Here is a 144,179-nt window from a genome sequence, read left to right as displayed (position 1 = left end):
GAGTTCAGACAGCGTTCGCAGAGAAGCAGAAATGGCCGGGGTGAATCAGATAACCAGGAAGTGCAGGGCAGCACCCTGAAGTGGGGACACCAATTTTCAACAGAAGAAAAAGTACATTATTTAGCTCATGATGTTGCAGTTTAGCACAGGATCTTTGCACACATTTGCACGTGTTCAAATTTACGTTTCTTTGCCTGTCTGTTAAATCGCGTGCAGTTATTGTTGCCACCAAGTGGCTAAAAAAAGATCAGTGAAGGAAACCTGATCAAAATCTTTTCACTAAATCTGCAGATAAATCAATATCAGATTTTTAACTCCCAAAACCTCGTTATCTCTATCAAATATGTCAGTATCCTTCTGGCTCTAGCTGCTACTAAGCATGATGAGTTAAAATGGTTCTTGGTGGGATTGAGATCATTGCCTTTTTGATTAATGCATGCACCTTTTTTTAAAAATAAATCATCGTTACAGCTTTCGAACAGACCTAATAACGACAAATTATCATAATTCAGGCTAAAAGACTGCAGAGAATTTGCCCATCAGCGCAGTGATGGCTGAGTAAATACGGGAGCACAGGTGTGCAGAGCAAGTGATAGTCCTGTCTCTGAAGGTGACAGGGAGGTGGTCATGGAAAACAAACCCCCCACTATAAGCGTAAAAGGAAGGGAATGAAATGGAAACGACCGGCGGAGGACCCGACTTTTACACCACGGGTAACGTAATTAAAGCTACAAAAGCATCAAGTCCCTGCATTACACACAATCTCCACGTTAGGCTCCAGGTGCTGGAGTCATGGGAGTTACGGCAAGGACCAATAACAGGTCCTGCTCCCAGAGAATCTCATCCACTAATGGCTGACCCATGTGACACTTCTACTTGCTTGTATTCTTAACGCCACAAACACTTCACTCAAAGATGTCCTCACATTCACGACCAAGACAGGCTCCCACCTATATTTCCTATAAGGAATGCCTAGAAGACATGAAAAAGCTTCTTTTGGGAGATAATTGTTTTTGAGCTATACGATAAAAGCAGAATTGATACGACATTTTCAAAAATGCTGTTCTTTAAGTGTAATAAGGGAATTCAAAGGTCATGGGTATTGCTATCAAAGAGCTTCAATGGTACCGATCCTGCAAAAAAGATATTTTTAGCACAAAGCAGTGCAAAAAAGAAAACGTTTTTCTCGAGTCTGTGGTGCAGAACTCCACCATGTTGTTAAAAGAGACACTGTCATCTATTTCCACAGTGCACTGAAGCAGACAGCAACAAAAATACTTGGTCTGCTTGCAAAAAAAGGCCGATAGCCTTTGCTCAGACAGGCAGTCCAACACATGAATAGGTAGAAGCTTTGTTTTTCATGAAAAAAACAACAACTTTTGAAGACACCTCAACATGTCATCACACATACATTTTACTTATTTTTTTAACTTGTATTTCACTGCCAATTATGTGATTTGATCCTCCAGGCCTATTTTTTAAAGAATGGTCATTGTCTTTTGGTTTGGTGACTCTGAGCAACAGTAAATCATTAATGCATGCTGGTTTATCTATTAAGTCTCATTTGTTTCCTAAATGTCCAATCACTGCTCAAAACTATGTTGCCACGAGGATTCAGATAAAAAAAAAAATATGATAATTGACAGTAACTTGTGAAATGACCTAGCTGAGCATATGGTTATGTCTCCAGGGAGCTGATGCATTGTTTTGGCTAACAATGTTTATAAATCCCATAATACAGAAACACCGTATTATGCAGATATAAAATGTGCTAAATAATTATGGACAATGGTGGCAAAGGTAGAATATGAATGAGGGTTGATAACTGAATGCAGAAACTGATTTACATGCGACTGAACACAAGATTCCTGTATAATGATACTGAATCACTAAAAGGAACACATGATACAAGGTCAGCAGCAGACAGGTACTCTGATTTTATTTTTAAGATCATTAAATGTTTACTTTTTTAACTGTTGATTTCAACTAACAATTGGTCAAATACATCAGTTAGTAACATGTGATCCATATGGGTTTATTCTGATTGTGTGATAATACAAAAATAGAGTGGAAAGCATTCCACTTGTTCAGATTTCAAATTGTCATCTTAGCATATCCGTCCAGGACAGGTGCTCCTGGATTGTGACTGTTTTGAGTATGCAATGCATTTGTGCATCAAATACAGGTAAACACTTCACTTAATCTATAAAATATCACTACATCAAACTCAATTTCAAACTTTTTTTTTTAAAACGTAAAAAATGATTGTTCAATAATTTAATAATTACTTTATATTACTATCTGATAATTGCACCTGACCAATACTGTTTTTTCCTAAGCCAATAACAATTTCAACATTTGAGTGAAAACAAATTTGATAACCACATATCAACTAGCATAATTTAATTCACGCAAGTAAGTGACATCATTTTATAAAAAGATCCCTTCAATTTCGTTATTGCTGAGTTGTTATGACTTCAGTAACTATGCAATGGTGACTGTTCTAAATGATCTCATAAATCTTTAGAATTTCCATGGTGAAAGTTAAAATCACTGGAATAAATCTGTTTTAATATTGATAGATCTGCAAAAAGTTAATATCAGGTGGTAATATCGACCAGCTGATTGATCAGTCATCATTATACTAATATATATGACTACTATAGAAACGCATCAAAGGTGATCTCAGCTGCTATGCAATTCATTCATTAAAGTATACATAAGATAACTTCATTATATCGTCATTCATGAATGATAGCTATACTGTAAAGTGCCAAAAACACTCAGCAGTGCCTGTCTGAGACACAGCAGAAAAAGTTATTACTGCCAGGATCAGCTCAATATGTGACCTGAGGCGCAAGCAGAAATAACTACCCAACAAGCCGCGTGTGCAAACATTTCCTTAGCCCAGCAGAGGAGGAGGACAACAAGCACTGGAGGGCGAGAAGGCGAGAATCGATTGGTACAATGGCAGCTGTGATCATCTCAGCTCTATGGATCAAAAAGGCATGCTTAAACAGCTCCTGCACTGCTCGTACACAACAACTACCCCTTCCTTTGACACATCACACTTCTGGGAGATGTTCACACTCTGCGGACAAGCACTGAGCCACTATAACATAGACAGCTTCCAATTAGTGAACCTAAATCCCAAGTATGAATTGGCTACTGGTGTCATTTATTAAATACATTTGCTGTATTTAGTGTTTTTTCCAGAATGCCCATATCCATTTATTATGTATCTTTTGGGTCTGATTCTCCAATGTTACTAAAAAATGTGATGCTGATCAGCAGCCCACTCATTTCTGAGATTTGAGATGCAGCCTCTCACCAGCACATGTAATTATGTAGTCAGTAGAAGGTAATCAGCAGCCAGTTGCAAGATAATGTTGCTTAACTAAATCAAGATTGACTGAGATAGCTATCTTTTATATAATTTACATAATATGCTGGATGTAAACACATCAATGTCTGAAAGGTATGAAAACACACTCAAAACCTAATTTTCAGTAGTCAGTTAAGGATATGTAAATTAGGAAACCCCCGTACAGCAATATAACAAAAGGAATTTTCTTGCTTCTGAATACAAACAGTAAAAACACAAAGAACATTTGCATTGAATATTAGTATACGTTGAGTTATCAGAATGGTAGTTTAAAATGTTCTGCTCAAACCAATTGAGGGAACACTAAATTATCACAATATAATACCAAGTCAGGTAAACTTCAGGGTTATCAATCCGTCCATTAAAGAAGCACAAGTGATTTTGAATCAATTTCAACTGCTTTGGTGCAAATGAAAGTGACTACAGGTGCAACAGAGAGGCAAAAGAAAGACAATCCCCAAAAAGGGAATGGTTTCTATGTGGTTTCTCCTGGTGCAGGACAATGCCTCACAGGTCCAGAGTGTGTAGGCAGGGCCTGGAAAGCCAAGGCATTGATGCCATTGACTGGTTCCAAACACACTACTGAGTCACATTATGCTGTGATTTCAATGTTTTACTTTGATTTTCGGTAAATGGACCATAGGCTTTTCTAGTCTTTTCGACTACTCAAGGTGCTTCATCATGAGCTAATCCAACACATTCACACACATTCAATCCAGCCCTCAGTGGGTTCATGTTTGTGGTTTCCATTGACCGTAGTTACATTATTTTGTTCCCAAAAAAATTACGGACATCAGTCAAGATTTTCAACTTGAATAATTTGTTCACCAAAGTCTGATGTGGGATTGTCCCAATTTAAACTCAAAACGTCTGCTCTTTGATCTCATTGGGGCACCTTCATCTGAAGTGCAAACAAAGAGGAAGTACTGCTCAGAGACTTTGCCATGGAGTTTACTGCTCAACTTTAATTATAATGCAGCACAGTGCTAGAAATGTCAAAATGTGCACTGTCAGGCCAGCAGCTCATCAATGTGCTGAAGCGCCTTCCTCTGCATACCAGTAACCCTACAGTAACCGCTGTCAGTACTCTTAAGAACACCCCAAAGGGTTTTGGCAGCACAGCATAGCAAGGATTTAAATATGTCATGAGTTTTTAAGTCAGCTCAAATTCGGCCCTTGTACAACCTTGCTACTTTGAAGGCAATACCGATTCATTTATACTTTAAATACACCCCAATTAGGGATGTGAATGAGAGAAAATGAGGAGGCAAACAGAATGTCTATAGTAACATCTTTAAAAAGCAGAGCTACTCTATGTAGAGACTACACAGCTGAAATCAGGTAAACATACACCCCATAGCTACATTAACACATAGTGGATTCCCTACTATGCTGTGGACCTTGATTGAACAGTTTTGGAAAACAGTTTGGTGGTGTGCAACCAGACTTAAGTGTCTGTGAAGTGTCTATTCGGTAATCTGAAAGGCAGTGGAGCATCTGTACAGGGGCACAGCAGGCTCCTCCAGGAGCACAGGCAGAATGCTAATGCTGTAATGCTCACCTCCGTCCTTTCTCCTCCCTGAAACATACAAGGGCAATGCTGCATTAATCATGGATTCACATCCCTCCTCCTTCATTCTCACCTCCCTCCAAACACTCACACTCAGCCACCTCTCTGTTTTCCTGTGTTTCTGCTGTCATGACCACACACACACACACACACACACACACACACACACACACACACACACACACACACACACACACACACACACACACACACACACACACACACACACACACACACACACACACACACACACACACACACACACTTCCATCATATGCAACATTAAAAGAGAACTAACACAGACTGTAAAATTAAAATGACATGACCTAGAAAGCATCACATTTGTAATCAATGATAAATTAAATTGTCGACTAGATGTCCCTGATCCACAACCAAAAATACTGCATATTTCACACCACTTAACCCCCCCCCCCCCCCCCCCCCCCCCACACACACACACACACACACACACAAACAGTGCACTTCCAATTTTTTTGCTCCACTTCTCTGAGCAAAATGAGAAGGACAGATATACAGAAGCACACATTTTCATCTGTGAATTCCATTAAAAAAAACACTCAGATGCACATAATGGTCAAACCTGTGCAGAACATGTATGTGCAGGTCGTAGTTTCAAACAAAGTAACAAAATGGTGTCAACAGCCCAAAGTGGTCTGAAGAGAGGGTGAAATGTGAGCAATGACATCTCATTTTATTCATAATTAATAGATGTTAGAGAGGGAGGCAGACAGCCCTGTACCAGACAAGAGAGTGGGCAATTAGCTATGTTAACCCTGTGATTATGCGAAACCATGAGGACACTTTGTACAACCCTGACGCAAGAATTCAGGACAATTTTAATCGAAGTGGAATAATATTTCCAAAAAAAATTTGTACAGACGGATTTGTGATAATATGCTTCGAGGAAAAATGTGAGGAGTAATGTGCGGCCGAAATGATAAGAGATGTCCTAAGCCAATGCAGAGAATCTGCATCGGGGCCGACCCGGGCTTATATTTAGATCTCCTGTGGAAAATAAAGTGTGCCAATGTCAGTAAAAGGCTACACCTGCTTTTTCAATGTGCCAGATACATATTGAACAACTTTGCATGTCTTCTACTTCCTCATAAACAAAACTTTTGGATTGGACTCGGTCCAACAGATACTCAAAAAACGCGGATGGAGGCAAAAAAAACTTTGCTAACTTATCAACCCTGTTTTTGGGCTTCTCCTCTCCTCAGCAAGGTCAAAGGACAAGGTCAGGTGGACAATCGTCTTCCTGTGGCGGCTTTACTCTAGCAGTACCACGTTTTCTGTCATAATAGCTTATGCCAGAGCTTGTCGAAGGATACACTCAACAACCACTCGGCTACCCCATGGAATTCATTTGTAATTAAACCATTAAACAATAATCCCATTTCAGCACAGTATGCAATGTAGTCCACCAGCTGTTGAAGATATTATTGAGGCTAGAAATCACCTCATACTGGGCAACTACAAGCTGCACATACACAATAGGCAGCTGTCAGATGAGCAGCATGATCAATAGCCCCTTTATTGCTTTACCAGCCTGAGAGCGAGAGTCCATGTTTAGGCACTAATGCACTCCCCACTCTGATCAATACAGACAGCTGCTGATTTGAATAAAGAGGAGGAGATATGATAGTTTTATTTTAGGTCCTTAAGTGAACGCAGTCAGGGCATCAATATTACCACAAAAATGTTTTGGCTAAAATTACACAATGGGAATATCTATGTTGTCTAAGAATATAGCGGGTGATGTAGCTGGTGTCCTTCAGTCTGGTCAGAAAAAAAGAAAGGCTTTAAAAGGGCACATAGAGATGGACTGGGAGATGACAAGCGGGCTCCAAAAAGAGAGCTCTCTGAGGGAATGATAATGGAAAGTGTAAAACGGACCTTAGGAGAGGGATATTGGAAAGAAGATTGAAGTTGGTAAGAGGCTAGACAAAATGCATGGTGGGGAGAAATGTGTGGTCTGGAGGAATGAGAGACTTTAAGAAAAATGAAAGAAGGATGTGTGGCAGTGCAATAGCAATGGAAGTGGGGGGGGGTTGAAGCACTGATGCAGTTGTGCAACCCAAAATGTACCCATATACCCTGAAAATTGGCAAACTTGATACCGTAAATGTAATTATTATCGTTCTACGTCTGCTAGCTATTCAGAGAAGTGGCACATGCACACGAGTTTGGAATCCAAATCGTCAAATCAAAAATCTGAAAGCAAAGAAATTGCTAAAATATTGAGCCACTTGCAATATAAAGATTGTACAAAAGCAGGTGTGTATTTGGTGTGTCGGTGCATATTCACAGACAAATTGAGTCAAATAGATGTCAAAACTGAGCAGCATGAAAACAGCATGCTCAAGGTGAAAACAAGATTGAGACAAAGGATGACGCTTATAGACTGACAACATTGTTTCCTGCTGGTCACTGTGAAATGACAAATAGGGGGAGAAAAACAACAGCAAAGTGGAGGTCTGTGTCCTGGTCATATTGTTTCAATTTAACCTACACAACAGGTAGGCCTACACTACCTGTGGAGTCTCAATTAGAAAGCCATTAGCTGCTGACAGACTGAGGGCTAATTGCTGCCTCCGGGGAATTAATGGGAATGGGAGGATTCGATGTACAAGGACAAGAACAAACCATGAAATCCATCAACTAGCAACATATTTTACAAGGACAGGAAACCGTCTTATATTTCACTCTGCACCATTAGTGGAGTTTACACCTTTGATTGCTTTTACTGTCAGACAGAATGGCATTGAGACAAAACCCTGAAACAAAAAGCATGGCTTAACAGATGAAATTGACACATTGTCGTTTTTTTTGTATGCGTTTCTTTATCCGTCATCTAATAAAATTTGTTACGCACACGGAGTCGATGTGCTAACGTGATCGACAGAAACGTGAGGGCCTTTAGGGTGTTTGCTGATTCATCGTCTTATACATCTGTGTTAATTGTAAGTGAACAACAAAAGGACCCCAAACTATTATTACTCGTAATGATGTAATTTTCCACCTTCATTTTTATCATGGATATAATTAAAGTCATAGAGAGTAGTGTCTGTCAGCGAGAAACACGTTTTACATAATTTATCATAATTTCTAATTGGGCACATGAGGCTGATAATTCCTGAGCCTTGATATGAGTTCCATAATTTGATTTCCCCCAAAACAGTTATCATAAATAATTTCCAGTGTTCAAAAGACACTATCATCATATTCTGGGTTATCAAATATTGAATTCACAATCAGAATACCAATAAATGCAGGCGCAAATAGCTAATAAATAATAGAAACGCATTGTGAAATAGAAATACAGAATGCAGGTTGTTATTCATGTGCAGATGTTTGTTAAACAGGTAACAGACTACAGAGAGAAAACAATGCTGCTCTAGCATTGAGAATTGTCCATATTTTAGTATTTGTACAGTGCAAATGTGTACAGACAAGACAGACAAACTACATCAAAAGTCCAAAAATTAAAATCCAAATGCTCACGTCGCTTCATGCGACGGTCAAAGGAAAGCACATCTAATTTCTCTAAAAACATATTTCCTCGTTTCCTCTCTCCTTGCATAGTTCCCTTGGAAAAAATGCAAGATGTGGGATGCACCCATGGTGAAGTATTTATACCTAGAACCTCTAGTGGCTCTGTGCAGAACCTTTCCACTTTATATGCTAGCAAAAACCTACCTTGGGGGGTTCTACTGAGAACCCTTTTATATTCAAAGGGATTAATCTAGAACCCACCTGGGGAGTTGGATTGTAGCCGTTCTATTTCAAAAACATGATTATAAAACTGTTTTTTCCAAAAGGGTTCTTAAATGGAACCCTTAGTCTTACCAAGAATCCTTTAAAAACTCTTCATTCAAAAACAATATATATATATTTAGCAGCAAGTTCCGACAGCAGAGAACCAGTCTGATACCAGTTTTCCCCAAATATAAACATCTGCACTCAGAGGAGTCACTGCTTGCTAATTTTATAAATCAGTGTTCTAAACTATAAATTATTCTATTGATATCCAGTATTTCAAAACAAAGGGAAACAAAGGGGAATAAAACTCGAGCCAGTTTCAACAATCCAAATTCCTCCTTGCAGCTGCCATCAGGAGGCCTTTCCAACTCTTTGAAGGCAGCGTTGCCCCAAAGGCTATAAATCATACCAATACCATGTGGCTTGTTCTGGAAAGCCACTTGATTGATTCAGCCATTGTGGGCCACAATAATTACAAAAAAAACACTGTAATAGACTAAAATGTCTATAATGTTTAAATCAGGGATGCCAGGGTGAAATTGGACAGGGGGCCAGATTTCTTTCAAGTGAGACCTCAGGGGGCCGGATTACACTTTCGGACTGAAAAGGCCAAACATTGACTCAACACATGGATAGGTAGGCTATTTGAAATTATTCATGAAGGCCTACACATCAAAAAGAAATTGCATTGGCACCAAAATAGCCTCACAATGAGGCCTAAATTACATACATTACAAAGGAGGATGATTGACAGGCGCTCTCCTTCATACAATCACGTGCACACTACATGGCTACAGACGATCTCTTTTACAGCTGTCCTGTCTGCTCCCGGATTTCAAACCGACCAACATGGCGGCTCGTTTGGAAACTTTCTCTTATTTTACGACAATAGTTCACCGAAACGTGTTTTTGAAAACATTTTAAGCGAGAAATAAGCTATGCAGTTGCTGAATCTGTCTTTATTTTACATTGACAACATTCAATTTAAAAGATTTTCGAGAGCTTGCGGGAGGCAGCGGCGCACCGTCTCTCCATACTAGCCGTGAGTCGAATGCATTGCAGGGCATACCGTAAATCCTTTAATATAGCCTCAGCCAAAATCTTCGCGACGCTAACCTGACTGAATGAATGGGAAGGGTGGAAATAACGCTGCCTGTCGACACTTGCCCCGGCCAATGTGACTGGCCGATAATAGAATACAGGCCAGTATTAGAGGATTTACGGTATATATTTAAATAATAATAATAATACTAATAATAATAATAATTTAAAAAAATATTCTCCCCTTATCACCCGCAGGCCGGATGTGACGTACAGTCCATGTCCAAATAGTCCATAAAGGAAAGGTTTTTAGGTAGGTGTGCAAACAAGATAATTTAATACATTAAAACATAACATTTTTATAAAATAACCTGGTTAATGGCTCCTGAGCATTTATTAGAAAATAGTTAATTACAGCATGTTAGCCGGCGACTGTTGTTGATGGCTCAATTTATATTTTAATAACCTATTTAGAATGATTGGCTCTGATATAGCAACCTAACTATTCCCATTTAAAGCTCTGGTCTACGATTTGAAAGATTTGTCAATTGAGCTAAAATTGATCCAACAGTAGCCATCCGGTCCGCATGGCTACTATTAAATCAATTTAAATTTTTCGATCGAATCCTCGCTCACTCTCCTGCTCACGTCTCGTCCCGACTCACTTCCGTATTTGAAACTACTAGCGGGCAAGACGCTTGTTGCCCTGAGCAGTTCAGGTATGGGGGGAAAGCAGAGCGGCAGTAACAAGCGGCCCCTTGCCCCACCGGCAAAGGCTGAAAGAAAGAGAAAGCCTCGGGGTCATCATATGAACGGTGGCAAAAAGCTCTGCGAAGATATGGATCTGAAGAGCGATGCTGATACAGCAGAGTTTCTGTTGAACAGCATGAGACACACGCATTTCAACCTGTTCACACACCACATCTAGTATTTCTCACGCAGACAAATTACTGGGATTATAAAAAAAAACATTCTCTTATTTTACGCAAATATTTCACCGAAGTGTGTTTCTGAAAACATTTTATGCGAGAAATAAGCTATGCAGTTGCTGAATCTGTCTTTATTTTAGATCGACAACGTTCAGTTTAAAAGATGTTCGAAAGCTTGTGGGAGGCGGCGCCCCGTCTCTCGAAACTCGCCGCGACGTGAAGGCATTGCACTCACTCTGAACTAAGTTTAAAAAGTGACAGCCCTGGAACGGGTAATCTTTTGTCTTTATTGTGGATGTTGTGACACAGATTACTTTCATGCCGATGCTGGCTTATGACTGTGAAAGCTGCCGTTAGTTTGTTTTTGTGTTATTAGACGGCCTATTTCTGTCTCTGCATATATTATATTATATTATTATTTATTCGACGGAGACACTAGCCTGAAAGAACCTCTCAAATTGTAGACCACGGCCAATATAAATGGACCGACGGATTTTGGAAAACATTGCCATGGTTCAGAGTCCAGTTACTTTAAATGTATTATGATGTTGAGGTTGAAGTGGCTTAAGACTTCAAACAGCATGCGCCCCCACACATTCTGCATAGGGTTACTAAAATTTTAACAGTCTTCCCTTCATGCTGAAATTGTCAGAAAAATGCAACTCCTTAAACTCAAATATACATACAAATATTTCTCTGGGAATGGCTTTACTAGTATGAAATGTCAGGGGCAGTGGTTAGTCACTGTCAGCTTCACAAAGATTCATACTGTATTTAGGCACTGTAACGGCTCTCTGTATTTAGGAACTATAAAAGGATTTTTATCTTGTTGAGGAAAATTCCCCAATGCATTATAAAACAGTTCTTAAAAGCTTACTGAAAAGTCTTTCATTGAAAATATAAATAAGCTTAAATACAAAAAACTTTCACAATTCATCGCAAGCTGCAGCTCCCACTTGCTTTTGTTGCATTTCTGTTGTATGTTCATTGTATGTGAATTGGTGAAACTGGATATTGGAGAGGGTTAGCAGCTAAAAATACCAACCGGCCATCATAGACAAATTCAATAACACGCAAACCACTGTGAAAGTGTCAGCAGCATCATCTCCTACAAAGAAAGAGGCACCTAGATGTAGCCCCGCCCATTATCGCACCTTTTACATCTGCCACATAGACTTCCTGGCTGTGTGGGGGGGCTCTACGAGACCAACAAGGCTAAGCTGTGGCGGGTGATCACCCTTGGGTCCAAGGTCTGCGATGTGCAGTGCTCAACCCTCCAGCGGCTCTACAATCAGAGTGCAGTGATGAAAGCCACATCCTGAGCAGCTGTTTTCAGATCTTGCCCTCTGGCAGCAGATATGTAGCAGATCTGTATTCAAAACAAACAGGGGCAGGACCATCCCTTCTGCTGCTAAGCTCCCCAACAAACATTTAAATTAAATCTCAAAATGTATCGGACAAAAAAGTTATTTAAAATACAATTGGGGATAAAATCAACAAGCTGCAACTTAAATGTGACTGAGAGACTCTGACTCCAGGACTCAAATATAAACACATTTAGGATTTTGCTAGAAATTTTTTTGTTTTGTTTTTTTTTACATTTAATATAGAATAATTTGGCAGCAGAAACTGAGGTACAATACGGAATGTTACTCTGATTCTGTTGGCTTGCAAACAGTGTAGAGCCACAAATGCATGAGGCCATGTGTGTGTGGGCGGGTTGTCAGTGTAGGACATTTAATGGTATTTATATGCATTTCATACATTTGCTAAGATGATCATCACGGTTGCTGATATCTCCCGCAGATTCCATTACTGAAAAAGAAAGATAAAGAGCCAGATACATAACAGCCTACATTATGGTGATTATGAGTTGTTCCTCTCTACTCCAGGACATAAGAATACATTTTACTCCTATTATATGTTGAGCCTGTTTAACTGTGCAAAGTAAAATACACAGTATAGTGCTGGTTTCAAGGGTTGATCATGTTTTCTCCATCCAAGCTGACCTCTCTCCCCTCCCTCCTGACTATGAGGAGCTTGAAGCAAAGTAGAATGAAGCACATTTAAAAACAGTTCAGTTTCCATGCATTAAGCCCACGTCCCCCTAGACTCCCTGTAGATATTGACAAAAACAAAAAAGCACTTTAATGCACTCCTTCTCTCAGCCCTTTTCTTGCCCTTGAATCGTAGGAGATTAATAACGCTTCTTGGGACAAAAGCATGACATTTAAATGTATTCGTTTTGTTGATTCAACATATGTTGAAATTGCCCTCTTAATCACTAGTGAGCTTGTAAATGCGCGTACCAAATTTGACATTCAATTTATTGAGAATCATGCATCTTAATTATTTTTAATTAGTAGGAACACTCACACAAGACAGATGACATGATTAAGTGTCAACCCTGTCTTCTTATTATTCTATTTCCCTCTCATCCAGATGAAACCCCTTTTGAATTTAGCGTCCGAGAGAATCACTTTGATGGCATTGGAGAACGCTAATCGTCAAAAATAACATTATTGTCTAACAGAATGAAGGAGGCTGATATAGTCTGTTTATAGTCTGCATGGGGATAACACAATTTATGACTGCAAAGTGATTAAGCGCCTTCCAAAAAAGAGCCGCTGAGCTACTGATACAAATTCAATATGGGCCTCAGACCTATTGACCACGAATGGCACCAAACCAAAGTTAATAAATAAGATATTTTTCTACTGTAACTATGATAGCCTTTCTAGAGTATAACTCACTGCAAGGTGATGTTGAGTTCTTTTCCAAGAATTAAATTACATTACTGTAGCAGGTGTTGAGTGACTCAGTTTCCTCTCTGGAAGAGCGAATGGCACCAAATGGCTTTGGCCTCCAATTTGTAAATTCTGAGAGCAATGGGAAGACCTTCAAAGAATAAAATAAGTGTTTAATTAGATAAACTATTGAGGACTTCACCCTCTGAAAGCTTTTTTTAATTTCAAAGTCACAGCGAATTTCAAAACAAGATCAGTAATCTCATATTAGCGCGGCTAACATAAAGTCATTGGTTGCAATGATTTTATTGCACGAGTTGTGTTGGACATTTGTATAGTGATCTAACTTGATCAGTGATTTAACTTAATCAGTTTTGGAAGACGACTTTCCCTGTTCATCTGTTGCCCTCTCTCTCTATCCATCTCTTTCTCTTGTAGCATTGCGCCTGCAAGATGGGTTGATATTAACATACATTATTCATCCGTGTGTCCTTTCTGTCATTGCAGAGCTGAGCTCTGAGCAGAGGGGTGCGAAGCAGAACTACAATCAATCAACCAGGGTCTGACACTCGACACAATGGGATATGTTGATTGGATGTCACTAGATATCCATGCAAATAGAAAAGTGTTGTGGGCCAATCTTTACACACTGAGATTGTCTGGTCCCTTTTCACACCAGCAACATCTGAAGTCCATTGGTATTCTACTCTTTAATGCACCAAACCACCTGTTTCAGAACTGCCACAGTGATGGCCTGATTTGAATACTGGCACTATGTGAGGCACTTTAAGTGTTAATTATGTTGATATAAATGCAAAAAAAAAAAAAAAAAAATAACACGTTACTTTCTCCTGTGAGGCTTGCTTTTACAGGTGTTCCAAGTGAGATTCAATCAACCTTAACTGCATAACATTGTCACAAGTTGCTCATTTCAACTTGATGAACACCACCTGCTCATGAGTAGGTACACATTTATGAGATGCTCCCCCGGCTAACTGGGGTACATCCATTTGTGGAAGTTTCACTCACAAAAATGTTACCAAAGAGTAAAATACTGTATTCACAGTGCTGAGCTTGAAGTCCTGATGCAGCAGATGAAAACATAAAATACTTAGTAGTTTCAGTAGTTGTAATAGAAGCCCTAAAGCAATCAGAACATATAAATACAGTTACAACACGTCATCAGAGCAGCGCTGAATATACCGTGATAGAATAACAAGGGAAGTTAAATGCTCAAAACTTAAAAGGTCTGATGGACTCGAGAATTCCATTTGCAATGTTGACAAAATTGTAAGAAGAACAGAATTGGAGAATGCAAATCTTTTAAACTATTTGTACAGGCCACGTAAAAACAAATCTTTTTGTACAAGTGGTCCTTGCATGAGGCCCATATTGCTTTTTGTCCGACTTTTACGTATACATCTTGATTTATGTATTGGAAGATGAATCACATTCATTTTCAAGCAATAATTGAAAGCAGACAGAAGACATTTGCAGGAGGAGGTCCGAAAGTCGTCATAAAATGCTATTTCCAGGACCTAGGTTTGCATTTGCTGATACACTGCCTTGAATATTAGCATTCCATTAATTAACGCAGTTGGGACATTTTCTAAACACATGGCTATGACGTGGGAGTTAATACTTTCAACCCAGAAAATTGGTCCAATTTCTGCAGCACACTTAATGAGGCTAATATAAGTAGAAAACTTGATGACGTAAAACTTGGGCGCACATGTGCAAATCCAGTTGTTTTAAAAAACCTCATTCTCAAATGTAATTAGGAATCTCAAACAAAAGGGCTGAAATGGGGAATTGGTCCCCCTAAACATTTGTCTGATCCTTATTTATCAGAAAAGTCAATTTCATGGCTAATAGGTTCATTACTGTGGTCATGCTCGAAGGGCCTTCGCTGATAAAACTCACTCAGGAGTTGAGCGCTAAGCTGCTGGAGCACAGCTCTTAGTTCTCTCTCCGTCTCTCTGCTTCTCTTTGTCATGGCAATATTACAGTAGAGCTAAACTTTGACCTACCTGTTCATACGACTCCTGTATTTGAAGGCTATTGTCACTGCTGTGTGGCGCAAATCCAACGACACAAGAGAATTCTCCTTGTGTAGGAAAGGGCACCGATTTGGCTCAGCTGCTCCATTCACTACAGACAATTTATCTGCTGTTGTAGGGGAGAGAGTTTCTGTAAAGGTCCAGCAAGACAAGATGGGTCTGTACCGCATACTAATGACAGCTGAGGGTTTCTATTCTATCACATAGCCTTGTCAAATCATGCATTCCAGCCATGTTGTCATACTGTCATGCTGTGGTGGAGATGGAGCGCTTTATGAGGCGATGCTTTGCTACAGCATGCGTGAAGCTCCGAGGTGTGTACTAAATGGAATTATTTATTGTCATGCAGATAGGACCTTTCTACATCATGCTTTTTTCCCCGTTTTCTTTCTCTTTTACAGCGAGTTAACATACCACATCTCAATATCCTGATTCAGCAGGTCTTGACAGGTTGATGACCGTGAAAGCGGCTTGCCAGCTCTCACCTGCTTAATCCCACATGCATGTGCAAAGTGCATTAACACAAGGTGCTCTCTAAAAATCTCATTACACTCTCTGCTCTCTTCCCAACTGCATATTCCGATTTAAAATGCGTCTGTCAACCAAAGTGCAATTAAATCGTCAATATGTGTATGCACAACTTGGCTGGGCTAGTGTTCTCCCTTTCATCTGTTCTAATCAAACGCTCTCATGTAATATTCACCAGAAGGCTCTGGTCTTATCATAATGAACCATGAGGGCTAAATAATCCACTCTTTTGTTCCCAATCTGATTACTTCCTCATTTTTCCCCTCTCTGCCTAGATTTCCGGCTCCCTCTTCACAATTCGTCATTCACAACCTTCAAGGGCACTGTTCAAGATTTAACCATGCGTGTTAAGCACTACATGTACCTCCAGACACACACACACACACACACATATATATATGACTAATGGAGCTTGTAACGCTGTGGTCAGGAGGAACAAAAGAACAGCGGTTCATAGGTTTAAAAGCTATTTGTTTGAGCAGGATCACTGCTCCTGTCTAATCCAGTATAACTGACCGGCCTCACCGGTCCGTATTGATTCTCAGCTTAAGTAGAAGATAGATCCTCAGAAGAGAGATGGAGTTAATATCTCTGGCCGCCAGTGAAAGAGAATTACACATATTTAAACATTGCTTCTGCTGGTGGAGAGACTTTAGCGAGAAGAGTGGAGATGAGATTTGAATCAATACCTTGTATCTGTATTTACCACACAAATTGACTCGCAACTGGGCCAAATGCTTCCAGGGCTCCAACTTTTTACATTGGTTGCATTGGTGCGCCTAACTTTTTCATTAAGCACATCATTTAGGTGCACCCAACATTTTTCACTGACAATTTTGGCACCGCAATAATACACCTATTATAGCCTTTCTTGACAGTTCCCAGATACACTGGTAATTTCTTAACACATTATGTTAATAACTGTAAATAGGAATAAAGGTATTTAAATCTCAAAACAAACAAACACAATAACCGCAGTTGTTTAAAAGTGAACTTAAAAAGTGGTGAGGTTTAAAGTGCTCTTCTTTGGCTCTATCATAAGCAGTGTTACATTTTATTATAATTTCTGACTCCTCACTGCTTCGGTTTGTGGATGTAGGAAAAGCAGTGTTCCCAGCCATGCTCTGGCCGTACTCTTTCCAAGAAATGCAATGCATATTGTTGGCCGTTTAATCATATCTGAGCCACCGAAATTGGACAAGCAATTCCTCCCAAAACCCATATACTTTGGCCTGTTTGGAGCTGGTGGGCTCTGACTCAGGAGTTGGATGAGGCCATCGAGGATGTTGAGGATGTTGAGACATGACTGGGCACTTTACCCGTGTGTCTGTGCTGGGTCAGGTGTTATGCATGTGTCTTTACAAAAAAAAAAAAGAAAAAAAAAAAAAACTATTCATCAATCACTTTGTCGCTCAAGGAATAGGATAGCCTACAAGGCGTGGTTTCCGTTGTATATTAAGGCTTATACACTATGCCTTATATCTTTTTCCCCACCAACATTCAGTGAAGAAAAATTCTGGGGTGAGAGCCAATCAGAGACGAAGGCCCGCCCTATAATCTGTTTCAAATTGGCTACCACCATGGTATTCTTCTTCGCTGTATGCTGGTGGGGGGAAAAAAACATAACGCTATACACAAAGACAAACCAGCTAAATGTTAACCAGTGCGACCAAGGAACATTTTTAGTCACATTTCACAGCATTTTGGTCGCAATCTGGAGCCCCGGAAGAAGATTTATAAAAAAAGAAACATTCAGTTTTCAGTTGGGTAAACCAGAAAGAAACGCTCCAAGAGTAAGTGCTCCTTAGCAAAACAGCAATCAGCTCTATAAATAGCTTCCACAGACCGTTCTGGCCAATTATTTATGAATAATAATGGAATGACTTGCATGGAGACATGTCACAGTTTAAAACAACATCATCAATCTTTCCCTCCATCTTAGCTCTCATTGCCCAAAGGGAGTTGGTGGGAGTGGTGGTGAAAGGAAATGGGGTGGAGGTGTTAGAGGTAAAAAAAGAGATGCGAAACAGAAAAATCTGTTATTTTGAGCAATGTGTGAGGTGAATGCCAGCCTGGGTAACCCACACTGACACTTAACACGTCAACATCAACCAGAAGGAGAGGCTCCAGAAATAGCAAGAAATGTCTTCATCAAACAGTGTTTCAGGGTCAAAAGAAATTGTGAGGTGAAATTATTTATGGATGAAAGATGCGTCTTCCTTCCCTGCCTCACATTGTAAATAGAGAACATCACTATCCAACTGCTCCTGGGAATAAAGAGAGACGTCAGCTCTACCACATTGAGTCACCCTTTCAGATGTATTTAAGTTACGCTCATGGCAGTATAGGAATGAATGCCTTTGGCTTAAATCAACAACGATATAGTGATAATACGGACAATTAAATAATATTTGAGAACTGATGGTAACAACTCCATGTGGCTGTAATGCGACGTCTAGCAGTTTATTACAGAACTGCCATCATTAAAAGTGCTTTCTAATGCATGCCGTCTCCGACTATAATGACCAAAGCCACTGGAGCGTATTACATTTTGGGAATTGGACAAGCTTGGCCCGTCATCAAACATTACTCAGCATCAGTGTTCAGTTTAGTGTAAATATCAACCGTGGGGCCACACAGAAAAGCCTGTGCCATCCTTCAAGCATTTCCTTTATACAATGAAACACTCAAGTATTATTGTGCGACAGTCATGGTGATAATGAAGTTGGTTGAGGAATGAGTTATGGAAGTTCCTAGGCAAGTGTATAACTTGACCAAACATAAAAAATGAAATCAAAGTCTAACCTACAGCTAAGTTACTAACTTATAATACCATGCAATATCAGTATACTTGCATTGTGCTGTGCATGGATGGTACATCCTTTGCCTTCAGAATTAAGAAAGCATGATGCAGCTCATGTGATATATACTGTATAAATATAGATATATAAAATATATATCGGCAGATATGGTGTATTGTATATTTGAGCTGCACACAGGGAGAGAAGACATACAATTGGCCCTTTTAACGATACGAGCACACCTCACCTTTGCATTGCAAGGCTTGATGGTGTTCTACACATACAGTATGGCTCAGGGCATTCATAATACCACTGAAGAAGAATAATTGTCAGTCAAAATCAATCAAGTCTTCAATAACAACTGTTCAGCCAATCAGGGAGTCATGACAGCAGAGCTCAGAGACTATGAATCCCAAGCAGCCCCACCTTAATCCTCATTGCAGAAACCGATTGTTGGCTTAATAATCGACATAATTAGTTGCTGTATGAATGCAGGGATCATCTCCATGCATTTTCTACTCCCTAATTTTTACTCTAAATCCTCCATCGAGTCTGGCATACGGAATACATTTACATCAAGGCAATTCCCCTTGAGTTCTCCTTGACTTTTCTGGGTCAGGATGATAAGACAAACCTGGGCTGGTTTTTCTTATCTAGAGCTGAAAACGACTTGCATGACATTTTGGCTTCCATTGACTGTCGCTTGTTAAAAAGAGAAAAAAAAAAAAAGTGCACATATGCATTAAAGGTCTCAGCCTGCATAATACAATTGAAAGTACAAAGAACGTCATCTTCTATTGGCCCAAAAACATTCACATACCACGGCTCCAGAATGCGGACAAAAATCGGTGAAGTGAGACTAAAAATGTTCCTTGGTCGCACCGATGCTCCTAACATTTAGCTGGTCTGTCAATGTGTGCAGTGTAATGGGTTTTTTTTCACACCAGCATACAGAAAAGAAGAAATACCACGGTCTGAGCCAATCAGCGGCAGAGAAGGGGCGGGCCTTCATCTCCGATTGGTGAGACCCCGTCTCTTCTAGCTGAATGTTTGTGGGAAAAATAAATCAGGCGGAGTGTATAAGCCTTAATATGCAACGTATGAAACTGTAGTTATCCTCCTTGTGCGACACAAAGAACGGTGCTGTTCCCGTGCTCATCATGGGCGTTAACTGCATCACCACCTGTCTCCCCTCGCACCGTAAGATGCCGCTGCTGTCTCATTGGGCACAGAGCTGGTGTCGTGAAGCGGGCGGTCGGGTTGGTAGTAGTTTTAAGAACCGGTAATTTGATCCGGTCTCCGGTACGCCGCGGGCGGGCCGACATTTTGCATTTACTGCAAAAAGTAGTCTGGAGCCCTGCATACATACAATACAATGACCCACACAGCTCCAGGTGGAATACAACTGTATAGAAGAAAGTAGAAAACTGGTGCATGAATAGTGACATATCCCACAACATCATTAAAAAGAATATCTCCAATTGAAGACAAGATAAAAAGGTATTTGGAGTAACTGGATGAAAATCTAAATCTAAAAAAATCTATTCTGGAAGAAAACTCTTTTCAAGTAGTGCATTTTCTTCAAGTGAGAGTCTTTGGGAATTGATTCAGTTCTGATTCTTTGTGTCGATTTAAAATCAGTGTTCCAAACCTTTCACTTTGGAGGTGCTCCGCTGTGTTGCTTCCAACGTTATGTTACAGCAATGGAGAACAACATTAAACAGATTGTACATCAAATCATTTATTTGGTCATTTTATCAGAATAGGCTCCACTTTGCTATGGTTATTCACAAAGTACTTCACCTTTTCTTGAAAATGTAATTAGTCCAGGTCGTGCACAGTTCCACCTTTGGTCAGTCACTTTAATAACATAGAAGATAAAAACTGTGAATCTCTGTGAATCAACACTTCTCCCTACTTTATATTGTTTCATTTTGGAAACATGGAGTCCAAACACAGTGCCAGAATAAACATCCACACAACAAAACCATCTAAGCGGCCACAAAGTGGTTCAGATCGGCCGTGTTCCATGCAGGAATAGATGACAGCATCTCCTCGTTGCTGCCTACACTTAGTGTTTTCTTGTAAATGGAAATTGTGTGCCACCTGCTACAGTAGAGCAAGCCAGCAGCCTCTAAGCCAGGCCCAGACACACATCTCCTGGTCTTCAGAGTGTGTAGGCGGACAAACTCCTTTTCACTTGGCAACAGCCGGAATGTCTCCCTAGTATATGCGTGTGTGAACTTCAGTGCCTCCTTCAACAGGCAGCTTCTTCCTATATATGTCACTGTCATCTTTTGACAGAGAGGAGAATTTAACAGCATCGTTTCTGCCCTCCCCCATGAACCACAATGCAACCTGATATAGTGCAAGATCACAGGCGGAGAGAGACAGAGAGGGGGGGGATAAAGAAAATCAGACATCTAAGGGATGAGCAGAGTAAAGGTACAAGGAGGAGAACATCAGGGCCACTATACTGTACCCTTAAACAAATTGACATTATTATGCAACGGACGCTGTGGGATTTGGTTGCATAAAAAGTCAAAGACAGAGGAGGTGAAGGCACAGTTGTTGTGCTATCTGCTGTACAAATAAAAAAACAAAAAAAGAGCGTGAGCGAGATTTCCACCCTCTTAAAAATGACACCTTGTAATGCAGACAGATGGCCTGATATCATCCATCCTGGCCGTTTTTCCCCCTATAATTTCTTCCAAACGCACAACCCTACGCTGGACTGACAGGGCCCTGTTGCTGGCCATCTGCTTGCCATGTTTGGCACTAGAGCATGCACTTCCTGTTTGAGATCTCTCCTGTCGGGACTACTCACAATCTTGACATATTAAATTGCAAAGGATTCAATCTTTACATTTGGGAGTTCCCCCAAATATGTTTCATTTCATGCCGTAGTAATTCTCCATCTCAAGTAATACAAAAGCAGCCCTTGAATCAAGACTGAGCCGTGGTTGGATGTTTGTTTTGCCAATGCCTCCTTGTGAATTTCTTACAGAGACAGCAGAAATCCAATCTCTACCGATCATCCAGCCAGCAAAAGAAATTACAGTCAATTCGTCAAGTGGAACCAAAATCTAATCTGTTTGTTTAATGATACGCAGCTCCTATCTACAAGGCCCACTAAACAGCCTGTTTAGAACTCCCTATGCCTTCATTGCTTATCACAACCAACATTTTAATAACCCAAGAATGTATCTATCAGTGTCAGAGCTGTCATGGTCTAAGTATATCATAGTTATAGCTTCAGTGTATATGAGCAAGTCAGAAATTACAGGCAGATAAAATGTAGTGTATATTCAAGGTGTCCCATAGCATGTGATTGAATTAGTGGAAGGCAATCAGATTGCTCTATATCAATTATATGCCATGCTAACTACACATTTATAATGTTTCGTTGGATTTGGCCATTATGGGCAATGTTGCAATTCTAGGGTTTCAACTAAACACTTTTGTAGATTTATCGGTCAACACATTATTAATTGGATTAAAAGAAAAAAGCTAAATTGTTCCAGCTTTTTATTCACAAAATGATTAATTTCTGCATACATCGTCTTGAATAATGCTCTTTTACCACAATAAAACAAATGTGTGACATTTGTGATGCAGCCATGCACTGAGAATAGAAGGGAAATGTAATATAGTCCTATAGTTGATCAGATATTGCTCAAGTTTCTGAAGAAATAACAGATTTTCTTGTCTGTCTCCAAACTCAATAACAGCACGCTATCCTCCAGTGTCTCTCTGACCTAATTTCAGTTGCTGTTAGCTAAATCATCTGCAATTACAGGTTAATTTGAAAACAAACATAACAAATAGAAATACCCTCTGTCGTGTAATCGTGTGTTTGCCTCTGCACTTTCCCCCGCTGACTTTTCTGTTTGCATCCGAGCTCGGCTGAATTCATTTCCTGCCATTCTTCACGTGAGCTACACAAGGCGCGGCATTGGATGGCTTACCTCCTCCACAGACCTACGGAGGAGGAAAGTACGGCATAACATAGACCCAAATAATGATAAAATTTGTTGCCAACTCTTTTTGTAATCTGTTTTATTTGATCAGTTGTTGCAGCCCCACAGAGTTCAATTATTTCTCTAGGCAACATTGGATTTACACAACTTTTGCTTCAGTGTGATTCAGTATCTATAATCTATTTTTAGATTAGCCTAAAATACATTCCTATCAACAGTTCACCACCGGGATTCCATCAATATACTGTATTAATATAAATGTCAACAATAAAAAAATGATATGACACTGATTGAAGATTTTCTTTTTTCTGTGTTTTCCCTGAGGGCCGTCAGTTTTTCAAAAACCTTAAACTTGGATGAATACAGTGCTTGAAGTGGGCTGGTACTCTTTTCTGCCCTCTAATATCAAGTTCTCTGGGCGATTCATAATGGCCATTTATAACAGCGACGTGCCAACGTTATGAAAACAATGTAGAGAGCATCTGGACGAGCCAACGCACGGCACAGCACGGCACACAGGATGAGAACCAGAGAGCTATCATTTATAAATACAATGTTTCTTGTCCTTTTTGTAAAGTAATTATTGAACTATTCATCATATTTTCACATTTAATCAATGAAAAACTGTATCAATCTGCTATTTTGATTTACAGAATATCATTTTACAGGGCATACAGTTCCAGAAAAAATTCAACGTTCAGAGGAAGGCATTGGAATATTACTGGATTATTAGGGTCTATTACAGACGATGTATAGCCCAAGTATAACAATGTAACAATAAACTCACAAAAGACAAAGTATAACATGCTTAAAGAAATAATAATAAAGTAGGAAGAGATCGTAGAAACTTGTCGACACGCCAACATGTGAATAAGGGAGTACTGGCATTTATTTGTTCCCTACTTGAAGCACTGGATGAATGGGACCTAGTGTAAGAATACATGTCCTGATTGACTACTTGTGCTGCTTCATTTGAATGACTGTAAGGCAGTTGCGTTTCACAATGAAAGCCAAGAGCTTGGTGTCAAATTCAAAATATTTGGCAAATTACACCTCAGATAGTTTGGTGTCAAGATTATCCTCTCAGTCCAGCTTGCTAGTTTCCTCCACATAACAATGACAGTAGCCTTGTTCATTGGGAAGAAAAACAAGATTATGCAATAGATTAGAACAGTGCATTTTTAAACACCCAGTGCTCAAGTACAAGACACAGCCTGTTGCGATTATGCACTGTACATTTTTAATTCAATCAGATCAAACGGATATAGAATATTCAATATTTTCCATCTTTTAGTAGTAGTTTGAATTTCAACCCTATCAGCCACCTCCGTTTTACATTATCCCCCTCTTAATTCAATTTCAAAGTCACCCTGCCTGGAATCCTGCCTGGATAAAGTACCATCAATTCATATTCTGCAGAGATGAATGAGAGCCTGAGAACATCAGCATCCTCCATGCTGATAGAGAGACTAATTCACAGTGGAGGCAAACATTTCTTAATGGAAAATGATCGCTAAATAACTAAACGCCACAGAGAGATTGAATGAACTAGTGCTACCAAATAGAAATGTTTGATAAAACTACGCACACGCCGCAGGATGTGCATGTTACATGGCAGTTTATGAGTCAGCCACTGTGGCATCAGCGAGGACGCATTGATTATATAGAAATAGTTTGGCAATCTCCTTTAACATGACTCAGAGGGATGCAAAAAAGAGCACGAATAGCAACATTCAGATCATTTTACATTGTATATGCTTTGACACACAAATGCACACATTTCAGTCACACAGTGGTGTGAGAGTGTGTGCCTTGACAATGAGAAGTGCTGATGGCAGTGACCAGGCCTGTGTTACCTTGACCCTGTGCCAGACAATCACGGGCAACAGCCTGGTACACCAGAGGCAGGGCCAACACCCTACTGCTGCCACCCACACAGGCTGTTACACTCCTGAGCAAGAGTCATCCCACTCATGCCTGGGAGAATGGACTAAACTCTACCTGGTGTCTCTGAAGCTCTAAAAGGCGAAATGAACTGCAGTGATTTAAGGACATCAGATTCATTCTGAAGATGGCAAGAAAAATTATGGTTCAATCCACACCTTTTAAAAGTTAGAGTTATATACACTACATTATAATAAAGAGATCCATTCACTGCTGCACATCCTCATAACAGTATACACAATAAGCATATTAGTGCTGCAATTAACTCTTAATTACATAAATCCATCTACCCATCCATTTCCATCTGCTTAGAAGTTCATTCCAGACATCCCTCTCCCAGCAACACATTCCAGCTCCTTCTGGGGCACCACAAGGCATTCCCAGGCAAGATGGTGGGTTCATAATCCCTCCACCCGGAGGAAGTTCATTTCAGCTGCTTGTATCTGTGATCTCATTCTTTGGGTCACTACCAAAAGCTCATGACCATGTGAGGGTTGGAACGTAAATGAACTGGTAGATCTGGAAGAGCTTTTCCTTCCGGGCTCAGCTCCTTCTTCCCCGTTCACAGTTCAATACAAGCCTGCATCACTGCTGCACCAAACTGACTGTCCATTTCATGATTCATTTTCCCCTCACTCGTGTACGAGACCCAGACATACTTGAACTCCCTCGCTTGGGGCAGCGACTCAATCCCAATCTGGAGGGTGCAGCTCACCTGTTTCTGGCAAAGCACATGGCCTCAGACTTTGAGGTACTGACCCTCATCCCAACTGTTCATTGTTCATATGCTAGCTGCAGGTTCCTCCTGTATCAGAGGTTCGACAATCAGTCGGAGCATCCTCTTCAGCATCCTGGAGTAAACTTTCCAGGGGAAGCTGAGCAGTGTGATACCCTGATAATTGGAGCACACTCTGTTCCCGTTTTTGAAAATAGGAACCAACACCCCGGTCTGCCACTACACAGGCACTGTCCTCTAACCCTAACGACAATGAAGAGGCGCGTCAACTAAGACATCCCAACAATGTCCAGAGCCCTAAGCATTGCAGGTTGAAGTAACAGGTAATTATGCTGGCTTCAAATGTTTTGGCACACACCCAGACACTTTTGGTTTAAACGTAAACCTGAAATCATGAGTCACCACCATGTCAAGTAGCTCAAAGTTTTCTGAATCACAATCTCACTTTCAGAAATAGCAAACAGTCGCGCGCACGGAGATAACACACAGAGATAACCGCGCGGCAGTACAGTGAAATATAAACAAAGATATTGACGGACCACTAGAAGCGATGACGTCATGGCAAAGATGCATTCATGCTGCTCACTGCTAGCTAGATCGACCCGCGTCTCCATCGGCTGATTCATCTGGAACGAGACCAACAGCAGGATGTACATGAGAAAGTGAAAACGGATCTGACGGTGAGACGAGGAGGGCGTAGCCATGGCTTCTTTTATTATTACTTATCTAGAGAGCTGTCAGCTGTTGGTAACAACATAGTTATTGGTAATGTTTTTGGAACACCCTCTAGTGGACCGGAAGTAAAACAACCACATTGCTGATAATGGCATTGGCAATGTATACGCCTGTGTAGTGTAGATCATATTAATAATAGGCTGAATTTTAGCATTGAATAAATAACAATTCAGTACATTTATAGCAATGTTTAAGTAAAGCTTAATATTACCTTATACATAAAATTATCCCAGTTTCTTCCACACAGTAAGGCATACAGCTTATTGATGAAACATTGATATTGGTGCAATACTCAAAACCAGTCAATACCAAAAACCCAGGTATCGGCATCAAGACTGAAAAGTCAGTATTGACCCTGGTGGGAGGAGGAGCTGGGGTGCTGTGACGATCACCAGCTGGTGTGACAGACAAAGGTGCCGATCTTTGTGCCACAGTAGCTTGAGGCAGGTCTTAATGAAGAGGTAGCAGCTGAGAAAGAAAGGGTCATCTTGGCTGTCAGAGCAAAGGCAGCAGCCCATTAGTGGTGGTGTGCAGACAGGAGAGGCCTCGCTGACAAGGTGTAACTAGGGACAGGCACCAGTCGACAGGTAGCACCGGCTAATTATTGTTAGGTGCTAGCAAGGGAAGTGAGAAGGAAGAGAACCACAGGAAGGCACAAGACAGGGCAGAAAAAAAGGCAATTTGAGGGAGGGAACAGGAACAAGAGGCTTGTCATGTCGTCTATATCTATAAAGGTGAAATATTGGAACTCTTCCCTGGAGTCATTCAATTTCATTAGAAATAGGACAGTTGTTAAGAGCAAAATAAATGAGTGTACAGGGAATCAGAGTTGAGCTTTCCTTATACGTCTTTACACAATGTGCAATGTATACTAATTTATTTGTGTATGGGTCTGAATACATGCTTACGTGTACATGGGAGAGTAATTCTGCTAATTCTGATGGGCCAGTCGGGGTTCACTGGCCCATCTATTTGAAGTTGATCCCTCCGCCCCCCTGAAGACTACAACTCAAATTAGATATAGGAGAGAAAAACAAGCACCAGCAACCACAAGGCCACAGTGTTCTAACTAAAAAGGCTTCTTTCCATTACTGATCAGCGCATGTACGTATGAGCCGTTAGCATCTTCTCCCTTGACACCAAATTACACACTTCACCATCTGTGTTGCCTTAAAAACAGTTGACAGAATATAACCAACCCCAGAATTAGAGATAACATGTTTTTTTAACTAGAAAGGAGAGAGAAAACTTCAAAGTAAGCTCTATTTCCACCTTTTTAATAGTGAAGTAACCCAACATGGGCAAATTACTTGAAGGAAATGCCAAACATGGCTCCATAATGGCATGCTACTCTGTGACAACAGCATAAAATGGCCGTAAATGTCATTGTGCTCTATTAAGAAATCCTTTGTCTATGTTGCTGTGGCGGCGTGGCCTTATGCCTAATGGTCTATGTGGTCCTTGGAAAGTCATTTCTTTCCAGAAGGGAATTCCCTCTCTGGTGGGTCCTCTATTGGTACTAGGGATGCAACGGTTCTCAATCTGATATTGAACTGTACGGTACGCCATGCACTGTTCAATATGCACTTGTGAATTGAGGTATTTTCGATTTCCATGCTTTGTATTTCTCTGTGAATTGGCTCTATCGGGGCTTTAGAGGAGCACTTGAACGCAGCATTTGTTCACGAGCTGTGGATGCCTAGCACGGACCACGGATAGTTGGACCTCTCGGGTAACAGAGAGTTATCTCACTGTGACGGTTCGCTATATGTCGGAGTGGAAGAGCACAGTACCAAACCCGTCCCCTGCATGAAAGCCATACAAGCGCTCATTTGGCAGAAAAAAATGACCAATGCAGTCACTGAGTGAAAGTTAACATTTGAATAACACTTATATTTTATATATATATATATATATATATATATATAATTTATTTTTTTAAACATACTTTTATTTATTTTATTAAACACCCTTGAATTTTTCTGAATGTTAAAAAAAAGGCTTAGCTCATAAGCAAAACAAATAATTAATTTTGGAATATATATGAATAGCATTTTTTTTCTCCTTACACACAAAATGTACCAAATCACAACCGAAACCGTAACCCAAGAACCGAGGAACGTATTGAACCGTAGACTAACTGTATTGTTTCATCCCTAGTTGGTGCTGAACACAGAGATAAGACTACTATTAGTACACAGTCAGGAGCCAATAGGGCTGACATGCTTAGATCAGACAGCATGGCGGTCCCAGCTCTTGGTAACACAAGCGCACTAAGACAAAAACACACGTGCACACACACACACACAGATCTACTGCCTCAGGGGTGGAAATGTCCTCTACGCAAAGCATGCATAATCAATTTTTTTCTGATATGCATTTAAAACAAAGGGAATTCAAAATCCGCTGACCCAGTTTTGCTGAAGTTGAAAAAACAAACTGTTTACTTTAGTCCTTAAACTAGTTGTTGTTGTTGTTGGAGGAGAGTGGCTCTTTTAAGAAAATTGTGCATTCTCCAGTAACATGAACTCCCAGGGGTAGTAACATGGCCAGATGAAATGAAATGACAAACATTGAGTGCTCTGATGGCCGAGTGCCTGAAGACGAGCATGAATGTGTGCGTTTTGTGTTTGTCGGCAGAGTGTGAGTGGATGTCCTCTACGTGCTTCCCCAATGATCCAGCCCTCCACTGTACTCGCACCTCCCCATGAGTGTGGGGTCCCCCATGCACTGCCTTGCGTTCCCACGCCTTGGCCGATGCTCTTTGACATGACTAACGTAAACAGATGTTGTGCCGTGACAGGAAGTGGCCGACTTCTGAGGGGCTGATGGAAAAAAAGCTGTTCGTCTCCGTGACAGAGAACAGTGAGGAGGTCACAGTACAGCAGGAAACAGCAAAGAATCTGTCCCAGGCGAGCGTGTATGTAGGTTGGTGTTAGGGATCGAAGAGGCTGCATTTACAATCCCTAACCCCATGGTCAGGGATAAACAGCTGACTACACCTATTCCACTTTATGGCTCTAACCTTACTGACCTGCAATGCCACCAGGACTGTAAATCAATGGAAGAGCACGGAGCTCATATCTAACCAAAGCAGAGGGAAGGACGAGCAAGTGAGAGGGAGAGCGAGAGAGAGAGAGAGAGAGATATTAAACCAATAAACAAATGACAGAGAAAATAAATGTGTAGCAAATAACAAGCCATGTCTAAGGTGCAATTGATTGGAGCAATTCTGTAACCGTATTATTTTTGGAGTCCAAACTAGACTTTGAAAGGAAGAGGAAAAGTAGCAGCAGCGGCCTCTATGGGTTGTAGTCTGCTGCACTTCTGATCTCCCACCCAAGACCACAGGCACATAAATCAGACCATATAGGAATATTATGGTAATGTAGGGAACAGACTGCACAATAGTTTTGTCTCAGAGGCATACATGGACTTTTTCCAGGAAATCACACAGTATGTAATCAGAAATGTCGTGCCGCCTAATGGCATGCACAACATAAATCCCTTTACAGTTGTGTTCACAATGTGGGTCAATATCACAGAACAAGTTTCTGACTGGCCAGTCCAGATATCTCAAAGATGCGGAGTGGGTTGTCTTCCACTACGACACACACTGCAGGTTAAACAAGCAATTGTCTCGCCACATGAATATGTTTGTTCCCAACACAATAACTCTATACCTCTATAGAGTTTGATGGGTTGGAGCTGCATTAGGTAATAATAAAATGCTGGTATGCAGTAGTGGCCGACCGATTAATCGGTCCGATTTATGACATTTTGAGATGATCGGCATCGGTCCATGCCTGAGCTCACGAGGCCGATAAACAAAAAATGTCTGCAGACACATCTGTAGGGATCCTACATACATCCTGTATGGGATGGAAGAGGACACATTAACATTTCCTTCAGGACTGACGTTGCATTTTATCTTCCGCTGCTGCTCATCCATCTCTAGTGTTGATCATCGGAGGAGGGGAGGATTCCTTCTTTAATTCTCCTATTCTACTTGATCCAGGCATTCTCATCTCTTACCAACTGAGCTTGAATCCAAAGGGACCCTGGGACTGAGGCCAACGCAGAATGCCCGGTGGTTAAACCACAGGCAAGAACCAGAGGACCTTGGAATGCAGTCTTTCCCTTTCTTGCCATTTTATACCAAGTCTCCTTCCTCCAACATCCTTTGAGGAGCATCCTTCACTGTGGTGCTCTAGGCTTTAGGAAGTAGTCAAAATTGTTATGGAAGAAGAAATAGAAATTTCCAACCAAATAACAAAACGGGCAACTAAAACAGCCTCAAAAAGACCATATTTCTCTTTCCCCTTTTCTGTGATTCAGGACCAGAAGTTCCCGAGGGGTTTACGAAAAATACAATTTAAATAGATCAGATGACAGCAGACTGCTACAAAATTTCAAAACAGGCAGTCCATTAGGAGTGGCTGGGCTAGCTCTGTTCTGGAGCAATATGGAGCAAATCACAGTGGCACCAAATGGAAGTGCAGGATGCCTGCTGCAAGGAGGAGATAAAAGTCTCTGTGCTGGGTCCTCTGGGCCTGCCGGCTTCTATCCCACTATTGCACAATTGCCTGCTGATGTCATGATGCATGATGGCATGCAAAGCAAGGGCTTGAAATAAGACGGCCACTAAAGGCACATCTGCAGCTTCTTTATCTGATGAGCCCGGGCCAGAGATGGTCCTCTTGAGAGAAACGCCACACGCACAGTGCCAAGGAGGGCGGCAAGCAGCAAGAGTGGGGTAAGCAAAGAAATGTACACACTTGAGTATTGACAGGCGCATGCATACATCATATCCATGGATGTCTACAGGCACTCAGAGTGAAAGAGGAGAAAATAGTGAATATCAGACAGTGGAGTCTGGGGACAGAGAGAAAAGCTGGATGAAATATTAATAGGAATGAAATATTTACGTCATTCTTCTATTGAACTGAAGTTTTGGGAATGCAGTGTTTTTGCAGCAGCATGTTTACCCCTCTTTAAAATAGCAAAATAGATTCCTAAAGAGCCACCAGACGGTGGTCAGCTCTGTCTTTTCATATACATGCCCACTTTCCACTCTCTTCAGGGTGATTCTTATAAAATGCACACTGCCTTGAGCTGCAAGCAGTGATAGAGAAGCTGTTTTGCACCGATGTGCTGTGTAATTATAGTCTGACAGCCAGAGGCTGAATCCCGTGTAGGAAGCAGGTACTTGATGCTGGATTCAGTCATCGAGGTACATAAACATGCACTCCTAATGACACACAGGCACCCAACCATACTGACAAACAGATGTTCGAAAGACCTGCACACACAACCTAACAACCAGCACGGATAAAAGTGCTTCCCCTCCCCATCTGTCAAACTTCACATCTTTCCTACATCTACGCCTCCTGTCGACACATGTGCCAAGCTCCAGATCATGCAATGTGAAGATCGAGTGAGAATTAGTGTTAATGACAGGCTTAAAAACATTCATGTATTTGCTCTTGTTAATCCTCGAATAAGTGGTGGACTTTGTGTGTCTCGTGGAACGGAAATGCATCTCTCTGTATGATCAAGGGCATCCAACGTCCTCCATAATACCAGATTGTAATTGAGGTTTCCTCCAAGATCTCCAATTTGTTCTACATTCGGGACGTAAGCTTTAAAGCTTATGGTGCCACTTCCAACATGTATTGTCTATGTTGTATTATAGGTGGGATAAAAAACTGTCAACATTGTGCATCTATATGTAGGGCTGCAATGATTATTAATTATTGTGTCGAATACATTGTCAATTTATCAGTTGATTGCTGGGTCAACAAAAAAAAATCACAATTCCTCAGCGCCCAATTACCAAGGAAATAGTTCACAAAGCCTTCTAGAGATTGTATCTCTGTTTCCAATGCAGCAAGGCAACTTCAAATGCCTTGTAAACTGCAATTATCTAAGTGTCACCACTAGAATATCTCCGGGGGATTTTCTGAGGACTTTAAACGTTAGTTTATCAATTTGCCATACCAACGGATGACGGATGCCCGCATCTTCTTTACTGAAGGCTGTCAGGTACCAGGATGCCCTCTGGCAATAATTGCACCTGACAAATGAGCCTTGACAAAGAAATGGGGGGTGGTCAACCTCTTACTGATCTGACAGAGCAACTTAATTGAAACTATCAATCAGAGAGCCACTATACTAGCTCTTCTTTTTTGACTCTCATTTCTTTCCTGCATAATCCATTATTCCCCCACTCGCAGCTGCAAGAATTTGACTGTCAGTGTCGCCGTCTCACTTGCACGTGCATATTAAGACCTATGTATTTGTGCAAAATCAATACAAAAAAATATTACTTCTCTCTGCTGGCTCTCCATCCTCACCATTCGCCCTACGGTGCACACAACACATTAGTTGTTCATTACATTGTGACAGAGCTAATTAATGCATCAATCCTGTATGTTCTGCTGTTTTTTCCTTCAACAGTGTGCCTCTCTGACTCTGCAGCAGGTTGTGCGTTTAGCGCAGTGTCACCTAAAGTCCCCGTGCAAAAGCGTAGTACTGTAGAAGCTTTTTTCCCCCCTCGAATCACTACAGCCCCACACGGGATGTCACTGTCACTGTCAGGGAAGAGAGGATAGAGTGAGAACAAAAGGAAATACCTCCCTTCGCTGGAGAGGAACGGGTTAAGCCTATTACAGAAGACCAATCAGGACTGTGGGAGCACTGCAAACCTCCGCAGTAAGAGAGAGAGAGAGAGAGAGAGAGAGGGAATGAGAGAGAGAGGACAGCAGAGCAGAGCGGGAGATAGAGAGATACCAGGAGTGTGATGGTTTGCACTCCTATCCAGACAGTTAGGCACAGAGGGAGCGCAACAGAGAGTTGGTGAGATTCACAAACCTGCCCATATGGATGGATAAGAATTAAAGGGGGATCATGGAAGGCGAAGAAGAAGAATCCCACCAACAACCCTCTCAGGACTAATCTCTGTGGACTTTTTTCCTCTCCGTATGGGACTCAGGAGGGAAAGAACATCTGTCAGTTGTGCGACCTTTGTATGTTCATCAATATCCAATCATTATTCTTGGATTACTGCTTGAAAGAGCAGAAGATCAACCAGCAGATTCAATTGGTTGACCTAGATTGTTGCAGAGCCGCAAGGAGAGGGGACAGCGTGGTGTCTGGACCAGCTCTCAAGCATCTCTGTTTACGCTGCATGGTGAGATCTGCTGTGTCTTGATGGGGCACTTATTTGATTTACAGCGCTGAGCCGAGTAGAACGTATGTGACAGTGACGAAATCTGAATGCTAAACATCGCCGTCAACAAATACTTGGAATTAGAATGCAGCAAAATTATTTCCTGCATAACTTAGAATTATAATTTATTGTTGACTTGTTTTGAAACGTATGGTTATGGTTTAAGTGAAACCTACAGTATAGTAACTGATTCAAATATGTTAAGTCTTCAAACTTATATCAATGTAATTCCAAGTAGCTGCTATTGTAAACATCACGCTGCATAAAGGCTTTGGATTATTTGTTTATGCATTATCATTCCTCACATGCTGTGAGCACATCTGTTTGTGTCTTACTGCTACACACACAGCATATCCCAAACCGTCAGGCTGAATGACAACAGAAACTTGTGCACTTTAAAACTGTGCATCTTCATAACATACATGATCCGCTCTCTTCTCCGATACTGAAGCATGGTGCTCATTGATCATTTCTGCTGACACTGTGGCATAGTAAAGTATGGCATCCCTCACCGAGACAACCTTGAGGAATGACCGACATTTCCCTGTGAGGAGAATACATGGATAATATATATATAGTGTCACACGAGCGGGCATGTGTGTCTTTACGACAAGTTCCCCAGGGAATCACACTGCGCTCACGCTCTGAGCAAGTCTGGCCTATCATGAAAATTGTATGACCATTTTAGCACCACTGTTGTTGTACAAGTGTCAGACAATAATCAACGCTAAGCGCAAAAATATGAAATATTATATTCGATATAGCAGTTAATATATTCAATCCAAAATACCAGTTGCTCGTGTGCGAGCCCTTTATTAGTGCTACTGTTATGTTAATGCAATAACAAAGATGTACAGCGAATCAGGCGATGTGCAGGAACACGATAAGACATCAGAGGCTTGTTGCTATGCTAATGAGTTTCCTTGTCGCCTCTCTGCTGAGGATATCTTTATTTTCACTAACGCATCCCCCACACTTCCCTGTCCTACTCCTCCTACTCTCTCTCTCCATATCTCCCTCAATCATCCATTACCCTATCCGTTGTCTCTCTTCAGGTCACTGTGAGGGAAAGATGTGGCACTGAAGGACAGACGGATGATGAATGCAGCTCCTGCTACCTAGAGTTCAATTCTTATCTGGGATCTTTTTTGCAAATCTACAAGGCAGGCTCTCTGTCTGATGAACTCACTTAAGGCGCTACCTCATGAGGATGACCTTCTCCTGAATCGCTGAACCAACCCCCCCCCCCTCCCGGGCACATAAAATAACTGGTGATCACAAATGTCTCAGTGATCACACGTCATGGTGATTGGACACGCCTACACCCAAATAATCTGCTCTATGCGCGCCATCTCCAGTGATTGAGGGTGCAGCATGTTGAGGGGCAAGCTGGAGACCCGTGCTCGATTTACATGTCAATGGCAGCTGGAGCCAGGCGTACAGAGACTGATGAGAAAGGTGGAAAGTGAAGGTTTGTTCCATTAGTGCTCCCAGGGGGGACATGGGCCTGGATGCTGCCCGGACACACTGACCTCTCCTGGGCAGATTCTGCACAATACCATGGTTTACACTGGGAAATGCACATGGCCAACTGACAAACTCTGTCTCCTGGAGTATAAGCAAATGGATTCAACTGTTTTTTCGTATTTACAGATCTGACTGCCATCTTCTCATTAAGGACAAAAAAAAGCAAAGGGCAAGGATTTGAATCATCGGACTATGAACAGTACATTCCAGCCCTGCTCACCAGAAAGAGTCTGTGTTTCTTTGTTTTCTTGGTTGGCTGTGTCTCGCCTGCCTGGGAATATCATGAGATTATAAACAGGAGGTGGCTCCGACATCTTATCCCTGTTCCACTCATCCATCAGAGCTCCCACCATCACCAAAGCAAACGGAACAGAGATCTGAGGGAAAAGTCTGTAGAGGACATTAGCCTGAATACTATAAAATCCACTGGCTATAGGTGGGTAATTCCTTAGCTTTCTTATCTCTGAGGTCAGGAAGAAAAGGCTGGCAGCCCATAGACGGTCTTTGGCGAGACGGACAGGTGTTGTTCTGGCTGTCAGCCTCTCTGGGACGAGCAGTGAAAGGGAAAAGCCTGGCTCAGGGGCTCTTCTGGAGCGGAAACACTTTTCCACAGGCTATGTTTGGATGTGATGCTTGTCTCTGTGGATGCAGCATGGACTCTATGGCCTGATTACACAGCCCTGGTATTCAGATAGTGCTGGAGGGAAGGGTAAATATTTATTAAAAAAAAACATTTGTTTTTCTCATGTCAGATTTATTTATTTAAGGGATTTGGATTATTCTAATATTGCATGCGTTAATAAATGTTTCAATTTATTCTGTAGTGCTTGCATATCCATGTATTTTCCTCCTCTATACTAATATTAACAGTATAGACAGGCTAACAGATTTGGTGCACTTTTTAGACCTTCAATCATCAAAGTCCTGTGTGAACAGATGCTTTCATTTTAAAATGAATCTCTGAGAGTTGGACGGGTGCTGGTGAAAAGTAAACAATCTCCTAGCAGGATGTTCCTGTGAGTTATGAACCACCTGCTGTAATTTGGCAATGACTGAAATTCTGCCAGAAATTCTGAGCTCAGTATCCAAGATCATAGCAAGTTTTTTTTTTTTTTACCTACCTCCACCTTATAATGTTAATCACAGCCCACTGGGCCTGAAATTAGCTTTCTTCATTATTCCCTCCGTGACCTCTGGCCTATATTCAGTATGTATACTGTTAAAGCTAATACATTAAAATGATGTCAGCTTGAATGTGCTGTTCACCAGGGGCTCAAAGAACACTAAGCCATGTCTAACCCACGACAAAGCCTCAAAATACTCAGCCATCAAGGCTATGAGGTTATTAGAATTGAATTGTTCCAAAGTGTTTCAGTTGTGTGCCTCCACTGTAGATGTCTGATCCAAGATGGTGATAACAGAAGTAGAAGCTGACTGAGGCAAGCTATTTACTAGTTAGTCTTGCCATGTGCATAGTGGGACAATATAATCTGCATGACAGGAAAAAAGTGTTATTAAAGTGTCTAATCTCAGCATTACTCATTTATTTAAAAAAAGGCTTCATTATCATGGGACAACTAGGAAGAATTCTCAGATGTGCATTAATTACAACTTTATAGAGATGCACAAACACGGACTTCTTCTTTTGCTTTTTCACAAATTCTCCTTTTCTCTTTTCTCTACACACAGGATAATGCATATCCTTCCCTGCTCGGAACAAGAAGCCACCATGAGCAACGTCACGGTCACCGACAACACTGAGCCCATCAGCCGCACCATGAGTCCGGCAATCCCCAGCCCGTATCCCTATCCTGTTAGTTTCCAGGTCTCGCTGACTGGCTTTCTCATGCTGGAAATCCTCCTGGGCATGAGTTCCAACCTCACTGTGCTTGCCCTTTACTGTATGAAGTCCAACCTCATTAGTTCCGTCAGTAACATCGTCACAATGAACCTCCATGTGTTGGATGTGCTAATTTGTGTGTGCTGCATCCCCCTCACCATTGTGGTGGTGTTGCTCTCCCTGGAGGGAGACACTGCCCTTGTCGGCTGCTTCCATGAAGCCTGCGTCTCCTTCGCTAGTGTTGCCACTGCTGCTAATGTGCTTGCCATCACCCTTGATCGCTACGACATCTCAGTCAAACCAGCCAACCGGGTGCTGACCATGGGCCGTGCCCTGACCCTGCTGGCTGCCATTTGGGTGCTATCCTTTGTTAGCTTCCTCGTACCCTTTATTGAGGTGGGCTTCTTCGCCCATGGCCACGCTGATCTGAACCAGACATTGGTGGAGAATGTAGTCCACACTAACCAGTACTACACAGAACTTGGCCTCTATTACCACCTGCTTGCTCAGATTCCCATTTTCTTCTTTACTGCCGTCGTCATGCTCATCACCTACTCAAAGATCCTGCAGGCACTCAATATTCGCATCGGCACACGTTTCCACGCATCACAGAAGAAGAAGGCTCGCAGGAAAAAGCGTCCATCCATGACGGCCATGACAACGCAGCAGGAGGCCACGGATGCATCGCAGAGCAGTGGCAGCCGCAACCCCACACTGGGTATGCGTACCTCCGTCTCCGTCATCATCGCCTTGCGCAGGGCTGTTAAGCGCCACAGAGAAAGGCGAGAGCGCCAAAAGAGGGTTTTCAGAATGTCCCTCCTGATTGTGTCCACCTTCCTGCTGTGCTGGACACCCATCACAGTGCTGAATACAATCATCCTGAGTGTGGGCCCCAGTGACCTAATGGTCAAGTTGAGACTGGGATTCTTGGTCATGGCTTATGGGACGACGATCTTTCACCCCCTACTCTATGCCTTCACCAGGCAGAAGTTCCAAAAAGTCTTGAAAAGCAAGATGAAGAAGCGAGTGGTGTCTATCATTGAGGCAGATCCTACTCCTAATAATGCTATTATCCACAACTCCTGGATCGACCCAAAGAGGAACAAAAAGGTGACATTTGAGGACAAAGATACCCGACAGAAATGTCTGTCTTCTGCAGACGTTGAGTGAAGGAACTCATTATCTTTAGCGTATACGGTCAACAAAAGCAGCTAAAACTGACATCAGGTCGTGATGGAAAAAGGGAACATGTTAATCCAAAGCAGTAATGTAAATAATATGTGATACAGAATGTACAAAAACAAGAGGTCGATAATTTATTACTATTTATTGAGGAAAAATATGTAGGTTTCATAGATACACCATATACTATACTGTAGATATTGCATGGCTTTTTGTAACGGTAGCAACATACAGTGCATTGTGTACATACATAATACATGTACAGCATAGGGTAAACAAGGTATATAGAGAGAAGTAGGACATACTATGTATATGTATATTTATAATAAATTTTGTGTTCACTCACCTAACGCAGCAAAAGGCTTCCTATACCCCCCCCCCCCCCCCCCCCAACCCCCCCGCCCCAAGTAAAGTGTTTGTGATTCCTGTATCAACTGTGAGATTACTCCCATTCATCACCATGCCACTTGCTCCAACACCAGACCTGCAATCCCCAGTGACCACTGACCTTATTGCCTTGGAGCCCTCTGAGGGAAGGCAGACAGGTCAAACATGGAGAGAGAGAGACAGAGAGAGAGAGAGATAACACGTGTTATGTTGCTATAGCACAAAAGCTATGGGGGTTGCTGCTCCTAACCACTGCTTTTAGGCTTAAAGATGAACACATTCCACAGACACAACAGAAGACCATGGTTCTCATCCTCTCATTTGACAAAAAACAGATGTAATCTAAGCCTAGTCTGTTTCACTTTAACAGTCACGTCTTTGAGCCAAATGGAAAATCTACAGTTGCCTTATTTTGGCTTGATAAATTGACAATGACTTTATAGTGGGACAGGGACAGTGACAAGGAGAGCACATTTTGAAAACAGTGGAAAAAATAACAAATATTGTTTTAATTCTCAAAAAGAAGCCTCAGATGTTATTTTTTCATAAAGAAGTTATTTATTAAACTAAAGGCAAATGTTGAAAATGGTTGTATTATCAATTTGTCTGTTTTTAATAACACTAGTCGAACAACAACAATGATCTCCAAATAAGCAAATCCATAACTGCAATAAAGAACAACTGCAAAGACCCCAAAGCCTGATAAAAGATTCTGTTTGCAATCCACAATAACAGATGATGAAGTTCTTCTTCCCTGCTGGTGTATATCTACCAATAGTGCGTGTCCTCCATTGTTTATCAAGGAATAAGAGAGTGAAATTGTATTTCTCAGGTGGCTGCTGCTGGTAGATTATAATTCAGCCAGCCTTGTATTTTTAGTTTGACGTGTCTGTTGACAAAGTCTGCCCTAGAAATAATTTATTTCTATAGCTGCAGAAGAATGTCAGTAATAGTGAGAGAAAAAAAACTGGCAGCTTTGTATGTTTAGTATGCGCACTAATACGAGACGCAGTTACATTTTTCATTAGCATATAAAGCCGTGCTCAGCTAGCCTGGCAGCTCACTTCATTACAAAACTTGAGTCAAGGATTACATTTTTCCTACATGTGGATATATACTGTGTAGTGCAGACATGCATGCATAACATGCATACACACACACACACACACACACGTGCGCACACATATGCATATGCACAGTGTACTCCACAATAATGAGATTATTACGCCTTTGCTGTCTTAGGTACAGTCGAAAACTGAAGAGCCCTTTAGATACTGAGAGCACAGGGATGTTGCTTACTAGAGCTATTAAGCAACCTGGATCAGATGCTTCTCTGGCTGCCAGACCAGTGTGTGGTTTGTAGCACAACAGAGAGGGCCGATATGGGAATATTGATGCAGGCAAGGTTGTTTATGACCCTGCTGAATACAGGCAGTGTGGATGTCGCCGTACCTTGAGGGCATGTCTGTGATTGAGAGTGGAGATGGGATGACAGCCAGCAACAGATTAGTCAACAGGGGAGAGAAAATGACCTGTGAGATGAAACACTGAGCCAGAGGATGAATTTAACAAACAGATCTGTATGAGTTCTTCTGTTAGAAGGCAAACTTCAAAGCTGGGGTATCGATCTAGAAATGTGTATGCTTATTACTGTTACCAATACAACAATGATCCCCAACTACCAGCTATGCTCCACTTCTGAACACATCATTTAGACCTTAACTAATATGTCAGGTACTAATCCAAACTTAATCAGTGCTACAGTTTAAAATAAATAACGGACAGTCCCATACCTTTTAAAATGATCCCTCAATTCACAATTGGTCACAATTTGTTTTTCATCCTGAGGTGCAGGCAGCACTGGCTAAACTAAAGAGAGAAAAAAAAGGCTTTTCACCCAAAATAGCCTGAATTTCTGACTGAACTGCCATTTTGTTTACATCGCATCATTTATTCTGACATCGGTTTCTTGTTTCTTGTCATGTTCTATTTGGGAGGAGGGTATGTTGCTCTCACTAATCACTGAGATTGATGTATCCGTTCTCTTCATGTCATTTCCAGCCAAAACTGAAGCAGTGTGAGTACTGGAGTGGAGCGGTTAGCTTCAAGTTTATCATGTTAAGATGAAGCTTTTGTAACATATAGAGCAATGTTCATTTAACAATTTACTATTTTATTGCCATTGCCCACACCGAGCTACACGACAACCCTATCCGCAGTTTTTAATGCACGTTGATGTCATCACTTCAGAACTAATATTAATATTTTATTCTGTTTCATCTTAAGGCTCGATAGATGAACCTTTTTTTTTTTTTATTTTAAATCAATGTTTCTTGCTACATTTGTTTGGATTCTGGTTCCTTCCTAGCCTTAGTCCAACCTATAAAAGGCACAGACCGGCTCAGTATTTTCTCCATCGGGAAGCAGAACACTGAACTTCTTAAGCCACAAATAATGATTCAAGGGTGAATCCACTTTTACTTGAAATAGCATATTTCTGTCAAATAACTGCTATTCTGCTTTGTCTCAGTATCATGATGAAATATGATTTCATTTTATAGCTGCATTGGGCAACTATTGACATTGACAACATTGACCATGCAAGGCAAAGAACACAAAACAAAGCGTATCAGGTTACTTGGCTTATTAATGACTTCTTATGTTGCAAAATAGTTGCAGGTAGTGGGTTAGTGAAGCTTAACAATCAGTGTGATGCATATAAAGACGCCCTGTTTAGCATGTGAACGATAACTTACATCGACTACAAAAGCTATACAGTTTAGGTCGTCAGTCTCATCCCATGCGTCTTTTTTATTGCTAGCTAATTCCAAGAAATCCGATTTTGTAAAGGCAAGCCTTTATAGCATTAGCCGTTACGTTTAAACTCTGAACTCAGCTGAAAATAATATCATCCTTTATTGATTGCTACTATATTGACTTTGTGTAATTTCATGTTTCAATTTGGCCCAAAAGGGATCACTTTCATTAATGTGGACCTTCACAAACAGCTGCCATCTCAAGGTCAGCACTGTTGGTTAGCATATTGGATAGGTGAGCAGGCTGCCACTACACCTCTAACACGAAGTGACCTGCCGAGAAAAAAATAGGTCAATAAACAAATATAGTCAATACCCGGCATTCATGAGGCTTCAACGCAAGCCTTATTCAAATCACTTGACCCTGATGTGTCCTTTTCCTTCTCCCCTATACTCCACCATGAGGCTGGTGTTTACTGCTGTCCCTATCACATACATTATGTCCCGCCCTCTCCCTCGATGGCTACCTCTCTTAGGCAGCTATCCCCGATTGAGATGCCATCTCTTCAGGGCTCCTCTCTATCCAGCCACAGACACAGAATAAAAGCCTGGGAAATCATATTACTCTGTCCGTATGGAGCCTCTATTGCATTAGGTCAGCGAACACTCAACTGTAATTCTGCTATAGTAGAGAAGAAGAAAGTGAATTGAGCACACCAGCCAGCACAGCTTGACAAATTGTTGCTTGTGGTCATTTTCCAAATGTTACTCTCACCAAGCCACGTTTACTGTAGAGAGATGGAAGGACACTTTACAGAGCTGGGAGATATATGACTCTGATATACAACCTATAATCTCTGGACAAGGAAATGTATGGCTTAGACAGAAGGCAGGAATAAAAGGCAGACAGTGGGAGTATGACCTCTACCTGCTATGAACTTAATGGCATTGTTGCGTGGTATTGGAGGGAAAACAAACACTCCAGTCTGCCTTTAAATCAATGCTGTGTATATTACTGTTCCCCATCGGGATTGGCCGAGAGCAGACGTTCAATGACACATGAAGTGCTCTACTTTATTATCCAGTCAGTAGTAGTTAGTCATGCCAGAATAGACAATAAAGAATAATAGGCTTGGACTGGTTTAAACATTTGCAAACCGGTCTGACACTAAGCCAAAGACCAGACCGAACCAGTTATACCAACCATTACCACTAGGCGTCACACTTGCCATAGCGGACCCTCCCGAGTGATACATTCGGTTATTTACACAGAAGACTGCGCTGTAATCACGGAAAGGAGAGACAAAAATATGGCGTGATCGTACCGTTTATAAATAACGTTGCTTTGCGGCGTAATGTTCGAACAACTAGCGGCTGTTTATCTTCTTGCTCGGCAGTGAGGCGGCCACATTTTGCACACCAGCCGACTCTGACACTCGCCGCGGTTCAACCGGTTTGTGCATAAAATCGGATATCGGCCCAACCCTATAATAGTATTGCTTTTTAGTGCTACAAACAGAATCTCACATCAGAAACGTTCAGAAATGAACTGATTCACAACTGAAAGTGAAGCTTAAATAGCGGCGAGTGGATCGACAGACGCTTTAGACACGGTGGATTTGAAAAAGTGGGTGGTATATTATGACTCCTCCATAAATGGTTGCACATCGCCTTACATATTTATCCACATTTGTATGCCATCTGAAGGACAAGGAATTAGAATTCAAACTACTAGAATGTTTCTTCAGTAAATTAATAGAATAGAATTAATTTATTAATCCCAGACTGGGAATTTATTTTGACACAGCAGCAATGGGTCAACAAAAAACACTGTTAAACTATAACATAAATATAAAACCAAGATATATACAACGTCCTAATTTTGATTAATCAACCACATGATTAGCCATAACCATTTGATGGTAAAAATGCTCTAAAATGCATAGGGCCCTAGATAGCTGGATGCATGACATATACTGTATGTTAAGTGGGATGACAAATAAGTAAGCAGATATGCTTAGTTGGAGATGGCTTTTGGTATTTTGCAGTCGAAGTGGACTCCTGTGGACTCTCTCATGTAAGTGTGGTTCTACTGGAAAAAATAGTGAGGATCACTGCTCTAGGAAATATGGCTCGGACAAAAAAGGTACGGAATAACATTTTCTTATCACACTAAACCAAAAATGGGAAGGACAAAACGAAGTCAGAAACGCCGACATGGCTGGATGCCCAGTCCCTGTGTGTGTGTGTGTGTGTGTGTGTGTGTGTATGTGTGCATCTACTCAGCAATGTGTGCCTACTCCAGCTTGTGCAGATATGCCATACAGTAATGTGCACGCAGCTATGTGTCAGTCCAATTGTTTTATCGGCCAGTGACAGAGTGTCAACCACCGTGTGTGAGAGAGGAGACAGCAGAGAGGAGACTGCTGCCCTCCAGCTCTCTCTCTACATGGAAAGATATGAATGGGACCACCATAACAGAGCTCACTACAACAGCCTGGCACCTTGAGTGTGAAGGTGAAGATTTGTGCTAGTAAAGCCAAAGAGACTATTACATTTAATATATTCCGTTCTCCTCCAAGCGTCCTCGTGTCACAATAAAACTGCAGAGTGGTAGAAGTTATTTTGAGTGTCCAGGGCCCGTAAACGATCCCATTCATATTCCTGCATAGACAATGTTGGGCATGGATGGACTAAAACTTATAACGGTTGAATCAACAGTACAAAGAGTCTGCTACTGAGACGGCTTACTAGTTTGTGTATAAAGAAACTGAGTCTGCCTGAGTGAAGGAAACAAAAAACACCATCACTGTCCACGGTTAGTTTCTTAAATATTTAGCAGAGAAGACGAGGCTCAGATGTCATCAGCTCATTTCATTACCCAAGCTGTAAAATGAAAATATAAAGAGAAGAAAACAGAGACTGCAGTGGCCAATTTAAGGAGAGCTGAACTAAATAATATGGCCTGAGACTATATAGAGGTAGAGGAGGGGGGAACCAGCCCCGGGGATTTCAACAAGCTGCTGGTGCATCAACATTGTTTTTTACAGGTGAAATTGTTCTGTCAATGGTAAGCAATTTGCAAATAGGGCTAAATAATTTCAGCATAGTCTCTGTTGCACATCTAGCATAAGCGTAGCGTCAGCTTTTCAGCATCCAGCATTCACACCACAATTTGTTCAGAAATTGCTTTTCCAGTTATTCTTGTATCATGCAGTGTACAGTTATAAACAGTTGACACCGCAGCGTGAAGATATTCATCCTTGATCCAAACACACCTGAAATGCCAGGTTGCACACTAGAAGTATTGCCCTTTTAATGACACTATAGGGTCATTCCGTGTCATTTCATCAAATGCCTCCCACCTGACCATCTCAGAATGTCCTGAAAAAATTCAAGTACAAAGACACACTTGTTAATAGGACAAATCCAAAATATTAGGTCTCTACTTTCAATAGATTTCTCATGAAACATCATTCAATGAAGGGTAGTTTAGACGGTTTTTGGCATCATGCTCTGAAAAGCCATTTTTAAACGGCAATATCTAGAAAACTATCTCACCTGTGGCCTTCAAAATTTCTACAGTGTATATCTGTTACTAAACGCCTCCAGACATGGAATATCAGGGGTGTAGCTCAATGATAACCTAGTATGGTAGGTACTTAAAAAGGGGCTTGTTGAAATAAAGTAGTACATTTGAAGGATGGCTGAGCTCCCATTTTTGCAGATAAAAGACTTCTATCACTTCTCCCTCTATCTCTGGTGTTAGCTTAAACATTCTACAAAATATGGTTTCTCTCAGATGATTAGTTTCACAGATATTAAGGCTCAAAAATGGAAGTAAACACATCTTTGCCCAACTTCAGAGTCATATTCCAAAAAACTGACAACACGTATCAGGTCCAAACTTACTTTTTTTTAAAGATCATATTCTTGTTAAAATCATATTAAAAAATCGGGAGGGTGTTTTGCCTCAATTTGTCGCAGTGATTTTTTAAAATCCTGATATTGGTGGGGTTTTGTGGCTGGTTTTGGTACTGCATGTCCTAACGGCCTACTTGTAAACATCACAGGAGGGCAATTCAATTGTGCTTTTTATCATTTACCAAAGACTTACATGTGACTAAATGCTACTGATAAATTTAGCCTCACGAAAACATTAAAAAGGATCACAGTTGTAGTTACAGAGGCAATACGTCCTTGAATGTGAGTTAAACATGGTGAAAGCAGCTTTTAAGGTCTTAAACCATGAACAAAAATAGCAAAATAATGAAGACTGTACATTTTGTCATACTTTAAGTACATACATTACACAACCAAATCAAATAATAATCTTAATTTGAGCATAAATATTTTACATTACAGTACAAAAGTCTCCAAAGTGCGATATTGAATAACAGTTTGTCTCTATGCTCACTATGAGGGATCACACATTTTTCATCTTTTAGATCCAATTCCTTAGTCACATTCATTAATTTGGCAGTGACTTTACAAATAGTCTAATGTACATCTCTGCTCTATTGTGCTCATCTTTTTTGATGGCATACATGCACCCAGTTTCTGTAGAGGGAACGTCTATCCTTGCAATTCTATGCTGCAGTGGGACATTGCACATGTCTTCTATTCTTGGCCAGTAGAAACTCTTGGCAGGGCCATGTGGGTGCATGAACTGAACCAGTACATCTTCATCTGAAACATCTCTGATACTTCCTATCCACCATTTCTGATCATACACACAACTCACATATTGTCTCATAGTGAGCACAGAGACAAACTGTTATTCAATATCAAACTTTGGAGACTTTTCTACTGTAATGTAAAATCGTTATGCTCAAATTAAGATTATTATTTGATTTGGTTGTGTAATTTATATACTTAAAGTATGACAAAATGTACAGTCTTCAATTCATTTGTTCATGGTTTAAGACATTAAAAGCTGCTTTCAGCATGTTCAACTCCCATCCAAGGACTTATTGCCTCTATAACTACAACTGTGCTACAATTTAATGTTTTCATAAGGCAAAATTTATCAGTAGTATTTAGTCACATATAAGTCTTTGGTAAATGGTAAAAAAAACACAATTGAAATGCCCTCCTGTGATGTTTACTTGTAGGATATTAAGACATGCAGTACCAAAACGGCCACAAAAACCCCACCAATATCAGGATTTTAAAAAATCACTGCGACAAATTGAGGCAAAACACCCTCCTGATTTTTTAATATGATTTTAACAAGAATATGATCTTTCAAAAAAAGTAAGTTTGGACCTGATACGTGTTGTCAGTTTTTTGGAATATGACTCTGAAGTTGGGCAAAGATGTGTTAACTTCCATTTTTGAGCCTTAATATCTGTGAAACTAATCATCTGAGAGAAACCATATTTTGTAGAATGTTTAAGCTAACACCAGAGATAGAGGCAGAAGTGATAGAAGTCTTTTATCTGCAAAAATGGGAGCTCAGTCACTCTTCAAATGTACTACTTTATTTCAACAAGCCACATTTTAAGTACCTACCATACTAGGTTATCATTGAGCTACACCCCTGATTTTGAAGGCCACAGGTGAGATAGTTTTCCAGATATTGCTGTTTAAAAATGGCTTTTCAGAGCATGATGCCAAAAACCGTCTAAACTACCCTTCATTGAATGATGTTTCATGAGAAAACTATTGAGAGTAGAGACTTAATATTTTGGATTTTTCCTAGTAACAAGTGTATCTTTGTACTCAAATTTTTTCAGGACATTGTGAGATGGTCAGGTGGGAAGATTTTCAGAAATTTGATGAAATGACACGGAATGACCCTATAGCAATAAACATACAGGCGTTAAACCAGGTGTTCCAGCACCACTTTCTGGAAAAACCACCTTCCAGTGATTTGACATTATCCATGGACTATTTTAATTATGCATTTTATGGTGAAAGGAGTCCTAACTTCCCTGATGCTGAACATTTCCTGCCATTATTTGATATTTGTACAGTTGCACACAACTCCCCCTCAACTCCTCTTTCCTCTCTGTGAAACCGCTTCCCTCCCCTTTTCCGTGTGCACATGTTGAAATAGTGTTGCTGGGAAACAGTCTATACGAGGGCACAATATACTGTGAATTCATCATCCGGCCTCATTTCATTATACAACAAACAGTCTATATATCATAACCCAAGAAAAAGACACCGCCTTAACTGCAACACCCACTGTTAGTGGGTTGCTTCTGAAGTTGGACTCAGATGCAACCTTCTCCAAAATGCATCACATCCTCCACATTTAAAGAGATGTTGTGCACAGACATACAAAAAGGAACCATACTTCCTGGTCTGTTTTGTTAGCTGAAGTATGATGTAACTCGGTGCAAGTTTACAACAAGGGTTTAAAAGAGTAAATCGCTTGCTGACTGGATACTTTTCGTTTGGTGCTTGAAAAAGAATGACGTGAATGTGTACGGCTGTTCAATTTATTATGTTCCAAGTCAAAGAATCAAGTCTCCATAATGGTTAAGAGAGCCTGACCAAGAACACTGGCAGATTATTATTATTAAAGCTATATTCTATGATATATTGTATGTTGGCTGCATGAAATAATGCAGTAGCTTACTGAACTACTGCCATTATACTGTATATTGTGAGTAATATAATCTGCTCAGCACTCTTGATCACAACATATCAAAAAACAATCAGACAATGTATGTCTCATTACATTGTTTACCCTCAAATATTGATACGAGTATCCAGATGGGCTGTAATTCAACTTTAAGAATAATATGGCTTTTTTATTATTATTATTTATTTATTTTATTTTTTTACAAATTCCCTGCCTAGGAATGTTATCCTTAACAGCATATCTTAACAGCTCTGTTGTATAATGAAATTAGAGGTACACGTTTTGCAAGACAAATTTGGAAACGTCTTAATGCAGCAGACATTTCTCTCAGTAAATAAATAAAGGTGGGCTGACAGTTAGCATAGGTTAGCCATCGGTAGCATCGCGTGTTTTGACATTTCATTCACGTTGTCTCGTAACTTTTCTCAGTAAGCTTTTACCAAAACGTAGAAAGCACTCTGCGCTTCATTAATAAACAAATATATGCTGAAAAACAGCGAAGTAAACAAGCAGCCAGCCAACATGGGTTAGCCATTTAGGTAGAAACACTCACCTGCATGGAAGCGGCTGTCATGGCTGTCCTCGTGGTGCGCGCGCGCGCACACACACGCACGCACCTGTGGCTGGCTGGCTTAATTGGTCCATTCCAGCAGCAGCCTCTGACCAGCACTTCTGGACATGCGCCACCAATAGTCGAGGGAAGGAATTGCAGCGCCACGTCATAGTTGTGGCACCTGAGGGTGTTGCACCAAACTCTATAAAGATGTGGGATGCCATGCCATTAAAGTGAGAAAGTAATCTGAGCCTGAAGGCAGAGCTCTCAATTTTACAAGTCGATTTATGTTCCAACTTTCAGCCATAGTCACAAGTTTGTGGACTGGAAGGATACGATCGAAGGCTATAAGCAGCTGAAATGAGTTTTCCTTGCAGGGTATTGTGCTACTCCTCAGGGACACGATGAGCAGCTCGGAGATACATAGGGAAAGTTTATGGACGCCTCTCTGTGAAGGCATTCAGCCTCGGTGTGGACCCCATGTTTCACACAAACAACTCAATATGCTCTATATGTCCTCAGATGGGCAGCCCTCGGATGACAAGTTTGTGTACATTTTTCTGGATAAAAAAAAAATCAAATACAATGCTATGAAAACAATTGTGTATGATATGTAAGACAGCATTCATGAAGTCCACGTGAATTGTCACTTTGACTGCTGGACCTGTCAAGTTTATAGACAGACAATACATAAAAAGGATGGAGCTCTCAGGTTACAACACTCCACGCGGCCTGACCATCTGCGTATTGCTGGCATTTCCCTGTAATGACTCTTCAGTCTCCCGAGCTGCGACCTTTGATGGGTGAGGCGAGGAGAGCAATCAAAGCACATTCAGTTCTGCTAGTCATTTGGCCACTCTCAAAAAGCTATCACAGGGTGCAGCTGTAAACATTTTGCTCCTAAGCACTCCTGAGACATGCAGTCAAAGAGGATAGCAGCTATCAGTCTCTTTCACAGAGGAAGCCCCATGAATACACTCCGCAAGCTGAATACAGTGGAGAGGAGAGAGAATACACAGAAAAGGCAGTGGAGCCGAATTTGTTTAAAGAAAAAAAAAAAAATCCAACTCATGATTCAAAAGACATTCTGTTATTGATGTGCAACACCCATGCAATGTATGTGTATGAGCAAGATGAGTAAGCCAATGACGGCCCTTTTTTTTTAAAAGGAGCACATAGTCACATCCTTTCGGGTCCTTACGCAATGAAAGAGCTTTTGGAATGAGCCTTTATCTTCTATTTCAGTTGCAACTATTTATATATCAGCTGCTGTGTAAACTGAGCCCTTTATCCACACTGTCGGCTGTCTGTACGTCTCCTTGACGCAGGCAATATTTGGATTGAATTCACTGCAATAACTGCAAAACAAGCAGCACTTCCTGCTTCCTGCCCCTGTGCAAACGCTATAATATAGCTACAATTCCAGATCACATACTTTTTTCTTTCCACTTGTAGTACTTACTGCTGCCCTTATAAAGTAGCCTACACACCGCATTCACTGCAAAATCTGACCGGATGAAGTAGGCCATCCTGGGATTTGTTTTTGGCATACTACATTTGACATGCATACTACATTTGACATACTATGGAACATACTCAATGTTCTTTCTTCTGGCACTATAGTGTAGAAGTATATTGGAACACACAACATGTCATTAGACAACATCGCCCTCTTGTGGACCTTTGTTTGGTTTCTTCTTTGCAATGTGCAGTCAGAAAAGTGAAACGTGAGAAGGTATCAGCAAACTCGACTCACACGTTTAGTATATGTACATATAAAAAAAGATGAATCTTGCTCTCATTCAGTGGACTGAAAACAAAGGTTCTGGTTATTTTGTTCATTCAGATTGGGATATTTGACGAATGTGAAAGGGCTGACCAATGGTGTCAACGAGAGCAGAGATTTATTTAGGGCTGTAGCTCCTCAGATGTTCACCAGCAGCTGTTGTGAACGTGTGTGAGCGCATGCGCGCCTGGAGCTTCCCATTCTTCTGATCCAACAACTTTTCTTGCCTGGTAAGCCGACAACTTTCTTTATCGCTTGGAATGGATTGACCACCTCCCACTGTTAAACAAAATGAGCCACTGATACTAATGCTGAGAAGTAAGAATATATTTAGAGTTTAAAGACTTTAAATAGCAAATAGGCTATAGAAGCCTGCTACAGGTTGCCTGTTTTATGTAGGCCGAAAGAAACATTAGTGTGTGTGTGTGTGTGTGTGTGTGCTCAAAAAGGCCCTCTGCAATATAAAAGTGTAGCATAGCACAAGTAGTTTACTGTGAGTTTAGTAGGCAAAGAGTAAATAAATAAGTATTTTTTGCATGTTCATTGACTTCCACTGCCACTTGTTTATTGGGGAATTATTTAAATAGAATTTAAGGTAAACAACATTGATTTAATAGAGAAATGGAAGCCTTGCAGTGTTATGATAATAAGCAGTCTAGATAGTTAATTAAACCTGTTGATCTCATCAGGAAGTCACAGTCACAATGACTCTCCAGTGGACGGCTGTGGCTTTCTTCCTCTATGCAGAGATAGCAGTCAACCTCATCTTGTGTATCCCCTTCATATCAGCATGGAGGTAAAGCAACTCAACAAACACATCACAATCACAAGTTCATCCAGCGACTCCTGCTCAGCTTCCTGTGTAGTGGCCCGTATTCAGAATCATTAAAGAAACAAGTTGTATGCCAAAATGTTACTGTATGAAAGAGACACACAGATCACCAGCAGAGTGCATGCACATTCATTCTGTATTGGTTGTTACATTCAGTGTCCTGTATTCTCCTACTTTGTAGATGGCGTTCAGTTTTCCGCTGGAGAATATGGAACTGGTTATCTCCATACTGGAACAAATGCTTCTTCACTATGATCATGGTTCTTATTGTTCTTTTCATTGGTAAGCAACCCGCTGTGACTGACAGACGCCGAATAACAACTAGTTAGCAACAGCCACACTTCTGTGCCCCGCCCACTCCCAGATGCTGTCCGCGAGGTGCAGAAGTACTCAGGTCCTGAGCCCATGCACAGCATCAAGGTGAACCCAAATGCATACGACAATGTCCACATGAAACTGTTCAGAGCCCAGAGGAACCTCTACATATCTGGCTTCTCCCTCTTCCTTTGGCTGTGAGTGTTAAATCCTTCCACATTTATTCAGAATAACGTCAGCATTATTTCACCATTCCACACAACAGTCCACTTCACTTTATGGGTTCCTGTCTTTTTTTCTCTCTTTTCTTCTGGTTCTGTTTTCCTGCCCTCCATCACAGTGTGATGCGTCGGATTGTCACCTTGCTAAACCAGGTTGCTGTCACCGTGGAGACCAGTGCAGGTCTTCAGGCCCAGATGGACAGTGCTTTAAAAGCAGCTAAGCAGCATCAAGACGATAACTTGCTGCTCAAACAAGTGAGACAGGCAGAACTGAGGACAGAACTAAAAATACTTTTCGTCTTATAGACTTTAAGCCTGTTGTTTTCCTTTATTTTCTTAATGTGTAATCCGTACTGCATTTCAGAGGATATATTCTGTATAACATTACTTGTCCAGCTCTTAAAGTGAATAGGCATTAATACACGCTGTATTTTTTACAGCAGTTTCTGTGATTTGTATTTTGTGTGCTCTGTTGTCTGCTGTTAGTAATTAAGCAGAATCCCATGTGCTCAGGCTCTCCTGGATGAGGAAAAATCCATGTCAGCACAAAAACAGCAACTGAAGCTGGAGGCTGAGAAGCTGGCAGATCAAGTAAAGGCTGCTGAGGAGGGTGAGTACTCATCCATGCAGAATGATCTGCAGTAATACTTTTTATAACATAAAAAACTGTATATGTGTATAATAAAAATGTACATGCAAAGCTAGAATTATGAGAAAAAACGAGTATAGCTGTATGGAAGAAGCTCATCTTAAGGGGCACTGGTGAAATATTGAGCAAGTTTTAAATGTGGTGCTGTTTGTGTGTGTAGCTGTGCGCAAGTCTCATGCTGAAGTGGAGGCCATGAAGAGGCAGGCCAAAGGTCTGGCACAAGAGTATGACAGACTTTTGAGGGAACACCATCAACTCCAGGTAAAATACACACACAGATGTGTTGCACGTGGGCGTGAAGATTCCAAACAAAAATACTTACATGTATATTAACCCTCCTACTGCGTGCATGAGTTTTTAATCCTGTACTTGATTGACAGAATCTTCAGAGTCCTGCAGACAAAAAGGATCAATAACCAGACAGCGACCATGTTTCCAGAGTCTTCTCTGTATGGACAGCTTTGACGCCCATGACACCAGGACTGTGTGCTATGCAGGCCATCAGAGCCACTGTTTGTGTTTAGTCTTACAATTTTCCTTCTTCTTTGAAGTGAAGCACTTTTTTTTTAATTGATGGGATTAAATTAACTGTAGCTTACATTTTATCGGATAAACAGGAGCTTAAAAAATCTGCATCATGAATAAATAATGTATTTTTGCATGTATTAAAAAGTGTTCTCTCAGGGGCTCAAGCTTCTTGCTTATTCTAACTTTTACTGATGGTACCTGTCAACATCCCGGAACTACACTCAACAAAAATATAAACGCAACACTTTTGTTTTTGCTCCCATTTTTCATGAGATGGACAAAGATCTAAAATTCATTCCAGATACACAATATTACCATTTCTCTCAAACATTGTTCACAAATCAGTCTAAATGTGTGATAGTGAGCACTTCTGCTTTGCTGAGATAATCCATCCCACCTCACAGGTGTGCCACATCAAGATGCTGATCTGACATCATGATTAGTGCACAGGTGTGCCTTAGACTGTCCACAATAAAAGGCCACCCTGAAATGTGCATTTTTTTGCTTTATTGGGGGTCTGGGGACTCAGAACCAGTCAGTATCTGGTGTGACCACCATTTGCCTCATGCAGTGCAACACATCTTCTTCGTATAGAGTTTATCAGATTGTCAATTGTGGCCTGTGGAATGTTGGTCCACTCCTCTTCAATGGCTGTGCGAAGTTGCTGGATATTAGTGGGAACTGGTACACGCTGTCGTATACGCCGGTCAAGCACATCCCAAACATGCTCAATGGGTGACATGTCCGGTGAGTATGCTGGCCATGCAAGAACTGGGACATCTTCAGCTTCCAAGAATTGTGTACAGATCCTTGCAACATGGGGCCGTGCATTATCTTGCTGAAACATGAGGTGATGTTCATGGATGTATGGCACAACAATGGGCCTCAGGATCTCATCACGGTATCTCTGTGCATTCAAAATGCCATCAATAAAATGCACCTGTGTTCTTCGTCCATAACAGATGTCTGCCCATACCATAATCCCACCACCACCATGGGCCACTCGATCCACAACATTGACATCAGCAAAGCGCTCACCCACACGACGCCACACACGCTGTCTGCCATCTGCCCTGAACAATGTAAACCGAGATTCATCCGTGAAGAGAACACCTCTCCAACGTGCCAGACGCCATCGAATGTGAGCATTTGCCCACTCAAGTCTGTTACGGCGACGAGCTGGAGTCAGGTCAAGACCCCGATGAGGACGACGAGCATGCAGTTGAGCTTCCCTGAGACGGTTTCTGACAGTTTGTGCAGAAATTGTTTGGTTATGCAAACCAATTGTTTCAGCAGCTGTCTGAGTGGCTGGTCTCAGACGATCTTGGAGGTGAACCTGCTGGATGTGGAGGTCCTGGGCTGGTGTGGTTACACGTGGTCTGCGGTTGTGAGGCCGGTTGGATGTACTGCCATATTCTCTGAAACGCCTTTGGAGACGGCTTATGGTGGAGAAATGAACATTCAATGCACGAGCAACAGATCTGGTTGACATTCCTGCTGTCAGCATGCCAATTGCACGCTCCCTCAATGCTTGTGGCATCTGTGGCATTTTGCTGTGAGACAAAACTGCACATTTCAGAGTGGCCTTTTATTGTGGGCAGTATAAGGTACACCTGTGCACTAATCATGATGTCAGATCAGCATCTTGATGTGGCACACCTGTGAGGTGGAATGGATTATCTCAGCAAAGCAGAAGTGCTCACTATCACACATTTATAAAGATTTGTGAACAATGTTTGAGAGAAATGGTAATATTGTGTATCTGGAATGAATTTTAGATCTTTAAGTCCATCTCATGAAAAATGGGAGCAAAAACAAAAGTGTTGCGTTTATATTTTTGTTGAGTGTATATTATCATAAACTTGATGTCACTGTAGAGAGATTGTGCACCAGTTTAGTCTCAATATGTGACTGTATTGTCCTCCTGTACGCACAGTAGCATTATATTATAAAGATATAAACATGCTATATATCAAGTCACTGCATGTGATTTCTAATTTATTAGTTTGGATTTCACATAAACCTCTAATCTAGATGAAAGTTGTTTCATTTTTTCAGAGAGGCACGCACTAGCCTATAACAATCAACATCTTTGTTTTAACCATTTTTAAAATATAATATGAATGATGTGTCTTTTTACTTCACTGAGAATCCTGGCATGTTGTTTAGTTTGGAAAAGGCCCTCTGTCTCCTGAAGGCTTGGCACACCGGTGAAGCTGCAGGTGATTGCAGTCTACAACCTCACCACTAGATGCTGCCAGATCCTACACACTGCCCCTTTTAATACGTTGAATCCAAAAATGTATTTTATCAAGTTTAATCATAAAAAACGAATACCAACATAGAAAATACAGCACAATTACATTATTTCTTTTCTTTTTCTACAAAAGTCTTCCATTCATGAAAAACACAGAGACATATTTATACATTGCAGAAATAACACATTTTGCTTTTAAAATGATTTGTCATCTACACAAACCCTGTACAAATATATACTCTGTGTGCTATGAAAAGTGTCCACAGTGTGCGTCCCTCTACACGTGTGACGGGGTGAAGAGGAGAGGCTGAGGCTCACAAGCGAGTCTCTCGGTCAGGATTGCAGTCCATGGCCGGTATGAACTGCTCACAGTGAACGGAGCTGTTCTCCTCTTTCCTTAGTGACTCCAACTCTGCGCTCCCATTGGTCAGAGCCTTTTTCTCCTCCTCCTTTATATGTCTTTTGAGTAGAGCAAAGCCTGAAATACAAAGGAAGAAGGAGAGTGTCCTTAAGCCCAGTGTCAGGCCCAGGTACACTATCCTACAACAAAAAGAAGGCAATACTGTTAGAGGACAAACTGGGAAAGAGTCAACAAGTGGCAAATTTATGCATTATACTATATTTCTGTACCACTAGTGGTAAGTGTCTCACAATAGCAACATTCTCTCTCTATTTTTCAACCCATCTAATAATTTTGTTAAGTTGCATTGGGCAGCTAGCGTGGTTCAAAATCAAATTACCTGTACGCTGAAGTGTTGTATATTCTGCATGCTCCTCTTCCTCCACACATCGTGTTTCCCCATTTAAGACATGTCGTGTCAATTATGGCTCCAAAGTATATAGGGGCAGGTATTCCAGCTGTTGCATAATTTATAATAAAGTGATATTTCAAACAAAGACTTTTTAAAAGACTATAATGATTATATCTAATGGAATACTTAAAAATGCAAAATACAAAAATGTTACATAGGATCCTTAACATTTTTTTAAATATTTAAGGATGAGGTTCAAGTAATACTTTGTTGGCTCTCTCTCTCACACACACACACACACACACACACACACACACACACACACACACACACACACACACACACATCCAGATGAACAGATTACCAAAGACGGTTCTCACCGAGGGTGCGAGTGGCCAACGTGTAGATTCCAAGAGCAAGTGATTTCAGCTCAGGTTTAATGCACCTATAGAGACAAGACTGAGGGTTTACAGGAGACACGACTTTGAAACCTTGCAACACTTAAATAAGGACCACGATTTACACTTTTTGTACTGGAAGACACTAGAAAACGCTATAAATGAGCATTACAAGATGCTTTCCCAAAGACTGGGTCGGGCCTCAGGAGATGTTATTAGGGTCGCCGAAATAAATCTGCAGAATTTCTTCCATAGACTGATTTAACATTTACATATGCAGTAAAGCTTTGAGCCACGTGAGGGAGCCTGAATGTTCACATTGTTCAAATAACTGTTTAACTTAGACTCCAATATGAAAGGCGAGCATACGTTCTGTTTGCTTTACTGATAAGAGGAAATTTAAAAAAGTGAGATAGCCTGTTAACTCCACCTAAATGCAATGATTTATTCTCATTTATAAAGTATTTAACATGTGTATGTCTTCAATAATGCATGCATTAAATTGAGTTGTGATCTATCAAATGTAGAAATGACCAGAAACATTCAGTTACACACAAATTTGCTCTTAAAACCATTTGCGTCGCGGTGGTCATTTTTTAAAAAGTGGGTCACAGTGTTTTAAATGTGTATTTGTAGAAAAAGAAATGCTTTAATCGTTGCACGTGGAAGCGTTCTTGTGTTCCCACAAGGAACACAGAACTGTCAACAGACCTGACAAGCAGCATGAAGCCAGGTGTTCCTCCCAGAGAGATGATGAAGGAGCTGAGGACAGACAGAGCCAGGAAGTAAGGGAAGATGTTATCACAGCTGTCTCTGCGTGGACACTGGCCAAGAGTGGCGGTCAGGTTGCCTTGTCGGGTTTCAGCCGGCGAAACACAACTGCAATTGTCAAACACCTGACAAAGAAAAACGACAAATGAGCAGCAGCACAACAGGAAACACTGAGAAACATGGATGCATGATGTGTGTCTGACCGTATTCCTGCCGGAGCCCGTGGAGGAGGTGCACCCGGCCAAGCAGGGGGACACGTAGGTGATCCCGTTCTCTCCGCACACCGGATCCCACTCCCTTCTCGAGCACAAGCAACCCGAATTACAGTCAGAGTAGAGAGACTGTTCCTGATAAGACAAGCCTTCCACCCTGCATGTGATGTGAAGAAAATGGATATATTATTGGCAGCTCATATGAAGGGAGCCACGGCTATTACTGGGCATGGAATATGAACATAGAGACACAGAAAGGCAACGCAGCAAATACAAAAAGTGTGTTAGTTGTATTTATTAAATGTTTCCTAAATTTAAACCGAGCTCCTTCTGAATATTTCCTCTTCTGCTAAGACATACCAGACATGACATACCCGGTATATGAGACTGTGACGCCTGCCACCTTGGAGTTCTCACAGCCCATGGCTAAGAAAAAGAGCGACAGGAAGTAGCCCAGCAGTGAGGTCCCAAAAGCAAATTTAGCTGCTCCCATGATACCCAGCTTGCACTTCTTCATGACAACCCCTCCAGAGAATATACCAAGGGCCACGGCCGGGATGTTGATGGTGCCTAGCCAAACCACAGGATACAACAGATTCTTAAAGGGATAGAGGATAAGGAAATAAGGAGGGACATCACACAGCAAGATCGCTCCCCTAAAAGGCATCAAAGACAGAGATGTGAAAGTGAGAAGATGTGATTCATGTGAAAGTAGTCCCACTCGTATTTCATGTGAAGTTTGAAGTTTGTCATGAAAGATGAAAATGACATTTGCTTGTTTGATAAGAAATGCACATCTCATCATCCAACACCCTTTTCACCCGTGTGTTAAGTGGAGGAAAAGCGCTGTTATTTCACATTCTCTAGTTCCAGTAGATGCACCTGATAATTGGTCTCATTAATCTGTATGCTTTTTTAAATGAATGCCAAACTGTCCAAAGATCTCAGTAAACCTGTCTGTCTGGAAGCCGCAGCGTTTACTTAAGAGGGATGTGGGAGACGGAGCATAAAAAATGCATCAAAAGCTGGCTCATGAAACTCTTATGATGACCATCCAGCTCAAATCCATTTGCATCCTTGAATACTTTCCTTTCAGCGAAGCACCACAGGCTTCGGATGAGCACGCAACTCATCTATCTTCGAGGACGAGATGACCTAACAAAGAAACAAGGTCAACACTATGAATCATCAAAGCAGTCTGCTTACCCATGAGAAAATTGGCTTTTGATGGTGACTGGCCGTAGTGTTGCTCGATGTATTTGGGTTTGTAGGTGACCATCCCGATGAGGGAGTTGAACTGAATGATGGTTACACATAAAAATGTGATGTACACGGGATTCCCAAGGAGACTCTTCAATGTGGGCACAAATTCTGTGTGGGGAAGTTGATGAAAACCACTTAAAATGTAAGCTTCATTCGTTTATGCATTTGTTAATCTTTTCAGGATTTATACTATTGCATTTATGACATATTGTGTTCAAACCTAGACCCACAAACACTTTGTCTAATTGGACAATATAAATTCATGTGAAGAAATAAAGTCCTTCAAATAAAATATCAGCTTGCGGTTTTTGTAGTTAAATGTAAGGTTACTGTGAGTACTGTAATACAGGACATAAAGGAAGTACTAGCAAGACATAGAAAACACAGCGATCGCAGTAGGGAAGGTTTAAACATGGAAAAGATTCCCCAGACTGCCTACAGATTCCGATGCCATTGCTTACACATGTTTCCAGCATTACAACTTGGTGTGACTATAATCATACCTTTGGCCATCTGATGTAAATTAGCCGGCTCCTCGGGCCTGAACTTGTGCTCCATGGTTGGGGAATCTCTGATAAACCTGGTTTGCTCTGGAGTGCAGCTGGCATCGTGTTTATCCACCGGCATGGGCAGCGATTTAGGCAGGAACCAGAAAGGAACGGCAGACATGAGGGTGATGGTACCAGCGATAAGGTAGCCCAGCCACCATGCCCCGACCCAGCGAGCATCACCGGGAGTAATGGTCACTGTCTCTGCAATGAGATAAGAACACTATCAGCACATAATGTGGATTTGTTTTTGTTTCATTTGCTTCCCATTAACTATAGCTACATTTGAAGCTGTGTAAAATGTTCAAATGCAACAGTTCAGAGAATGAGGAGATGTTGTTGTGTTTTTACAAAAGCAGTCAGATGACGCTGCTTAAATTAATTACTTTGGCACAGCTTTAACATCGTCACGTACAACAACTGATTTATAATTCCAACTCTGCAGTGATTAACAAGTACAACATTATGATTAACTCGTAACTCGACCGTACTCACCCATGTCCACATAGCCGATGTCAACGTAGATCTTGGCACACAGTGAACCCAGCAGGTACCCAAAGACAGGACCGATAATTGATATTGTTTGGACACATCCTAGAATATCCAACAAAGACGTGTATTATTTATTATTATTAGGGCCGCGGGGCAATCGCACCGAGCACTGGAGCATTTTTTCCTAGTTATTATTTCTTCTTTCATCTTCCGGACGAATTTCAATTCGCTACTAGTCCTACAAATTATATATCAAAACGTGCGGTTTGATCGGGATCGGTGTGCTATTACTTTTCTCAACGGAATACAAATTTTTCGCGACGTAAATATTGTTTGCTGTTTTCAAACAATAGTTGGCAGTGCTACGCAACTGCCTCACTAAAAAACAAGCAAGATTTCAATAGTTGGCAGTGCGAACTAATAAGAAAAAACACGCAGGATTTCAATAGTTGGCAGTTTGCCGTTTTCAAACAATAGTTGGCAGTGTTACGCAACTGCCTCACTAAAAAACAAGCAAGATTCGCATTGCCAACTATTGTTTACTATTTGCAAACAGCACCGCCTCACTACTATTGTTTGCTGTTTTCAAACAATAGTTGGCAGTGCTACGCAACTGCCTCACTAAAAAACAAGCAAGATTTCAATAGTTGGCAGTGCGAAGCCGAGAGTAGACCAGGTTGGAGCTGGCAGGCTTTCGGCGCAGGCTTTCGGCACAGTCTCGGCGCGGCTTTTTGCCACAAAACTTCCACTGTGCCAAGCTGAATCTATGACGCCTCCTCCTGCTGCGCCGCCACACCCATCTCGGCGCAGGCGATCCACCAAACTGCCAAACTGACCATGCGCAAGGCTGCGCTGGTCGAAACTTGCATTGCGCCGGCTCCGCCACTCTGCGCTGCGCCACGAAATTAGGGCCCATAACGTTAGATATAAATCTTCTATTTTCTATTATTGTATTTAATTATATCCTCTGTGTCTTTATTCTGGATTATACAGCGGCCACCTGTGAAAAAGGAGAAAACTTAGTCTTTCTTGGTTGCCTGGATAGAAAATATTTTTTTGAAATTAATTGTAAAGGAAGTCCTTTTCTGAAGGAATTACATTGCAAATGAAGTGGTCTTAATATTGGCAAAGTGAAACGCTACTAACATAGCCAGTGAGTAAGGTGCATTACCAATATAGAGGGCAGCATTCTCTGACTGTGCATAATCATCTATATACGAGATTCCCAAAGGCTGAACTGGAGTCTCTCCGATCCCACGCAGGACGTTTCCCAGAAACACATAGATCCACATTGAGACACTAGACTCTCGCTCACAGCCTACAGTTCAAAATCAAATAGGAAAAATGTAATCAGAATTTATCATTCTAAACCTCATAAATTTGCAAAACATTCACCAAATATACAATGAATTTATAGCATGGACTGTCAGTCTCTATATTCTATATTACGAGATTCTTGTTCATCTTATTAACCAGGATGAGCTTGTTTTGGTCGACCACATCGCATTCAGACAACTTGTTACGAGTGTAATGTGATTGTCTCTATTTGTTGTCAAAGTTGTCTGGCAGTGAAATCTGATGTAAAACACACACGTTGCCCCCAAAATGGTACAAACAATACAGAAAATAGTATAAGTAAAACAAGATTTGACCATAAAATTGTGAATAAAGAAATGAGCAATGTGAGTACAATACTCCCTCTCTTACCTCTAGAGGGCAGTATAGAGGGTCTGTCACCAGCCCTGGTGGCCTCAGGTGAGCTTGCTGGACATGGAGAGAGGATATTGGTTGAATTCACTGACCATCTAGCTGATGTTTCGATCTTATAGCTGCGTACAAAATATCAATGTGACTGTTAAACAAGGGAAGGGAGAAAGCATCAGGTATCGTTAGATACTCACAATGTGCAGCACAAATACACACATCATCTATAAGGAAGGAATACTGTCTCTACATTGTGTCCTCGGTGCTTGAAGACTTAAAGCAATACAAGGATAGCATTGTGCACTGACACTGCGTACAGATATGACACTTTGCCTACCGGCCAATGATGAAATGAGGCATGGCGATCAAGAAGGTCCCGAAAGACATCAAGATGCATCCGATTGCTATGATCTTGGGTCGGTGGAGTTTGGCACCAAAATAGCTCACAAAGGCAATGACCAACAAATTCCCTATCAGGTTGAGATGATCAGAAAAAGGAGATGAGTCAGAGGCAAAATATGAGCCCGACTGAATACGAGTAAGAATGTGAGAACAATGATTCTGATCCATCTTTGCCTATAGAGGCAATATATCTGTATCCTATATCTGGTGGTGTACATCAGGTTACTTTATTGTTCGGATTAAGCCGACAGCAGTAGCTACCTTCAAGACATATAAATACGAAGGAAAGTTCTTCATATCCAGACAGCCATACCAATGCTCCTTGCTTTAACAGAGGATAAAACAGCAAACAGTCCTCAGCTTTGACATGTATTTGTCCTTCAGGGTGGCTCGATAATGTTTCTTTGTGTGTCTGCATGTCACACACAGTATCTCGGTCACTGTTAGCTGGGTTTTCACACAATGTATTTAAAGTACCAACAGCCCAAATGGAGATCTGTGTAGATTTGGATCAAAGCCAGTGTAAATATTCATATTTATCCGAGGCATAGAAAGACAAGATTATATGTGTCCACAATCTGTTATGCAACTGCACAAACTATGACAATATCCCTCCATTGCAAGTGTAAACACTGCATTCTTCAAAGGAGTTTTCTCTCATTAAGAGTCAATTAGGTACGCACTCATTGTGACTATTCAAAGCTCAAAGGGAATGCATATGCTGTAATGTCATTGTTGGGGACATAATCTTGCCTCAAACAGCAGCATCGTAATACTTTAAAACAAGTCAGCTGGAAACACATTGCCAAAAAGGAATAGAGGAACTCACCTATTTCAAAGCTTCCGTCTATGATGCCGATCAGATAAGTGGGGATGTCGAATCGCCTTTCTAGTTGTGTGATTGTGCTCTTCATGTAGCTCCCAGATAAAGCCTTGGCGAAGTAGGCAAAGGACAAGGCTGCAAGGAACAGCTACACAAATACAGAAAGAGAAGACAACACTTTGTCAAACGATGTCGTCCTGAAGAACTTTTTTCTATGCATTTTAATTTCAAGAGAATATCAAACACCTCACAGCCACAGCACAAAAAGAACGTGGAAAATAGAACGTCAAACACTGGACTGAAAAAAGGGAATATTTGAGCAAAGAGTGAATACAAAGTCCATAAAACTATGAAGCTTGTAACTTTGCGCATGTATTTCGTGAGTGTACTGTATGGTGTGAATTTGCATGGCGGATACACATTATTAAAGGGAGAGCTGGCTGCTGAAGCTTGGCCCGGAGAGTGCATTGAACGAAGCCACCTGTGGACGCAGTCATTCAGTAACAAAGGGAGGATTAGATAAGCCAAACCCACCAGAACAGAGACTCATCCACCCCACTATGAGCCGACGGACCGACCGACACGCAGCATAATTGGAAACAGGTGAGGTAACCATAGCCTGCACTCTTAGGGATGAAAATAGCTGGAGCTCGGGAAGAGAAGCACACGCTAAGAAACCACATTTTTGACTTTATTCCTTTATGTCATGTGAAAGCAACTATGAATTCCCTTACTTTTGCTTATAATATATTTTAAAGATATGTGCCAAAAACTCAAAATGTGTTCCAATATCAAAGCAATTTATGATTGTTTTTGTGACCGACTCTATAATCAGGTTTGGTGCCATTCACGTCACACTGAAAACAGATGTCTTGTTGTGGCAAGAAATGAGTTAGTCGATGGTGAAGCATACCACATAACACATGTAATATTTTCTAAGTAGATCCATACAACATGAATAATGAAGTTGACAGCGTGAGCTCAAAAGAGTGGCTCAAAAACCAGTCTGCTTCTGGAAATCCCATAATGCAGCAGTGCTCCAGCCAACGTTGCACACGGCTTTGATTTTACATCCCAACAATCCACTCAACTTTAGCTCATGTGAACTGTAATCCCATTTGTCTTTGAGTTTACAAATACTGCATATTATCAGTCCAACAAAAAGCCAAGTGTTCAACGACTCCTCCTCAGCATTCCTATTTCTAGATTATGTAAATGATGCGTATGTTAGGCAGTGGTGTAGCTATGGCAACCACCCTGGTGGTCTGCAGCTGATTAATAATCTCTTAAAGTAAGTGTCGGCTTTGCTCTGATGTCAAGTGCATAATTACCGCTCAAACGGCAGATTACGAATGGATATAATGCTTCTGCAGGAAATATGGGGCACGATGTTTGTGTATGACTGCAAAAATAATATTGATCTAGAAACCTTCACAACCATCATGGTGTTGACATTTTGCCAGATGTCATGATTTAAAGGAACATTCACCCCTTTTTGAAAGGAGGAATTGTCTCTTTAATGTTGTTGTATGGTAATGTTTACTTATATTATTTTATGTTACATTGTCTTTTGATTTTTAAATCTGGTTTACAACGAAGTGGTACTTATTGTTAGGCACTTAACATAACATTCCTTAAAATTAAATTAAAATCCTTGGTAAAAAGAAAATTAAAAAACAACTTGACTAGTTTTATTTGAGCTTTTATAATGTGAACTAGAACAAATACATTTAGTAAATAATATATACTTAATTTAGGTAAGAACTTATTAAATGATCTCCTTGAATTCCACTGATCTAATAGATACTGAATTATAAAGTTCTGCAATATTTGTTATTGCTACACAAATCATGAGCGTGTTCTGGTCCTGCTCGATGTTTAAAGTGTCCTGAGATAACTTTTGTTATTATGTGAAACTTTAAATAAAATTGAATTGAATTGAATACACAAACATGTGTTATTGTTATTTTACGATTTTCATTGTAAAAGAAAAATGCAACTGGGGACCAGATTGTAATCTCAGAGCTCCACATGGTTTGAAGAACAGAACCAGAATCTCTTTCAACAAGAATGAAATATCAATACAGCATCTTTATATCACAATATTTCCATGTAAGGTTGACATCGACAGACCAATTTGCAAATGTGAATAAGTCTGGAACCCCTAATTTTCGATTTCCAAGGAGCCTTACATAGACCAAGGATGAAATTGCTTCGACCCACAACCTACTGCAGCAACCAAAGACATGACGTAGCACTGAGTGAAACATGGAAACAGACTACAGATGTGATCTCAAGTTGATGGAAATCTGTCCAAACTCTGCCAGACTCATGAGCTCGCAGAATGGTCTGATTTTCATGTGCAGTACGTGAAACAATGCTTCGGTAGAGTGAGCTAAACAAACATGCAGATTACTGCTGTGAATATCAGCAACACGTGTGTGCTACAAAGAGACAAAAAGCCTTTCTCTAGCAGCGGATGTATCAAAAGCACCTCACGAGGAGGTTTATTGTAAGATTGAAGGAGAACGCGTGGACAGAAAGCAGCATGATTGGAATTCCCTATTATTGTTTCTTGTAGTTGCCCTGGTATTTCACTAAGCAGCTTTTAAATAATTGCCCAATGTGCTTCCTAATCCACTAAAGTGGTCCATTCTGACCTCTTTTACCGAAGCACACATTTTTCAAAGGAATTCTTTTGACCAGCGACTTAATAACACCCTGTCCAATGGGTGAGAGCTCGCCGTTCGACACCTTGCACGGGCATTAACTAGGCCTTCCAGAAACATAAAGCGTGCTCCTACTCAGGAGGTATTCAAACATTCATGGATTTGCATCAGCCCACACAGAAGGAACATAAAGCGGTTTTATGCAGCAGGTCGTCGGTAAAAAAAAGAAAAAAGAAAAGCTTTTTAAATAACCTGGCTGAAGAAATCATTCTAACAAATATCAGCTATCGTTTTTCCATAATCACAAACCAACATGTGCACTCGCGGCGTCCCTTCCATACGTGGGAACTCAGTCATTGGAGGGATATTTGCGTGTCCCCTTCTAGGCCAGTCAAATGACAGACATGCGGTCAGGCTGAAACATTTAATGGTGTACATGTTCTTATGACCATTCTCTAGAATGAATGCAATGCATTGTTCTGTGTAACACATACAGTGTGTTGTTTTCTATCCTCTTTCTGTAACTTCTAAATTGGATTTTAACATGGTCTGAAATAATAATTGAATAATAATATAATAATATCCAAACTGGATACATTGTGCTTTGTATTAAATGCAGAGGTGGAAAGTAGCGAAATACATTTACTCACGCTACTGTATTGAGTAATTTTGTGTATTTTGTATTTTTTAAGTAGTATTTAAAATTGGTAATTTAAAATTTACCTGATTACATTTTGAGTGAAGTATTGTATTTCGCTACATTACAAATCCCATCCGTTACTGAGTAAAAAAAAAAACTTTGACTAACGAAAATGAAAGGAAGAAAAAAAAAAAAAGACCAGCATCAGGCGCCAAGTCTTTCAGTTGGAGATTGAGAAGAAGATGGAGGTGGATCAGTCGAGTGAAGATGGCCCAGAGACCGTTTCAGTCGAAATGCAAGCTGGCGCTGCCCAAAACGACGAAAACCCTTGGCCACATTTGAACTAATGTTTTACTTTTAAATTCAAAAGGGGCAATAGTATGAACATTTGTATAGATGTTTATACATTTGTATAGATTTTTCTTTAATTAAAAAGAAAAATAGTTTTGCATTCATGACCCCTTGTCCTATTTTCACTACATGGGAGAGATCCCCCTGCCTCGTTTTACAAGTTTTTTTAATGTAACTAAGTAACTTTTACTTAAAGTACATTTTAAACAAACTACTTATTACTTTTACTGGAGTAATTTTTCAGATAGGTAATTTCACTTGTACTTAAGTAATATTTTATCAGCGTATTGGTACTTTTACTTGAGTACAATATTTCAGTACTTTTTCCATCTCTGATTAAATGTAACTGTGACAAATGATAAATGTTGTTTTTCTACAGGTGAAGATTGGGGGGTACAGCACCTTTAGATTGGGGTGGCAGGAGTTCTTCACTGTTGAGGAAGTAGGGTTGCTGTCTGGAGTCCAGCTGCCCGTGGCTGTGTCGTCCATTTTCTTCATGGCTGCTTCCTGCTGTGCTTCTCCTGAGTCGTGGATTATCTTTGACGATTCACTGTTGCTGTCCTCATTCACACCTGATGGAAGAATTTTGATTTAGAAATCTGTCAAGCCTGTTTTGCTCAAAAACGCTTACAGTACTCATTCAGAACAGCATAATTCACAGACATCATACGCATGTTCCATGGTTGGATGCCTCCGCCAACCCGTCATGTTGCAGTTCATCCACGCATGTCATCATTTTCATTTTCTCCTAGAACATTTCTGGGATGTGAAATCAGTTCATCCATGAGTCCAGGTGGATATTTGTGCCAAATATGAAGACATTTACTGGCTTTCCTGAGATCACATTCACGATATGATCTCTGCACTCACCCAGATACTCCGGGTCTAAGATGTATAAAGCCTTATCTTAGAACAGGGGTTCCCAAACTGTCCAGCCCGCGTCCAAAATAACAGTGCCAGAGACTGGCATATCCAAACACGGCATAACGACAACACAAAAGAACAGAACAGCCTGCCGACCATGATATGATTTTACATAAACAATATGCTATTAGATAAAAGCAGGATACCGAAATCAAAGTAATCTCCATGGAACTTACAAGTGAATGTTGTATGAATACTTTCATTTCCATGTTACCAGAAGAACATCTCAGTCAAAGTCTGTGGGAACCTCTGTCTTAAAAAACTGGAAGCAAGGACAAAAGGCTAGCCTTTCTCTGCTGTCATAACTCCACTATATATTAACATAGCAAATAGTTGTTTGCTGCTATATTAATGCTCTGAATATCATATAGAGAAGATTTAATGCAGATTGATGATTCCATAATGATAAAAATGTGTAGTCTTCTTACTAGTAGATGTTATTACATCATTTATGACTAATGATTATGATTTTAGAATTGACAACGTTGAAAGTTAAGGGGAACTCATTGATGAATGAAAAATGTGCCAAGAGCTGTATGAATGCAATCAACATGATTCATTCTGCTGAACTTGACTTTTGCAATTGTATTTTTTTTACACCGTAGTAACGCCCCATTTAGGATTCAAACAACTACTTTGCAATGTGACGAAAAATGTGACAGCAAACAAGTTTCAGGATAAAAGTGAACACATTGCAAAACGTAGTGACCCTGAAAAGTATTAATCTGAAATCAAAATTGTACCAAACTCACTACAAAGAGCAAACCAGGAAGACAACGATTGTCAGCATGGGAGAGCCAATATTCACATGTAGTGTGTTTAGTCTGGTTTGGATTGATGACTTGATGAAAGAGGTGGCAGGATACAGAGGGAGCAGAGCAGTTGTGACAATGTTTAAAAGTCAGACTGTGTTTATGTTACATAAAACTCTCGGTGGGTCCCTCCTCCAAACCACCACATGGCTTTGAACTCTGCAAGAAAGAAATATAGCTGACTTTCATGCTCGCAGCATCCCGTATAGAGCGGCATTTTGGAAAAACGAGACCGTAAACAATTATGACCTGCATCCCATAGAGACTGTGAGCCAAACATTTCACACACAACAGTCAAAGGATTTCATTGGTTTGTTTTGAAGCTTGTATGACTGAGAGTTTTTCTGCTCAAAGAAAGGCAGTTAATAGGCTACGTTCTGTATATACAACGAAACTGCCTTCTGTGCAGAGACACTATGGGAGTCTGAGGTTTTTAGAATACAAATCCCACTCTTCTGATCATGGTCTTCAAGCTGAATAAAATGTGTACCTATAGTATTACTGAATAAGAAGTTTAACTAAAAGTAATTTCTTCATAACATGATGAACACTGTCAGGCATGGCCTTGGAACGTTAGTAAACTACCCTAATTATTGTTATTAAAGTGTTTTTTGTCCTTTAACGTAATGACTGTCCACATTCTTGACAGAATCCTAATCCATGAGAGCTTGGCTGCTGTTGACGATGTGAGTGTGATTACAGACAATATATTATCAATATATTTTAGGGAGGCCACCTCTTTGAAATCCTCTGAAAAATATTATAAATCATTGTCAAGCAAACGCTGGTCTTTAATACACCAAGAAAGAAAAGTAAACTTGTGCTGGGTTCAGTGATAATTACATTATCACTTGTGCAATTGTGCTGCTTCACTAGCCAGGTTTAATTCCAAATACATCATATATAGCCATTTAATAACCAAAAAATCAACCAAAGAATATGTGGTTCATGGTGTTTCCCTCCACTAGCCAAGTGCTACTCAAATAATTGGAGTTTCTTTTTTTTTCAGGATAAGGAGGCACTAATTCTTTTGTCAGGTGCCATTAACATTGCGGATGAAGAGCACACAACTTTTGATGTCATTGAAAAACAACAACAGTGATTAAGAGAAGGCCCCCAGAAGGAAGCAAGTCCTACCAACTACCAGCCAATAACCTGCCTCTGCACGACATGGAAGCTCCTGTTGCAGTCAGCACATGGATCAATACATGAGCCGGGCCCAGAAAGGAGTTTGTAGCAACACCAGAGGAGCCAAACACCAGCTACTGGTTGACAAAGCAGTCTCTCAAGACTGTAAGACCAGACAGAACAACCTGGTTTGATGACAAGAAAGCCTACGACTCGATGCCACACACACACACACACACATGGTTACTGTAATGCTTGGAACTGTCCAACATCACCAAGACTCTAAGAGCCTTCATCAAGAACTCAATAGGGCTGTGGAAGCCAACTCTAGAGGCCAACTCAAAGCCAATTGCACAAGTTACCAAGGAGATGACCATCAGCCACCTCGTCTACATGGATGGCATCAAGCTGTATTCAAGGAATGAGCGTGACATTGACTCAGCAAAGACATTGGGATGTCATTCGGGCTACATAAGTGTGGTCGGAGGGTATCCAACAGGGGTTGATTTACCAGAAGGAAACATTGCAGATGTCCAGGACGGCTACAAATACCTTGGAGTTCCGCAAGCAAATGGAAACTATGAAGAGGTCGCAATAAAGTCAGCCAGAGCTAAATAACTACACAGAGTAAGGCAAGCCCTGAAAAGTCAGCTGAATGGGAAGAACAAGGTCAAAGACATCAACAGGTACGCACGGCCGGTCATCAGGTACCCTGCTCGTATAATAACATGACCAAAAAGAGATAGAAGCCACTGATATCAAGATGAGGAAGATCCTCACCATTCTTGGAGGCTTTCACCCCAAGTCCAGCACTCAGTGAAATGAGGAAGGCCAAGGACTTGTGAGCATCAGAGCCACTATCCAGGGTGAATCAACCAAGACCTAGGACTACATCAGGAAGATAGACAAGTGATGACCTGCTACGTGAATATATCAGACAGCAGAAACCAGAGGAGGAACCATCCTGGAAGTACAAGCCCCTGAAGAAGTGGCTGATATGGATGCAGGCCAGGGTCTACCACACCAGACAGGACCCCAGGTGCAGTCTGGGGTCTACCACACCAGACATGACCCCAGGTGCAGTCCGGGGTCTACCACACCAGACAGGACCCCAGGTGCAGGCTGGGGTCTACCACACCAGACAGGACCCCAGGTGCAGGCCGGCGTCTACCACACCAGACAAGACCCGAGATTCAAGCTGTGCAAAAAGATGCAAAGATGCCCCTGAGACAATACAGACCAAGCTCAGACCCTGTGGGACTTCTAGATCCAGACTGATAAACTGGTGATGACTGACCAACCAGACATTGTGGTGGTGGACCAACCACAGTGGACAGCAGTAGTGAGAGATGTAGCTATCCCAAGCACAGCAGTGGTACCGGTGGTACTCTGGGCTGTAACCCCCAAACTTGGATAGTGGCTCCAGCAGAGTCCAGGACCAACATCTGAGATCTCTGCCCAGAAGAAGAGTGCAGTCCTAACAGCTACGATACTGAAGAACCCTCAGGCTCCCAGGACTCTGGTAGAGGAGCCGAGCTTGTAGGAGGAAACACAAGACCGCAAGTGGGGATTTATTAAACACACACACACACACACACACACACACACACACACACACACACACACACACACACACACAGTTAAGACATTGAATGTTTTTTTTAATTGTTGTTTCGTTGTAGTTCATTTGCATTTGTAATGCAATTCAATTAATTCGACAAGTGTGTTTTCATCGCGTTTCGCTTTTATCTTTTCAACATTAGCCTCGTGAAAAAAGTTGGGGCATTTCTCGTTTCAGATTTTTTTTTTTTTTTTTTTTTTTTTTTATGTGCAAATTTAAAATGCGCACATAAAAACAGGTGGTATCCTTAATTGGGATAGTTTAGGTCGATCACTTGAATTTGGAATTATCTCAAATAATTTCGCTGCAAAGTCTTGAAAATGAACCAAACGTCAAGGAAACAACAGACGCACTATGTTTCCAGTGACAGAGATTCACCAAGAAGAAAATCATGACTACTTACCCAACTCGGAGCTGCAACACTTTCCCTTTGCGATGTCTCTAATTTCTAATTTGAAACATCTAAATTGAGACAGACGACTCCTGATGTGTGACAAAAAGCTTCAGCAGCATCAAACGCCCCTCTTCCAATCAAGCCCCCACTCCTGCGTAGCTGCGTGCTCCTCCTGGCAGCAGAGAACAGTGTGTTTCATGGAGCGACAGCAGCGTCCACAGGGAAGGACACGTGATGCGCAGAGAGCTGCGGGAACTACGTGTCCCACCTTTTCGCTGCAACAAGCTGCGGTGACATTTTACAGCAAACATCTGCAATGTGCCATGCAGCCAATCAATAATGAATCTAATAGAGTCGCAGCATGATGTGGCATTACGGTATCATTTTGCTCAGACAACATGCATGATGCATTATTTCTGCTCTACAGCATAAAGGTTTACAGCCTGGATGTCTCACATGATAAAACACAGATTTCTTTCACTCACATGCGACATGTGAGAGAATTTAGTAAGTCAATATAGGAACTATAATAAAACATGGGCCACTTCATGTTTATGCCTTCACTGGACCCAACATGAGTTTTTTAACAAGTCATAAACTTTGTTCAAAGCAGTGCAATTTCAAATGTGCACCATCTAGCAGAACGTCCAAAGTTTAAATGAACTAATATGTCTAACTGCAGTTATAGGTTCATTAAAAGTAGTCACAGCGGCTCACAAACAGTGAGGATTAAATCAAGTTCCGAAAGGGAGTTCAGTTCTTTGTGTGAATCGGATCATTCTATTGGTTTCAAGTTTTTGTACAAGTCATCCCAAAAGAAAGAAGAAATGAAAGATGATTTTAAAAGCAGATAAAAAGAGGATGCCAATATATCCTTGCTTCATATACTGTATGACGCCATCATGTTTCATGTTAATATTGTGATTAGGAATCTAAGAAAATCAACCGAGAAACTTGGGTATTTTTTGGCAAATCCAGAAAATTAAATACTGGACACATCAACACATTTCATTCCAAAATAAATATTTACACAAAGCAGTCCTAACGTCTGATCTTCAGCATCGCCTATAGTTTTACCACAACAGGTGCATCCACTAAATAAGGCGAAGACCATACACATGCACACTCTCTGTACAAAAATACAATATTTTATAGAACATAAGGATTGACTAGATTACTGTACTTTGTTGCATTATTTATTAAATCTGGTCACGGATGCCTTTGAAGTAAAAATCTTCACAGAGTATGATGGAAATAAAGCTCACCAATACAGAAAAAAATATAATTCCATCATCTTGGCAGACAGTTCAGCAATTAGTATATATAATCAATATGTTTATGTACAGTATATGAGTTTATAATGCTTACCTTTTTTGATAAGGGTCTTTCCATGTTCTTCCGGTTCTTCACTGCTGCATCGGCTACAACTGGCTGTCTATCAAACAACATACAAGGATGTGTGTCCTTTAACTTCACTCTAAAGAGGGAATAACACACAACCGTTTAGGCAAAATATGCAGTTTATCTTCAGGAAAATCTTCTATTCAAACCCTCCAATTTAGCATAACAGACGGGGTCTAGTGGAGTGTCTGTGGTCTGCTTCGAACCACTTCAACATGGCCAAGTATTTGAGAAATGCCCTTGAATAACACTTTAAAATGATTAGAAAAATGATAAGAATGTCTCGGTTCAAGACATAAACTTTGTTCAAGCACAAAGGCGGTCTTGATGAGGCAAGGCAAGGAAAATGATGTTATGAACAATAAACACAACTCAGACACGGGATACCACAGAAATTATAGTCTTGTAATTCATTGTATTCACATTACAACATCCACATGGTTCAGTTTGTGACAACTTCTAATGATCTTCAAATATATTCACTGTATGATACATAATACCAATATAGGCACTTCCAGTAAGTCTGGCAATATTGAAGCTACAGTATAGTGTCTAAATTACAAAATGGTAAAAATAAATAATGTATATCTAAAAGAGTTTTTGTAGTTTTAAAATTTCTTTACTGTACAGCATGTATATTGTACAAAACGGAGCATCAACCTGCAAGAAGATTAATTATTTTACTTTCACAAATACTGTGTATTTGGACATATTCTTCTTTGTGTAAGTATAAGTACACGTGATAAGTGCAAGGTATTAGTGAGAAGAAAGCAATCATTTAATCATGTGTCAACTATATAAAAATACTCATCTAATTTTTTTTGTTTTGTTTTTTACATAATTGTAAAGCTTGTTTGGTTCTCATGGTTACAATTATGCTATACATGTGAATAAGTATATGACAATAAAAAAAAAACAAGAAAATAAAAATACACTGTGAAAACTGACATATTGTATCAGCTCAAACACAAGTATTGACTTAAGACTGATGTAGTTTTGGGGCAAAATGCTTCACTTAAAAAAAAAAAAGATCACCTGCAAACTAACACAGTGGACCTTTAAAGATGACAGACGCTGTGTGATGAACCACTGATCTGAGCACTTGGCAGATCAAAGGGGGAAGCGCAAGGAGCAATATGCTACCGGACCTTCTGTGAATAACAATTTCACTTGAGCATCTGAGAAGAATCGAAGAACTACTTGCTGCATCACTTTACCCTTCATGTTTCCACCACCTCTACTAGTGAGGAAGCCTCTATTTAACAGTAAACACCACCCAAATGCAGGACAGAGTCACCTTAGAGAGGCCAATGGAAGAATTCAAATAGAAACTCACACAAACGCACATTATCTTGCTTTCTCTCTCTCACACTCACACACACTGTGCATTCATTCATGAAGCAGGCTTCTAATCTGGACCACTTCAGCTCAAATGTATGCGTTGCATTGAATAGCTTTAGTGATATCTCATCAGGTTTGTCAAAATGTGAATAAAAGGTCTTGAGTGTGTCTGTATGATTAGAACATACAGAAAACATTGAGTACACAGTGAGTCATAGAACACATGATCATTAGAGGCCAGAGAAATGTTCTGTCTAATGCCTTTCTAATCAGTCAGTCAACCAATTATGTTAAACTTGAGTGGCCTAAAAGCTGCTGTTCCTGAGTCTCCCCTCCCCCACCCAAGCCCTCCCTTCCCCTCCACGCTTTAGCCGAGATCAGAGTCAGGGCAGCAGTTAACAGGCCATTACAGACGTAGTGCACTGTTCACCACAGCCAGGAACATTGGCTGTCATTAGAGCAAGTCAATGCAGGATACAAGGACAAGCTGTTCTACACTCAACGCAATTTACATCACAGGAAAGCTATATCACACTCCACAGGTTGACTTGTGTGCTGTGTAGCTTTATATCGATCGGTGCAACAGATTCAGATGTGCAGGTGGGTTATGAGAACTCGGTGGATAATTCATCCTCACTGCGCTCATGTGTGACAGAAGTTTGACTTCTTCAACTGGAGATCTACTTCTGATAGCTCAAACAGTTTCTATATTAAATGTCAATTATTGGAGTTGTTGCATCTGTGCTGTATGTTATTGGTTTACCTCGGGTTGAAAGTAGGGGATATCATGTGACTTCAAGTCTTGTGCAGTAATGTTGTTATGTTCAATTCCGTCAACATTCCATTTAGAAACAATGGTTTCTATGTTTGTCGGAAACTTTTGGAAACCTCTTTCTCTTTGCTGTTTGCTTCATTGATGTCAGCAATTAAATGTCTCGGGTGATGAAGCTAACATATTCACTACCTCTATTTATTTTTACAACGATCATGAGGCAATAAAAATATTACCCAAAGATGTGCATTACTGGTAGACAAAGTCATCTCTGATTATAATCCTAATGCAGCTTTTTCCACCATAAAAGATTTAGGGCCAATATTGGGCATAATCCACATTGACAAAGTATGAGTGATAGAACATTAGGCGATGGGGAATTCAGAAACACAAATTTGATGTTTTAGAGTGAAAATGCGATTAGAGACATACTGCTGCCATCACTGTAGTCTTGGCCGTCACTTAAAAGGTAACTTTTACTACAATGCACATCCATGTTATAAAAGAGAGAGCAATATTACTACTGGTATCAAACAGCTACAGTTGTCTACAGTCCCTCATGGCCGTGACTAGATTTCAAGCTACCTTTTTCATGTGAACATTTCTGTATGTACTATCACAGCAACAACACGTGGGATTTATCAGATTGGACTTTCACTTGAAGAACTTTTAACTCGGAGAGAATGAATGTCCCCCTGAGAATTCAGACAGATTCCCTGTGTTTGAATGCAAAAATGATATAAGAGTCAAATGGTTGTGACAAACCTCAGCCTTGCTTTTTATGAACCTATTCTATACTAGCTTACTATCCCTGCATATTTGTAACCGTTACTGTAACTCACTGTCCTCCCAGGTGATACAGATGTTTAGTCTGAATTTCAACAGCTGAGGTTTTCCTGAGGGTTAAAGGTCAGCATCATTTGCAGGTTTTTTTCATAATAAAGTCCAGTAAATACCGACTATAATACAGCACAGATTTCAAATACATAGGCAGGGAGTCAATAAATGCAAAGAAAATAGAAAGGACAGTGTATTATTTACCTATGGCCATTTTCAAAGAACTTTGTAGGATTTAGCATTTTATTTATTTTAGGGACTTTAATTGAACAGATGATGCTTTCTGGTTATCTTTTAACAATGCAGCATTACCTGTTGTTCCCCGACTTATATTTTCCCTTAACACTTTAGTCATATTAGGTTATGTTCTGTGTACTGGTAGTCCTTTTTTGGTCCTGTATTCAGCGCAGATTCATTACCAACAACCCACTGTTGCTTTGTCAGTGCAGGCACCTGGACTACAACATTTGGGACAGTGAGCCCCATCATGGCCATTATATTTACCATGGGGCTGGAGCCCAGAGATGGCACGAATAAATCTGCTCAACCTACGTATGTCCTCTGCAGAAGGATCGTGCATTTGAGCGCACTCAAGTTAACATGCAGTCACATACACGCACGCACACAAAATACAGAGTGTAAGTAGCCTTGAGTGTCCTTCCTTAAAGTAATATGGCTACACCTAATGGTATAAAGTACTTCATTTGGTAGCAAACATAAAACAATCAAAAAAAGCATTATTATTTGATTTCATATGCTAAAGCCTATGGGTGAGTGACTGATTTTGGCAAAAGTTGAAAGGAATAAAAGATACGCCAATGTTCCTCATTTGATTGACTCCCTTTATAATCCATATATAGAAAAAGAAAACATATTATGGCCCATGTTAGACCTCAAAAAACTCTTGCTAAAATTGAAACACAAGTACATGTTACTGTGATGTCTATATATAATTGCATTCAGAAAATATTTATGTATAAATTGGCAGCAAATGTCTGCAGTCCTGTGTTACCACATTGGGTTGAGGTCTGTGCAAGCAGTCTTCCTCTTCTCTTGACAGTAGCAAAAGAATCTGTGTCCCAAAGTACACAAATAATCCTGTATTGCAATCTGGAAACCTCCTTTTAAATGTTTTGTGAAACCAGATATTCAGATAAAATGTGTAAAGCACAAATTTTTCCCACCCTGTTTTTTTTTCTGTATAGGCACACATTTCCCAAACATCTACAGTGTTGTGTCTAAGTGATGTGCTGGCAAAGACAGGAGTCAGTTGATAGGATAAGAAAACAAGAAATACTTCTTCATGTCCTCTCCCTGACTGACGCCCTCCATGGGCTGTTTCACTGTGGGTCCCCCTCCACTAGTTCCTCATGAGTTTCCGACTCCTCCTGCGGAGATACGGGCCACTCTGGTTCCTCCACTCCCTCCTCTGGATCCTCTCCTTCTACGAGCTCCTCTCTGCTGCCTGGCTCCTCTTCCTCCTCGTGAATAGCTAGGATTGGCTCGGCTACATTGTTTAAATGGACGGATTCGGCTCCCTGGCCCTGTTTCAGGGCCTCCTCTGCGATCACCTTCTTCCACATCTCGTGGTTCTCCAGCAAGTGGTGGGTGATTTGGCAGAAGACTTTCCTTCTCTTCTTGGATGTTCCTTTCTCTGGAAAAAAAACTTGGATTAAAAAAAAAAATAAGATTTTTACACAATATACACAATCTTTTAAGATCTCTTTCCTCACTGTTTCTGTATTTGATACAAACATTAAAGCTGGGGGGACAGATTATGTTGTATAACTTATAGATATGCCATAGAACATGTCAAGTGCCCAGACTGGTCTAGAGGCTTACTAAAAACAGCACTTCCCATTGGTTTTCTAATTAGTATCTGAATCCAATGTCAAGCTGAAAAACATTTTAAAAGGGGAAACCGCTGTTGTTTTTGACTGTAGTGCTTACGTGATGCTTCTGAGCTGGAGGATGTGTCTTCCTCTGCAGTATCCTCATCATCCTCCTCATTCTCTGTGATCTCCAGCTCCTCTGCCTCTGGGTCGGGTTCCACCCATCGTCCCGGCATGAGGCTGGCTGAGTCGTAGGAGTTGCACAGTGGCCCAACGATGTGTGTGATGAATGATTCCTGGAGTTTGGCCAACTGTGGTGCCGCTCGGTCCATGAAGGGGCTGATGGGGAGGCCCTGGCTGGACTCCTCGTCGCCCTACGTAAAGCATGACCCACATTAGTGCATGGATGCCAAGACACACTATTCCAAAAGAACTGAGTCATTCAGTGATAAGTGGAATAGATGTCATTGTCAAGTCTACATCTATCAACGTTATTATTTTCAGAGAGGGAAAAAGGGGTAGGTTTGAGTCTTAATAGTGTTAAAATGGGAAGGTGGGTGTCTATTGCATCAGAGAGATGAAACTGATGAAAATGATTTGAGTCAGCACTCAAATTATAGGTGATACCAAAGAGGGAAGCTTAAAGCTGGGTATGGAAATGAGTAAAAAAAGCATCCATGAAGTCATTCACACAAAGGCCCAAATAATATAAGAATAAAGACCATTTTAATGGAATTGCATTGCTAGGCAACAGCTTAGGTCCAATCATGGTTCTTGTCTTTTATTGTAAAAGAGCATCTTTGATGACAATAAACAGCCAACCATCAAACTTTTAATGTTATTTAATAATATTCAGGAGAGCTAAAGTTAGCATGCTCTCTTGATAATGTTTTCTTCAGGAGGTGGTGCTAATATTATTCTATGAATCTGAACCTTGAGGCTGGTACTTGCAACATTAGAATGGTGTCACAATGAAAAAATGACCATTCCTTCTTTCATGTATTCCCTCATAAATAAACTGGGACCACACATATGGAATTTGTGAAACGGACTATAGTGGCAGCTGCATGTGTGCTCTCTAACGTCTTTATGGATGGCAATGAACAACAGCTGTAGCCAGGTTTCCTGGTTGCCTTGGTAACTGACCCCAAGTGTCATCCCACACACTTTAGAGTAGAAAGCTTTTGTTCCTGCAGAACAGCGAGCTGCTAATGTGAAGTGCAATGGGAGCCATCACAAGATGGCATCTGAGATGGATCTGCAAATTATAAGACATCCTTGACAGGTGAGCGGACACAGACCAAAGGGAGGCGGAGCTCTCAGATCCAGCTGTCACAATGACTACATCCTAGACAGATGGGTGGAGTTGTGGCAAGGTTAGCTTTTTCATGAATGTCATGAATATAGGGGCCGGTTGTATTCCAGCTGAGCTATGCAAATAAATACAAGTCTGTTGATATTCTTTAGTAGGACTTACTGTGTGGTATATAAAGCGTAAGCCCCTGTAAGCCCAGAGATTCACCCAGTATTGTAATACAGATTCAAGACATCCAGATCCTGGATCACACATCATAATCAATTTCAGAAAGCCTGTCAGCATGGCGAGCCAATCTTACCCTGGAGGCATGTTGTCTTCTCTTTTCTGTGTACATGTAGGATGGCGTGTATGCTTCATATGCGTGTGAGAACACGTTCTGTATTTGCTTTGCTGCGTTTTTTTTTCAAGGTCGTTCCACTCTCAAGTCTGTGAGTGTAATGAGAGGCTGATGCTCCACCTGAATGACAGTCTGGGCACGCTTGTGTCACCTCATCTAGCAGTCCTACAACTACTGCCACTGAAGATCATTTCTTCTGAGACCTTGTTGTGTCACTTATCTGAAGATGCGAGGTACAGAAGGGCCTGAGCTTAAGCAGTCATTCAGTACCAAGGGGACATGCTGTATGCTAACAAAGGTCACTGAGTGTGGCGTTAGGCTGAAGGACTGAGTGTGGCGTTAGGCTGAAGGAATGAGGAGATTCAGTTGGTTATAGCAGCACTCCACACTGTGGCCACTTTATAAGGTACACCTGTACAACCTTGATGCTATCAAACACAACACCCGGCAACGCTGTGGAATTTGCAATAGATTGTCCAGGTGTACCTAATAAAGTGGAACTGCACACGGGAGTGACTAAAAATAAACTGTTCATGCGTCTGAATGGTAATGAAGGAATGTAATACCAAGTGCAGTATGGCTCATTGACTGCATGTGTTTTAATAGTTTCTGGTCAACAATGGAGGTCTATGGCACAAAGTCATGAGCTACATGATAGGATTCATGGTCAACACACACTAAATAGAGAGCTGCCAACATGCACACCCACCCACTCCACTATGTTTATATGTAAGGTCATGTGATACGTCTAGACTGGAGCTGTCAATTATACTGTATTCCATTTAAGGCTGTTGAAAAGTATTTCTTGTTTACTGAAAACTAAAAGGTTTGCGTAGGCCTGTTCGATTAATCGATTTTAAATCGTAATCATGTTTATGTAGTTAAAGGAAAACACCACCGCATTTCCATGCTGAACTATGTTCTGCTCTGATCTTAGACGAGGTGATACATACCTCCCTCTCCTCTGTGCGTGCACTCAATGGCTCTTGCGCACACTCCGCGCAGCGCTAATTTGCTAGCATGTAGCTTGTCCCAGTATATTCCTTAGGATCCAAAGGGGGGTGAAGTTAGAAGCGACCAAGCACTTCCACGTTGTCCCTATTTAAATACGGTTACGTGAGTTACACGACCCAAGTTTGGTTACACAAAATGAAACATGCCATTTTTTCTAAGCGGATAACAACGATAACTATATAGTATGGCGGAATAACAACTGGAAGCACTTCGACGTCGGCGCAGTGATATCATCACTCCGCTCCCCCTCTTACTTCCGTCAATAGAACCTACGTGACCTGCACGCCGTCGCCTGCACTACCTGTAGTAGTTTGTGCACAGTTGAGGAAGCATCAGGTTGTAGTAAGATAGTTTGTGAACAATCAAACATCATGGTTATAACGTGCATCGTACAGGGTTGTGAAAACAAGCAGAAGGTATATAGTCCCGTCATGTTTTGAGTGATGATATTACTGCGCCGACGTCAAAGTGCTTCCAGTTGTTATTCCGCCATACTATCTAGTTATCCCTGTTATCCGCTTAGAAAAATTGGCATGTTTCATTTTGTGTAACCAAACTTGGGTCGTGTAACTACTCACGTGACCGTATTTAAATAGGGACAACGTGGAAGTGCTTGGTCGCTTCTAACTTCACCCCCCTTTGGATCCTAAGGAATATACTGGGACAAGCTACATGCTAGCAAATTAGCGCTGCGCGGAGTGCGCGCAAGAGCCATTGAGTGCACGCACAGAGGAGAGGGAGGTATGTATCACCTCGTCTAACATCAGAGCAGAACATAGTTCAGTATGGAAATGCGGTGGTGTTTTCCTTTAAGACGATGTTAAAAGCGTGAAACTCGTAAAATCGATTTTTTAGTTAAGTTAAAGTTCTGCACTTTATTCATTCATTTTTGTTTAATGGACACACCTTAAGATACATGTGAAAGTGAGGTTTTTCTCTTAATCCCAAAGGGATTGTTTGTTTTTGTTTGTTTGTTTTTTGTTTACAAGAGGTCTACAAGAAGATAACATGGAGCAAAGCCAGAAGGCAAAAGTTCATTATATTAATCCCTTTAGGGATTTTTTGTTTAGAGCAAGGTTTGCACTCAAATCCCAATGGGGAAATTATTTGCAAAATGTTCAATAAAAACAGCATATTTGAAATAATTTCTTTGTCTTTGTCATTCACAAAATAATCGTAATCGTAATCGAAAATCGGATTTTCAGAGAAGAAAATCGGGATTTTATTTTTGGGCAAAATTGAACAGCCCTAGGTTTGCGAATGAAACATAACGTCACTGATGAGGACAGGTGGGGTGGAGCTATATTTTATAAATATGTAAAATCAAATAAACACACACCTGCTCATAAAACTCGTTGACAATGCCCTCTGTCCATTGCAGATGCAGGTCCTTGCACTTCAGAGGCCCATTGATGTCAGCCAGTTTAATGCACATCTGGCAGACCAGCAATCTGTCATTCTCGTTGGACCAATCAATACCCGTGGATGGATCATCGCCCACCTAGGGAGTCAACAAACAGACATAGGACATCACAATTATTAAAATACGTTGGCAGATGTAGATATATTGTTGTTGTGATGCCATTGATATGTTGTTCAAAGATTGTGTATTCATCTGAATGCCTAGAGGGATTTATGAGACAACAGCAATGAGGTATTAAGGCCTTTTAATTGTCCCAATTTTTTCGGATAAAATGTTTTTTAGTGTCGATATTTTAATCATGCTTTAAAATACATTGTGACCGTTTGAATAGGAAATCTATAATTGTGCAGTTCACTGAATTTTTTTTAAATAATTCATTCTCAATTCTACAGACATGTTATATAATACATGAAGTCAAAGCTTGCTTTCATCTCAACACTGTTTGAATTAATTTGCTATTTTTAGTGGAGCTTGATGTGCTTCAGATCTCATCATTCTACACTAATAATTCAGAAAGCTGAAGAGATCCAGTGAGAAACTTCATGGGTACTTCACAGAAAGCTAATTTGCTTCCAGGAAGAGCAGAGCAGGGTGCACTACAGTGAGAGACACTGCTGTTACTTTTGCTGCCAAGCCGGCGAGCTCAATGCTAGCTGACAGGCGCTGGCCATGGAGCACCACCACTGTACTCATACTCACAAAGGGAAAAAACCCAAGACCCTCAAATCCAAAGCCAACATTCTGTCTGCACTTAAACGAGTTCTTGAGGTGCAGGGAGCTTTGTGTTGTTGACTTGTGCTGAACATTCTCCAAGTGCTGCAATGTTCTGCACAAACAGACCTGTTCTTCGGAAAAACCACTGAACATTTTTGATATCAAAAGAACTGAGGTATGAAAGAATGAGGCAAGCACCTCTACACAATACACTCAAGTTTTTTAAATTCACAATGTTGTCAAATTAACATTTTGAAAGGATTTAATCGTTCATAAACTCTTTAGATCTAAAAATGTCTAACAAGTATGTATCCAGACCTACCTTGGCATTGAACTCAGCTAGGAAGTCAAAGTGCTTCTTCAGATCAGTGGCCAATATGGCCTCAATGACGAGGAAACGGAAGCGCTTGAACTCCCCGTGGTCCAGGTTGACGAGGAAGTTGAACTCTGGCCGCGACATGAAGAGGTTCCAGGCTGAGGCAGCGTGGTGGTTTTCCAGAACGGATCGGTCATTGTAGAGCACTGCCTGCAAACACACAAGCACTTAACGTTTTAAATGCCTGTATATGAATCAGGCAAATCTACTCATACAATATTAAAGAGACTGGATTATGTAGATGATAAAAACGTTGTTAGATTGTCAAGAAAGTTATAGTCACTGCTGTACAGAGTAGCAAACTCTGATATATACGCAGTCTTTCAGTACTATGACAGCAAGTCTACATTTAGGACCTATGTGTGTCTCAACAGAAAATACTGTAGATCACAGCCAGAACTTAACAAATCCAACACTGATATTTCCACCTTCGCTTGCCCATTTCTGACAAGCACCGAGGAGCTGCTGTGACTGGTGATTGTCTGAAAAAGCTGTCAAAGATCGATGATTAGCTTCAGCTTCTCCAGTGCAGTTTAGCAGAAAATCAGCAATCTATTGATCATCTTCCTTGATTAGAAAGAACCAATTGCATAACAGCAATTTAAACAAACGGACTTCGACTGATCCTAATCAGACGCTGTCCTCTGGGCTGAACAGCAGGCGTACCTGTGGGGCGCTGGTGGCCACAAGGAAAGCGTTGGTCCGCCCAGGGTGGTCGTAGTCGTGCATTGCGGCAGCCACGAAAAGGGCCATGAGCTCCAGAGCAGGTATGAGGCCTGACAGGCAGCCGTAACCATCTTCTGACACAGTGTAGGTCTTTGAAACCAGGAAGCCCATATGACTGTGTGTTATTCCACTGTCGGAATCTAGCCACAGGGGAGCAGACAAAGAGAGGAGGGTGAGGAGCAGGGTGAGGAGCAGGGTGAGGAGCAGGGTGGCAGAATTTACACAAACACACTGTATGTACTTTCATGTGCACATGCATACACACGCAGTATCACACACTACATTCAAATCCACTTATATGTGGATCAAAGGGATGGCCCTAGTAAGGCATACAAATGAGGTTATGGAAATATGGGTAAGAGGGAACTCTAATCTGCCTGCAATTTCATGCTGTTTTAGACTTCAAATAGTGTTTGGTACGTAAATGCAAGTGCCAAAAGCCTGAGTAAGATAAGACTAACTGTGAGTAGGATAAGAACACACACACACTCCTGCAGGTTTGATGCTCAGACATTAAGGAGATGGCTCACAGTAAAGCTGCAGGCAGATGGAAAACTATAAATGAAAAAAAAGAAGTGTGGCCTACATATAGACAGTAGTTATAGTAATAAATGGCTTCACAAAAGTTTGAAAAACTAAACAGAAATGTAAGTGTTCTGAGGTGACCACTTTCAACACACGTTGATGGATCGGTAGATTCACATGTACACCAGCGCCCCCAGCAGGACATGCACATGTCTTCATGTACGTACTAATGGACACACCTGAGTCACTGGCAGAGCCGTGGTCAGTAATGAGGCTGGGCAGACCAGGCACAGCCTGTGTGGTGAGGTACCAGACTGCCTGAAGCACATCTGTGGCGTGGACCCTGTTGTGATCTGGGTCAGAACAGAAAGAAACAAAATCGGTCCATTGTGTGTAATCTTCTCCTCCAGGGTGCACTGTTCGTCTGCTTATGTTTCTTGTAACAACACACGGTCATATATGACGGTATGACATTTCCCCCTAGTGGCTGGTTTTAGTGTTACAGCTGCAAACAAGGTTCTAAGTCAACTGAAGCAAAAAGAGAAACATGAGAGAGGTTTTCAAGCTTACATGGTATGTCTCTGTAACCATTCTCAAGGGCATGGAAGTAGTTCATGAATTCATTTACAGGGATCTTGAAGGTCTCAAACAGGCCAGTGTCTTCAAAGAGCCTGTAGGAGACCTTGAAAGACAAAAATCTGTCTGTGAACATCATCTACTTTGATAATCAACACATTACAGTTAAGAGGGGTACAGTTATCACCTATGCAATTACACGTTAGTCGTTTACTCTATGAATGCATGAAAACACAATTTTACTAAGTATCTTGTTATTACGTTCAAGCGTTTTATTGCTGGAATTTTATTGACACTATGTCTGACCTCTGAGCATAATCACTGGAGCTCTCAGATGTGCTCACCTGGCTGAGGATGCGTCCACATTTGCCGTTGGTCTTCTCCATCAAACGGAAGATGGGGAAGTTCCAATTATTTAGCTGACTCATCAAAGGCTCCAAGTCCTCCATTACTAACGGCTCTGGAGCCAGAATCGGTTTGTCCTGTGACACGTGATAAAACGTGGTAAGACAAATACTGTGTTAATAAGGTGTTTTCCATGACTGAACGATTGCAGGTTGGTCGTGTTTCATCACTCCGCCTCGCCTTACCTCGGGAGGTATTAGTGGGTGGAGGATGACATTCTGGGCTGGGTTTTTTCCTTCCTCCGTGTCCTCCTCTGTATGTGCTACATCACTGCTGTCGCTGTGGTTGGCTTCGTGGGTGCTGTCATAGTCTGATGACACAACCACCGGGTCCTCTGCTAGTAAAAGAAAAAAACAGAACAAAGAGATGTCACACTATTGCCTTAGGAAAACTGATAAACTGATGCATATCTTCAGTTTTATCTTCACGTTGTTATAGCTGGTTCATTAGCACTCAGTGATGGTTGCCATGCCATGACTTGCCTTTCATTTTTTTCCTTCAGAAATACGGGTATGTGTGTTTTGGAAGTTCTGGATTTTGAAATGATTGCTCGTTAAATACTTGTGCAGATTGCCCTGTGTGACTATGAGTGACTGAGATTAACAATTGTTGTTCACCTTAAAATTAAATTGATTATTGTATCGATTTGACACTCCAACATGTAAGGAAAAAAATACATTGGAAATACCTGTATGTGTCCTGTTACACGACTAGAAACACAGTTGGATGGAATTTGTTTATGCAGCTCTCCAGTATGGAACATGTATTTTTGCTTTTAAATAATTCCACTGTATATACTAGGCTCTTATATCAGAAGTAATGGACGTAAAGAGTTTCAGAGGTGATATAGTGTGCAGTATATAATACCACAAATACTTGTATGATACTGTTTGAAGGTAGTGGTGGTAATGATAGGAAGAAATGGGAATGAGAGCATACCTGACCGTGGTATCCTGTCTCCCTTGTCTATAGAACCCTCCCCATGGCTCAGTCTGATGTATGGTCTCCCACAGCTGGAAACAAGAGAGGTTTAACAGGTTAGAGATAAAGTGCATGAAAAGAAATGTTTCATGTAACTCAATAGGGCATGGCGTTTCCTGTTGTAATGCTGTGGTATTTGCAGCTGTTGTTGCGATCTTCCACAACTGCATATGGTAGAATCGGACAATTTCAAAGATTTTTTAATAGATAAAAAATAATGGAATATAGATGTTCAAGGATATGATGACATTTGAATTACTCTTTTGAGGAAATTGATATTTATCTGGATTCTGTGCTGTTATTTTTGTTTAGCAGAACAGATGATTGAAAAGCAAAATTAAAAGAACATGTAAAAATAAAAAAACACACAGAGACAAATGCAGAAACATACTGTACATGTGGATTTGTTTGTAACCAAAATGTGCAAGCCTTTTCTGCCTGTAGCTGTGCCAAAGAATTGGGCATAAAACCATCACTACATCTGTCTTTGATGTCTAACCAGTCGGCACAAGTTGTCGAGAGAAAAAAAAACAAAAAACTTAATGGGATTCCTACTGTGCTGTCCCCACATGTAACAGGCGTTGGGCAGATGCTTGGAGAAAAATACTCATTCATGCACTTAATGGATGCACACATTAACACAATGCAATGAGAAAAAACAACAAACCAAAATTCCGGTTCTGGCACTGTTATAAACTACTCATTAGAAAACGAGCCCACCCTCTTTGAGCTTTATGACAAATCAGTGTCAGCCTCCTGTGCTGCTCTCAACGACTTTTCCACGCTCCTCCACTGAAGCCACTGTCAGGCTGTAGGTGGTTCCAATTAAAATACCTCTCCCTAAATGTTGTAAAACCTGCCTTCTCAGGGCAGGAAATGCCTGCCGTTAGAGCATGGTGTCACATGGAGCACAAAGCCCTGTAGTGTGTCTATCTCCTTCTGATAAATTGTTTCTTGAACAGTTTTGAGCTGTACCCACCCCGCCTAATGGTCCTGAGGCCCCAACAAAGGCAGTTCTGTTGTGTTTGCATGGCCAGGTTGGACCACTGTGTGTAATGCCTAGCAGGTGTGGAATATAAAATAGTTTGATAGTTTGGCGGGCAAACAGTTAGTACATTATTGTCAGGGGGGTCTGGGCAGGCAGCAGTGCTTGGCTTAAAAGGTTTACTTTTAATGAAAGTTGAAGAACTGGCAGACACTCTTCCTAATCTGCTAATGCATCAGAATAACCTCAGCTACTGACATTGAGTCTTCAGCGCTGCATGTAAAAAAAGAAGGCCGGCCGCTTTCACTCGAGGAATCTGTCAGTCACGTATCAAGTGACTCTGCTTTTATCACAGAAAAAGGCTCCTTAATGGTAGTCACAGTGGTTAGCGCAGTAGTTACAGTCATTTAACTGTCCCACTGAGATGTATCTACAATTTGAAGACAAAATACACATGACGTATGTTTTTGTTTCAATCCTGTCTCAAAGAACTTGTGTTTATATACAAATAATTTGTTTTGCCTGATACCTTTGGGAAGAATGTAACCGCTGCCTGCAAATATGTTTGCTCATTCAAGGAAACATCCTGCATCCCATGGTGTGGTTCGATTTAGGCAACAAAAACATTTTGATTAGGAAAGGAGCATGGTTTCAGTTAGAGATTGAAAAAATCTCCTGCTTCAAGTCGGTGTTGAGTTCTTTATTCTTTAAAGTCCCAGTGAAATGGAGTAGTATTCCCCAGTGAAACTGAATATTTGAGTGATGTACAAACACAAGAGGGATTCAAATAAAATCCTGAACATTTGATTGGCGTGCTAAAAAAGTGGGCGGGCTTATATTGTTGTGTGAAACAGAGCTGGACTACGTCTCCGCACATCACCCTTGTTGCCACAAATTTCAGATGGATCGATGGATGGATGTCATGATATTGGTGGTTGAAATTGGTTGGTACTAGCTTACATTAGCACACATCATATTCTGTTTTACAGGAGGAAAAGATGATTTGATTTTGATATAAAAATAAGAAGAAATCGATCGTTTTGTCATTTTTCGCATTATTGATATGAAAACAGTGTAGCGACTTTAGGAAAGGGGTTAAAAAAGGTATTTTACTAACTAACTAATTTCAAACTACAGCAAGGGAGCTAACAGAGCTAACAGAGCTAACAGCATTCACCCGAGGGTGAACCAGAGGGTGCTACATTTCCACAAAGGATGAACACACACTGAGGGAGAGTGACATCACTCTCTGCTCAGGTAGACATTACTCCACTATCTTCACATAGCAAATAGCTGTTTGCTTCTATAATAGTGCTCTAGGAAACATCTCCCAACTTTTAAAACGTTAATCATGGTGTTGTAACTTACTGTACTTAAGAAATGAAATAAATTGTCAATCCACATTTTGCAAATATGTTTAGGGCATTAACTATTAATAAACTATTATATTATTTTATTTTAAGTTAATAATAGCCTAAAATTACAACCAAAGAGTTGTGGATCAACTAATTGATTGATTTTTTCTCCTCTAGATGAATTATGTGTCATCCTTTGTGATTTTTCAGATCAAAACGTTTCCTAATTATCATGATTAGCTATTTTTTCTTCCCAAAAGGTACTTTTGCTGTTGTAAATTTAGTATTTAGTAACTCAAAATTAGCATATAAACATAATGTAAAGACTAATCATGCAAAAGGTCAAAGGTCAAAATTGTTTTATTGCCTTGCACATGATTTTAACCAATTTAAATCAATCAATTTGGAGTCTTTCTCTGAAGTGAAAAATGACTCCTGTTCTCATACAAAATCACCTTGGCATTCCCCAGAATAAACCTTCATCAAGTGAATTATCCGTGATAGGAAATACTGTATAAATTGCAACATTGTCTGCTTTTTCTGAGAACAGCCTCCTCCTTCCATGTTGCTTATCGTAATAGTTACGAGCCATGCAATAAGCCTGACTGGCCTCAGCCTGCTCCCCTACTCCGCTGCAGTTTACTCCCAGATTTTATACTCAACCACTCACAGCAGCTTGACAGATTGCGTTTGGTCCAGAGCCCAAACGGACAGCGTCCAAGCCATGATAAACACAGCAGCCATTATTTCTGCTTCCAGTAATCTACCTACTCGCGAGCCAGATGACGTGAAGAAGATAACAGCACAGTGGCAGGGGCTGAGGGAAATGGAAGGTATTCAATCGTCCCCCTTTTACTGGGTCTGTGCGATTAAAAAAAGGCCAATATTGTAGCTTTGAAGTCGGTGTTATTCCTTCTTTACAATGTACGTCACTGAGAGCTGACATGATGGAAAAAGGAGGGTGTTAAAAAAAGAAGCCTAATGTCCTAATTAAGATTGTACAGATTTGATGATGGAGCAGAGAGAAGGCAATTGAAGCCATGTGCTCTCTCTCTCTCTCCCTCTCCCTCCCTCCCTCCCTCCCTCCCTCTCTCTCCCTCTCTATGGTGTTTTGTTTAATCTGTAAATAAATTCATATGTTAGGGCGTCTTGGCCAACTCTCAAAAGGGATTGCAGATACAGGTTACAGTACATCCATTAGAAAAGCACTCCCTTCCACTCCCCAAAACGTGTGATCGTGGTGTCAAAGCCCACTTGAAAGATTGGCAGGTTGCCAAATATGAAGAGGACATCCCAGGTTTAATCCCAACAACAGCAAGTAGTTGGCCTTAACAGCTGAAGAAGAGTCATATGCCTGAAACACAACATTGAAATGAAGTGTTACTCCGAAGAGAGTCCTCTCAGCTGCAGTAAACCAGACCCAGAGACTCCCTGTACTCTGGTTGCGTCCGTATTAAACGCTGCCAGAAGAAGCAGCTGTGACATTGTGTCCAAGCGTGTGTGTGCGTGAGTGTTAATTGTGAGGTTCTGGTGACCGGGGGAGAGGCCCAGGTGTTTGTTTATACTCACACCACCATAAGTGGCCATCGCTGGGGCCTGCTGCTGGGCCGGGCTGAGCTTTAAGACCAGGCGACGGGGCTTCGTGTACAGAAGCTGCCCCGTGTGCTTACATTTACGAACTTGTTCAAGTATCACGGTGTTATTGTTCGAGCAGACCCAAACAAGTCACTGACAGACGCGGCCCACGCCGTTCTTTATAGGGCTCGCGACGCAAAAAACCAAACAGTGTGCAGAATGTTTTCAGAGCAGTAAACAATATACTTTAGAAGTGAGAGTTGGATATACCGTAGTCATCCAGTGTAGACTTCTGCATCCGTTTTCTAGTGTAGGCTATTGTGTCAAATGAAAAGAAAGAAGAACACTTCTTACAGAAATATTATTATAACAGAAGAGAGATGTGTGAATGTACCGAGTAGTAATTTGTACTACTTATTTGTATAGTAATTTGTATACTTATTCGTATAATTATTTAATCAAAGTAGCTTTTCTATGATTAAATCCACATGTCACAACTTTCACTCTGTAAGTCTGTAACGCAGCAGAGGCATAGCAGTCTTTGTTTTGTTATAATGATAAGGGCCAGGCCACAACCACTGAGGATATGTGTTTGTCTTATGTCATTTCATTTCTGACTCCGCTCCTCCATGTCCCGTGTTTTTGTTGTGTAAATATTTGAAAAAGTGTGTGATTATGAATGAACAAATACAAAACAAACCACTACCTTTTTAGATACACAATGTGACAGTTATGTTGTCCACAGCTACGTGAAGTGAAGTCCCTCACCAAATACAAGTTGTTGAAATAAGCTTTCAACACAACACAAAATAACACTTTCTAAGGGTGTGTCCGAGTCTTTCTTTAAGTGCCGTACCATGACTATGAGTTTGTATTAGTACAAGCATGTCACACGTCATAAAGAGCTCTTTCTAAATTATTTCTAAAATTCAAAGAACACATTCTGGGAACTTGATTACAGAGACACGTGACTGGAAAGCTGTCTGCAGGGTGTTGAGTGCTATTAAATCATCTCTCCTGAACCCTCCGAATCTGAACGTAATGTGCTTTCTTAGTGGTCAGCAAAGAATGTACTCAAGTTTGCAGAGAAAATCACACTCACTCACGTCTCCTTCTCCCCCTCTCTCTCTCTCTCACTCACAGAAAATACTTAATCAAACACCTGAACATGACACAAGCTTGTTAAAAAGCTCATTCCAAAACCACAAGCTTTAACCCCCTAATACATCGGTCACCTCTTCTGGGAAAGCTTTCCACTTGAGTTTGGATCCTGACTGTTGGGATTTTCTCCCATTCAGCCACAAGAGCCTCAGTGACGTTGGGCACCGCATTTGGAGATAAGTTAGCATTCAGTGTGGGATGAGGTCACGGTCGGGGGGTTTAGCGGTATTTTGTATAATAAAAATAATAATAAAACAGAAGTTATTGAAGCAGGTCAGATTTCTACATAATAGTCAATTCATGTTTCATATCATTGTTTTGACAAAAGCAAAGATGAATACATAGTGCAGTTACTGTGTAACATGATCCATCCTGATGGATGCAGCAGCACTCAGATCTGCCCTTTTTAAGAAACAACCATGGGAATATAACTGCACCTAATTGCATTGGACAAACTGGCCACCTGCTGCCCTGTGATTGGTCTTTGCATCTAATTTTGAAACTAAAAAAAAAAAAAAAAAAAAACATGGCAACTCGTCTGGAAACATCACATTTGTGCAAAACTACCCACCCGAAATTAATTTCTAAATTCATCTGAGGTGGAAAATAGGCCATGCATTTGCAGACTAATGCCTCATTTTACAGCGAGTGAGTTTTTATCTAAAAGTTCACTGACTGGTCCAGTAAGTATGTGATCGAGCTGATTTAAATCTCGACTTCTACACATAAAGCTTGCAGTGAAAACTAAGCTCATGAGATGCCTTTTGTCTGAAATTGACAGGTTGTACCTTTTTGTGATGGATAAATCTTCACGCATTAAAATTAAATAGCCTTAAATACAGAAAGGGAGAAACAAGATACACGTGCTGTTGTGCTGTATGTCTGCACATACACCTCCAACACAAAGGTTATCATCATTGAAACGGTATTGTTTGAAGCTATGCAGGATCTTTGAGTCAGACTTCAGACATTTCAGTCTTTCTGAAGTTCTTCTACACATTAATAATTAAGCTCAAGCTTCAGTCCTGATAAAACACATTTTGCAACATTTGAAAATTAACTTTGTATTAACTTGTACATGCAAACTTATAGACATACACACAAACCAACATAATGGACTAAGTCTCCCCTGTATTTGGCACATTACAAGCGTCTGTGGCGCTGCTTGGCCCCACAGAGACACAGACAAGCATCTGCATTTGCAGACGAACGCTGATCTCCATCAGAGGGCTGTCATGCCTGTGACACAAACTTAGGGAGAAACTGCATAAGGTAGATGAAACACGCAGGGACTCTTTCTTGTTGAGGGATAGTTAATATTTTAAAGACAGGGAGCTTGTGCCGTCTGGTACTGCTTGTGCATCCAAATCCTAAAAACGGCGTGTGCATGATAACTCATATTTAATTACACACGAAGATGCACAGCTGAAAATGATCAAGCTGAATCTCCATCTTTTGAAATTCATAAAAAAACACAAGCTGTTCTTTTATAATCCAAACATAACGTCAGCGTAATCACTGTGTAATTGTAAGGAATGCAATCTGATCAAAGTAAATTATGCTGAAATAGTTCACTTAGTAATCAAAACCACTCTTATAAATGAAGTATTTATTTGTATTTATTCTAGATTCAATGCACTAATGTGATTTAGTAGCAAGACAAAAAACAGCAGAAATAATTCTCGTTATTAGTTGTGTTTTCAACAATAAGGGACTATAATTTCTTGACATTTCTACTGATTTCCTTATTACTTCTGTCTCAACACAATGAAACAAGCAGAGCAGATTTTCTCAACGGCTTTCGCAAAACAAAATGCATCGAAGCATAAACCCATTCATGCACACACTCATCATTACTCACACATATCCTGCAGCATTCTCTATCCCACTTTCCCCAAAAAATACATACATATGGATATGTATATATGGATGAATGTATCACTGGGTTTATAAAACACAAAAAAATATGGTAATACTTTCCATGAAACCAAAATATTTATACCATAATGATATATATAATATGATTATTAAATAATTAATTAATTAAGTTATTTATAGTCTTATTGTGGCTTTAAAATGAATATCTATGCAAGCAACACACAAGACTTTCTTCCTTTACTTGACTTTACAAATCATAAAATGCTTAATAATGTGTTAGGATTATGGCTCTAAAGCTTAATGGACATTTGTGAATGCTTATAACTATACAGTGGTAAGCAGATTATGACACATTATACATATGTGGGCGTCCACAAACAAAAATAATAATTGCAAATACATTTTTGTACAGTACTGGGTGTACTAATTTATGAATTTATAATTTATATACAGATCAACTTTTGAACCATGATCTGTCTGTGTAGTGTGAGTCCCGTGCTATCTTCTGCACAGTGTGCAGAGTTTATGAGTGTCTTAGATATTCAGGTTAATGTGTTCGCCTGTGGGGCACATATCCATTCTGACATCCTCTTCTGAACTGACTGTTCACTCGTGCTTGTCTTTGGTATAACTGCAGCCACAGTGCTGAAAATAAACCTCTCAACCTTCAGAACGATGTGTCATGCAATTGTCGCCATGTTGGAGTCCTTAGAGCATTTCTACCATAGTGTGTTTAAAACTAAAAAAAGGTGGTGAACATGCAGGTGAACACTGAGGTATGAATATTATTGTTTTGTTTTGTATTGTTTCAGGTTTTATATAGCCTCAACCTAGTAGTTAATGAGTTGCTTATTAGAATATTCTATTTAAGTTGATGCCTTGGAGTTATTTATTCTTTATTATGAGCAAAATGACTGCTTCTTCTAGCAATAGTACAATGTTGCATAGTAGGACCTAATTAGTACATTAAAATAGTCATATTATAATAATAGGCTTTGCTTTAAACATACCAACATTGTTCCTCCTTCCGCCTTTTGAGGGAAGAAAAAATAAGGCAGGCAGAAAATAATAACGTGTAATACAAATGAAACTGCATTGGTAAAACTGCAACTGGAGCAGAGGTACTGTAAAGGTAACTTTCTGAGGATTGGAAAGAGATATGCTGAGAGAGAACAAGCAGCTCATACCTGCAGGTGAGTGCTTCATGGTAAGGTTTGATGCTAGCGCTGCGGTCCCTTCGGACGGGCCCGGGTTCAATGGTGGGCAGGCCTGTGGCAGACGTGGTGGTGGTCCACGTGGAAGAGATCCTCCTCAGAAGACCAGGGTGGAGACTCCGCCTCAGACGCTGTACACACAGGGAAACACATTCAGACACATGCATACAGTTAACACCACAGGAAAGCCCTTACCATCACTCTTTTTTATGAATTAATAAAATCCTCACCCATAACTAACTGCAGGAATAATAATAAAAGAAAAACACATGGCTGTAATTGTGTTGGCTCTAAAAGTGCTCCCACCTGCGAGGTAAGGTCTGCAGTCAAATTGATCATTGAGATGAGACCGTTGTTTTTCTTGAATCTGCCCAAGACGAAACAAATGATGTAGCTGATAAAACCTGCAAAATCTTTCATGAGGCACTTTAATCATTTTTTCCTTCATTGGATTCAAACAGTCATCACTGACCGGAGGATATTGGCATGCAGCCGTGCCAACGATGCCCCTCATGGTACAGTATACAGAATCACTGTCATATACAGATACATTTCATCATAAGGATTCCTGCCTCTCTGCTTTTCAAGTGCCACAGACACTTGTAATGTGCCATTAAGTCTCTCTCGTTCTTTTATCTGCCCCTTCTTTGCTCCTTCTCTGGGATTCCCAGTGGTCTGTGCCCTTGTGATGCCTCCGTCTGCTCGGTGCCATGCAGCAGCTTGGCACAGCAGCGCTAAACATGGCAGGCTCTCTGTCTCTCAGTCTTCTCCAGGATGACCTAGTAAAGATCGCCTCAGAATCCTGAATGAGTCCATTCACAGCGAGGTGTCATATACTGAGTGCAAGCACCTACTCATACACACCTTTGGTTGAGGTCACTTTATTGGACGTTTCACTGACTTACGCTTGAGGCTTTGAGAGCCCCTTATAAGACCAATCCCATTGTCTGATTGCAGCATATGCTTGTTACAGATTAACAAACAAACACACACCTACTAAAAGGTACCGTAAATGCTTTAATGATTACAAAAATATGTGTTCAACTCCTGATTTGAAAGCGGAATAATGGTGTGATTTTCGCAAATTTTTTTTAATGAAAGCCCTGCAGAAACAAACCAAAAGTAGAAACACGCGATTGCAAGAAACACACACATCACCATCGGCAACAGCATGGCAAAAACCACCCTCACAAAAAAAGAAAAAAAACACAGCTGATCCCTGCTGCCCCATATCAGACAGAACATGGATTTAGGAAAAGTGCCTGAAAGCCATGATCTACATGAAACTCTTAGCTAGGAGGCAGAAATGAAACGCTCTCGCCCTAACCACGTTAACTCCTCCTGCTTTTCTCCTCCCAGGGAGTCAGAGCCAGGCAGGTCGTCTTTAATGAGTGCAGTATCGCTGGTCACTCCACAGGCGCAGCTTGTCTTAGCTACTCTTACAAAGTTGAGGCAATGATTTAAAAAAAAAAAAACACCTGTCAGCCAAGCGATTGGCTTGATGGCATGGCAACCATCAACCACATGCCACCTTCCAAGACAGGCTAGGTATCGGCCTCAGATTAATAAACTGGATGTGGTGTGTGGGGGGTCCAGTTCTGTCGACGCACACTCGCCCCTCTTTTGAGAGATGCGTTCACCTTCATGTTGCCTCTCCCCTTTCTACCCATGCAACGCATACACACATACTGTCTGGCTCTGCACATCTGTCATGTTGACACAGCTGTGGCTATGAAAGGGAGAACAGTGCTCGGAGCAGCAGACGCGCTCTATTTTTCTTCACTCAACTCTATGAAAATACTCCTTCATTTGATGCTAAAAGCTCTGAGAGCAGGAAGCACTCATTAGCTGAAACATGGGCTAAAAGATTAACATGTGTGTGGACCGCTGTTTGGTGTATAAATCATTTGGCCTCGATAAAATGGACTGCATTTCCATCTAAGGGTTATTTCAGCTGTTTCCAAAAGAAAAAAACTAATCAGGACTACTTTTGGATTAACAATTTCAACGTTAATATGTCGGTGAAATTTCCTCACTTTCATCTAGACTTCTTGGTGCTTATCTTACCTGTTAAGTGTAAACCATGACACTTTGTCTTCGTTATGTCCTCACCTTATGGATGGACGTCTTCTCTCCTTTCTCCGGTCCCTCCTCTGAGTCGGAATAGGTGTAGGCATCACTGGGGTTAAGCAGGGGAGCAGGGCGTGGCCGGTGCAGCGGCTGAAAGGTGAGCTGGGTGGTTAGAAGGTTGCTGACGGCCCGCAGGGAAGTGCAGGTATTGGGGGGCAGAGAGGGGTCAGCCAGCAGGTCTGTGATCAGTCCGTGGGCTTCTCCCATCACTGCTATGTCCACCATGACAGTAGTGCCTGATGACTATGGGGTGACAAGGAGACAGAGAAAAGAGAAATAAACATCATTGCTGCTGTGGCTAATGTGAGTTAATGCAAATAAATGGCTGGATCTGATAGCGGCTGTGTGCAGCTTCTTTGTGGCGGGCGTGAAGAACTATGTCAGCAACTCCGTGTGAGCATATAATTGAGTGCTGCAGGGAAGATATATTTTTTTAGGCCAACCTCTGTCGTTAGCATCACACTGGTTCCCTGGACAAAAAAGCCAAATGGGATGTTTCAATTGGATTTTGGATTATTGCAGAAAATAAGCTTGAAGCTAATATTAGCTACAGTAAATTAGCTCATATGTTTATGATACTTCTATGTTTTGTTTAATTTGACCTATCGAAGTGGAAGCCAAATTGTGTTGAAGTTGTGTTTTTGCTAAAGACGAACAGCTTTAACTCTCAGTGGTGGAAACTGGCAAAGTGTATTTACTCAAATACTATTGTTAAGTACAATTATGAGGTAGCTTATTTGTTATGTTTAATAGTTGTTTGTTAACTAATAAATATTCAGTACAATTCTGAGTAGGGGTGTGAATCTTTTGCTTCACAGTGATTCGACTCGATTAACGATTCAGTAGTTGGCGATTCGATTCAAGGACAATTTTTTGGGGGGAACGATTCAATTAGATTCTGAAACTTTTAACCAAAATTCTATACCCATTAAATAAACATGCAATAATGTGAGTGAGACTATTAGTATTCTTCTGAAAGGTGAAAAAAATAACCAAATTACTTATTACTTAAATATTTATTCTATAAAAAAAAGTAGTCATGCATACTAATGTCATGCAACTACATAATATTTTATGCTGAATACATAAATGTAATTAAACATTGCTCATTTATTTGAACATTTTTCAGTGGAAATAAATGCTGGCAGGGGAGAGAGTGTCTTAAAAGTCTTAAAACATTAATTAATGTTGCGATTCATAAGATTTAACGCATTAATGTTGATTATTGGTGAAGCCAAAACAATTAATTCTATTCATTTATTTTAGCAGATCAATTTAGTTGAATCAGTAGGACTGACAATCGATTCATCGATGCATCGCATTAATCGTTACACTACTAATTCTGAGGTCTTTATAATTAAAGTAGCACAAATGAATGTGATACTCAAAGGCTCATATTGCTATGAGTAACACGAACCTACACCTTGCTGCAGTGATGTAGAGGTACTACAGTCGGGGATCCCAAAGTGGGGGTCGGGTAAATTGACTGAATAGAGTAAATTGTTATGTAAATCATATCATGGTTGTCAGGCTGTTCTGTTCTTTTGTGTTGTCGTTATGCCGTGTTATGCCTATTAGTGCGTGCGTCCTGTGCGCACGCTTTCTTATGTGTAACCCTAACCCTTATTTGTTTCTTACGTCAGTCAGCTCCAGGGATAGAGGGGGTCGTGGGATTAAAAGTTTGGGAACCTCTGTACTCCAGGTTGTGTCAGTGCACAGTGATGTCATTGTTCGATGATGTCATTGGTGATGCTGATTATAGTTAAGAATACATATTAGCACTACTTTTCAGCCTGGTGTCAAGTAACTTAATTGCATATTTATGCACACAGTCATAACCAAAACAAATGATACAAACTACTCCCAAACACAAAAATATGAAAGTAAGAAAACAATAGACAATTTACTCTGGACCACTATCATAGGAGACATATTTAATCACAGTTTTGGACTCCTTTATAACTTGATAAACTGTATTATGATTGTGGCATCACACACAAATGCACTCACACATCAAAGTTATATACTACACCTTATATGGCTCCTTTCAGCTCAGTGAAAGCAACAACGTGAGGAGGAGCAGCGGCTGGTACGTCACAGTTGACATGCTTGGAGCTTTTTAGTCATCTAAGCAACAATACTGGGTTGGAGCACGTTCAGCACAGCTGTGCAATACTTAATGCTTAATACATGCACTCCTTAGCAATGTCTCAACTAGAATCTGACCTTTGACTTCCTCACTCCTGACCTCTCAGACGGCCAACAGCCCTCGTCTGTTTCTGACCGTCTGTCCTGCTGCTTTGAAGGCACCAGCGTAATGTGAGCCGGCCTTGTTTTTGCGGGGTAAGAGTTCACAACTCACTCTTAATTGCTGTGCCTAGAGCAGTTTGAACAACCACAACTAAACACAGGTCAGTCTCGGCTGCCAACAAATTTATCTAATATGCTCGTGACTTCCCTTTTTCTCCGAAGAATGTTATCAGATTTTTCTCCCCCAATGTCCCATTCACTTTGTCACCAGCTGCCAGGCACCCAGATTTATTCTGTTTACACTGGCTAAGTGGCGAGGGGTTGACCTGAACAACATATGTGTGAGCACCTTTCATTCATCTCGACTTGTGGGAACAGTGAAGGTTTCGCATTTTATTTTCCTAGTCATATCAGATAAGTCACTGTTTTTATGCACTTTTCCTACTGCTCTGCAAAAGGACAAAAGTGGTGTGTTCAGCGGAGCTGAGGAAATTCCTCCACATGTGGTGATCCACATGTGATGATGACACACATTTATTGATAAATCTGACATATGGTGAGCTCTGGGACCAAGATAATCTCTTTTAAAGACGAGGAGAAGTGCTGTGGGATGGCTGATGTAACGTTTGCGGACAGACGACTATTGATGGAGGACTACCTGATCCCTCCTCTCCTCTTCTTCTTCCCCTCCTCCTCCCTCTCCTCCTATATTCCTATATTCTGCAGTGAATGCATGCATCGAAGATAAGATACAAACGCCTGTCTCTCAGCTCATTTACAAGCTGATTTAAGTGTTTCTAAAGAAGGGGTTTAAGAAGAATATAGCTGCTGGAGAACATCTGTCTGCATCCCCAACCCACGCATGAGTGCACACAACTTCTACAAACGTAACCATATAGTTTCTCATAGCACAGCCGATACAAAAGCCAAGGGAAAACACACGCTGCATAGACAAAGACACACAAATGCACAGCGACATTGACTTCACCCTGCATGCATAGAGACACATGTGGATGAGCATTGCGTCACGAAGCTTGAAGCCAGAAACACAGAGTGTGGTGAAAGGCTCCAGGTGCACTGGACACATTAGAGACTTGTGGACACAGTGGGGATCTTGCATTCATATTGACCTTCTATACTACAAAAAAAAGCCAACATCTTGATGCATTAGAAAGAATGCACCATTACGATACTGAGTGTCTACCTTTTAAACTCCTTGCTTTGAAGCTCTCTCCAGAATGTTTGTGAGACGAGGAGTAAAAGCTTTCAGCTATTAAGCAAAATGGACTAAAGGGAAAGATAGTGATCACTAGTGCAAGCTGGGCTTGGCTGGAAGAACGTCCCGATGTTCCAAACCTTCATGCTATGTGCAAACTAAAACTTAACAACAATCATCAATGGGCGTCCTGTAACAGATCGGATTGTGAGTAAGTTACATAATACTATAAGGTTATATAAGCATTTCCTGTCAGTTAGATGATCAGTTTCATTCACCGGCCCCAGCCACCAGGATTAATCTCATACGAGCCCCACACAGTGACCCCAGTCTGTGGACTGCGAGTACAATAGAAAAAGCTTCTGGACAGATGTTATGATGGAGCTTTTCAAAATTCATAATATTTTTCTGAAAGCACCACAGCGGATGTTCTTTCCTTGGTCACGTCTGCAGTGTTTGTAAACATCATTAAACACATTAAAATCAATGCGTTTTTAATGTTCCAGTGAGGCTGTATACAGTTTAATGAAGTCTTTTTCTAAATGGTTCCCTAAGCATGCATGCTCCTTTTACTGCTGCCCTACACCACATTAATAGTTACACATAATCACATCTGGGAACTGTCAACAACTGTCAGCCAGTGGCTCACACTCCTCTCTCTGGAGATGTTTTATTTATTTATTTTGAGAAGTAGACCCTTCAGAGTTAGTCAGTGATCCAGCACCTCAGAGAGATGTGTGAAGGAGATATGGGAGAAAGTGCTATAAATTATAGAGAAAAAAAGACAAAGATCGCCTCTTTGATCATCGAAACAACAGCTTTGTTGGTTTTAAAATGAATTAATCATTACTTTTTTTCCAGGTAAGATGGATCAATCTTTGTTTTTAAAAGAAACATACACAAAGCCAAAAAAAAAAAAAACGCTGGCAGCAGCAGACTGCAAACACTCATCCAATCCGATTAATACATTAGCACATTGGATGAGCTCATCGCTAGCCATTTGCACTGGCTTTTGATGTTTGATTTTGGTTGACCGTGAGATTTTATAGATTGCTAAGTTAGCACAAAGACTGGAGACAGTGGGTAACAGAATGTAGTATCTTCATGTCTACTCTCAGCAAGAAATCCCAATCCAGGTTTTTCTTAAAAAGGACAGGGGATGTATTATGAATATATATAATAATATATATTGTTTTCATTGTTGTATAATAAACTCAAACTAAGAATTGTTTTGTTTTGTTTGCGTGGAATGAGCCATTCTATCTACAAAGGAAGTGGGACCTATCCATGGAGTCCACTATGTTTCTACAGTAGCCCTTATGAACAAACCAAACACTTGCTCAAGAGCAGGACTCTTATCTTTTACCTGAAGGCTACTATAGTTCTCAGATAAACTTCCACACATCCATCCATCCATCCATCCATCCATCCATCCATCCATCCATCCATCCATCCATCATGTTCATAATTTCTGTTGCAAGTAATGCGTTGGTGTCCAGTTGGTCAGAGCACGGTCCAATCAGCGTCCTGAGTTACTGGCAGCTACAGGCATGGCTTAGGTGTGTGTGAGACAACACAGAGAGGCGACTTTTCATTCAAAACAACAATGGCAGCTCCATTATAGGTTAGCGTAGATGCTGAAGAATACTGAAGAATATATGTTTATTGTCTGTTTCTACTTTAAACTAAAATGTATTTACCCCTCATGGTTGCATTTTACCTTCAACACATTTGTGTGAAAATTATCAACTTTGAAGAGACTCCTTGAAAGCTTTCACAAGAATGGAACGGACGTAACGGCCTGAGAACATAATGCCTCCAGCCATGGCTGTTGCCAGCATGGAGGCATAATAAATGAGGCAGTCATACAACACTATGTGCTGCACTTAATCTAGTGAGATGGTGCTCTTAGGGAAGGAAAAGTGAATGATGATTTTAATTTCACAGCAATTAAATGCATTGCTCAGGGGTAACTTAAGGGTCCACTGTGTAACACTTATAGGGATCTATTGCCAGAAATGGAATATAATATTTATAAGCACGTTTTCTTTAGGGTGTAATCGACTGAAAATAAGAATCTTTTTTTTCAATATCTCAGAATGAGCTGTTTATGTCTACATCCTCTTTACAGAGCCGGCCGCCATGTTTCAACAGTAGAACAAACAAACCAAACACTTGCTCTAGATAGGCTCATTCATGTTTTAGCCACCTTAGTTCTCCTACTCGCTTGGCACACGAGAAGTTTCAGTTCATGCAATCTGAAACTTCGCCACTAAATGCCGCCACAGTATCTTCAATAGTTGGGCCATTTAGAGACAGATTTATTACATTTTTAATGTTTAGGAGCCCTTCTTTATGCCAATGTGGATTAACTGGGGTGACCTTGTGCTTTTCAATAAATCATACTTTTGGAGCATGTGGATTCTTTTATGCTCACAACTCCGTACTTTTGCATTCAACTGGGAGGAGGCACGCTCATTTTAAAAGGCAGGAAATCTCTGTTCCGACCGATGCCAGCCCTTCACACACCCACTGATCCTCCTAATCCAGCCCATATGCCAAGTACCTCTGGTCACAAATTTACCACAAATCGGTGTGATATTTGGTCACAAGCCTCTAGCTTTTGTCGACATGCTAGAATTGATAAAACTGACTACTTGGATCACCAAACAGTTTTTTTTTTAATCATTCTTCAACAAGCCAAGCCATATACTAAACCATGCATGGACATTCTGTTAGGACATTTACTATGAAAAACTACAGTGTATAAGTGAATAACACAGTTTGGAACAGTACGTCAATAGACATGCCATAGATTAACACCCGTACAGGAGTTCATGTAAACCATACCAAGGGCCAGTCAAAACAAACCAGCAAATCACTTCTGTGGAGTGAAAAGCTATTTGTCCACACAGCTTCTGTCTAGTGAAGGCCCTGCCCTGCTGTATGTGGAGCTTTAGTTGCAGTAATGTGCACCAAAGAATGCTGGTTTATTCCAGATATTGTACCAGATACATTTAACTTTAATTGTGGTGACTTACTAGAGTTACATATATACATAAAAAATCTTAATGCTGGTGCATACATTATTTTATTTTTTATTTTTCACATCACACATTACAAACAACACCATGAACACTGACTGTTGCAACAACACCAAGCAATTGAAATATGATGGCTGGTGCTCCTGCTGTGTCCACATGTTTTTGCCAAAACTATGCAGAAGACAGATGAAGTGCATTTGGTGCAATAGACAAAAGGCTGATCCTCCTGTCTAATGATGATTATGAATGGGATACACAGAATGAGAGGTCAAATTTTTTGCAATTTTTGAGACAGTCCACTTCATGCACTTTAAACCCCTTGTCTCCCTCATCTAAACATACAGTCCTCTTAGCCTCTAGTGAAATACCAGTAATATGTGAGGCTTCTTAAAATTGTGCAATGGTGCAAATATAATGTATCCCACTGGAGAGGAGATACTGGAGAGATACTGGACAAATGCCTCAGGGGCCAACTGGAGAATGAAAGGCATTTGATCCTCTTAGTAAACACATTTCAATACTGTAAGCAACTCTGAGTCTTCATAAAGCACACAGATACACACACTGTGGGGCTTATTCTGCAATTAACCCCCAACAAAAACCTCATATTCAGAGAAAAAGGGAATGTGCTGAGCAAGAAGCTGGGGAATATATATATATATATATAAAAAATGCATTATTCTTTCTTAGGTTGATTTTATTTACACGTAACTCTCTTTTTGAAAAATCATTACCATGCAGTTTTGTATTTCAGTGGCAGTGCAGTAATGGCCCTGATTACATCTGTCGAGATGGATTAGCTGAAGAGGAGCCTGGGAGATGGTGATGTTCTCTACTTAAAATAACAGAGCAGTGATACTGTGTGAATCACAGCAGAACGGTAACAAAAAACTCCTCTGAGACGCTCCTTGCTCCCTGCCTGAGCTCCGACAGCCAAAACTACGCCCAGCAGCACTGCACTTCCCACTTCCCGACCAAACCTCCACCACGACCCAACTCCCCTCACAACCCCTCCACCGACCCAGACCGAAGCTGTACTGAGCCAGGTCCTCGGCGGCAGCCAGGATACAATTACACGCTATTACATATTTTATTAAAAATATAGTGGGTGGGCTAAGGAATGTGGGGGGTATTCAAACAAAACAAAAAATAATAACTGCCTCATTAATGATTTACTGGGAAAGGTCAAGCCAATTGACCCCTAACATGCAGCCATCTCGTCTCCAAGGAGAGGCTTCTTTTTCCTCATATTTCAGGGTGTTGATTCCAACAAAGGGACCAAGAAAGTATTTTAAAAGAACTCAAGAGACACACAGACAGACCTGTAGAGGCACACGCAAGCAAGAAATGCTGGTATAAAGGACAGGGCAAACAAAATACATGCATGAGGTAAAACAGATGGCTTACACTGGGCGATGACTGAGCGAGAATTTACCACATGATACAAGTGGTGAAACATATAACCAGCACTGCAGCAGGCACAGTCACAACTTTTTAAAAATCAGGCATGCCATAAATAAAATTAATTCTAGTCATTCTATTCCTCACTTTCTCTCTGAAAAATGGCTCCAGCTCAGAGGTCTTTTACTGCTGCACGTCACAAAACGTAGGAGCTTGAAAACTTAGGAGCTTGGTAATGCTCAACTCATTTGCAGATCCAATTACTTCCCAGGCAGAGGACAGTCAAAATAACAGGTAGTTTAATGTTTCCAGTCTCTTTCAGTCTTATATTTAGTCTTGCCACAGGACCCAATTTAATGAGAAAATACTTTACTAGACTGTCATGATGGGACCAACCAGAAAAAGTGCAGTGACCCATTTCAACTCCCAAACCTGCAGCATAGAAAACGCTGGTCTCAAGTGTTTGGAGTGCTCACAGTGATTTTGAGAAATCTTCAACATGACTGCAATGTCATGGCTTGTGTACCTCACAGACCACTCTTCCAGCATTTCAGTAATTTAGAATAACAGTCACAAGATCCAGGCCTACAAACACTCTTTTCTCCGATAATCTCCCCGGGTAATGTTCCAAAACCAATGTGTTTTCAAGTCGAATACAAATATTTAAATAGCTCTTTCCATACATAACTTCACTGTCAATTCCTACGCTGAAACATCCACCACATGCTTTGGACGCGGCACAAGGATGGGTGGGTACGTGGTTTGGAAAATGAGCCTGCTAATGTGTGCATGTTGGCGACTACGACAAAGTGGAGATCAATCAAACTCTCTGGTCACCGGGAAAAGACCAGAGTATGTGATTTACACACTCTATGGGATGCCATGGCATAGTGAAGCACTACCAGCCCCTCTGACCAACAACCTGATCCAAGAGAGCAGAGCCAAGTCAAAATAGCCACGAGATGGAGAGAGATGCCAACATAAGCCTCGACTTCTTACACGTCTCGTCATTCTCTGGCCTGTTACAGGATTCCACTGACGAACTCCAAATTAGAAAAAAAAGACTGAGCTGACCACTGAGTCTAAATGGCAGCTTAGGGAATGCATCAATCAAAAACTATGTGCTTGCCTACAGTGCTAACCCCATATAACAAATTGATATGAGCCTTGGACAATATTTCAAAAGGGTAACATGGTATTTGAAAACGTCTCCGCTCAAAGGGGATAATACTGTAAGGCTGATTTTGGGAACAGATATACCACTATATGAGTCTTAGCATCTTTCGGAAATTACAGTGTGTAATTTGATTTCAAGCCCAGTCCTGTGCTGCACAGTTATGATCCCCCCACCCCCAAACCACAACTTTTTTGGCATGTATTGCTACCCAAGCATACAGTGTCAGCAAAAAAAAGAAAACGTCAATTTATTTCTAAAGGATTTCCTTGAACATGTAGTACAGATATGGCCATTGTTTGTTCTTCATGTACTGCCTAGTGGCTTTGTAGCACCTCAATGCAGCAATTCCCATACATGTGTGTGTGTGTGTGTGTGTGTGTGTGTGTGTCTGCCCTCTACAAGCTGTGACCTCTGTGTCAGAGTCCCTTTAGTTTCAATTCCCTGGCCTTTAATGGCTTGTGTAGCACCTTACAGCTTCATCACAGAGCAGCGTCCTTAGAAACAAAGAGCACAAAAATGGACTCTGTTGGGAAATGACACCTCTGGTCATGCTGTTTAACCAGGGCCAAAAGGAGTAGGTGAACGGGCCTGTTAGTGGCAGGATTTCTGCTATTTGCGTCAATTATAAGGTGTATGTAGGCGAGTGACAGAGATCAGGGAGCTAGTTTGTGTGTGTGTGTGTGTGTGTGTGTGTGTGTGTTTTCCTGTCCCCTGTTTATCAGTTATTTTATTACTAGTGTGTCTTGTCGTTGCGTGGACAGTGCTAACCTGTGATCCTCGGGAGCCTCTCTTGTGGTCCCAATCCGAACGGGGCAGCATCTGCAGCAGGAGAGACACAGAGACATGTTCAAAACCAGCGTCCCGAGCATCCTGTTCCTGTTAGCGTCCTACAACAGAACTTGCCTCCTCACAAAGGCAACACCATAGTTTGAGATATACTGTGCTGTATCGGAAAAGAGGGGGGCACTAGAGGTGATGCAAAGAGGCGAGGAAGTGCGGGGGGAATGGAAACGCTCATAAATGCAAAAATGGGTTTTGTCTATTTTTTTTTTCACTTTCCATTAAGCGCAGACGTCTAATGCAATTTCACAGTCAGGTTTGGTTTACTTTAGCTCCTATTCACTGCCTAAGGGCCTCGTGGTGGCTGAGGATTTTTACGCTGTCTAATTACCAGCCACTGTGTCCTCCCACAGGCCTCGTAAACCCGTTTTCCACTTTCTTGGGAGTCACTGAATGCATCAGTGCAGCTCTGTCACTAATTTTTGGTGAAAAAGTTGCAGGAGAGCCAAGTCAACATTAAAAACCCTCGCCTCTGTAAGGGCTTTCTGCCCCAGAACTGAGAAGCCCTGAGAAACTCAGCATGTCGCTGTGACAAATTGCTCCTGCACAAACTGAGGCAAGGGGCTCAGTATAAGTCCCAGATTGATAATTCAGGTGTAATTTACTGTCAGAGGAGGTCATTGAGTTGTGTCATGCTGTGAGTGAAAACATTTGGAAAACAGTGGGTTTCGGTCGCCAGTGCTATACAGGCCCCGTCTGGACAGACGTGTTGTTTTGTGGCGTGTTTTCCACCAGTGAACAAATTGTTCCTGTTGCCTGATTGTTATCTCTGCCAGGAGATAATGAGATCAGTCTTGTGCGTCCGTATGTGAGTGAGTGTAAGTGCGTGTATCTCTGAGCTTGTCTATGGCTAATCTTGCATACTGCTGCACTTAATATTTTGGGAGCTCATTAATGGCGTCGTGCTTAAGGACCTCTCATGGTTACAGGGACTCACACATTCTCAAAAACACCTTTTATTGCTTATATTGATCCTGCAATTGATTGATTCCTCACTGCCCAGTCACTCCTCTTTACCGATCCAGGGTGGTAGGGGCCACAAGTGAGACACAGTGGCGGAGATCTGAACTGCACCGAGAGCGCCTTTCTAGTTCAACTTTATTGGTACATAAAGTTTACAGAAAATAGGAGTTCAAAACCTCAACCTGGTCAAAAGACCCAGTGAGCTACAGTCGCCAGTAACTGGAAAGTAGTTTGTAAATATTTGATTGTAAAAAATCCAGGTATATTTTTCCTGTATATTGAATAATTAAGTTTAAATTCCAGTGTTTCTATTTTTGCTAATGGATTCACAAAACGATGCTGACACTGACATTAAGTATAGACCTTCATAACAATCACACACAACACAATGGACACCCGTTAGTAAGTACAGCAGCTTTTACGCAGTTTGACATTTTTTAATGCAACACAAGGGGTTTTCCCTCAAAAGCCATCTTCTTCACTCAACCTCCATTTTCTCGTCTGAGGACTGCAGCTACGAAGAGCCCAGATTCTCCACTCGTCAGCATGATAATATCTGTGAGTCACTTTAAAGCTTTGTCAAGCGTGCGCGTGCCTCCTCATGCGTTAAAATAACCATACTAGACAGAGATGGAAGTCAACAAGCAATCAGCTGTATAAAAGGCCCATGTAAGAGATGTAAATTACTGTGAATGATAGTATTAGCCCGCCAGTGAGCTGTTTGTCATATTTTACTGCTCTGACGTCTTTGCTTTTACAGTATAGGAGCTGGCAGCAGCTCCTCCACTGTGACGGCGGAGTCCTGCTCCATTAGGAGGTCCCAGTATCAGTGAGGCTCTCCAGACACACACACATAACGGCCTTTTCGCTCTTATGGTCTTACGTAACCCAACCTTTCATTTTCACACTCTGAGACACAGACCCAGACTACACAGAAGTCTACATGCTCCCTTTCATGTGCCAAAACAAGAAAAAAAATCAAAGCAGAGCATTACATTTGAGCGACGCAGATAGCCTCTTGCACTCAGTGACTTTTACAGGCCGCACAGTTAATTTCCTCTGAGACGGGCTCAAAACATTTGATCAACAATTACATGTAGATGGTGCGTACTCACTCACTAAACCAAACAGCGAATGCAGTCTGGTGCCACTGTGTTTAAATGTTGTTGTTATTTTTACCAGTACTGGAAAATCAGCAAACCAAAATGTTGGTGTTTGTTCTTTCAAGCTTCAAACTACTGGTGTAAGAATAAACAAGAAATTACTGCAGCACAAACATCATCTATTTTTCAGACAAAAAGCAACAATGTCAGTCACAAGAGTCGAAAGAGAGTCTGCAAAATAACCTCAAAGAGGTGAAATGAATCACTACAAAAGAAATACAAATATGACAGTATGAAGAGGATATACATCTTCTGTCCTTTAAACAAAAAACTCGATTTTGATCTCAACTACACACCTCAAACGTTTTGTGACAAGATTGCGTGACAAAATCTGTCCACAGACAGGAATATAAACACGTGGCCAAGTTCTGACAACAGCTCATGTGGTAGTTTCTGCTACAGTGGGTGTCTCCAGGACCATATTTTGCCATGATGACAGACTCACAAGGTGAAAACAATACTGGCCACCCGCTGTAGTGTCCGGTAACAAAAAGTGTTCAAACTTTATTACCTTGTTTTACTTCAGGAAGACGAAGATTATACTCTGTATGACCAACATGAAGGTTCACTTCCAATATTATGTCTACAGAGGTAAAAGCACACATGAATGATTTCTTAGATATCTCCTGTTTTTTCATGGACACCCTCCAGGCAGTATAACACAGCCAAAGCAGTAAAATTTCCAAATGGATTTGTTTTTGTCCTAATGCTCCAGTGCACCAACCGGGAAAAATAACAACTTATGCCCTCTGTTTCACCCTCTGCTACATTCATTACCACCCTATAACTCAGGGCTAGCAGTGGCTTTCCATCACTTGTAAGCAGTGCTGGTGATTTATAAGGGACTGGAACCAGTCTTCGGGAGGAAAAAAATGCTTTGTCTTTGAAAGTGGAAGTACGTCTTTCAATCACGGCACAATATCTAGCAGAGTAACATGACACACTCAATCAGGTCTCAGGCTTTTTTATGGGATCCTGGCTCCATTGTGAACGCGTTCTGGAGAACTGCTGTACTTTTATGTTCCAGGGTGATTCTCTCAAGAAAGAAAGAACCAAGATAATAAAATGAAGTGTAGTTAACCTTCATAAAGAGCCAAGTAAAGTTTCCATAACATAAATTGGAAATTATAAAATCATACACCGCCCCATGTGTGTGTTCAAGTTCCACTGGTTGGGAATCACTGCTTCAACCTATGGTGCCCATAAGATGAGAGAATTACATTTAAAAACTTCTTTCCAGGAACAATGTCCCAGTTACTGTGGCTAGCCCACAAAGCTCACTGTCCATAGTTGTCTTTGGAACTATTTTCCACTTATGAAGTTGGTAAACACTGAGTGACCGGGACATTGTTCCTTGAAAGGGATGTTGCTGTCGAAGATCTCACTCCAAAGTAAAGTAGATAATATGAAACCTTCAGACATACAAAGAAAGCTGCCAGCCAAAATACGCCCACTCGCTTCTGTGAAGCTGAGCTGCACTCTCATGACTCAAAATAGTGCCAGCCAAGTAAACTCCCAGCCTTCCTCTCACCCAGAGTGCTAAGAGGGCAGCAGCGTGGATGCCAGTATGCAGCCATGCCCTGTCCACCACCATGGCTCCAAGCCACAGCCCGCAGCGAGCTGCCCTGGCTCTGAGGTGCTGGGTAAACACCACGGTGTCAAAGCACAAACAAACTACTGGGATATGCTTGTTGTTTGATTTGCTCCCACCGGTAACCAGTCGAGAACCACTTCCCTGTGGGTGTGAAGTGGTGGACGGTACTGGCATCTATAGTGAAGCTCTGTTTTCACACTGATCATCCTGAAGCCTCACAAGGAGTCCAACGCTCTGTCATCTACTTACTACTGAGTACTTTTCTAAATCCGTCTCAAAACGGAACCAGAAACTGCCTCGTCCTAATATAGCTCAATGCAAGATAACTGCTAGCAGTGTTAATAATCATTCATTCATGATCAAGCCTTCATTCTTCTCTGCCTCCTAATTTGTCCCTGATTATTGGCTTCATATGGGTGGGGTCGATGTGTATCTACTCAGATCTTCAGAAGCTCCGCTAGCTTGTCAGTGTACTGGATTTACTGGGACCCAAATTGAGGTTCCATTCAGGACATAGTTACAAGAAGTGGCAACGATAAGATCTCCTGGTTGAGGGAGTGGAGGAAGAAAAGGAGAGAGTGCTGATCTTACAGTATGGTTGGGTTAATTAAGGCAGCAGATCAGTCTGCAGGATTTCCAATCAGCTTGACTCAAGGGGGTTTATGCACCATCTCTCTGTCCAATTAAACTCGCTATACTCACTGTGAATTCATACATATACCTACACACACACACACGCACACACACATGCACCCAGACTCACTGCCTCGAGGTCGCCAAAAATGTTCTTACTCGTTCATCCTTTGTTCTTTTATCACTGCTCTCTGTCAAAGACATTCTGACGTCTGCATTGTTTGACTCAGACAACCCCGCGCTCACTTTCCTTTCAACCGACGGAAAAGAAAGTAGGTCAGATCCAAACTAAGTCTCACTATATGAAGGCTTCAGAAATGACGGCGGCTTAGCCGTAAGGACATCATCAAAGCAACAATCAAAGATCCTTGTACTCACTTTCATGGTTGTTAGAGCCGCAGTAAACTCTATATTGCTCATCACAGCTTTGAAAATGAGGTGTCATCTTCTTTTGCACCCACAGGTGGAGATATTCTCAAGATTAGCGTCGCACAGCCCTCTGGGAAAACTGTCTTTGTTTGATGACAGTATTTTAAAGAATCATGACAATTAACATTAATTTGGATTTTTGCTGCACCAGTTGAAGGAACTAATGTAGTATAATACTGTACTTATTTTTTAACATCTTCATTAATAACTACCTACGTTTGAGTGCAGGAAGCTTTGATAATTGGACCTTCTGGTCTACCTGGTGTTCTTAATCTATTTCTTACCCTGAGGTGTAGAGAGATACCGATTTTCTTTATATGTCAGCTTTTCAGATTTCTAAATTTAGCATTTGGACTCCAGAAACAGCCTATGCTGCTGCCTATGTAAATTTCACTGACAGTGATATGGTGATGCTTCATCGTCTTTCTAACCATAATGTAGTCACGCTCTTACGCTTTGGAATTCCCATTCTTTATTTTCATTTCATGAACTATCATCCTCTGACATCTCTGCACAAACTGTCCTGAATTGAATCGGACACCTCGATAATAATAATGTACAGCTAAAAAGGCATCACGTGCTGTGAATTAATACTCATGCGCTGTCCAGTAAAACTGGAGAAACAGTGTTGGATGCTCGTATACGCTTGCCAAACCTCCTCCTCTGCCACATCCACACTGAGCACGGCAGTCGTCCGCTTTGAGGACACTTAAACAAATAAATCATTTAATAAATCCTCCCCTGCCTGCATGCTGAGGGGGGAGTATGGAGAGTCATTCCTATTCACGCTGGCAAATGTTTTACAGGTTTTCCCGTGGGGGTCAGTCACCGTGGGTCATTTGCGTCATCGCTATTGAGGTGGGCTGCCAAAGAGGAGGGGGCCGTGTGCAGGGAATGAGGAACACACTTGTGTGTGTGTGAAGATTAGCACACACTCACACCTAAAAGCTTTTTGGCACACACGCTCTCACATTCTCCTGTACCGGCCTGCACACCGAAAAGCGCACACTTGATGGGCAAAACCACACTTGCATTAACGCCGCTCACATGCATGCAGATGATCCCATTTCACACAGAAGCACTGCATCTGTACTCGGTTTAGCCCTCCGATACTCTTCACACTTTCTTACTCAGACTCTTAATGTCTGAAGTGTGACTAATGGGATTTATCGTCTTTACATTTCCGGGGAGAGACTTAGCCTGATCCTAGAAGAAACTCAGTGTTTGAGGCTCTACCAGAGATAGATCTGTCTCCCAGGGTGGAAGCAGAGGCCACATTGACGCCATGGCCCAGAGAAAAACCTCCACGGGAGTACCCCATATTCTGACCTCAAAAATGATCACACAAGATGGTCCCAAAATGTGTCACTGACAAAGCGAACATCTCTCGATGAAAGCCTAACAGACAGTATAAAAATAGGTTTTATGGCCTCATCCACGTACCTTGATGAGTAAAAAGCATTATCTTTTATTATTTTCTAATAGTATTGTGTACACACTTGGTTTTCCTTGCTTATGAGCTCTGGCCAACTCCTTCTCAAGCATTAGGTTCCCAGCTCTGCACATTCAGCTGGGTGAAAAAGAGGGGATCTGGCTGGGCAGACCTGGCAGCCCATCTCAAAACAGCATGCCAACGCCATTAGTGTATAATGGTCCAGTCAGGATTACTGCTGGGGCCTGGAGAGCTGAGAAGGGAACACAGCACTCACTTGTTTGTTTGTTTTACAAGCTTCTGCTCCGTTCAGTCTGCAAGGTGCCAGTGGGCTTTGTGTGCTTTAATTCACAGTTGATACAAACAGTGACAACAATAGGGGCGACTCTATGGCCACGGCACACTTGTTGCTGAAGCGTTATGTCAGAATAAATAGGTTATGACACTGCCATTTGTTTATTAAATGGAAGCTAGCTTGCGCTGTCACTCATTCTGTGGTCCATACATTTCCCCAAAAGGTGACAGCACCTGCTTGATTGGCTAATTAGATACCCATCAAGGGAAGAACACATTCCCTCCTGTGTGTTTTTCATGTCTGTGGCCCGGCTTCGAAAAGAAAATGGACAGCATTGAGATAAAGAGTGCATTTCCCCATCATCCATCAACTCTGCAATTCAGCCCTTCAGTTTGCTTCAGCCACTTGGGTATCTTCCAGCTGAGCTTTCATTACAAAATGGAAATGGTGATATTGATTTATGTGTCTTTTTTAAAGACATTCTGTCGCATTTATGAATTACGTTATGAAAAGCCAGAGGATTAGGAGCGTAGGCTGATAAAAAAAGGTTAAGCCACATTTTACTCTATTTTGTTGCTCATCTGTCTTATTTAAGCAACGCGATATGGACACATTTGTGCTGGTTTGGTGCAGGTCTCAGAGAACAGGGCTGGGTGTTACAGTTCTACTGTAAAATGTTTTTATGAAGCCATAAGTCTGACTGGGACAGAAGGCAATATTTCTTTTGGAGGAGGCAACCTACGTCAAGAAGGGAGTTAATGAACAGTTGAAAAACAAAACAATTTGGACCTGACATTCACATGAGAACTGAAGCAAACGCACTGAACTTTTGAATCAAGTTAGTTTTGGCATAACAGTGACATACGGAAATCTCCTTTTTGATATTAAACTATTCTAGCTTCGGTATCCAACTTAAGCTTTGCTATAAGATAATACCGTGAATAGGAAATGAGGATCTGAGAACACCCGAGTTCAGCCAGTTGCAATGTTATGAAAGCACTATGAGAATTTGTGTATGCATGCCTCCAGTGCATACGTTATTTCATCTTTTATTCACAGGCCTGAGTCAGCTAGGTCTCTGTGCTGTTCTTTTGTCTGTGCTCATCATCTCCCCCACTATTTCAGCTGCACATAGAACATTTACAATCCCATCAAGATTCCCACAGGACTCCAGTAAACAAATAGACAGCGGCTGGCCGCTCAAGCATATGCCTTTAAATCAAATCCCTACATCCTTCATAAATCACTACTGTAGAAATATAAACGTACAGTCGGGAACGGACTGATGTACTCAAAGTGTGCATGTACATGCATGAAAGTGTGTGAACGCCAGATGCTGATAAACAGCATGTGGACCTGGGTGGGGGCATAAATCTCTGCTTCCTCTTTTTGCAGGTGGACAGATTTGCATTACAGAGCCTGTTCCCCTAGAAGAGGCTCAGGTCAGCCCCATGGGCGGGTTTTGCACCATTAGCTTGTAAAACGCTTGCTTTGTCAGTGACATTCCCCAAGGGCTCTAGTATCCCACATAGAAGGAATGCAGGTGGTCTGCAGGGACCATGAAGGTACAGGGGAACAAGAGACAGCCTTCCCTGACACACTCCGATGGGTTTCTCTCCGTGAGGCAAAGCATGGAGCCATTAAGAAAGGACCATCATGCTGATAGCCATCCTGGAAACACGGCGTAGAACAAAGCAAACCGGGGAATAAGATATAGGAGATGCTGGTCGTCCTCTGGGGAAATAGACTACAGGCTCCATGAGTGACAGAAAGCCATCTTCTTCCATCACACTCTCACTGGGGCTCACTGAGGCTTAGCAAGCAATACACAAAATATACTATCTTAGAGCTCTCTAAGTGATATATGATGTGATAACAACTAAAGATATATGGTAATAATAATATGTTGTCATTGTGCCGTGCAGCAGATATGCCTTCGGCCAAGGAATATTATGATGAATGGTTTCAGTAGAGCTTTACTGAAAAGTGACAACAGCTCTGTTACTGGACCACCCGGAGGGATTGTTCACAGGTGAATTTGTGAGTGGAGACATGCTTTTGTGTGTTAGCCGGTGATGGCCTTTTTTCATCACTTGGGGCAGCACAGCAGGATGTAAACGCAACACTGTGTTAACGTCAAATTAAAGTGATGGTTCGGAGTAAAATGTCAACACTTGTCAACACTTGTTGACCTGATAATACAAGCATTTATAAAAATGTGTTGACCTGATAATACAAGCATTTATAAAAATTCAGCAAAACGTTTTCATACTCTGGCGTGAAACTCGCGTCACAGCATCGGCTGGGTAAACACGGAAGTGGCGTCTACGCTGCGGTAGCATAGTAGCCGAGGATAGAAGCTATCAGGCAGGTGTTCTTTTAACTAAACTCCTGGTGTACTTACAAACTTTCAAATGCCTCGTTTTGTGAGTACAGACCCTATGTGTACTACTGCAGAAGTTTGGTAACATTCCATGCATTATAAGTGGGGTAACTTACTAGATATACAAAATGTACCATTAGCGCTAGTACTAAGCCATTCAGCTGATAGCTCTATCTTGACCAATGTTGACCATCACTAAAAATGCTTCTGAGGGGGGATTTGGCTGGATGTGATGGTGGAAATTACCTAGGGTGCATTTCACTCCAAACCATCACTTTAAGTTGTTTTGGTGAACGTGTTGGCAAACAGTTGCAGATTCATCAAATATGTCTGCCATCAGGTAAATATTAATCCACTAGTCACTCTCCTTTTAGCGCTATTTCGATTTCAAGTTTTTGGGAAGATATTTGGCTCTTTAGTTTATTAAGGCTCCACTACGTCCACCGACTTGTTAAGAAGTTTGTCTGCTGGTAAGAACACTGCGTTTGTCCGAGCTTGTTTACAGAAAACAGCTGCCTGCTATGTCTAGAGGTTGATAAGAGTGGTGAGATTGAACTGCAGTCGGGTGATGATTCTCTGTGACTTCACCATCACTGCAGTGACACCTTTTCACATTGCTAACCACATTTTATACGTTGTTAATCTTAAAATATTTATCCTGCCATCATTTTAGCATGCAACGTGTAAACAGTTTTCTGATACTGCATTTCATTGAGTTACATACAATCCTGATCTAAAGTCAGTGAGGTCGGTGAAGTGGGTAGCACGGTTGCCTCACAGCGGGTTCGATTCCTGGTTTGTGTATATATATATACATATATATATATATGTATATATATATACCACAAGCTAAAAAAAAATCATTGTTTAAAAAAACTGAGTAATGTTTAAACATGAAAGGAATCCTAGTAAAAATACACAAAGCATTTGTTTCTTTTTTCACAACACGGTGCAAAACTCTATTGAAGGAGCAATTTTTTGCCCCCCACACCACCACCACCACACACACACACACACACACACACACACACACACACGCACACGCACACACACATGCGCACACAGACGCACAGCTACTTTGTTTACCTAGCCATGTGACTGAAGCTATGGTACGTGCAGTGACGTCAGCTTACATTCCTCACATTCATCAGTCTCAGTTCTCACTGATACTGTCTCAGATGCTGCAGAACAGAGGGAGCAGAGATCATACATTATAAAAGCAGCAATCATTCACTGGGCCTGTGTTTGCTATATTTATCTTTGCCTGATAAAATAAATAAGCGCTACGTTGTGTTTGCCATCTGTTTTCATAAGCAGTAGTGTGCTCGTGAAAAGCTATGCCTGAAATAGTCCTCCTGTTTCACTTAAAACATGAAATTCATAAATAATTGCAAAACTGCTGTCAGCAGATGTATACAGGGAACAAACAATTCACTACATAAATATGCATAACTACATCAGTTCTAAGCTGCAGTATGTTTCGTTTGGCGTCGTGTCTGAGGCTTATTGTCTCTTGTATTAAAGAGGACACTAGTGGAAATGAGGATCCTACTGTATACGGTATGTATGACCATGTGAATGAATCACATGAATCTGTACTAGCGCTATATAGCATGCTGTTGTTCCAGGATTGTGTCTGAAAAACAAAATATTCCAACTTTATGAATGACAGAGTATAATAGAAAAGGAATTCTGGTTGTTTTGGACTACAATAATTATAATTCTAGCAAGGACCAAAACATTGATTAATCAACACGTATATAAGCCTAATGAGAATAATTTAGAATTCACAGAAGGAGGCAGATTGTGGTCTGAAAAAATCAGTGACATGACAAGTATATTTTCATTAGTGTATAATCACCTGAAAGTGAAAATCATTGTGTTTGGCTAAGCTAAGAATGAGCCCTTCATATCTAGAGTCCTCTTTACGGAGTCTGCCATGTTGCACCGCCATGTTTCTACAGTAGCCCAGAACTGACAAAGTAAACACTGGCTTTAGCCTTTCACATTTTTACGTTGCTTGAAGGCCAACGTAGTTTACCAACATGCTTGTGAAAGGCCAAGAGTGCAAAACCGTGGCACAGCCAGCGGCCGTCTGGCTGCTGTTGCTCCTAAAACCATGTTATTATGGTAAGGATGGCCTCTCAGCAGGGCAAACGGCGTTACCATTGTTTTGCACTTGATGGCTTACTTTACCACAGTTTCCGAAAGGGAGGAGTGAGTGAAGGGGTATTGAGATTTAATCTGACACCACACTGTTAAGATGCCACAAAATCCTACACACTGTCTTTTTAACAATTAACCAAAACCACACCCAACCTTAAGAACAGTGTCTGTGTGTGTGGGGTTAGCCAAATCCAACTACATTCAGGACTTGGGACCTAAGCTTTGTATGATTCCCATCAACATCTGACCACCTTCCTATGGGTTTCATGCAGTACAAATCCGTAGCACTTTATTTGGAAAAACGTTGCAGTTGAATAATATCCAGGCAGCAATTAAATTGCTTTCAACACATACATGGAATAACAAATTAGTAACATTTTAAGATGATTTCTTAGATTTTTTAAATACATGAACACCGGAAACACCGCATGTCACTTTGTTGTTGTTCGTAAAAAAACATCTTGTTCGCTCTCGTTAACAAAATGGTGGCATATTTTGCATTCTGTCGCTGAAATCCTCCAAAACTCTCACAACAGAGAAAGTTTAAGAAAACATAACTCTCAAAGGGTTTCCTAAATGGTCCACTCTGCAGCACAGCTGAGGAAACAATTTGCTGAGACCTTTGCCTTTCACATTCTGCTCCCCATGACATGGTCCAAAGACACCGCAGAGCAGCAGGCTCATCCTGCTACCATTTGAAGAAGCCGAGAACATGTGATGGAGAGTGTGACGGAGGCCGCGTTTGACCTCACTTAGACATTACACAGGCCAAATCCTCATTTGTTATTCTCTTAATTGGCCAATCAACAATGGTGGCAGTTCAATTAATCAAACAATGAGAAGAAAGATTAATCCTGGTTTTAGAATCGTGTTCAGCGGAGGTTCACATCCCGTATAAGTCCAACAAAGTGGGCCTGTAGCCTGAAGCTAGTGTGACTTCTCATCTGTAATTGCTATAATTGCACTTTCTGTAGACCATGTAAAAGCAGAAACAAATAATGTCTGCTGCAACTCCGGATAAATGACGATCATCAGCCAAGATTGTTTTCACAATCCTGGCTCCAAAAATGCCCAATTGGAAAGGATAATCCAGTATAATGGGAAGTAGCTCAATTAAATAGGGAGGTAGAGTAGAAGAGAGGTATCATAAAACTGAGTAATAAACAGCTTCAAGTGCACGGTTGATAAGGCTGTGCAAGACTTGTAAATACAAAATGGCCACCTTGGAATTTGGACAAATGGTCATTTTTTTTCCATCTGAAATTTCCTGCATGTTTATTATTTGCATGTGTGCATTAATCTAATGGAAAACAGACAACAAACCAAATTAGTTCTCCCCATATAACCTGATTAGTACAGCTGCTCCAGCCTGAAGCAAATGGATCTGTGCAGACAACCAGAAGGATAAAGAGGAGGGGGGGAGAACGGAGGGCTCTCAGATCTGGCCGTCACTGCCACCGTCACACTGTACAACCCTGCATGTAGACGAGAACGGAGGAACAAACTGCCGACAGACGTCACCCAACCTGCGACCGCATCCAAAACACTCACCGTCAGTGATTACAACATTACGGGATTAATCACAGCAACAATAATGAGCTGTCAGAAGTTGGAAGCCGAAGGCTAAATGAGTCTTGTCAGGTCTAACGGAGATTGTGAATTTTGCATGTGTCACATTTCATTCCAACCTTTTATACACTGCGATACCAAATGGTAGATTAACGCTCATGGGCTGTGACGCGACAGCATTGCTGATGAGACGGGTCCACTTAAAGGAATAGTTCAGTACGTTGGGAGACCCTTTTTTGGCTTTCTTAGGACCACCCTTGTATCATTCTGTTGAATATACAGCCAGGAGACGTTAGTTTAGCTTAGCATAACTGGAAAAATATGGTTTCTGTGTGGATTAAACAAATGCAATATAACTTGTTAATTAGTGAGCTTCAGAGCTACTGCAGATAGAGCCAGGATACATTTTTTTTTCAATATTTACGCTAAACCAACTGTCTCCTGTAGCTTCATATTAAACATATTTAAAATATACGAGTGCAAATAACTTTTTCCCAAAATTCTCTTTGACAACGATTCTCCCCCTTTCCGAACATTGCCGCAGTGTGTAAGTCTACCCTTCCTGGCTCTGACGCTCACCTTGTCCTCGTCCTTGGCTGGATTCGATCCCTCTGCTGAGCTGGCAGTGCCACGCTAAACTGTGCAAAAAACCAGGGGACCTACGTTGGCAGAATGGGCCTCACCTCGGGCAATAACGCCCTCGACTGTGGCTCATTGGGTTATGGTTCGATAGTGCGCTCCAGTCACATGTAACAACGCACTAATGGGTATGGCTCTGTCTGTTCCTGGGCCTCAGAAACAAGTCAAGGGCAAGTCAGCCAGAAACCCAGCCATGACTCAGGGCTGAGCTGTAAGGCGGCACTTTTTTATGGCCGTCATCTGGTAAGGCTGCCTTTCTGGCAAACCACACAGAATCACACACACACACACTCATGAACTACCCCGCGTGTTTCCTCTGTCTGCCTCGTTTTCCCTCTCTCACACACAGCCACACATCAACGGAGAAGCTTTGCACACACACACACACACACACACACACACACACACACATGCACCTGTGTCAGACGGCCTGTTTTCCACTGGGGTCTAATTGATTGGAAAATGAAGACGGACGCCTGTGCGAGGCGAGCCCTGTCTGAGTCTATCACAGTGGGCCGACCCAAACACATCATCCGGACAACCACTCTGTCTTCATTGCTAGTCACCAATCACACTCCTGACTGGATGAGCGACGGAGCGGCAGCGGAGGAAGATCACCGCTGGGTTGGGAGACAGCAATACCCTTTTCCTGAACGGCGATACCCCCATTTTCTATAGTGGAAGGAAATGGGTTGGAAATGGGCGGTTTAATGCCCCGGCCTCTCTCAATGACAACAGACATAACACAGAGCCATTAACAGCTTCACTGAGTGACTGTTTGGCTAGCCGGGCAGACCGGCCGCTGCTAGGTGCAGATTGAGTTTGGCCTGATTATTGACATTTAGATGTTTGTTTGTTTTTTTGGAAAAAGACTACGGAACTCTCGACACTTAAAAAGGTTTTGCTGAACATTGAATCGTGGATGTAGACTGCTTATTGAAGTGGTGCATCTAAATGTATCTGACTTAAAGTGAAATCATAGTAATTAATAATTGGTTGCCAATGGCAACTTGTCAACCCTTACTGTTTAGCCTGAGTGAAACTCTTCATAAAAGCATTAATAGAGTGCAGATAATAGACAATGACATTAAACAAGTAATAGTGTTTCATGACACTACCTTTTTTTTCATCAAACTAAACCTGAACTTGCTGTTTTGTCCTCTGTCCTGGGGACGGCGGGAGCTGTATTAATCTTATGTGGCCACGGATACACAAGGGAGTATGTTTCCTTTTCATCCGAGCCTGTCCTCTCACCAGAGCGAGGAACGAGAAAGGAAAAGGCAAAACTGTGAAGAGGAAGAGCCTGTAGAAAAGAGAGGGGTCGGCCGTTCAGTGGAATTCAACAGTGCATGAAAGGCAGGGAGAAAAATGAATACATCTGGCGTGGAAATAGGAGAGGTGGTTTGTCGGGCATTACAGAGTTTTGAGAGGAGAAGAAAGGAGAGCAAAATGGGGGCCAATCATGAAAGACAGAGCTGGGAGGCAAGAAGAGACAGAGGATGACTAAAATAGGAAAATAGGGACAGTGAAGTAAGAGAGGCAGCGGATCAGAGTGAGACAAAGAGAGATGGGGATGAAATGGAAAAAGAAGTGGAAGGTAGAAAGTGTGCGGCTCTGATCACACACACATTGTGAAACTATAGATTAGGGGGAGGTGATTTTAGCTCGAGGAGTAATGTCTCCATCCGGAGCCGGAGCTTTGAGCGCATAGGACGAGATGTGGGGGAAAGAAAAAATAAATAAATAAAAAATGAACGCACCTCCCCAGAGTGGGGAGCACTGTGTTACCATGGAAACAGCTCTGACGTCAGAGCAGGCATTATGTGATTACTCATAGAGTCTGTTGAGGAGCGGGCCAATAAAACAGGGACCATTACTCACACAGGGAGATGGCCAGAGCTCAGGTTACACACACACACATGCTTGCATATGCACACGCACACACACACGCATGCATATACTAGACACACAATTAAAAGCATGTGCGCACACACATGTATACATACACACACACACACAAAGAACCAACTCATTCTCTCCGCTCCACCTTAAATAAAAAGCAGACTGATGATAAACTGTATGAACATTTTTACAATCCAGACTCAGTGAATTGGTCACACTTTTACAAGGGCTCCTGATTTGGAATGCAAAATGTGCAAATTCAGCGTTTGCTCGCTAGCGTTGGTGCTGAGGAATGAAGCAATAACCTGAAGACTCATGGCCAAAACCTCGACACGGGTGTCCCCTCGTTGACTGCGAAAGGAGCGCAAACACAACCTCATCGCCGCAACCACAATCAGGCTATCGCTGGCAGAATCTGCACGTTCTGCATTCCACACACTCTGACCCATGTCCGACAAAGTACATCAAACATGCACACTGACATGTACACAATTGTGCGTCACAACGCGCGCACGCACGCACACTTCCTTTTGCCATCTCCCACACATTCTCCACCGGGAGTTAAAACACAGTTAGGGCTGATAAGGATCCAAGCAAACAGTGTGGATAAACAGTCACTCTGGTAATTAAGAAACACGGGCCTATCAGAGAAGAGTATGCTGAGACAAACATGTGATCCAGACTCCATTACTGGGGCCGTACGCATTCCCACCACAAAGTCCATTAGGAGGGACCAGACAGGCGGCGAGAGTCACCAGAACTCAAAAAAGCCAGACAGACTCCAGCAGTTTCAGCCGTGATCGTATTAACTGGGGTTTCATACCAAAACTTCTACTGTGTATCTCTGGTGTCGAGAAAAAGAACGTTTTCTGATTGCACACTGCACAAAAATAAAACCATATGCCATATAAATACTTTATTTACTTAATAAACAGCTACAAAAAAAAATGTCCGGACATGAAATGCTGGAGAACATCAGTGAGTTGAAAACTTGTTATGAAGGGCGAAGAGTTTTCTGTTCTTTCATATGCTGCGTCACTGATTTTTAAATGTACTTTGCGGTTGAAACCTTGTAAAACGACCATTGTTGCGTGGGATGCTCGGCTCCTCACTTGTGAATTCTGCAAACTGATGTCCCTCTTTGAGATGACGCTCTTCATGGTTTGTTTGTTTTCATGTAAAAGAGCGTGCAGTGAGGGAAACAGATTAGCACTGATCAATAAGATACAACTGCAGCTCCAGTCAGAAGTCTCTATCTCTCTCTATCTGTACATGAAGTGACATGTGTGAGCTTCATCCAGCGTCACTATATCTCCCTCCACCGTATCTGTATTTTCAACTGTTCTTAATGTGCATGACGCAAGTTCAGTTATTGCATTTGGGACAAGTGCTCCATGTCACTTCTCTGCCACAAATGTGACTGAGCTCTGGCCAAGGCCTGATATACTATACTCTGCAGCATCACTAATGTGGTTACAACGATACCATATCTGAGTTGATCTGATTACGGGCCCAATAGCTCTCCCTCCCCCCCGTCTGTCCCCGCAAAGTGTGTGAACGTGTCTTATTTGCGCAGCTATTAGCAGGCACACATGTATACATCCGTGCATCATGGTGCAAGCGTGTGTGTGTGCGCGCGTGTGTGTGTGCGTGTGTGTGTGTGTGTGTGCGCGCTGGAAAAAGCTGCAGTCCACCTGGCAGGCCAGTGGACTTAATGAGTCTCGTATTCATGCAACATGCGCAGTCACATCCGCTGCCTGAGGCTCTGACCAGGTGCTCTGACACAACACATATAACAACGTGAGCACCGTTCTCCCAGGGGGCTGTACCTCTCGTAATATCACCGTGACCAAGAGCAAACCACCCAGAAGGAACCGTTTTCTTAAAACATATCTATTAATAACATGACCTGACGATAACTAACTGTACAAAACATGGGAGATTCTCTCCAAAACAATGATTGGAAACAGGGCGACTGAGTTCTCCTTGCGAACGTAATTTATTACTGACTAAGTTCTGAAAAGTATAACTACATTGCATATGATCATATTGCTTCCAACTACATTTATTAATGTAGGATATTATGCTAAATGGGCAATTTACTTGAATGGCTGGAACATGTTTAAAGGTACTCAAACTACTACTATAAACTGAATTCATGTGACGTTATGCCAAATGTTGTTTTTCTATAATATTTCAATCAGTGTGTTACATTTTCTGGACACTCAATACTTGCAGATTATTTAATGTGATAAAGTTCAGATTTTTTTCTATAAAATAAAATGTTGCATTAAAAGCGTAATATTAATTCACATGGGTCATGTTATAATTACAAATAACCATGATGAACCAGAAACATCTGCTTTAGTATCACCATGCGTAACTCACTGAAGTTACACTGAAGTTACTCACAAAAAGTTTTCAAAACACCATATCCCTCATCTATTGAACATGTAGTCCCAAATATGGTTTATGGATTCTCTATTTCATTTTAGTTATTTTACTGCACTGAAAACTGGTGAATGTGAGGAAGGTTCATGTCAGTCACCTAAAGAAAACAGAGCTGACACAAACCTTCCTCACATTCATCAGTTTTCAGTGCAGTAAAATAACTAAAATATAGAATCAAATATACATAAAACATATTTGGGACTACATGTTCAATAGATGAGGAAAATGGAAACCAATTATGAGCCATAAATACAGTTCCATACAACCATGTTTATCCATTACACATCTAATAGGAATGTCTCTGGTATAAAAACAGTGAGGAGAGTTCAAAGAAATGAGGGCAGAACAGTTGGCCCAGTAGGAAGTATCCTGGCCTGGTCTGGCCAGGGTCCATACACGGTCCAGTCAACTCAGACCTAGCAACACAAATATACTAATGAATCACAGCTGCAGGGTCAAAAGAGAAGGACTCCTTCGTTCTTGGCTTCCCAAAAATCTTTACAAACACTCCCTCACTAACTATTTCTCCTTTTTTAAGGCAGGAGAAATAGTCAGACCTGCAGTCTAGAGGCCATTTCAGCAACCATTACAGTGGGGGGGATTTTTTTGTTTTGCAATAACAACTATGTGGCTACTGATGAGAGGCCTGTCTCCCACACCCTTAACTCATGAACAAATGCCAAACGTTTCAGTGTTCATGGTTCAAGGAGTGACCCAGAAGGAGATGAGTCTTTTTGAGGCCCTAAATGTGTGAGAGTTTGTTTGAAGGGCGCAGGGCAGCTGTCTGGTCCAACCTGCAGCCAGGCCCCCGTGGATATGAACGACTGGGCCAGAGCGATTCTACAAGGGAAGCGATGAAGGACACTACAGGACTTTGAAGAGATGGTGTGTGTGTGTGTGTGTGTGTGTGTGTGTCCAACATGCATCATCTCCCCTAATGTTTTCTCTCAAATGTGACCCCTGGTTCCAGTTCCTTTCCAGCAGCTGACCACCATATGTAAAAGGGCCGCACAGGTCCACTGAATCCCTGTCTAATGGGCTGCACAGATGCCACTTTCCTGGAACAATTACTCCTGTGTGTGTGCGTGCGTGTGTGTGTGTGTGTGTGTGTGTCTTTGTCCGTGCAAACAGACGCTAAAGTTCCACACATTTCCCTCAATATGTTTCACCACTGTCTGGAAACAATGAAAGGTGCTGGGTGAGAAGTGGGGAGGGGAGAAAAAGTGGAAGAATTGTGGAAAATGGCACGGTGGGAGAACGGGAAATATAAGGGGGAAAGTTATGCTGCTGTTTGGACAAGCGTTGTTAAGGGTAAGTAAAAAGGGAAGTACGTAAACTAACAGCAGGTCTGTGGTGAGGGGAGGAGAGAGGAGGAGGAGGAGAAGGAGAGAGTGAGGGCAGATTATTGACTTAATGGCAAAATCGAGGCTGTCAAGGGCTTCAGAGACACTGTTTGTGTAGTTTGGACTGGGCCTGGTAGAGCGTGCGGCGTGATGATGGAAATCTTACACTCACTCAAAACAAGTCCGCTGACCTTTTCATCTGCCGGCCCCTGAATCAGTCTTAACATTCTGCCAACATGGAAATGAATGAGTGTTTATTACATCTGTGGCAACATCACAGGCTCCAGCCCCTTTTACGCAGGTGTGTGTGTGTGTGTGTGTGCGTTTCATGAATGTGTGTTTCATGAATGTTTGTACTTCCTTCAACGTCCAAGCGCATTCCTGCCATCAAGCAACAATGTAGGCCCATGCAAAAATGAATAATCTTTATTTTTGAAATGTATGCATGACATGTCGGGTGTGCTCTCAGCTCACTGTGACTCAGCCAGCGAGTATACAACCGCGAGGAGCCGGGTGTGACGAGAAACGTAAAGACCTCAGTCACAGTAAATTGGGTTGCTCTTGAAGGTGACCAATCTTCATTACCATTGACATTTCAGAAATAATGAGCTCATCATAGACAGCGCGAGCAGCCTCTCACTAGAGGAGACAATATTTTGTCTGAATTCTGAACACAGAAAATAGGCCCGACCCAACATCTGTCTGAAATGATGCGGCCTCTGATTCATCCCTGGGGGGGTGGAATTAACAAAAGAAGAGGACACGGCTGCCTAAACAGAGATGGATTAAAAACTCAACAATATCAACAAATAAAATAGCACACAGCCAAGCTTGTGATTGAGAATGATTGACATCAATGATTCCCTTTTCCATAGATCTGACATATTCAGCCGATTTGGGTGGTGACTGCCAGCTACGGTTTGATTGAATTTTGCAAGGGAGAAATGACCTCATTATGGACAGAGAGACTTATAGGCAATACAGATGAAATCCAAAAATATCTATCAAAACTGGTCCAAAGATTCAAGGGAAAATGCCCTGAAATGACAGAATAAGTCAAAGCGGTGATGTTCATGTACAAATCACAGGACAGTCCAGCACACACGTGTCCAACAAAGAATGGCTGCAAGCATCGTGAACAAACTTTATCCATAATTTAATTTAGTCAACTGAAATTTGGGAATTGTTTTTTCCTCATTACACATATTATGTAGAGGATCAGTTACACCACAAATTGTGATGTATCAGGTTAAGCAGGTGAAATCACATTATTTGAAACACTCTCAGCTCCCACAGGGGACAGTTCACATTCACATGGTGGGACATGAAAAACCAATGAACTTGTCAGGAAAGCAGAGGAATAAAGAATGACAACACCACACCTTTTCTAAATCTATATCCTGAGTTTGAGTTTTTGGCCATGTGGGGCAGCAGAGACAAGCTGTAACCGCAGTGACATATCACCACCATTTAAATGGAGATGTATTTTTCACACTGAGCACCTGACAACATTTATTGAAGATCTGTTTGCGTCCACCTGACAAATGCCATTCCAATATTCACTCTCCCTTTAGCTTTGATTTTGTCTTTACTAATTCCTGAGGGAAATAATTTGTTGTCTTGCTGCTAAATGCTCCACTATGTGCTGTAACTGTGTCATTCTGCTGTTTGGTGCTGGGCAGGTAGCATGCAGGGATTTTGTAAAGGCTTTCCAGCTGAAACCTAACTAACTGCAAACTAAAGTAGTGGGCTGCAAAACCAAAACAATCAGGTGAAAGATTCTAAAACGCTTTACAGAGGAACTGCAGAGTGTGGTTTCATAAAAAAGACACCTATCATGTACTGTGCATGTGATGTCAAATTGAATATAACTGCTTTAAAATTACAATAAAACAAAAGCAGTGTTAGAGAAAGCCCAGAAAGCTAATTGGATTGCATTTTGTAGTGCTCCAGTGGGAACGCATGACAGCCAGATGCTGCATGATCCCAATGTCTTGGAACAAACACAACGACAGGCACCTACATTTTCTATAAAAGGTGCAAATAGCAGAAAGGTAAAGAGAGCCAATTGCAATTCCAGAAAGAAAGGCACAGTGCTGGCAGAGGATGAGGAGATTGCCCCTGGCTGACGGGTTGGATGGAACCAGTGGAACACCGCAGTTCTCTTGAGCCCAACATCACTTCGTCTTCCCTTCATCCGCCTTACATAACAGGAGCAGAGTAGCTAAAAGGCATTAAGCTGCTTCAGGTTCCTTCTGAGACCCTTTAAGAGAAAACCCACCTGTTACGACCGAAATGACCCACTTACACTCCCCTCCCCCTTTTGTCATGCTGTACCTCTTTTGCAAGCTCACATGCTGACGACCACATCAGCTACAAACCCGAATGAGACCCGGTTAAACTTTCTGTGCCGTTGATTCTTTATCTGTAGGGTATTTAATGGAAAATAAGGCTGAGAATGTGTGCACATATGGTAGGTGTGTGTGTGTGTGTGTGTGTGTGTGTGTGTGTGTGTGTGTGTGTGTGTGTGTGTGTGTATGCGCAGAGGCTCATCTGTGCAACATCTGCTCAACCAGCCCAAGGCTCCTCGCCTCTTGAGAAGTGGGTCACGTTTCCCGATGACGTCAAAAGTCCTTCTGCCTCTCCAGTTTGTGGAGCCTTGCCAAAACCACCGCATGCCATTCCTCGTCCTTACAATGGAAAGGCGCTCTCCAAAAGCCTTGATGAATCACCTGCCAAACCTCTAACAATTCTTAAATCTTAACACTGAAGTGGGTCTGACCATGACAGCGAGACACAAGGTGAAGGATTGATTGTTCACCAAGGGGAAAAAAAACAACAACAAAAAAAAACATTAAAAAAATATGCATTCTCACATTAGCTCAAAAAGCAGCCCAATAAGAGAGAAGTAAAAGAGAGGTGCAGAATTACAGCCGGACAATGTCGGTAGCTCTATAAAAGATTGAATGGAATAGTCTCAGAGCCATCATTGTGATCCAGAATCGGAGGCTGCTAAACTGCCTCGGGCCTGAAAACCTGACACTAAACTCTTTCCACTGTCCATGGAGAAGACAGATCAGTGAAAAAAAGAAGAAAAAGACATGTGTCTGCCACAGTAGGTGTAGAGATTTAATTTAAGCTGTCCAGTTCCAGAGGAGGCGATGCAGAGATCAGCAGGAGTATGAATGGAACAGCAGCTGATGGAAAACATTATGGAGAGAGAAACCTGAGGAACATAAGCATTAAAATAAAGGCTCAATACGCCTATCTGCGCTCTCTTTCCTCACAACACAGAGAGACTTTTCAGAAACACACAGAGCATGTGGGTGTGTGCGATCTGGGTGGACAACGGGCTTCGCATGGGGATCCATTTGAAGTCTCCTGAAACAATGGCATGCGTCTAATCAACGAGGCTCACATGTTGTCATGCCTCTTCTCACATCTTGTTTTCCAGGCGTGACGTGACCTGAACCAGCTTCCGTGGCTTGTGCTCCATAAAGCAATTAGCTGGTGAGCCTGGCTATATTGGGCAGGAAGGAGTATTTGGAAGCAGGAGTACACTATCTCACACACACACACGCACAAACACACACAAACCCTGCCATCGATTGTGGCCGAATATAAACGGATGTCACCTACACAATAACGCATCAGCTCTGACATCGTTTAGTCTCCAGGCAATGCAGAGAATAGCAGCAACAAATCAATGAGCCCTTGCCTAGCCTGTGTGTGTGTGTGTGTGTGTGTGTGTGTGTGTGTGTGTGTGTGTGTGTGTGTGTGTGTGTGTGTGTGTGTGTGTGTGTGTGTGTGTGTGTGTGTTGGCAGGTGGTTACAGTGTATAAAACAGACATACTAGAGGGGGTCACAACTTGATCGTACTCCTCATGGATAAAAACCAGAGGGCCTGAGCAGGTTTTTAGGAACACGGACCGAGGAAAAACAAAAACTCCTGCCTTTGTTTCACCAATTCTGTAACAACCCAGCAGAGACTCACTAGCTGAATAATACAGTGTATAGTTGAACTCTTGCAAGCCCTCTGGATGTTTTGTCCTCACTGTGTACCCTAACAAGTGGACATCAATTTGAGATGACATATAATTAAAATTCAATATTCCTTGCGTTTAGCACATCGAAGGGAGAAAGTTCTCTAAACTTTTTCTAGTGTCCAATGTTCATGAAAGTGATAATACGCACACACGTCTTTAGCTAGAATTACAGACCAAAAATGTTCTGAAAACCTTCAAAAGAACAGCTGTCTGCTTTTTAATTTTTGACTCCGTTCTCCATTTATTGCTATTTTTAATTAATAAAAAAACGAATTTCCCTGAGCTGACCATAAGCGGTTTCTGTTTGCAGAGTGGAGTCAGAATTGTGACCAAAGTGGTACAGAAATAGCTCCACGCTGTTTGACTGAGCATCATAACCAACATTCCAACATGGGTATTTGTTCGTACACGGTGTGTCCATAAAAATATAAATCATATGGATACTGTATGCCATCATGCAAATTCAGCGCAGCGCTACGGCTATACATTCCACTTTTAATGTGTGACTAATTGAAAGTGACTGTGCGAAAACATCCCTTAACCCAAACCGTAGGACTCTCGCCACTGCAAGGGGTGAAATAACCCGGCTGACAGAGAGATGTACAGACAGACTTTTTTCTCAACATATTTAGAGAGTAAAACATGGCATTGAGCAGGGAACAGCAGAAGCCTTGTTGGCTGCAGGGACAGACAGGCTCATGGCGAGCCAGTGAGGCAGCAGGCAGGACGGACGGGGAGGGCTCACCAGGCAGAGGTTACAATAACACATTTCCTCGCACCACGCCATCGAGCCAGACAGACATGCAGCCTGCTGACAGAGGGAAATATTGTACTTTTTACTCCACCGATGCAGAGCTACTTTAGTTACTTTTACTTTACCCTTTTTTAAATATAATGCATTCTGACAGATTAAAAAAAAGAGACAAGATACAAAATGCTTCTTGAATGTTTAATAATAATTACTGATTATACTTTATAACTCTGACAGGGGTTCATCTGCTACTTTTGTATGCAGGAAATTGTCTTAATTATATTTGTATATTGTTAAAATGCTTCTTTACTAAAGGATACTTCTTCAACCATCAGTATTTGGAAAGTAATTTTGCAGCAGTCATGTGGTGTGACAGAGAGGTTTAGAGTAAAGATTGTGTGCTGCATGGGGAGTTCATCATCAATCAATCCAATAAAATATATGCAATAGCCTTTCCAGTTGTAGCCATAAGTAACCATCCAGGCAGCGGATTACTAAATACAATCATCCATCAGTAAAAACAGCCTTCCTTGTCATGCTCCTGAAATGTATAATCAATTAATAGCTGCCCATGTTTGGATTTAGTGGACAGGCCCAGTCAGAGGGGTTCAAAATGTCCCAGCAGCAGCAGCAGCAGCAGCAGCAGCAGCAGCATGACTGTGGTCTGGTCTGCTTCTAGTGGAGACACAATGGCCAGACTGGACCTGAGGGACCTCCTCTCTGAACCTCAACACCATTCAAAGGCCAGGAGATCAATTTTTGAGACGTCTCCGTCCCAGATGTGCACATGAACACTCTGAGACGGGAAATTAACAGTTGTTTTGTTTTTCACACATTCTACTGACTACAGCTATTTACGTCTAGGACTACTACCCCCCCCCCCCCTCTCTGCTTCTACCTCCCTCTCACAAACATGCACACATACACACTCGTGCACACACTTCCCGGGGCGTTGTGAGAGTGTCTATTCATTCGGCAGAGGCCAGCTGCACACCTGGTGACAGCCCAGGATGGTGGTGTTGGCTCAGGTCAGGGTGTGCGGGGAGAGGAGGGCCGGGAAGGGGAGGGCTGGGTGAATGGGCCCACAGGCCTGTCCTTCAGGGTCTGCTCAACCTGCACATTCCACTTCATTTAGCACCGGGGAAAGCACAGGAATGTCCCCTCATGTAAGGGATCACTGTCTTAAAGGTGGGCTCCTCGTGTGATTGAAAAAGCCCTTCAGCAGGATAAATAGAGATGAAAGCTGAACGTGCTGACTTCAGTTCCCCAAAGTGGTGTGCTGTCCAAGCAGATACGTACTGGCACCCATTAACCTGCCCCTCCTTTTAAGAGCAGAAACATTGCTTCAACATTGCAAACACAAGCGCTTATTTATGCAAAGAGCCAGGAATCAAACTCCAGTCTTTTTTGATGCTGACCAAAATGAGTCACACTAAAAAAAACAAAACACAAAAAACAATGGTCGTCACCAAGTATCCAAAACTGTGAAAGTACTAAAAGTTAGCAACAGATGCTTGGTTCAATTTGTAGTTTAGTTATTATTCAATCAAATATTTCTGGTCAATTATATATTTTTTAAAATTTTAGACTGTATTATATTTAAGGAAACTTCTACTTATATGTTACCACACATCCACACATACATGTAGCCTTGTTAGGCTAAGTAAAAAAGGGTTTGGTAGTTCCAAAAACTAGTAAAGCTGAACAGCGGCAGACCACCGGACCACAGTGCCTCCTCCAGTGCAGCACAACAAACACAACCAGCATTTGAAGCTGGAATGTGCAGTATTTCTGCTATATTCGGTCACTAAAGATGCAACCTTTTGTAGGCCTTTCCTACAGTTCTTGCCTGTGTTGCTTGTTCTCCAGATGTGTAGTTTCTGTAATTCCATTATTTTTCAGTCAGTGGTCTGCATTTGCCTGCCTATTGCCTGCATCTATGTCCTATCAACCATTCCTATCAGAGTACTGAATATTAAATATTATTATACATTTTTAAATGTCATATTGGAAAAGGAAAATAAAAATGTGATTGTAATGGCTAGCAAAGTGTTTAGTAGTTTACTAGTAGTCAGAAGTCAGAATTCATAGTTGGCATATCATACTTAATATTGACTTTCAAACGCCACACGTCTGCACAAACCTGTAGCTTTGTTTATTCATGTATTTCCTATCTGTGCTGTTTTGGTTGTGACAGCATCTAACATCCGCAAAGATAATAAACAAAAAAGAGATGAAGAAAATGTAGAAAAATGTATGTATTTCTCAAAACAAATGATCAACAGAAGTATCGTAACGTTGCCAAAACTCATGCTGCATTCAGGAATACACCTAACATATGCGCATATGCAAATGAATCCAGGTCTTCACAGACACACTCCCTCCTCTCTCTCTATCTTTGCCTCACACACACAAACACACTCATGCACAAGCACACACACATCCACATACTATACGCATACACGCATTTGTGCCAGGAACATTCTGTTCACCTCCATCACTGAAATAGTCTCTTATGGTAACAGAAAACTTTCAACATAGACACACGCACACACGTACACAAATCCATAATTTGTTATACTTCAGATTGTGCTGTTCTATTTAAATATGAGGCAGATATTAGGATCCAGAGGTGTTAATATGTGTGCTGTGTGTCAAGACTGGAGGCCCGTGTCTGTCTAGCAGTTCCAGCTGCGTTGGGTTGTGTCTGTGGTTTGAGGCCCTCCGTGTTTCTACGAGCGGATTCAACCTCTCAGCCTGCAGCAGCTGGCAGCCATCAAGCTGCTGGCAACACACACACGCTTACATGCACACACATGCTCGCACAGACATCCATCCATAATTTCCATGGTAATCAGTAGGGAGCCAGATCGTGGTCGTGCCAGGGGTAGCGAAGAAGAGGGAAGGGGGGCACTCTGCCTAGTCCTGGACCTCTGGTTTGGTTAGCTTTAAGGTGATCAGAGACACAAGGTAAGAAGCAGGATATGAGCTAATCTTGTTGCTGTGAATGAAGGTAATGAAGGAATTGGACACAGATGGGTGAGCCATGTAATCTAGAGTTTAAAGGATAATTCCGCTTATTTTCGTAGTTTTGCACCTCATTGCTTCCGATAATAACAACATTGTTCTCACACAGTGAATGGCTGAGATCTAGGAACACAGCAACATCACTGAAAAGCAGTTCAGATGAGGCAATAAGGCAATCAGATGATAAAACAGGTTATAAAGGAACAGATCTACATTTTAGAAAATAGGAGCCAGGCTAACTATTTCTCCATTTCCAGTCATTATGCAACGCTAAGCTAATGGACCACTATATACCATAAAACATGAGGTGTAATTTCTCATCTAATTATCAGCAAGAAAGTTATTTCTTTAAACAAACCTGGTTACATTTTTTTTGGAAGCGAGGCTAAGGGTAAAATAATTACCCAAACTTATCAAACTTATCAACTTTAAAGATGCAGTATTTGTTTTTGAGAGCATCTAGCAGTGAAGTTGCAGATTGCAACCAACTGAAACTTCTCCCGTGTGCCGGTAGGAGAACTAGAGCGGCCGATGAAATAGCATGGCTGGAAATACGATTGGCATTGAGTGTTTTATTTTCAGGTGATTATAATCTAAAGAGAACATACTTATTAATATCATATTACTGCCAATAGATCACACAAAAAGCCACATACTGTTCCTTTAACATATCGTACTTAGATTATGACCAGCATTTCAAGTGCACTTACTTTTGGTAAAAACCCTAAAGTGTTTTACATAACCTGGCTAAACTGTTGGTTTGTTTACAACCTCTCTAATTATCTGACTGCTGATTTCTTACCCTGTTACACTATGTTGATTTGTTGTTGCCTTGTTAACAGACTTTAACAATAACTCGATGAGTACAATGTTATCATAACAGATTGAAATGTTTGCCAAAACTATGAAAATAAAAAATAAAAAATTTAGAACATTTGGGAGCTGGCACCCACCGCACTCAGTCTTGGGCTTGTCTGTTTGGTGAGACAAAAAAAATGTGGGGAAATGTTTTTATTTATGTTACCACAGACCAAAACCCCCATGTAATGTGGCTTCACGCTAGGTACCCTGCATGTTAGCAGGGCTACAGTCGAAAAATCTGGAGCAAAGGCACGCTTAAAGTTGCTGCATCAGTCAAACACAACACTCTTCCACCATTCAGGGGGTAAGAGTCAGCCTGCTGTTTTGCCTGGCTACTAAACAAAACCTTGAATGACCTACTTTCATTCCTACCCCAATTCCTCCACCCTCTGCCTCCTCAAACACGCACAGTGCAGCTAATACACTGGGACTGAATGTGGATTTAAAGTGTGAAGTAGATCGCCCAATCACAAGACATACAACCCCATGCTGATATCAGCTTCCTTTCCAAAACGCAGGGGGAGGCTCTCAATGAGACCGTTTCTAACCCAGAGGCCAGTCCAGTCAGAAAAAAAAACCCCATCGTATCCCACGAGGCTATATGTTTAGAATACAAACAAGCTGTTTGGGATGAGAGTGCGCAGTGGCCCAGTGGTAAATGTCTGCCCTACAGGCTATCAACAACCTCCTCCATCCAAAACACAATTCAATTATGGACGGTGCAGCGAAAATAGAGGAACAGGAAACATTTACAACAGCTACTGTAATTGTGTTTGGATCCCATTGCACAGGAAGTCATTAGCATAGATTTCACGAATATCTTTATCATCCAAGTTAAGAAAGAATTTCCTCCTCTGGTTGGGATAATATTTGTGTTGGTGTCAGTGAGAGGACAGAGAGAAGAGTGCTGTGGAGAGGGATGGAGTTACTGACAGAAAAGGGAGGGGCTTCCAACGCCTTTGAGAGAGAATCATCTCAAAAGCAGACGTATGTTGCTTGTCAGCTACCCTTCCTAGCTAATCAGCTCTGCTCAAACGTTGCAGCTCAGGTAGGTTTAGCTCTCAACATTCAATGTGTGCTGGCAATATGGCAGACTGCTTTCGCCTGCATGAGAGGAGAGGAAGTTTGAGGGAAGACAGTGCTGATGTCTGCAGCAGGAGAGCCTTGGACTCAAATATCCTTACACACTGTGAAAAGTGATCTACACCTCTTCCTCCAGTTCAATTTCCCCGGCTGAAATACAAAAGACCAGCCTGTCATTTTGTGTTAACCCAGGAAGAAGAACTATTCCAGAGAGGCCCCCACTAACCACTATCAGATCAGTTGATAATGACTTTCTTTTATTACGCTCATGATGGGAAGGACGACCCCAGTGTTGCAAAATGCACCTACTTAGTGAGCTGATAGATGCTGGCAGCCAATTTGTAATCAAAAGGATGGAAAATGGCTGTTTATTAAATCTACACTTGTGCAGAGTGAAGCATAGCCTCGGAGAATGGCTTTGGCGGAGGGTAACATGGCAGCTTTAAGGCTTGTGAGGAAGAAGGGATTCCTCTTTGCTCTATTTATTTTCTGAATAAACTGTTTTTACACGGCGACTATCAATCTGAACGGCCTTTATATAAGAGTCTAGGGTCAGTTGGAGAAGCTCCCTGAGAGAAACAAACTTAAGAATCATCTGTAACCCTTCCACCAACCTTCCACTCCTCACACTTCAGACGCAAAGCACTAATGCAAACATTGTCACATCAACAAAGTGCAGATCTTGTCACGGCGCTCTTACAGCTTCTTAAAAACATCATAACTCCAACACAGCAAAACCAAAACAAAAATTCGGCCTCTCTGACAACTGGTACTTTTGGCCACTATGCTGGCATGAACTTAGCCTTTATTTTGTCCTTCAGGCAGAGTCAGTTAGACGTATTATGCTGCTCTGTTCCCATCACCATGTGGTGGTTGCATCGTGGCATTCAAACGTGCATCTGACCCCCTGCCCCCCTTAGGGAGGCCAAAGCCCCGTGTGAGCAAGGTGATGACTAGTGTGGGTCAGCATGGGCTTGTTTACACATTACAGACCACACAGACAAGACACGGTTAAGACAGCATATGTACACCATGTGTGTCTCAATTACAGGCAGGCCATGACTGCTCAACTGCTTAGTACCGCCACCAGAGATGTGAGCGCATGGTAGAACACTCGGATTTTTTTACACAACGTCTATCATATTCTTAACCTTCACATACTATCAAGAGAGTCAGAGCACTGCTGTCAGCACGGCCCACAACAGAAACGTGTAATAGAGATCATCTCTCAGCAGAGGGCTCCAGCCTGGCTGAGGTGACAGAGCAGAGGAGAGTCAGAGATGCTGTTAATGTTTTGCGTTTGTTTATCTGGTGGTTCCATCATACTCAGCTTTTATTGGGGGAAAAAAATTCTGAAGTAGAAAAAAGAAATGTGTTAATTGCTATTGCATCAATGGGAGCTGTTAACAACTAATGTCTTTATTTTAGGGCTGTTTTTTATTGTTCTCTGAGAAACACCATCTTGAATCCCTTAAAGACAAGGAGTCTAAATCCAAGTGTAATGGTATTTGTGCTTTTGTGTTCTCGTGTCTTTGTATTTATTACAGCTTGGTTGTCTAATGTTCAGTTTTACAATAATGAAAACATTACTCTGTGAAGTGGAAAAGATTTGTTATTTTTTTCACCTATATCCAGTTTTCTTCTTTTTTTTATTGAATGAATGACAGTTTATAGTTTAGAAGGTATAACTCCATTATCTTATGCAACACCCACAAATATATATGATATACACCTCAGTGTAAAACAATCTGCCATCTGTGCACATGCTTGTTTGTAGCCATACATTAAATATTCCAATGTAAACTGTACAGCCAGCCATGTTTCCAGCTCATGACTCAATCCAAAACTAAAACACACCCTCACTCCATCACTGTAGCAAACCGACATATCAAATTAATCATGATTGGCACTTGACTGAGCTTCAGCTGAGACATCAAACGTACATCTAAAGAATAAAGTGTTAACTGTAAAACATCTAAGAGTCTTTTCATATTCCATTTGTGTATGTGCAGGAGTTTGTGAGTGTCGCCCACAAAGAAAAACAAACAAGCACACTACAACGCTAACTAGCTCTGAGAGCTGAAGCCATCTTTCAAGTGGCCAGGCCGACAGTGCAGCCTCTCATCTCCCAACCGAACCGCACTCACAGGTCACAACGAGAGCTTTGATCACGCCAGAAATCTGTTTCTCATTCACATGATCAGCACGCTCATTGATTTTCCATGAGGAAGGCCGAGGAGCTGATACGGGTGCGCTTGAATGAAGCCGCCCCAGCCCACACTCAACCTTTTTAACACAGGTATGCATGTGTATCAGCATCAGAGGATGTTTAAAAGCAGAGCTGCCACATTCCTGGGGTGTAAAGACTGCAAACCCCAGAGAGGCGGTGAGGAGAGAGTGGAATTAAAGTCCAGCACAGAAAGATAATAGTGCATTCGTCGGTTTTGTGGCAGTGGCTCAGAGATCATCTGGGGAGAATGTTTGACATAAATTAGGGATGAGAATGAATCATTGACAGTGTGTCCTCAGCTTCCCTTTCTCATCAGCACTTGAAAGCAGTTTCTAAAGAAGAAGCCTTCAGCACCAAAACATCAAATGTAAACTACTGTATATCTACATGAATAAACCGTCAACTACCACTGATGGGTGCAGTGTTTTCAGAGAAAAAAATGTGGAAAATTTGGCTTAATTGATCATTTAAATAGAAGATAATGTCATTTTTTCCTGAAAAAAAAATCTAACAAAGCACTGACAATGATACTGAGAAAGTAAAGTAGAAAAGTAAATATTATACATTTTTATAATTCCATGTTCGACTGCCAGTGGCTGCAGGTGGATCCACAAAATAGATATCATTCCAAAGATGATCTATGCAGATTAGAGCGATAACAACCGAGCAAAAATCAAATCACACTCAACATGAATTATAATAATTGTATAATTCGTCTTATTCTTCTTATTGTTGTTGTTGTTACACTACACATGGTCATGACATAAACCATAAAAAACTCTCTCTTAATATGAAATTCATTATGAGCATAATAATAATAATAATAACAACAATAATAGTAATACTCGTTGAATCATTCGTCTTATTATTGTTATTATTATTATTATTGTTGTTGCTGTTGTGGTTATGTTGTTACACTACACATGGTACTCATGGTAGTGACATACACCATTAAAAGCACAATCAATATCAATATATGTATTTCCAGCATAAAAATAATAATCATGCATCACTGGTCTTATTATTATGTATTGTTGTTGTTGTTGTTGTTGTTGTTACACTACACATGGTAGTGACATACACCATTAAAAAACAAAACTCTCTCTCAATATTATATGCATTACCAGCACAATAATCATAATAATAGTAACAATAACAATTACAATTCGAATCATGTTCATAAAAGGCCAGCAGTCCTTTTTTAAGATTTCCATTTCCATGTCCCCCCTTTCTTCCTTTCCCCTCAAACACAGAACTCGTCATTGGAAGGAGAAAATAAGGCAGAAATTGAGAAGTTGAATGGGACAGAAACTTCTTACCTGGTCCCTCTGGATGCATGGCAGAGAGGTCCGGCGATGTGACTTACTGTTGGACTGACTGTGTGCCATGTCTGAGGCTATCACAGAACTGGACCTCCTGCGCCTTTTAAACACAGGGATCTCTTCCCTAGCTCCAGTCACGGGGGTGCAGCCCTCCTTATGTCTCCCTTGGTTGGGAAGGAGCTTGTCAGCATACCTCGCCAGCAGAATGCCCAGCACTCCGACCAGGTACGCTACGTACGGTCTCCAAGTGGCCCGCACTTTGTGCAGCGAGACGAGGGAGATAGTCCGGACTAGATTGATGAACACGAACACAGATATGCCCTGGTTCAGCCGCGCTACCATCAGTGCGCCGGTGGCCACGCACACGAGCACGACCACGGCTGCTGTCGTGAATGAAAACAGCTGCTCATCTGTCCCGTCCAGGAGAGACCACGCCGCCGCTTCGCCCAGGTGGCACAAGGTTAGAAGGGAGAGGGCGGTCTGGATTAGAACTCCGCAGCGGATCAAGTAGACGCCGACCCAGAAGAAGGCACAGAAGAGGGTGAACAAAGGGGAAACAACACTCCAGCAAGTTTGCAACAGCTCCGCCGCGCAGCCCGAAACGAAGTGAAGGGGAGACGATGAATGCGAGAGTCTGTTGTCAGCGCTATTGCTGCTGCTGCTGCTGCTGCTGCTGCTGGCTTCAGCTCTCCAATCTGCACATTTGACCAACAGAGCGAGAAAAACGGAAAGCGACCCCACGCACACCGCACTCCGGAGTCTCTGGGAACTCCATACTTTTGTGAACATTAGCCTCACCCACGATTCGTAATCACGCTCACTGCATAGTGGGACGACACATGTTTTCACATAACCGTTGCGATCCGGTGCGCCGAAGCTTTTATCACGAGCGCCGCGCTGCACACCGGTCCTGTCAGATTCTGCAGGCATCGCCATCACTCATGGCAGATATGAAGTATGAGGAAGTCTATAATGCATCTATACCGGTGTGGTCATGGGACAGGAAAGGAGTTAGTGACGACCATGATTTATTGCAGGCGTGATGAAAAAAGTACAGCGAATACGCGCCGTTGCGTCTCCATTTACGCATGGCGATGTGCGGCTGAACGCATTCCCTTTGTTTTTTCCCCCCCAGGTGAGAAACAGAATGGTAGCAGCCTGAATGGAAGTGTTCCTCAGATGTTATTCAGATCTAGGGCAACGCTTCCCCGCACACACGCGTCCTGCTTTGCCCTCCTTCCTTTGTGGAGCGCCGTCTCTTTGACTTCTGCCGTCCTCGCTTCGTGGCTCCGCGGCCCCGTCTGTGCAGCAGCGGTCTCTGCGAAACATCAGTCCCGTTCCGTGAACGTACAGCGATAAAAGGCGCTCTCCGTGTCCATTGTTTGGCCACTTCCCGATCCCCGCCGAACAAGCAGAGGCTCCCCGTGTTACTTTCCAGGATGAACGCTGTTGAGGAATTTGAGCTGTTTGAGCGAGTGTCCCGTCAGTGTTTTTGCTCGGCGTTTTGAGCGGCAAATCCGGAGTGTTTGTCACCAGCTCTCCAAACAGCCGCGAGTTTCAGCGCTTTCACACCCCCGAGTTCCGACTCCACGCAGGGAGCAAGATATCGGAGCAGCAGTGAACCCCCCATATCTTTCCTTAGCCAGCCCAGCAGGCGTTGTCCTCATTACATCGGACTTATGTCGATTTGGTTTCTTTCATGAACATTTTCGAATATATTTTTTGTTAAAAATCACATTATATATATATATAATTTTATTTTAATGCAATGAAGAGTTCCCCACTGAATGGAATAAATAGGCTTTATATAGAAACCAATACTCTCTGCCGCTTTTATCTCAATGGGTGCATTTTAATTTGTGGTTTCGTTGGCCAATATCTTAGGGCTTTAAACTGCCATGAACGGATCTTTAACCACAAGCGTCGAGATGCTGACGAGAGAAACGTGACCTCTTCATGCATACTGTTTTGCTGTGACATTTCCAGAATAGTCCCGCGGTTGCCCTCCAGCTTAACTCCTAATGCCCCCACTCCACCGGCTCATTGAAATATTCATCCCACTTTAAGTGTCACTGATGATGTGTTGCGTCACAGTGCAAGGTCTCCATCAATGTTTCAGCATGCAGGTCTTCCGTGTGTGCATAAGTGCATCGCGGTTCGGGAGGCACCTGTGTAGCCCCAGATGTAGCGCTCTCATGGGATCATGCCCTCCCACTTATACAGTACAGACATCTACGGCCAAGCAAGCACATGTAATTTTGCACACGTTTGCTTCTACAAAGAAGCCGACATGCATACTGTGCATGTAGTCGGCCTCTTTCTCTCGACTCTCTCTTGACTCTTTTTTCTTTAACCCTGGAGCTTTACAACATCTGGTCTTCTCACAGCATCTAAATGAGGACAGAGTGTCGTAACAGAATGTGCTCTGTCATGCCATCCTCTTGCTTGTGCAGCCCCATGTCCTTCATTAATTAATGGAAATCCTGCCAGCCTTCAAAGCTGAGAAGCACAGTGTTTAGCAGGACTTTCGCACGTCTGTGATGCTGATGTTCTCTACCTGTGCTTATTCCGGGATGAACAGGTCAGCGCAACACTTTCCATCCATTGGTGCAGACAGAGCCCTGTGTATCCCTCGTCGGTTGTGATAAGCAGGAAGCATGGGAGGAGAAGAAGCGCTAACAGGGAGTGATAGGAGCAGGAGGAGGCCAGGTCCTGTCCATCACCTCTCAGCACATGCTCACTGGGTGCCAGACAGCCCTTTCAATGCACTGCATCACACAGGCCAGCTGCTGGCTCCAAGTGTGAGCAGATTCTGGCGACAACATCTGTTTTTTTTCCACCTTATCAAAGTCCATGTGTAACTTTTCTTTGGACTTGAAACAATACTGCTTCATCTGACTGGTTTATTTCATGGATGACAGGATCAGAAACAGTCCCGTTTTACAAACAGAAGATAAGAGCGATACAAAGGAGAGAGGAGGGATATACAGGCATTCAATTTTCTTGCAGGAAACCAGGTTGCACTGTTGTGACATTGTTGTTCCTCTTTTACATTTCAGGAGCAAATCCATCATGTGAACGACAGAAGGTTGTCCAAAATAACTATATCTATGTGTGGTAAAGTAATGTTAAATGATGCAGGTTATGTAAGACTGGTAAAGATGAGAAAAATTACAGTTTTGTCAGATGTTAAATACCTGGAACGACACACGCGTTGCCAACTTTGAAAGCCAACACGGAAGAATGAAACTCATCATAACCTGCATCTCGCCCCTATAAAAAGCTTCACCCTTCGGGTCAGGTGAAGATGAATCACTACAGTCCTCAGCAGCCACTAAACGCAGCACAAAGTCATTGTGAAAAAATGTCTCTACAAACACATCTAGAGGCCATTCAGAATTACCTGCAAGAATGTTAACGACAGGAGAATGTACACGTCGTACCCTATTTAGTAATGTCAAGGGTCATTGTAAACGAGGAATCTTTTTATGAGGAGCATCTGGTTTGGATGTTGCATGGGGGGCAGTCTTGTGATGTGACCTCGCTCAGACCTCTGGGACTGTGGCTGACAGATCTGATGTATACTCAGGAAGTGTGAAGATCCTGCAGAGTTGTTTACCATGAAACCACTTCACCCTGCAGCCCCTATATGCTCTACTGATATCCGACATGGAAATTAACTGATGACCTACCTAGCACTTCACCTACACTTAAATCTGGTTGTAAATAGCTTTCAAATACAATCATACTTCAAGAGCAGGATAATGAATACAGCACGATTCAGAGTTGAAAGACTGAAGAACAAAAAGAAAGAAAAAAAAAGAAGAGGAGTGCCAGAATGGAGTGATGGAAACAAGTTTACATTGTGTTTGGCACTTGTGTGCAGAGTGAGATCCATCGCAGCGTGTTTACCAGCCCTCATGGGCAGCGGTTGGCTAGTGGCCAAGTTTCCACTAAGGTGCTGTGGACACCCATCTCCCGACACACACACACACACACACACACACACACACACACACACACACACACACACACACACACACACACAGAGAGAGAGAAATGTCACCACCATCACCATCAGACATATACACAGACATGCACATGCACAAACTTCCTGCAACAGAAAGGGGTCTTCTAGGTTGGACACCCGGAGGAATCAACAAGCTTCTTTCCCTTTAGATACATGGGTCTGACCTGATGTTGTTGCACAAACTGTAATAGGTCTGCGCTATCTTGTATTACGCAATCAGGCCAAAATGCAGCAGGAACCTACAGCAGGGCCAACTGTATTATGCTTGAGTCTGGGTCAATGATTTCAACATACGCCAAAATGTCCCCATCAATATTCGAATGGAAATGATGTACAATCCAGGGATTCGTTCCAAGAGATCTATGGGATTAAGCCATCTAGATAAAATTACTGACATAAAATGCTGAAGCCAAAGATGATGAGACAAAGCCAAGATTATCAATGCATAACTGTAATTCCACTCTGGCTTAATGACGAATACAAGAAGATGTGATCCAGGGCTGCAATCATTTTGTAATTGATTGATCAGCAGAACCAAACATTTGATGGTTGTAGCTTCTCAAATGTGTGCTCTTCTTACATTATAATAAACTACCTCTGGCATTTGGACCGTTAGTGCTACATAACAGTGTAATTGATGCATCAACTTGACCTTTAAGAAATTCCAATAATTTCACAGTTTTCTAATGTTTTAAAGACCAATCAATGACTCAGTTAACAGAGAAAATAACCTACAGATGAATCAACAACAAGCACTGCTCACAATCCAGTACAGTCTTGTGTAGAAGAGGAAAGGCTCTGTCCTGCCCCCTTCGTCCTGTGTTTGTTGGTAAATACAACTGCTGACTTTCTTCTGACATGGCAGACTGTAACAAACTGTATCTAGAAGAAGGGTTATTAAATGTCACACCGAAAACCGGTGTCCACACACACACACACACACACACACACAATAACAATACATTTTGTATCTTAATTGTTGCTCTTTTTCATGGCAGAAAAAGTGTCACCACCATTTCTTGACATTACGTTCAGTTGGTGGGACACAAACTGCTTTGGCAGCTCTAGGTCTGACTGACAGAAAAGCAAACTGTTAGCTATTTATGCATGAATGGAAAATGTATTAGTAGATAACTTTATTGTCTACTAATACAACTGAACAAACAAAAAAACGTGCACACAACTGCTTGGGAGAAATCTCATATGATAAAAGGTGAAATTATAAGTCTACTCATAACACATTCATATAGTCACTGGTGGAATGTGTGTATTATTTTGATGTGTTTGAAGGTAACTTGATCATTTTTAATTTCATGCTACATTAGAATTGTACACCATTCCATCGCAGGTAAATATTTACTCCACCTCCATTTATCTGACATATAGTAACTAGTTACCTTAAGATTGCACCTATAAAAAAACATGACACGCTAAAAAATATGATTCATGGTTATAGATTAAACTACCAAACACTTTATAAAATAGTTACAATTAGCTCTAACTTTACCGACTACAGTAAATGCTGCTTACATATTAACGTGTTGGTATTGTCCAATGACCTAATACATAACAGTATAACACTATCAGATGAGCAGCACTTTTACATGAACTGTAGTGGTATTGCAACTTTTACTTGAGTACCATGTATAACACATTTAGCCACCTTTTAATGGACAAACTCATCCTATGATCTCAATGTGGCATGTTTAGGTAAAATGGTTGCATATGTCTGCATTGTGCACACACAGGCGTGACAAAACTGCACACTGGGAGAGCTGTTTTTTGGAGAAGGATGGGGAAGAATATTGGGTAGAAGAGGGGTACTTAATTCACTGGTGTGGGTGGGAGCAGAGAAAGAGAGAAAGTTGAAACACTGCCTCAGATGAATAATGCAATTCCAAGGTTTGAGAGGGAAAGGAGCCACAAATTGTATTGCATATATATTCAGGAGAGTAGGGAAAGTTGCATGTATGAGTTTTGAATATTTCATATCAAAGTTTTCAAAGCTGCTCTGCCACCGCAACTCACTCAGACCATGTGGCAGCTAGCTGGCACGGGACGTGGTGCTTGTTTTAGACACTAGATATCTGCTTGAGTCTGGGATTTATGCTAACCCAGGGAAACTGCAGGGACTTGTATTATATATGTCTCTCTTGTTCTGTGCAGCACAGATTTACTTCCTAAGCCTTCTCAAATAATGCAAAATAAGACTGTAGATCATGGCTTGACACACCAGGCAGCCAAATGTAATTGGTCTGTGT

General features: G+C 41.5%; 4 protein-coding genes across 7 annotated transcripts; 2 read left to right on the top strand and 2 right to left on the bottom strand.

Moving 5' to 3' along the window:
* The first annotated feature begins 32,988 nt into the window (after nucleotides 1-32,988).
* Nucleotides 32,989-39,094, top strand: LOC311018913 (G-protein coupled receptor 22-like). 3 transcript variants are annotated; one of them, XM_084018031.1, is made up of 3 exons: nucleotides 32,989-33,431; nucleotides 34,526-35,433; nucleotides 36,687-39,094. In XM_084018031.1, the coding sequence occupies exon 3, from the start codon at nucleotides 36,691-36,693 to the stop codon at nucleotides 38,005-38,007; it is 1,317 nt and encodes a 438-aa protein (XP_083874157.1). In that variant the 5' UTR covers nucleotides 32,989-33,431; nucleotides 34,526-35,433; nucleotides 36,687-36,690; the 3' UTR covers nucleotides 38,008-39,094. The 3 variants fall into 3 exon arrangements, with proteins under 3 accessions (XP_083874157.1, XP_083874156.1, XP_083874158.1); XM_084018030.1 differs by having other exon boundaries at nucleotides 34,526-35,706; nucleotides 36,687-39,093; XM_084018032.1 differs by lacking the exon at nucleotides 34,526-35,433.
* Nucleotides 39,095-50,223: 11,129 nt separating this feature from the next.
* Nucleotides 50,224-52,775, top strand: bcap29 (B cell receptor associated protein 29). Its single transcript, XM_084017537.1, has 8 exons — nucleotides 50,224-50,326; nucleotides 50,786-50,892; nucleotides 51,110-51,210; nucleotides 51,293-51,440; nucleotides 51,584-51,719; nucleotides 51,978-52,074; nucleotides 52,274-52,374; nucleotides 52,494-52,775. Exons 2-8 carry the CDS (start codon nucleotides 50,801-50,803, stop codon nucleotides 52,527-52,529), a joined length of 711 nt encoding a protein of 236 aa, XP_083873663.1. The 5' UTR covers nucleotides 50,224-50,326; nucleotides 50,786-50,800; the 3' UTR covers nucleotides 52,530-52,775.
* Nucleotides 52,776-55,042: 2,267 nt separating this feature from the next.
* LOC311018276 (solute carrier organic anion transporter family member 1C1-like) lies at nucleotides 55,043-70,929 on the bottom strand. Its single transcript, XM_084017156.1, has 15 exons — nucleotides 70,812-70,929; nucleotides 66,326-66,495; nucleotides 62,270-62,411; nucleotides 61,376-61,508; nucleotides 61,042-61,163; nucleotides 60,506-60,652; nucleotides 59,338-59,436; nucleotides 58,798-59,046; nucleotides 58,238-58,402; nucleotides 57,406-57,601; nucleotides 57,023-57,188; nucleotides 56,760-56,944; nucleotides 56,031-56,095; nucleotides 55,639-55,756; nucleotides 55,043-55,438 (listed from the first exon to the last, which is right to left on the bottom strand). The coding sequence occupies exons 2-15, from the start codon at nucleotides 66,419-66,421 to the stop codon at nucleotides 55,213-55,215; spliced, it is 2,109 nt and encodes a 702-aa protein (XP_083873282.1). The 5' UTR covers nucleotides 66,422-66,495; nucleotides 70,812-70,929; the 3' UTR covers nucleotides 55,043-55,212.
* Nucleotides 70,930-72,587: 1,658 nt separating this feature from the next.
* Nucleotides 72,588-139,525, bottom strand: LOC311017922 (cGMP-inhibited 3',5'-cyclic phosphodiesterase 3A-like). 2 transcript variants are annotated; one of them, XM_084016578.1, is made up of 14 exons: nucleotides 137,886-139,525; nucleotides 105,535-105,585; nucleotides 95,661-95,921; nucleotides 93,522-93,679; nucleotides 85,339-85,412; nucleotides 84,585-84,736; nucleotides 84,339-84,476; nucleotides 83,989-84,100; nucleotides 83,658-83,771; nucleotides 82,834-83,033; nucleotides 82,114-82,317; nucleotides 80,994-81,155; nucleotides 77,104-77,359; nucleotides 72,588-76,819 (listed from the first exon to the last, which is right to left on the bottom strand). In XM_084016578.1, the coding sequence occupies exons 1-14, from the start codon at nucleotides 138,822-138,824 to the stop codon at nucleotides 76,494-76,496; spliced, it is 3,147 nt and encodes a 1,048-aa protein (XP_083872704.1). In that variant the 5' UTR covers nucleotides 138,825-139,525; the 3' UTR covers nucleotides 72,588-76,493. The 2 variants fall into 2 exon arrangements, with proteins under 2 accessions (XP_083872704.1, XP_083872705.1); XM_084016579.1 differs by having other exon boundaries at nucleotides 72,588-76,807.
* Between the last annotated feature and the right edge of the window lie 4,654 nt (nucleotides 139,526-144,179).

Source organism: Eutrigla gurnardus (genome assembly GCF_963514095.1).
Source record: "Eutrigla gurnardus genome assembly, chromosome: 9".
Classification (NCBI taxonomy): Eukaryota; Metazoa; Chordata; class Actinopteri; order Perciformes; family Triglidae; genus Eutrigla; species Eutrigla gurnardus.
The sequence above is the reverse complement of the archived record's forward strand: the minus strand, read 5'-3'. Positions and strand labels throughout refer to the sequence as shown.

What these genes read in the sequence shown, in the direction of transcription:
- LOC311018913 (XM_084018032.1), top strand. Translation starts at nt 36,691, where the DNA reads ATGCATATCCTTCCCTGCTCGGAACAAGAAGCCACCATGAGCAACGTC.
- bcap29 (XM_084017537.1), top strand. Translation starts at nt 50,801, where the DNA reads ATGACTCTCCAGTGGACGGCTGTGGCTTTCTTCCTCTATGCAGAGATA. An exon ending in CCCTTCATATCAGCATGGAG is followed by an intron (nt 50,893 to 51,109) that starts GTAAAGCAACTC and finishes CCTACTTTGTAG; the next exon opens with ATGGCGTTCAGTTTTCCGCT. An exon ending in TTCTCCCTCTTCCTTTGGCT is followed by an intron (nt 51,441 to 51,583) that starts GTGAGTGTTAAA and finishes CCTCCATCACAG; the next exon opens with TGTGATGCGTCGGATTGTCA.
- LOC311018276 (XM_084017156.1), bottom strand. Translation starts at nt 66,421, where the DNA reads ATGAAGAAAATGGACGACACAGCCACGGGCAGCTGGACTCCAGACAGC. An exon ending in CTCTATACTGCCCTCTAGAG is followed by an intron (nt 60,653 to 61,041) that starts GTAAGAGAGGGA and finishes TTTGAACTGTAG; the next exon opens with GCTGTGAGCGAGAGTCTAGT. An exon ending in GGCTTCATGCTGCTTGTCAG is followed by an intron (nt 56,096 to 56,759) that starts GTCTGTTGACAG and finishes TTGTCTCTATAG; the next exon opens with GTGCATTAAACCTGAGCTGA.
- LOC311017922 (XM_084016578.1), bottom strand. Translation starts at nt 138,824, where the DNA reads ATGGCGATGCCTGCAGAATCTGACAGGACCGGTGTGCAGCGCGGCGCT. An exon ending in CATGAAGCACTCACCTGCAG is followed by an intron (nt 85,413 to 93,521) that starts GTATGAGCTGCT and finishes TCTTGTTTCCAG; the next exon opens with CTGTGGGAGACCATACATCA. An exon ending in GTGGACGCATCCTCAGCCAG is followed by an intron (nt 84,101 to 84,338) that starts GTGAGCACATCT and finishes TTGTCTTTCAAG; the next exon opens with GTCTCCTACAGGCTCTTTGA.